At 44.3% G+C, this 117,646-nt stretch overlaps 16 protein-coding genes and 1 long non-coding RNA gene across 36 annotated transcripts; 9 read left to right on the forward strand and 8 right to left on the reverse strand.

The window, feature by feature from the left end:
- The first annotated feature begins 5,770 nt into the window (after positions 1–5,770).
- On the forward strand, positions 5,771–16,618 carry Pde6 (phosphodiesterase 6). 2 transcript variants are annotated; one of them, XM_025305131.1, is made up of 13 exons: positions 5,771–7,356; positions 9,112–9,319; positions 9,730–10,064; positions 10,362–10,613; positions 10,757–11,114; positions 11,553–11,722; positions 12,142–12,364; positions 12,831–12,905; positions 12,972–13,019; positions 13,429–13,710; positions 14,160–14,536; positions 14,942–15,378; positions 15,517–16,618. In XM_025305131.1, the coding sequence occupies exons 2-13, from the start codon at positions 9,266–9,268 to the stop codon at positions 16,152–16,154; spliced, it is 3,249 nt and encodes a 1,082-aa protein (XP_025160916.1). In that variant the 5' UTR covers positions 5,771–7,356; positions 9,112–9,265; the 3' UTR covers positions 16,155–16,618. The 2 variants fall into 2 exon arrangements, with proteins under 2 accessions (XP_025160916.1, XP_011142255.1); XM_011143953.3 differs by having other exon boundaries at positions 12,981–13,019.
- A 2,504-nt stretch (positions 16,619–19,122) lies between these two features.
- On the reverse strand, positions 19,123–23,904 carry LOC105184857 (golgin subfamily A member 7). Of its 2 annotated transcripts, none has more exons than XM_011143951.3 (3): positions 23,684–23,904; positions 22,830–22,985; positions 19,123–22,682 (listed from the first exon to the last, which is right to left on the reverse strand). In XM_011143951.3, the coding sequence occupies exons 1-3, from the start codon at positions 23,690–23,692 to the stop codon at positions 22,392–22,394; spliced, it is 456 nt and encodes a 151-aa protein (XP_011142253.1). In that variant the 5' UTR covers positions 23,693–23,904; the 3' UTR covers positions 19,123–22,391. The 2 variants fall into 2 exon arrangements, with proteins under 2 accessions (XP_011142253.1, XP_011142252.1); XM_011143950.3 differs by lacking the exon at positions 23,684–23,904 and adding an exon at positions 23,420–23,620.
- On the reverse strand, positions 23,704–27,222 carry LOC105184855 (uncharacterized). Its single transcript, XM_011143948.3, has 5 exons — positions 27,037–27,222; positions 26,539–26,895; positions 25,921–26,235; positions 25,487–25,645; positions 23,704–25,367 (listed from the first exon to the last, which is right to left on the reverse strand). The coding sequence occupies exons 2-5, from the start codon at positions 26,868–26,870 to the stop codon at positions 24,869–24,871; spliced, it is 1,305 nt and encodes a 434-aa protein (XP_011142250.1). The 5' UTR covers positions 26,871–26,895; positions 27,037–27,222; the 3' UTR covers positions 23,704–24,868.
- On the forward strand, positions 25,096–28,606 carry LOC112589958 (uncharacterized). 2 transcript variants are annotated; one of them, XR_003113897.1, is made up of 5 exons: positions 25,096–25,143; positions 25,503–25,694; positions 27,747–27,987; positions 28,061–28,319; positions 28,456–28,606. It is a non-coding gene; the product is annotated as an uncharacterized LOC112589958 (long non-coding RNA). The 2 variants fall into 2 exon arrangements; XR_003113896.1 differs by lacking the exons at positions 25,096–25,143; positions 25,503–25,694 and adding an exon at positions 26,128–26,296.
- abs (ATP-dependent RNA helicase abstrakt) lies at positions 27,412–30,761 on the reverse strand. Its single transcript, XM_011143949.3, has 10 exons — positions 30,341–30,761; positions 29,984–30,251; positions 29,553–29,898; positions 29,320–29,453; positions 29,074–29,230; positions 28,828–28,990; positions 28,410–28,710; positions 28,133–28,282; positions 27,791–27,973; positions 27,412–27,703 (listed from the first exon to the last, which is right to left on the reverse strand). The coding sequence occupies exons 1-10, from the start codon at positions 30,374–30,376 to the stop codon at positions 27,567–27,569; spliced, it is 1,875 nt and encodes a 624-aa protein (XP_011142251.1). The 5' UTR covers positions 30,377–30,761; the 3' UTR covers positions 27,412–27,566.
- Positions 30,762–30,826: 65 nt separating this feature from the next.
- LOC105184853 (TGF-beta-activated kinase 1 and MAP3K7-binding protein 1) lies at positions 30,827–33,254 on the forward strand. 2 transcript variants are annotated; one of them, XM_011143947.3, is made up of 7 exons: positions 30,827–30,885; positions 31,073–31,169; positions 31,381–31,618; positions 31,698–31,830; positions 31,902–32,142; positions 32,230–32,486; positions 32,632–33,254. In XM_011143947.3, the coding sequence occupies exons 2-7, from the start codon at positions 31,079–31,081 to the stop codon at positions 33,088–33,090; spliced, it is 1,419 nt and encodes a 472-aa protein (XP_011142249.1). In that variant the 5' UTR covers positions 30,827–30,885; positions 31,073–31,078; the 3' UTR covers positions 33,091–33,254. The 2 variants fall into 2 exon arrangements, with proteins under 2 accessions (XP_011142249.1, XP_011142248.1); XM_011143946.3 differs by lacking the exon at positions 30,827–30,885 and having other exon boundaries at positions 30,941–31,169.
- Positions 33,255–33,401: 147 nt separating this feature from the next.
- On the reverse strand, positions 33,402–36,179 carry LOC105184851 (4-hydroxybutyrate coenzyme A transferase). Its single transcript, XM_011143944.3, has 6 exons — positions 35,903–36,179; positions 35,415–35,567; positions 35,103–35,342; positions 34,393–34,797; positions 34,011–34,277; positions 33,402–33,735 (listed from the first exon to the last, which is right to left on the reverse strand). Exons 1-6 carry the CDS (start codon positions 36,057–36,059, stop codon positions 33,545–33,547), a joined length of 1,413 nt encoding a protein of 470 aa, XP_011142246.1. The 5' UTR covers positions 36,060–36,179; the 3' UTR covers positions 33,402–33,544.
- A 180-nt stretch (positions 36,180–36,359) lies between these two features.
- Positions 36,360–45,204, reverse strand: LOC105184852 (4-hydroxybutyrate coenzyme A transferase). Of its 2 annotated transcripts, XM_011143945.3 has the most exons (6): positions 44,823–45,184; positions 40,069–40,221; positions 38,134–38,373; positions 37,638–38,042; positions 37,239–37,505; positions 36,360–37,150 (listed from the first exon to the last, which is right to left on the reverse strand). In XM_011143945.3, the coding sequence occupies exons 1-6, from the start codon at positions 45,019–45,021 to the stop codon at positions 36,966–36,968; spliced, it is 1,449 nt and encodes a 482-aa protein (XP_011142247.1). In that variant the 5' UTR covers positions 45,022–45,184; the 3' UTR covers positions 36,360–36,965. The 2 variants fall into 2 exon arrangements, with proteins under 2 accessions (XP_011142247.1, XP_019697739.1); XM_019842180.2 differs by having other exon boundaries at positions 37,239–38,042; positions 44,823–45,204.
- A 1,076-nt stretch (positions 45,205–46,280) lies between these two features.
- Positions 46,281–50,235, forward strand: Vha55 (V-type proton ATPase subunit Vha55). Its single transcript, XM_011143941.3, has 4 exons — positions 46,281–46,523; positions 47,434–47,900; positions 48,215–48,880; positions 49,125–50,235. The coding sequence occupies exons 1-4, from the start codon at positions 46,436–46,438 to the stop codon at positions 49,389–49,391; spliced, it is 1,488 nt and encodes a 495-aa protein (XP_011142243.1). The 5' UTR covers positions 46,281–46,435; the 3' UTR covers positions 49,392–50,235.
- Positions 50,236–51,600: 1,365 nt separating this feature from the next.
- okr (DNA repair and recombination protein RAD54-like okr) lies at positions 51,601–55,557 on the forward strand. The gene is made up of 10 exons (XM_011143940.3): positions 51,601–51,866; positions 52,166–52,375; positions 52,468–52,658; positions 52,799–53,001; positions 53,085–53,527; positions 53,622–53,883; positions 53,978–54,140; positions 54,216–54,621; positions 54,961–55,124; positions 55,198–55,557. Exons 1-10 carry the CDS (start codon positions 51,864–51,866, stop codon positions 55,388–55,390), a joined length of 2,238 nt encoding a protein of 745 aa, XP_011142242.1. The 5' UTR covers positions 51,601–51,863; the 3' UTR covers positions 55,391–55,557.
- Positions 55,558–56,644: 1,087 nt separating this feature from the next.
- su(sable) (suppressor of sable) lies at positions 56,645–69,276 on the forward strand. 9 transcript variants are annotated; one of them, XM_025305169.1, is made up of 9 exons: positions 56,645–56,726; positions 58,563–58,637; positions 62,305–62,683; positions 62,832–63,072; positions 63,184–63,533; positions 63,679–63,892; positions 64,017–64,336; positions 64,483–64,714; positions 64,834–69,276. In XM_025305169.1, the coding sequence occupies exons 2-9, from the start codon at positions 58,594–58,596 to the stop codon at positions 66,714–66,716; spliced, it is 3,663 nt and encodes a 1,220-aa protein (XP_025160954.1). In that variant the 5' UTR covers positions 56,645–56,726; positions 58,563–58,593; the 3' UTR covers positions 66,717–69,276. The 9 variants fall into 9 exon arrangements, with proteins under 9 accessions (XP_025160954.1, XP_011142236.1, XP_011142240.1 ...); XM_011143934.3 differs by lacking the exon at positions 56,645–56,726 and having other exon boundaries at positions 56,860–58,637; XM_011143938.3 differs by lacking the exon at positions 56,645–56,726 and having other exon boundaries at positions 56,860–58,637; positions 62,832–63,057.
- LOC105184846 (U6 snRNA-associated Sm-like protein LSm8) lies at positions 69,162–70,606 on the reverse strand. Its single transcript, XM_011143929.3, has 4 exons — positions 70,360–70,606; positions 70,231–70,271; positions 69,775–69,902; positions 69,162–69,514 (listed from the first exon to the last, which is right to left on the reverse strand). The coding sequence occupies exons 1-4, from the start codon at positions 70,388–70,390 to the stop codon at positions 69,424–69,426; spliced, it is 291 nt and encodes a 96-aa protein (XP_011142231.1). The 5' UTR covers positions 70,391–70,606; the 3' UTR covers positions 69,162–69,423.
- Positions 70,607–70,839: 233 nt separating this feature from the next.
- LOC105184845 (uncharacterized) lies at positions 70,840–73,578 on the forward strand. The gene is made up of 8 exons (XM_011143928.3): positions 70,840–71,203; positions 71,290–71,587; positions 71,666–71,819; positions 71,897–72,039; positions 72,167–72,351; positions 72,428–72,809; positions 72,881–73,111; positions 73,194–73,578. Exons 1-8 carry the CDS (start codon positions 71,087–71,089, stop codon positions 73,349–73,351), a joined length of 1,668 nt encoding a protein of 555 aa, XP_011142230.1. The 5' UTR covers positions 70,840–71,086; the 3' UTR covers positions 73,352–73,578.
- An 818-nt stretch (positions 73,579–74,396) lies between these two features.
- On the forward strand, positions 74,397–78,636 carry Pi4KIIalpha (phosphatidylinositol 4-kinase II alpha). 3 transcript variants are annotated; one of them, XM_011143921.3, is made up of 7 exons: positions 74,397–74,764; positions 74,881–75,281; positions 75,434–75,552; positions 75,636–76,128; positions 76,210–76,475; positions 76,561–76,700; positions 77,520–78,636. In XM_011143921.3, the coding sequence occupies exons 2-7, from the start codon at positions 74,972–74,974 to the stop codon at positions 77,611–77,613; spliced, it is 1,422 nt and encodes a 473-aa protein (XP_011142223.1). In that variant the 5' UTR covers positions 74,397–74,764; positions 74,881–74,971; the 3' UTR covers positions 77,614–78,636. The 3 variants fall into 3 exon arrangements, with proteins under 3 accessions (XP_011142223.1, XP_011142224.1, XP_025160956.1); XM_011143922.3 differs by having other exon boundaries at positions 74,895–75,281; XM_025305171.1 differs by having other exon boundaries at positions 74,923–75,281.
- A 196-nt stretch (positions 78,637–78,832) lies between these two features.
- LOC105184842 (stabilizer of axonemal microtubules 1-like) lies at positions 78,833–82,367 on the forward strand. The gene is made up of 6 exons (XM_011143923.3): positions 78,833–78,990; positions 79,420–79,697; positions 80,125–80,445; positions 80,696–80,945; positions 81,086–81,357; positions 81,816–82,367. The coding sequence occupies exons 1-6, from the start codon at positions 78,913–78,915 to the stop codon at positions 82,075–82,077; spliced, it is 1,461 nt and encodes a 486-aa protein (XP_011142225.1). The 5' UTR covers positions 78,833–78,912; the 3' UTR covers positions 82,078–82,367.
- A 941-nt stretch (positions 82,368–83,308) lies between these two features.
- Positions 83,309–97,168, reverse strand: Stat92E (Signal transducer and transcription activator Stat92E). Of its 4 annotated transcripts, none has more exons than XM_011143924.3 (10): positions 96,812–97,168; positions 94,363–94,511; positions 93,720–93,876; positions 93,283–93,620; positions 92,989–93,132; positions 92,406–92,868; positions 91,553–92,225; positions 91,281–91,436; positions 90,931–91,165; positions 83,309–87,035 (listed from the first exon to the last, which is right to left on the reverse strand). In XM_011143924.3, the coding sequence occupies exons 2-10, from the start codon at positions 94,488–94,490 to the stop codon at positions 86,864–86,866; spliced, it is 2,466 nt and encodes an 821-aa protein (XP_011142226.1). In that variant the 5' UTR covers positions 94,491–94,511; positions 96,812–97,168; the 3' UTR covers positions 83,309–86,863. The 4 variants fall into 4 exon arrangements, with proteins under 4 accessions (XP_011142226.1, XP_025160907.1, XP_011142228.1 ...); XM_011143926.3 differs by lacking the exon at positions 83,309–87,035 and adding an exon at positions 88,612–89,563; XM_011143927.3 differs by lacking the exon at positions 83,309–87,035 and adding an exon at positions 89,908–90,844.
- Positions 97,169–97,678: 510 nt separating this feature from the next.
- Positions 97,679–99,931, reverse strand: rtet (major facilitator superfamily domain-containing protein rtet). 2 transcript variants are annotated; one of them, XM_011143919.3, is made up of 7 exons: positions 99,712–99,931; positions 99,347–99,609; positions 98,974–99,265; positions 98,670–98,890; positions 98,491–98,581; positions 98,226–98,363; positions 97,679–98,144 (listed from the first exon to the last, which is right to left on the reverse strand). In XM_011143919.3, exons 1-7 carry the CDS (start codon positions 99,929–99,931, stop codon positions 98,050–98,052), a joined length of 1,320 nt encoding a protein of 439 aa, XP_011142221.1. In that variant the 3' UTR covers positions 97,679–98,049. The 2 variants fall into 2 exon arrangements, with proteins under 2 accessions (XP_011142221.1, XP_025160908.1); XM_025305123.1 differs by having other exon boundaries at positions 97,681–98,144; positions 99,347–99,577; positions 99,712–99,895.
- Between the last annotated feature and the right edge of the window lie 17,715 nt (positions 99,932–117,646).

The following is a 117,646-nucleotide window of genomic DNA, read 5'->3' on the forward strand; positions in this document are numbered from 1 at the left end:
GCGCAGCGTAAACAAAAGCCGGCCGTTTCGTGGGATTTGTAAAACCGTGAGCGAGGAGCGCGAGCGGCGCCGCGAGAGCAGAAGCGAAATGGAGCGTGATTTTGCGCCCCGGGGTTCATTCGGCGAACAACGCGATCGTCATTAGCAAGGGTGTCGAACTAATCGCGTCGTCGCAAGCGTCGCCAGAGCGAGAAAGCTGCGAGCGCAACCCCCGTTGAGGGGGTGCGACGTGCGTGCGTATGTGCGTGAGGCACGCAGCTTTTTCTAAAAATAGGGCGCCACTCCTCGAGGAGGGTGGTACGTGGTACGCCGATTTCTTGCGTGGCGCCTAATTGTATCGATATTTCGTGAAGTCGATGTTACTAATTAATCGACAGTCACGGGGCTATCCCGTTGCAGCATGTATCGTCTCAAATCTGTAAGCGTCTGTAAACGATCAATATGAGATCTTATTTTATCGTGCAAGAATGCACATTCTAAGATTCTTCATCGCGACACCCCAACGTCCTGCGATTCTCCGTGAGCGAAGAAGAGTATGAACGTCAAAAACGCAGATTCGTCGCGATGAACATCGAGGACTGAAGAGGACTCGAGCCTTTGACTTTCGCTTCCCAAAGCGCGGCCACTTCTTCGTCATCGATCCTCGCCCGCGACGATGTTAAAGTCTGCACAACTTATCCCCTTGTCGTCGCCGGTGCGCGCGCGCGCTGTTAATTCTCGAAAAAGGCGAGCGTTCGGATTTTCAAACTCGACGGACGTATCTCCGTGAAGTCAGTCGGTACAATCGAAGACGCGAAATCTGCCCGATGCGCCGGACGTCGCGGCGAGTCAATAATTACGCTGCTTAAATTACACCCTAAAAATAGAAAATCAATGTGCGTGTCCGCGTGCGGCTGGGAACCCGCGCGAAATAAAGCCGGACGGATGAGCGTCGCACCGAGTCGAGTCGGGTCGAGCATAACACTCTCTCTCTCTCTCTCTCTCTCTCTCTCTCTCTCTCTCTCTCTCCCTCTCTCTCCCTCTCTCCCCCTTTCCCTCTCGGACCATGTCGTTAGTAGGATGGCTCTGAGACTGAAGAGGCCTGAAAACACGGCGACGACGATGACGAGAAGTCAACGTCGAATGAAAGGACGAACAAGAGCGGCGCGTACTTAATGGCGGAGTATGATGGTTCCGTAATTCAACCTCCCCCCTCCTTCTCTCCTTCTCGCGCATACAGCGAAACGCTGGCCTCGTCTGATGACGCAAAGCACCCCCTAGCAAGGTAAATACACCGGGACACCGAATAATAATGATCGTGGTATGTGGACGACGAGGCCAGCGCGGAAGGGACGAAAGCTCCTTCCGCGAACTCATCACATCGTCGACTATGCAAATTATGTAACGATTATGAAACAATTTGCGCTCCGAGTCTGCCTTGTTTTCGCCCTCGGGAGATGCGCGTCGAATTTTAATAACTTCCAATCCGCTGCAATAATCCGTAGAATACGCAGAGAGTTTGCCGCGAGCCTTACTTGGACGATCCGCGATTCAGTCGGGATTTAAAAGTTCTCTATAATTTTGTAAAAAAAGAAGAAATTTAAAGAGAAGAAATGAGAAAGAGAGAGAGAGAGAGAGAGAGAGAGAGAAATTTTATTAAAAAAATCTTTCGCGGCCGCGTATATATTTTTCCTCGGTTCGCGCGAACACACGGAATTTCCTACCGCGCCTCGCACCCGGTTGACCTTTACGCCAACGATATCTCCTCCCTTATCTCTACGTCTCCGTAGAAGCTGCCTTTTCAGCTTTAAACGTCCATTCGATTCTCGACGCTGCCCCAATTCTGGCGGGCGGTCTCCGTCTTTTGTAATCCGAAATGTGGCAGAGATTAGTGGCGCGCGGTGTTGCATGAAAGATCGCAGAGTAAACGCCGCGATAAAGCGCGCGGCTCCTCGTCGACCCTGAGCGGAATTTACTGTCAGTCCTCCTTCCCGCGCCCCCTGACCCTTTGCCGCCTCCTCCTCCTGCTCCTGCTCCTCCTCTTCCTCGTCATCATCATCGCTAACGAGTCATTCAGCTTCCATCAAATCTCGATGGCTGGCTCTCTCGCGCTTTTTTTCTCGCTGTCTTCTCTTTTCGTTCTCTCTCTGATTCTCTCTCTCTCTCTCTCTCTCTCTCTCTCTCTCTCTCTCTCTCTCTCTCTCTCGCTCGCTTAGCATCGTTTTCGAAGCCATAACCCTGGCTGGAATCCAACGGAATGAAATCCCGTGCGGTATCCCTGACAATCTGTCCACCTACGATTGGCTGGGCCGTGCGTATTTTATGATGAAATGCGAGCCTTTTCGAGACTCGATTCGGCCAGCTCGAGGTTGACCGACACGCGCAAGTCCTGGCGAGATCCCGAGGGACCCGAAATCTTCCCTACCTCATCGCCGCAGAGGAAGATAAATACAACGAGGGAGGGGGGGGAGGGAATACGGTCCTACCGGCCATCAGCGTCCCTCGTAATATTTGCGCTTGTGCAAAAAATATCTCGACATTATTTCAGTATTTAAATCCCCGTGCGTGATTTATTTACGTAGGAAGCGAGGAAGCGAGTCGATCACGTTGCGCCGATATCGCGCGGATCGTCGGCGAAATTGAAAAATCTCGGTGAGAGGCGCACGGATTACGGCAAAAGGAAAAAGGGAAGGGACGAGTAAGAAAACAGGGTCGTGGCGATTCGTCAGTCGAGCGGACGTCACTATTTCGTCCGCCCGCGAGGACGAACGCTTGAAAAAGCGGGGCAGCGCCAATCGCCGGCGCTGTCCTAAAAGGAATCTGGCGAAACGAACAGCCAGAAACGCGTAATTTGATTTCGCGCTCGTGCCGCGGACGTATGTAAACACGCGGGGTGATTGCGTCACGGGCTTCGTCGTCGTCGTCGTCGTCATCTACGTCGTCTACGTCGCCGTAAAAGCTCGTAAAATGTCGCATCGGACCCTCTTCGTCCGACCGATCTATTTTCGTCGCACGCAAAGTAGACAAGCAGAAGGAGCAGAGAAAGGAGAACAGAGAGGAAGAGGCGCACGACTATTCGCCAAGGACGCGCAATTAATCACCGCCGATGCTTCGTTTACCCCGGGGCTAAGTTGCAAAATTATTTAATATCGGAGAGCAGTCGCGCGGACGAATTCAGCGTTTCGTGTAGGGGGAGAAATGAATTCGAAGCTCGATTATATTAACATCGGGGGGCTGTTCGACGCCGAGCGTCAAAGATTCGAGCACTTCGAGGAATTTCGGAAAATTACGGCCCGCCTACACCGCATCTTGTACCCAGCGTCGACATAATCCGATTTCACGTGTGCATGGCGAATTATGCACACGCACGTGTGCATATACACGCACGTCTGTGTGTGTGTGTGCGTGCGCGACTGCATAATGAGCCGTAGAACGTTAATGCGAAGCGATTGCCAATTAGCATCGACGCGGCCAATACCGGCGGCTCATAACGGTGCAGAGACAAGGAAGAAAAAACAGGTATCCGACGTGAGCCTTGTTTATCGTAGGTTACAAGGTGTACACGCCAACTTGCTTGCTTGCCCGCTCCGTGAGACAACGCTCAGAAATGATCGAAGCGGAGATTTGGAGGGGAAGAAGGTAAGGACGAGACCGGGGCTCCGTAATCCGCAAAAGACTCGCTGCGAACGTCAAGTCATCTGCTCTGGCTGGACCCGGATCTCAGGGGCGACGCTGAGGAGAGAAATGACGCTGAGATCCAGCGAGCGATACCCAAACTCTTCCGCAAGATAGCAGGAGCCTCCGTTGTGCTCTCGAGTACTTTCAGCGCGATCGTGTCGAAGTTCAACAACCAGCGAGATTACGCGCGTTACGTTGCGTCGGAGAAGAACGTTTTCTTAAAGCGCTGGCGGGAAGGAGGGAAGGGGGAGGGGACAAAGGGACGCGACACCTAGCACACCCCCGAGATCATCAACATCGAGTATCGAGCGCCAACGTGCCCCGGCGCAGAGTATCCCGCGAAAACAACTCGCCGGTGACGGTGTATCCTCCCTCCCGAGAAACCTCGCCCCGCCCCCCCGTCGAACTTGCTCCGAAATTTTCGCGAAAGTTTCTCAGAATTTCGCGGCGGAGCGAGTTCGCGCCCGAGGCTAGAAGGAATGACATTTGAGGGCGCGTCGCGCCGCGTCACGTCGACGTACCGCACGTCACGCTGCGAATAACAATCACGTCGCGCGCGCGCGCGCGCGCGCCTGATAGTTAAATTTCGCGACGTACACATACACTTGCACACGTCCACGCACATACGTATACGTGTGCACATGTATGCACATCATGCCTGAAAACGCACCGCGCATATGTGTGTTCGATTAGGGGGTGCCATACTCGTCGTCGGCTCCCGATGAGCAAGGACGCGCGCGGGTTCGCGCACGCAAGAAGCGATCGATCGAGCGCGCGTGCTATCATCGGATATCGACGCCGGTGCTCGCGAAATGCCGAAGCCGAAAATCTTTCACAAGGGTAGGTAGGCAGACACGCGGGGGATGCTGCCTGCTTGTCTGCCTGCCAGCCTGCCTGCCTGCGTCCGGGACCGTGTTACACACTCTCTCTCTCTCTCTCTCTCTCTCTCTCTCTCTCTCTCTCTCTCTCTCTCTCTCTCTCTCTCTCTCTCTCCCTCTATCTCTCCTCCTCCCTCCCTCCCTCTCTCTCTCTCTCTCTCTCTCTCTCTCCCCCTCCGGCGGCTGTTATCGATCTTCCCGGAGCAGCGCGCGCGTGAGGCAGAGAAATAGAGTGTGTGAGAGAGAGAGAGAGAGAGAGAAGGCGGGGAAGAGAGAGAAAGACAGAGCGGGAGAGCGAAAGAGGGAGAGAATGAGAGTAAGCCCGCGCACACGAGAAGACGTCTCTCCTCGGTCTCTCCCTGCCGCACGTGCGCGCACATACACACACACACACACACACAGGTGCTGAGGATTACATACACACGCACACACACCCACAGAGAACCCTCACAAGCTAGCAAGTGTCTGCACACCTCATCCACATGCGCGAGCAAGTTGCTATCTAACTCGAGCGATAGCCACAGCAAGCAGGGGGACGATAAGCGTCCGGAAACATCACGCACACCGGGATTGGTACCTGCTGAAGCAACACACACATACACACACCCACACCGAGAAGGTAGCACCAGCACTATCAGGTGCGGTCCCACCACCCAGACGACGAGCGCGTCTATGAGGCTCACGTGCGCGCGCACACACACACACGTACGAGCGAGCTCACCGAGCCGACACACACGCACGCACGCGCCATACACACAGGCAGCCGGATACATCCACGGCCATCATCCACGTTCGATGCGGAGATAGTATCCCAAGACGGACGAGCGGACGGCGCGCGTACGAGACGCGCGCGGCGCGGCGACGAGGAGGAACCCGTGGGAGGCTCGGGCGCGTAACCAGCCGAGCTCCGCTCCGCTCTCCTCCTCGCGAACACCCGCGCCTGACCCGAGAGGCTTCAGTAAGCTCGGAGCTTTCAAGCGGTCCATAGCCGCTTCTCCACATCGAGCTTCGCGCTCCGACATCCGCGGCGCGGAACGTATATGCGAGAGCGTCGCCGATCATCGCGCGTCTCAGCGATTCCGTCGATCGTCCACCAAGGGGTGCCGTCCTACCCCGGTACCCTCGACGTACTCGGAAATTGGAGCGAATCCGAAGCGGAAACCGTTCCGCAGGGAAGAGTGAGGTGGATAGAGAGAGAAAGAGAGAGGGAGTTGAGAGAGAGAGAGAGAGAGAGAGAGAGAGAGAGAGAGAGAGAGAGAGAGAGGGGGAGAGAGGGAGAGACTGTGTGTGCCGAGCGAGTGGAAACTGCGGAGCCAGCGAGTTGATCCTGAAATATGACACTGAAAGGACGAGGTGGTCCTTGGAGGGATGGTGATTCGGGGGTGAGTCGCGGGAAAGAGGATCGGCTCGAGGATCTTTGCGGGATCGACGAGATTCCGCGATAATTGCTGGACGCTCCCCAGCTGCCGGCTAGTCGGTCCACCCGGGAGCTTCTTCGGCGTTTCCTACCCTCCCCGTTGATCAGCCTCACAGGACGATCTCGCCGGCCGCGGAGGAGGAAGGATGAGGACGAGGAAGAGGAGCGTCTCGCGAGGACTCGCCGGCCGACGCGGCTTCGAGTTGGCGATCGAACGTCGGGCTGCGCGTTGATCCTGCCGCGAGATCGCTGGGATCCTCGTCGCCCGGAGGTTGCGAGGGTAGGCCGTGGGGGATTTTCTATTTGGGGCCGACGGCGTCCTCCTGTGGGGACGATCGAAGTCCTCCGCAGGCGATGGTCCTGCTGGCGGAAGCTGCCGCGGCTCCTGCAGCCGTGTCCTCGCGGCTCCTCCTTCGGGGCCCGATCACGCATGGTCTCGCATGGTGAACCAGTCGCGACCTCGGCGGAGGTCGCGGGGCAAGGAGCGCGGGAGGGTGGGGGGAACTCTCTAATCAGCCGGTGCGCTGCGGTAATTAATCTCCGCGCTAATTAAATAACGATACGCGCCGCGGTAGGAGCTCATTAAGTGGCGGGTGACCGCGAGACGCTGGCTGGGAGACGAGGTGGCAAAATCGGCTCAGGCCCGAATCCGCTCGAGGCCCCGGCGCGGCGAGATGATGAGGAAGCCGACGAGGACGCGAAGGTTCGCGTGCCGTCGGACACACCGCAGGCATATCGAGCGCTGCCGCCGAACCTGACCAAGTGAGGAGGAAAAAAAAGTACGCGGCTTACGTTCGCGAGTACGCGTCTGCGTGATCGCAGCCGACGGTGCTCCCGAATCCCTGCGAGTCCTCGCCGACGGTGATTCGCGCGAAACAGCGTCTCCCTCACGTTCGTCCTTTCCGTCCGGTCGCGCGCGATTCGCGACGTGCGGCCGCGGGGGAGCACGTTGCATCCGAGAGGCGTGAGAGATCGGCGAGATCGGTCCGACGAAGGAGGTGGGACGTGACCGGTCGACCACCGTCGACGTGTGTGCGAGTCGCAGGTGGCCCGCAGGATCGGCGTCGAGCAGATCGACGTCGTCCTTACGACAAAGGCACGCGCGAAGGAGGTATGTTTATCGGAGGCGACGTGAAGTGTGCTCGTGTTGAAGAAGAATAGTGGCCGGGAGACGCGACGTAAGGGGGGGGGGAATGTTACGGCACGCTGAGACGATGATGATGTCTGCTCGACGCGATGACCGTCGATCAAGGACTCGATTGTCCATAAAGACGGGCTTTCATGCGCGGTGTCGAGAAATCGCGAATGACATTTTACAGGAGTGATGGCTATTTCGGGCCGGACGTGCGGCTGTGCTGCGCTCACAAGACGCTCTTTGCCAATGTTTCATCGCTGCTGCTGCAGGTGAGCTGTATTTATGCGGCTTATTGTGCAAGAGAGAGAGAGAGAGAGAGAGAGAGAGAGAGAGAGAGAGAGAGAGAGAGAGAGAGAGAGCGAGAGGTGGGGGGGGAGAGATCGCGTCGCGATCGAATTTGCGTATCGGAGAATGGATTTTTCCGCCCGCGAATCGAATATTCACGCTGCTGGCATAAATACTTGACGAGAGCGCCGCTCTCTCTCTCCCTCTCTCTTTCTCTCTCTCTCTCTCTCTCTCTCTCTCTCTCTCTCTCTCTCTCTCTCTCTCTCTCTCTCTCGACAGCTCTCGGCAAATTCGAAGAGAATCGCTTCTTTTTCCTCGTTACAATTTAAAAGGCCACGACGAGCTAGCTAGCTCGAAGTCGAGAGCCTCGATGCCGGAGTCTCCATGCGCAGCGTAAGCACGTGCTCGTCACTCTTTCTGTTTTTCCGCTTTCTTTGACGGTCTGACGTGGTGCGTCAGTCGGAGACGAATTTGAAAATAGTTCGCGATACACACGCGCTTTGAACAACAACGCAATGACATCCCGCGTCAGCTCGCACACACAGAGAAAGAGAGAGAGAGAGAGAGAGAAGCGCATATCGTAGCGAAAATAACTGCAGCGTGATACGCGCGACGCGCTTAAATATAATATAATGAGCAACCTCTGACGATGAGCGAGAATGTCTTATTGAACGTGCCGCCGTGCCGTCCGACGTCATGACATTCCAATTATCCTCGCAGTCTCGATTCCGACTTGACGGGTAAAATGTCGCGCGAGAGCGCGAGGCGCGCAGGCGGGCAGGAGGATAATCATCGACAGGAAACGTATTAACAAGGGACTTAATACGAAGCGGTTATTCTCGTGGAGAATTGCAGACGGCGACGGGGCGGCTCTCGTGAATATTGAATTGCGTAATTTCATAATTCAGTGATTAGACGTGGATTTCCCCGATGGGTCGTTGCCTTCGATCTCCGGGGACGAAAGAGGACGAAAACGCGCAAAGAGGGTGGTTTATTTAGCGGGGGTGGTGGCGGCGGCGAAGGTGGTGGGTGCGGGGTGGTGGCGTCCGTGCGCGAGTAACACAAGTCATAGCAATGAAATAGGAAATTCATGGGATCGCCGTCGATCCACGACATTTGTAGATGACGTTCCGGGCATTCAGACGGGGCTCATAAAATCTTAAAGTGTTCCCCGGCATTTGTACGAAGCCTCGTCCGGCGATATAAGCGATGATCGAAATGACGATCGAGTTACGGCGCGATGCCGAGTGCGAATTACGTTAATCGACGTTACTGATTGTTACAACGAAGTTGGAATACGCGCGAACTCATTGGCGGGTTTTTTTGCAATGCTGTCTCTTAGATACGGTAAACGTTGATTGTGAATGCTGTTGGTCGCGTACATTGCGACGTTATTTCCCAGCGAGTAATGTTCGACGATTTACGTTTACCGTATCTGAGAGATACGGTATTGCGAAAATTTTCTGGTTTCACGTATTTTATTTTACGGTATTTTACTTTACGGTGTGTTTACACCGTAAAGTAAAATACCGTAACCGAAGAATACCGTCACTCTATTACTGCCATTATTCGACAAGTTGTAATTGTCTCTACGAGTAGCGACAAATTGCAAATAAGGAGAGAGAGAGAGAGAGAGAGAGAGAGAGAGAGAAAGATGGATGGATGAATAGATAAAAAGAGAGAAAAAGCGGCAGAGGGTGAATTGGCGCCACGAACAAATTCGCGAAAACTTCTTTCAGATTCGAGTTTGCGCAACTCGCAAAGGCGCGTGCAAACGCCGGAAAGCGAAGGGGCAGCGGGACGTGAAGCTTCCTCATTCGCACGGCTCTCGTCGCGAGCATAACTGAACGTTCCTATTGCGCCCGATGCACGTTACATTAAGCTCAAGGTGATATGGAAGCAGAAGTCGAAGTGGATGATGAGTTGTCGGAGGCCGCCGACATGGAAGTAATTAAACAATTTGCATTAATGCTTTCGCCGCGTTGTAACCGTGCGGCTGCGTTTCGACAACGCCTGTGAACACACCGAGTCGACGATCGGGGCTCGAGCGTGTTTGCCTGACGACGTGGAAATTGCTTGCAAAAAGAAAAGAACCGGAAATAATGCTCGTAAAAGCGAGATTCGTAAGAAATCACGACAATCACGGACAATCTGACAGCCGACAGTCGGCAGAGAATCGCAATCCGCATGAGAATCCGGATGTCGCCGCTCTTGGCGAGACGCAGCCGGAAGTCGCACAGACTATCACGCGCGATTTCCCGAGCTAACCCGAGCTAACTCGCGAACGCGGTGCAAAGTCTCAGGTAAAAAAATTCGCGCACGCGAACCGCGAATGATACCCGCGATACCTATCGTAGGCGAATCACAACAACAACATCGAGAGCTTCGAGACCATGAAGATCTCGACGAAGCCGATGTCCTCGCGGGCCCCGGAGAAGGACGAGTGTCCCCTGGTGCGCTCGTCCAATCCCCAGGAATCGCAACACGCGGCCGATCCCGCCGGTAACAGTCCGGGAACACTGAAAACGTCCGCGCTACCAGAATCAAAAGTAGTTCCCCTAAGTACAAGCACAAAGACTGACGTGAAGGAGGGCGAGATCGCCAGGCTATGCAGGAGCAAGAGGGTCAGCTGCCAGGACACCATACATGAGTACGACGAGGACGACAGCCTTACCATGGACAGGGTCGGCAGGTAACTCTAATCGAGGAAACGACCTCGAAGAACCGCGATCGCGCAAACATGTCCTTTTTACTAGTTTTTAGACTTTTGCGGCCATTGATACAATCAGGGTGCGTTTCTTCCGGATGGAACTACGAGCTCCGAGCCCTGATGATGCAAGCTGCAATGTTTGCAAAACGTCGGCACGAAGCTGAATAAAAACGCGGTATCCATCCGGAAGAAACACACCCTGAATGTCCTTTTTCTATACACTTTTCGTCTTTCGTCACCGTTCTGTTGCTTTCCACGACGACCCCTCGCGGCGCAAAGGTACCTGGAGACCCACCCTGCTCTGGTAGAGATGTGGCTGCGGAAGAACGCGAGTTCCCAGCTGCGACAACGATTGCAGAGCATATGTAGTAGTATGCAGCAGCAGACGCAGACGAGGACGCCGAGCACGTCGAGCGTGCGTCAGGAGGAGAGCCTCCTCGGACGCGGCAAACGCAACAGCGTCACGTCCGATCTCTTCCAAACCTGGCTGGCCTCGAGTTCACCTGCCAAGCGTAGCAAGAGTCCCAACAGGTAACAATAACATAGCGATGTCGTCTCGCTATTTTACGCTTTTATGAAGAAGAGGGGAAGGGGGTAGGACTTTTGCCGATCTGACCTAAATGAGCCAACGAGAAGCGACCTCGAGCGATCCTTGCTATGCCACCATCTTCTAGGACTCACAGCTCGCTGATGGGTCGTCGTGAAGAGCTCGGCAGACTGGATGAGAGCGACCTGTTCATGGAGCTGATCAGGGACGTGGCGAACGAGCTTGACATCAACGTGCTCTGCCACAAGATCCTGGTGAACGTCGGCCTACTCACGCACGCCGATCGCGGCAGCCTGTTCCTGGCGAAAGGTCCCTTGGAGGACCGGTACCTAGTGGCGAAGCTGTTCGACGTCACGCAGGACACCGAACTCGAGGAGGCCGTACAACGGGCTAAGAACGAGGAGATTAAGATACCGTTCGGGGTCGGTATCGCCGGTTATGTGGCGCAAACTAAGGAAATTATCAACATCAAGGACGCTTACAAGGTTTCACCAACTTATACTTTCTCTCGGGGCGGGGGGGGGGAAGAGGGAGAGGAGGAGAAGAGGGTGCGATCGATACGCACCGTGCTGCGCGTTTACGCACGTTGAACCCTCCGTCGAAACGATCTTCCACGACGCTGTAATTAATACGACGAACGTCGCGCGGTAGAGAGAGAGAGAGAGAGAGAGAGAGAGAGAGAGAGAGAGAGAGAGAGAGAGAGAGAGAGAGAGAGAGAGAGTGATTGAGTGAGTGAGTGAGTGAGGGGGAGAGAGAGAGAGAGAGAAAGATCGCGTGATTAACTCTCTAAATAGTCGGCCTACCCGACGACGGCCATTAATTAATCGACGTTACAAGTTTACACCTTTAGCGCTGTTGTTGTCGTCGTCGTCGCCGTTCTTGTCGTTGACATTAACACGGATATTTTCGTCGCGTTCCATCAGGATCCGAGGTTCAACAGCGCGATCGACATGCGGACCGGCTACAAGACGACGTTGATCCTGTCGATGCCCATCTGCAACTACGAGGGCGACGTCATCGGGGTCGCTCAGATCATCAACAAGACGAACGGTAGCAACGAATTCACCGAGAGGGACGTCGAGGTGTTTCAAAGGTGCGTATGCATGCGTGTTTGTGTGTGTGTGTGTGTGTGTGTGTGTGTGTGTGTGTGCACGCACGCGTTCGTATCGTGCGCGCATTTGATGTCGAGAGCGAATATCGAAGGGGTATTTTGAGAAAGAAGTGATCGCACGGCATCGTACGATCGCGCGTAGCAACGATCGGGACGGGAGAGAGACTGGGAGAGAGAAAAAGAGAAAGAGGGACGAGAGGAGAGAGAGAGAGAGAGAGAGAGAGAGAGAGAGAGAGAGCATAGTTACATTAAACTGATATTGCATAACACAAGGCCGCCGCGCCATGTTACAAGACTCCGCGCGATCGCCGTAACGCAATTATAATCGGCGCCGCGCGCGATCGATACGTTTATTAATACGAACCCCCGTCTAATTTTACGGCGCATCGATTATACCTCAGATACCTCACCTTTTGCGGCATCGGGATACAGAACGCACAATTGTTCGAGCTGTCGGTGCAGGAGTACAGGCGCAATCAGATACTCCTCAACCTGGCGCGGAACATATTCGAGGAGCAGAACAATCTCGAGTGCCTCGTCACGAAGATCATGACCGAGGCGAAGGAGTTGCTCAAGTGCGAGAGATGCGCCGTTTATCTGCTGGATTTGGACTGCGGCGAGGCAGTAAGCGCACTTTTGCCCGTGTGTGCACGAGAACCTACGTGTGATGCTAGCTTGCAACGATCTTATCACCGAACCGTGACGAGGTCGTGGTAGGAAATGCAAAAAACGTAGAGCCTAGAGTGGAAGCGAGAGAGAGAGAGAGAGAGAGAGAGAGAGAGAGAGAGAGAGAGAGAGAGAGAGGGAGGGAGGGAAGGAGGGAGGGAGAGAGAGAGATCTCGCTCTTTTTTCGCGACACAAAAATTTCGACTTTCGACCTCGCTCTGACATTTCAATCTCGATTCTTTCGCGCGACGGCGTGATGTCTCATTGTTGCCACTCGACCGACACGCCGCGCCGAAACGAAGCATTCTCAATTTGCAAGAGCAGACGCGAACGCGATTAATTAGGCGGATTAAATTAATCGAACGCGCCTGGCGCGCGGCTATTAAAAGCACGGCGAGAAGAGATTTTCCGCGTCTCGTTTCAGGGCCATCTCGAGAAAATCGTCGAGCGGCCCGGGAAATCGGTGCAAGAGAGCAGAAAGCCGCTGTCGAGGCGAGAGGTGAGTGACACCGCCACGTGTTACTCGAATTCGTAAGTCTTGATGATGATCTTTTTCTCTTTCCTGGCGGCTCAGAGCAACAACATCGACATGGAGGACATTATAAAACAGCACGTGAGTGATCTCCGACCTCCCATTGAGCGAAACACGAGCGAGCGCGAAGCACGGATAAATGTGAACATGCAATTTTGTTTTCCAGCGGCTTCGATAAAAAACGAGCGCACCTCCGCCATTTCCTCACGCTCAATTCACGTGACGTTCATCAATGCTTCGATAACTCGACAGCTACACTACTTTTTTCACTCTCGCCTATAAACACCACTCGTTTTCACACACACGCGCGCGCACACACACACACACACACACACACACACACACATGCTTTCGCATCAGGAGACTGAGACTAGAAAACGATCGCTTTAAAGACGACAGCGCGATGCCAATGACGACAGAAAGAAATCGCCGCGATCGACGAACCCGAATCGCGACAATCTTTCACAACGTCGTTCCGTCTGCTTCTCAGGCGTCCACCGACGGCAATAAATTCACCATGGTCTTCGAGATGGAGAACGAGACGCAGGAAGCTCGAATCTATCGACCAAGCACGAGCGACCTGTCGAGTTCGTTGGGACAGATCGCGAGGTACGTAGCCGTGACCGGGCAGATCCTCAACATCGGCGACGTCACGACGTGGCTGAAGAAGGACGTGATGGCGAACGGGAGAGAGCCGATCAGGAGTATCCTGTGCATGCCGATCGTCAACGGCCAGAGGATCGTGATCGGGGTGGCTCAGTTGATCAACAAGGTTCGACCACGTCACGTTGTCGATGATCTACGCGAAAGGGAGGGAGGGGGGGGGAGAGAGAAGATCGATCGTGTTCTTTCACGTGGCAACGACAAAGCGCGTTTTGACCGCGTTTGGAGAGAAAATTTCCGGTTCTTGGAAATCGAGTTCACCTCGCGAGCAGCAGAAATTCGATTTCCTTCCAAGCAGAGGACGAGTTTCGCTCGTCCATTGTCACGCTGCTAATTCAAGCGATCTCTCTTCCCCGCGCATGCGCCCCCGCTGCTTCGCTCGCTCGCGAAAGTCGCGAGAGCGTCCTTCCCCTTAATTACAAGGTGCATACATTGTTGCTCAAGCACCAATTAACGAGTGTCAAGCGTGGCAACAATGTGTCGCGTGTGATTACATAATCTCGGCAAGATAATCGGGAGGGACGAGAGGGAGGACTGACAGGGAGAAATTGTGCGCAGGACAACGGCACGTCGTTCACCGACTCGGACGTCTCGATATTCGAGGCGTTCGCCATCTTCTGCGGCCTCGGCATCCACAACACGCAGATGTACGAGTCCGCCTGCAAGCTGATGGCGAAGCAGAAGGTGGCCCTCGAGTGCCTCAGCTACCATGCGACCGCCAACAACGAGGACGCCCTGAGGCTGACCTCCGACTCCATACCATCCGCGGAGACGTTCAATCTCTACAGTTTCACCTTCATCGACTTTGATCTCACCGACGACGACACGTGTCGCGCCACCATCAGGATGTTCAAGCAATGCGATCTGATACAGAAGTTTCACATACCGTACGACGTCCTGTGCAGGTGGATTCTCAGTGTGAAGAAGAACTACAGGTGGATATAACGATCGTTCTTGCCTACAACCTCCGCTTCCGCGACCGCCTTCTCGCGCCACGACGAGATTCAAGCCGGAGATCGATAAGCCGTTATTGCGCGTCAAATAATTAGAACTTTGTGAATCTCTAATTATCAATCTGCAATTCAATACGCAAAATATTGATTCGCATGCAGCTGGGCAACAATCAATGAATAGTTACCTAACCTGATATGAATAACAATCCATGAATAAGTCTACGATTAATTGTGTTCTCAAGCAGAAGTTGCAAATAATTTACGATTCCAAGTACCGGCCTTAATTTCGTCTTCAAAGTAATTTAGCCGCTGTTTCGCCGCGTTTCATTATCCAGTCCAACACGTCTCTCTAAAGCCTTCTCTAAGTCGGAGTCTCTCACTAATCAGACCAGTAAAGTACCACAACTGGAGGCATGCGCTGAACGTCGCGCAAACGATGTTCGCGATGCTGAAAACCGGCAGAATGGAGCAATTCATGACCGACCTAGAGATCCTGGGACTGCTGGTGGCGTGTCTCTGTCACGACCTGGACCACCGCGGCACCAACAACGCCTTCCAAACGAAAACGGAATCACCCTTGGCGATCCTCTACTCAACGAGCACGATGGAGCACCATCACTTCGACCAATGCGTCATGATCCTGAATTCCGACAGCAACAACATCTTCCAGAGCCTCTCTATGGAGGACTACAGGCGGGTGATGAAAGTCGTGGAGAGCGCCATCCTGTCGACCGACCTGGCGATGTACTTCAAGAAGAGGAATCGCTTTATGGAGGTGATCGACGAGGGCGAATTCGACTGGCAGAGCGAAGAGAAGAAGGAATGTAAGCGAATCGCCTTTTCTTTACTTTTCGTATACTCAGGCGTTACCATCGCCGCCGATTGCGCAAATCGCGGCCATTACCGTTCGGTAACCAGTCAAAGTTTCCCACACAACTAATCGATTGTTCCCTCGCACACAGTACTATGCGGCATGATGATGACGGCCTGCGACGTGAGCGCTATAGCGAAGCCCTGGGAGGTGCAGCATCGCGTGGCGAAGCTGGTGGCCGACGAGTTCTTCGACCAAGGTGACCTGGAGCGGTTGCAGCTGAACCAGCAGCCGGTGGCGATGATGGACCGCGAGAGGCGGGATGAGCTGCCGCAGATGCAGGTCGGCTTCATCGACGTCATCTGCTTGCCACTCTACAAGGTCATGTCGGAGACGTTCCCGTGGATACTGCCGCTGTACGAGGGCACGATGGACAACAGGAAGCACTGGCAGGATCTCGCGGAGAAGGTCGAGATGGGACTCACGTGGATCGACCGCGACACGATCGAGGAGCCGGTGGAGGAGTTCGTCTCCTACGAGCCCAAGGACATCGAGTTCACGGTCACGACCTTGAACTGCACCCACGCCGAGAAGAAGGAGGTGCAGCCGGACAAGTCGACGCTCGGCAGGTTCGCCTCGCTGAGGAAAGGCGGCCGCACGTTGAGCAAGGGTGTCCGCCACCGCATCAGCAGGTCGCTCTACGCCCGCAGCAGCTCCGAGGACGCCGGCAAGTCGAAAGCGTTGCTGCCGGAACGGAAGAATCGGAACAAGCTGTGCCTGCTCATTTGACGGCTAACCTCGACGACGCTCGAGAGCATACCGGAGTGATGGCTACACACAACGTGGCGATACTTGGAAACGAGTATTTAGTTGCACTCGTCGCGGCTTCCAGGTCATGGGCGACAGGCAGCCTTTAACGTTAGAATCGCCTGGGAAGTTGCACGGGCGAAGGAACCGCGGCTATCAACGTGGAACACGAGGGTGAACCTTTAGGGTGAACCTAGAAGTCGCTCTTACGACGATAGCAGGCGATAGCAGCAGGCAGGTGAAAGCGTGACCGGCAGGAGGCATCGCCGTCGTCTGCTTGGTTAACGCGCTAGACGGAGGATCGTTGTCGGGAGATACCACAATGATCCCTGATAGATCGTCCAAGGAGGACTATTCAAAGTGTTCTTTGCAGAAGCGGAGTACTTACGGGAAATGAATCCTTATCAAGAACTCTCTGGGAGGAGAGAGATGATGGAGGAAAGTATCGTAACGCGACTACCTTGCAGTCCCAAGTAATCATTCGATATGGTTTCGAGAGGATTGGAGGAAGGACGAGCACCGGGAATGAAGAACGATGAATCTCGCGACTCATAAGGAGCGACCGCTCGAGACGAGTTCGACTGGATCTCGAAAGATTGACAATATCGACGGCGGGGAGACGCAGCAGCCGTCGGGTCGGGAAATGTTTCGATGCGGAGGATAAGCGAGGACATACAACTGAGGTGGATCCAAAGACGAGCAAGGACGCGAACTACCGACGGATCGGTCGAAATTTGCTGAAACAGAAACGCGAGTCATCGGTCCCGACGAACATGTCCATTGTGTCAGACGTAGCAAACCGACGAATCAAAATGCCGAAGTAATAACGCTAATGGCGAACCCTTTGCGGTGTGAGAACGTGTGAGAACAACCGAGCATGCACCCGAAAAGGAGAAAAGAGGAGGAGGAGGAGGAGGAGGAGGAGGAGGAGGAGGAGGAGGAGGGAGGAGGAGGAGGGAGGAGGAGGAGGAGGAGGGAGGAGGAGGAGGAGGAGGAGGAGGAAGAGGAGGAGGAAGAGGAGCAGCAAGCAGAAAGAGAAAAGAAGGAAAAAAGAACGAGAATAAGGAAGCGGAAGAGATGATCTCACGAGAGAGGAGAGTCTCTCGCATCGGCTCCCGAGAAGACTGTTGCCCGTAGGTCTTAAGGCGATAACATGTAGACGGTACTTGCGTAAAATATGTACATTTAGTCGATGGCTAGGTAGTTAGAACACGGTCGGTCGTTGCACCTCACAACGACATTGCTCATAATCGCAATCGTAGAGCGCGAAGGAGTGTGCTGTGTGTGCATGTGAACGTCGTGACGTCGGGGCGTCGGATGACGAGTTCCATTTTGACAATCTTTTTGTATCACATCTCGATATCTCCTAGATTAATATACACGCATACTATATATATATATATATATATATATATATATATATATATACAGTTCGGCAGAGAGGGAGGGAGGGATCGGTGACACATGCTTACAGCTCGTAAGGATATAGCGTGCGAAGACGAAGGACTCGCGAATATGCTGCTCCACGATACAAGCGCGAATTTTGCACTGGGAACGAGCGCGAATTGCAAATTATATAATCGCGAATCTGCGGATTGCAAATTATAATTGCCGCTTCGCGGGGCGATCGCTGTAAGCGTTCGACGCGGTTCTCAAGGTAACGAGAGAAAGTTGCTCAAGTCACTTTAAGTAAATAAGTTTCGAGCATTTCGGACCTTAGGAGCGAAGCGGGGCTTTGAGAGGGAGAAAGTACATTCTCGTATTTTGTATAAGCGTACAATCCCGGCTAAATCTGAAGCGTTTTGAATTTTCTAGACCACCACGGGGCGCTCGCGCATTAAGCGAGCGGATCTCAACTGTTCTAAATTCCCCGCAAAAATCTTCTGTGTGTAACGTTTCAGTTGTTCCTATCTGAAGAAGAAGATACGCCGAAGAGAAAAATTCCCCGTGTGATTTTCCCCCGACAAATTCGGAGCTGACTTGAACGGTCGGGGTGGAAAGACGATCCACACGCGTTCTTCGACGCGCGATAACGAAATCTCGCGAACTTGATGAGGGTTGTTCCGCATCCGCGGTTTCTCCAGCGTGAACCTCGCATCGCCGAATACGGAAGTAATCCACGGACGAAAGGACGGCCTCGGGTCGTTAAATCGAGAGCGGAACCGCTCGCAATCCGCTCGCATTTGCGACTTCAATACTCCGTCAACAATCGAGGTCCTCGGGTTTATTCTTGCGCTCAGTCGCTTATACTTTCTCCGTAGCGCGACTTTTCGACTTTAATCCAATTCATTCTCCAATGGCATCGCTTATACGCGTGTACGTAACGATCGTGGGTACATAGCGAGCGGCACTTTAGTGCCCGTGCGGTAATCAGTGCTCGTAAACGGAGGCAATGATCGGATTAACTCATCCATACGCGCGCGCACGTACGCACGCATGCACGCACGCACACACGCACGCACGCACGCACACAAGCAAGCAAGCAAGCGAGCAAACAAACGTAACTCATGACGCAAGCATGATCGCGAGTCCGCCGATTATTTCCAGTTCGAGTTTTGTACGTTGACCCTTCGCGGGCGATCGGCGAACGTGTTGTCATCGTTTTATGCGTTTCCGTTGCTCCGTCCGTTTGGCGCGTCTCAATCGGATGGCTCCGATCCGTCTTTCGGCAAAGTACGCGGTAATCGAGTCTCGTGCTTCCTTTCTTCTTCATTTCTCTCGTCTCCCTTCCCTTTTTTCTCCTCTTTTTGTTTCTCCTTTTCCTCTTTGTCTGTTTTTATTCCTCGTTTCGAGCGACGTTTAACGCGTCGATTCTCACGCGACATCGGATCGGTTCGGCGTTCGTGCGAAAGACCGAAACGCGAAGCGCGATCGGCTCATCCACGTACGGAATCACTCGAGAGCACATCGTGTATGTGTGTGTGTGTGTGTGTGTGTGTGTGTGTGTGTATTTTCGGCCGAGTCTGAGAAGCAACACGAGAGTGAGACTGGTTTCTAGTCTTTTGATATAGCTGCGAATCAATATGCCTATCAGAAATTGTTGCACATGGTTAAATAAAATCTGGATGTGCTCAAAAAAAAGAAGAAACCCGCCCAGCGCGCGTTGTCAGTTATTCCACTTGTTTCATGATCCACTGATACGATCCATAGACGACGTAATTACTGATCAAACTCGCTGTCCCGCGTTTGATCCTTCCGATAAGAGATAAAACACGACGCCGAATTCTACTTGTGTATCGGGGACGTTGATTTCCCAATCGGGGATATCAGCTCTTTCCGCGTCGCATTTACGTAGATCTTTCGGCAATGCAATCTTTCATTCGCTTCCTAAGAATATCCCGAGAGTCGCAGGACAACGGAGGACTCTGGAGGACTCTGGAATGGAGCATTCTGGAGGACGGGCCTGGTGGTCTGTGATGGGGCGGTTATTTATACGCCGTTTTCTTTTATTATTAAAACATTTAGAAATTACACTCGTACGATGGTGTCCTTTTACAGTTACGGATCTCATCAATCATATTGGTCCTACTGTTAAATTAAGTATAACAAACTCTTCTTCTTCGTTACACCGTGTGTATGTGTGTGTGTGTGTGTGTGTGTGTGTGTGTGTTGAATGTCGACGATTTAATTCGCTATATACACATTGTATGCAAGCATGCGCGCTGCATAAGGTCAGAGCCCTATTATACGTAATATTGCGACGTCCAAAAGAATTGGAACGAGAGCTCTCCGAGGAGGCCTGCTCCCGTTGTCGCTTCCCATTTCCGGGATCGTCGTGTCCGTCGTCGATCGATCGATTCGATCACGGAAATCGGGCGTCTACCCTTCTTCAGTCGTCTCTCGACGATCTCTCTCTAGAGCTCGTGCGAGATTTCTTTGTTTTACTTTTTTTTTTCTTCTACACTTAATCCTCCGATTCACCTGATCCTTCCTCTCCACTCCCTGTCCTGCAACTTCTCTCCACACGCCGAGGCAGTGACACGGCTGATTTGGCAAGATTCTTTTAGCGACGTCGCACTACAACGTCGGATAGGCTCCGCGTTTTCATTGTGACCAAGGACGAGAGAGATCGTTCTATTATGTACGCGCGATGTCACGCTGAGTATCGCGATCGATCAGGGATTGAGAGAAGAACTCGACACACAAGTTTGGGCGAGTTCAGCTCCCGGGAGATACGGCGGAGACACGCGAAATCGATTTCTCGGCCGCGCCGCGACACGGACACGCGCGCGTGCGAGCTTTATATTTCGCGTGTGATGCGTGCGCGCGTGTGTATGTGTGTGTGTGTGTGTGTAGGTCCACCGTGTGTGTCGGCAAGTGAACTCGTCGAGAATAGACCGGTTCGACGTTCGCGACGTACCTATTGAGAGGTAAGTACGCGCCAAGAATGTCGGTAACGCGTTCCTTTCCGACGGCACTTGTTGCGTATTACGATACTTTTAGGCTCCGAGAGTACGCGCACGAGGAAGTAGCGACCGCGAGAGTGCTACATCGTTTGAGATCATTATCGTTTACAGCTAATTGACGAGAAAGTATCAGAAGAAAGCGATCCGCCGTCGACGGATTCAGCTATTCGGCGAGTTTCGATAACTCGCGAGCGAACGAGCGGACACCGGAGGTGACGATGGCCGAATGGATGGATCCGGTTGCTTCAACGACGGACATTCCGGGGCGACGAGTGGAGCGAGAAAAGAGAAGAAATATCGCACTGCCTATCGCGAATGATTCCGGCTTATCCTTGATCACAATGCTGAACGATCGATTGAACGTAACCTACTTTTATCACCGCTTCTTACACGATTTCCCTAAACCAATCCTCGGGTTTCTCCTTTAGCGCAGCGAATTGTGCCAGTGTAATTTCGACCGAATCCGCAACCTTCTCTCTCTTCCTCTGTTTCTCTCCTCTCTCTCTCTCTCTCTCTCTCTCTCTTTCTCTGTGTCGACACAGACGTCCATCCGCCCGACGAACAAAACATCCCCCCCATCCGATGTGTACGTACGTATTTGCGAAACGACGAGCGTCGACTTACGCGCGCGCGCGGCTCCGAGCGCAATGGAAGATACATCGCGGAAGATAAGAAAACTCAGAATCTCATTCGTCAGCGTCCTGCCGGAGCGAAACTCATCTAAGACCTCGATGTTTCTCTCGGCTCGTTCCGCGTGGTACATCAACGAAACGCTCATACGCAGCCGGTATACCGGAGTCGAACGCCGTCCTCGCAAAATTATTCGCAGACGCGCGACTCGTTCGCGTTAGAGTTAGTTAATTAAATGCAGCCGACGATAAAGTCGTAAATGAATAGTAAAAAAATATGTAGACCTCGTTGTGTACGCAGCGAGTCGACGCGGCGGCGGTTCGTTCACTTTTTCGCGATGCTCGCACTCGTGTACAATATATATATATATATATATATATATATAAACGCGAACGGGACGAAGTTTCTCTTTGTATTCTCCTCCGCCGACGAATTACACACCCCCTCCCCGACTCGCAGCGTATGCACCTTATGTACTTTCGTATGTTACTTCTGTACGCGTATAGAAAATTCAACTTATAGAGTGCCACGGTTTTTCGTTTACGCTTCGATACTCGCCCTCTTTCGAAAGCGCCGGAGCTGCCGTTAAGATCGAGACTCCCCCCCTCCCCATTCCCCTGCCCGTGGTGCGTGCCAATGAACGCGAGGACTCCCTTGTCGCAATTAGGCCAACCTTGTAAGCTTGTTATCATAATTAGATTGACAAATAAATCTACGGAACGACGGTGAAACCCCTCCCTTCTAAATCGTATCGTACGCATTACAGGATCTAGTCGTATCCACGCATCGCGACCTACATTTTACCTTAGGACTAAGTACGAAGCTCGACCCGTGAGCAAGAGAGAGCTCGGCCTCATTGCGCACGCACTCATCGCGCAACAACTGATCTGTGCAAGATGTACCTGTGGAGCGCCCTGCGAACGCAACGTCGCGCGACTCGTCAACGGAGAACTAGCGGCCCCGCTGCAGCAAAATGCGCGCGGAGCTCCGTCGATCTCACGCGGTCGATATCGCCCCCGCGAATAGGTGTTCCCTGCACCTTGCACTGGCAACTGGCTCAAACCAGGCGGTAATTGTGCCGGCAGGCACTCACGAGCGCGTGTATGTCCATGATCCGGGCGAAGTAACCACCGGAATAGTGCGCGGGTCACATGAAGAACTCCCTGGATCGGCTAATATGCAGTCACGACGCAGGTCGGTCCAGTACCGAGATCTCTATTAGCCTGAGCCCGCGCGTCGTCGGGTCCGTGAGCAAGAGGCCGCGTGGCTTGTAGACCCTGTCGTTCTGTTCGCTGACAAACTTTGCTACCTTTCGCAGACACTTCTCATAGTGTGTCTCCTTGCATATGTACAGCAAGTAACCCGTGATGCAGGCCAAGCAGCCTTCGCAGTACGTTCTGCAACTGGGTCTCTCTGCCTCCGCGAAGTAACTGTTCAACTGATTAATGGTGTATTCGAAAGACTGCCTATCCAGCTGAAAATTAGGCGGCACATTGTAGTAAATATCTTGGTCTTCACTCGCCTGGGCTTCCAAGCGGAAGCTCTTGTTAATTCAATCAATATTACATGTACAGAGATAGACAAATATCAAATGGCTTATCTCAGCAATCACAGTACTCACTCTGCTCTCCAGTTCCGTCGGGAAACGTGTCTGGAACCTAACCATAGTGCCTTCGCTGTAGTCACGTTGTATAAAAACTTTCTGACAATTTGGGGGAGGCCCTCCACCCGCTTGCCCTCGTCCCGCCGCCATGTCCTCCAGGGCAGCGTGATTGCCCTGAAAAAATATATGATTGATTATGGTCTGTATTATCTCAAAAGTTGCATCATCGAGCCTCCATTTCCTCTCACTAAAACTTGACTCTTTTCAAAGTTCCCGCATAAAAACTACACAGCTCTTAACAGCCAATAATACCAGTGATAACATTGCTTATCACTGCTGATACAGCAAATTGCTAAAATGGCATTATTTAACACTGCCATGTCAGCTGTTGTACACTGACACACTTTTCCATCACACAACTGACCCCCTTTAAGCTACACTTCCAGCGAGCCATTTCAATAGGCCGTCCACGGAACGAAATCCGACGATAACGCTACAGCCTCGAATTTCGTCACTCCGACGCTCCGTTTCCCTTTCATTCGCAGTCTCTTTCTCTGTCTCTCTCGGCTGTACCGTAGATAACCAACAAAACCGCACCCAGGTCTCACCTCGAAAATCGCGAAGACGGGCAGTCGCATTCTCGCTCGTTCCGCGCACAATCGTTTTTTATTATACGACGAGCAGGTCGGCGAGTACGAGAGACATTCTCGGCAGACAGATCCCCAAGGCGGAAACGAAGACCAAATGTGTTCTCAGCAGAGCTGGATGACAGCCAGACAAACAGCCAGCCAGCCAGCCAGTCAGCCAAGGCAGGAACGCGGACGGTTGAACGCGAGAAAGAGCAAGTGAGAGAGAGCGAAGGACAGACTCACCAGTGGCATTTTGAGCTTCGTTTTGCCGGCTGTTTGGTACGACTCGGGCGTAAAACCGGGCTCCGGGAACCCTGACGGCTCGTCGCGCGCGAGAACCGCTCTCACAACTGCCGCGGGCCGACGTTCGAACGATGATTATCCGCCGAGAAAGCCGAGGAACCGTCGTCGGCTGCACACGAACCGTTCCGTACGATGACTCGCGGCCGCCATGAATCGTGCGCGCGCAAACAGTTATCAGCCACAGTCATGCAACGCTCGGTCATAGTCCTTTCCTTCGCGCGCGACGTTTCCTCGCACTTTTGTTTACATTTGACGTGAGATAAATGCACGTTCAACCGCTCTGAGTGATGGAAAGGCGAAGAAGAAAACCGCGCGAGCGTACCGAGCGCGTCGGAGCGCGCAGTACATCACGGATTTGTTCGCATTTTGCCGCTTCTTTCCGCGTTCAGGCTGAAGTGAGCTTTGAATGGCGAATGGCGGGAGCGACGGAGAGAGGGTGGCGAGGAAGAGGAGGAGGGGTGGAGAGGTAATTTCAAAGAGCGCGAGAATGGAGGGAAGACGTCTATAGTTTTTTTTTCCAAGTTCCAAGTACATAGCAAAATGATACAACTTAGATACAATTTAAATGATACGCTTAGAAACTCTTTTCTAAGTACAGGTTCAAAACTTGGCCTTGGTTGGATTTCCCGGAGAAATTGGTCCAAGTGAAAAATTATATAAAATCATGTCGTTGTACGAAGTGCGACGAGTGCTGCGCGATTCGTCGATGCAACGGTGAGAGTATGAGACAGCTTAATAGCGGTAAAATAAGCAAGACTTGACGGTGAAAAAATCCAATTTGCAAAAAATGTATCTTCGAATTACGTTTATTTGCACGTATCTCGATTTATTGAAGCTAAATTTATGTAAATTTATGTACAAGAGCTGTATGTATGTCGCCCATATATGACGATATCTTCGACATATGATGGTGTCCTAAAGAAAATTATCGTCGATAAATTATGTGTATATATTCGAACTTTCGTCCGTGTAGTTTCTTGACTAATATTCCCTTTGCTCTTGCAGAATTTTTCACAATTAGTTTTCTTCTGTTTCTCATATTCGAATGGGATCGAGTGCCTCTTCTCACGTCAGTGTTCTCTGCGTCGACATCTCAGAAATAGGACAATGTGAAAGGACGAAAGATCAAGGACTGTCGAAGCGCATGAGGTCGGACACGTCTTGCCGCGAGCACCGTCCGCACGTGGCCCAAGGATCCTCCAGCTCCCACAGATCCGGATGTAGATGCTCACGACCGGGTGGTGGCCCATATGGCGGACTAGGTGGATACTGTTCCACGTCAAAAAATTTCTCGAGCTCCTCTGGATCGAAGGTAGAATAGTCGTAGGGCTCTTCGCGCACCGGTATATCCATCATCCTGGTGGGACGCGGCATACTCAAATCCTCGGTCTCTTCCCACGGTATGTCCTCTTGGAAGAACTCCTGCTCGAACGGCACGTCGAAGCGCAAATCCTCCGGCAAAGGTTGCCTAGCAAATTTCGAGAACTCCTCTTCGGCCCTGCGAGCCGCCTCCCTCTCCCTGATGCCGGCCATGCTTCTCTGAGCGAATTCGCGCGCCGCTACGACGCTCGGATGTTCCCTGCCGTACTCGACACGGAACATCTCCCCCTCGATGTCAGGCACTCTGTTAAACGTGGACAATCGATGAGCCGTGAGAGCTTGATTCTTGCGAGAGCAGTAATGAGAAACCTCCGAAATTCCCCTTGATTGTTGTCACTATAACAATGCTCTGATCATTCTCACCTGTGTATGTACCTAGGTCTCTCTTCAGTCGTCAGCTGCACGGCGTTACCGCCGACATTCGCCACGGCCATCACGAAATCGCGCCTCGCCTGCTGCAGGTCCTCCAACTTGCTCTGCACCGCGGCAGCCTCCGACGTATCTTGCTCGTCAAGAGTCTCGCTGCGAAACGACACTCGTCATCAACAAGCCGTTAAATGATGACAACATGGTAAGAGCTACTCATTACCTGACAAATATATTCGCGATATTCGGAATAATACAACAATTAACAAGTTAGTACGTTTCCGTCGGAACGGTCAGAAGTTGAAAATTTGATTCGTAGAAAATTATCTTTGAAAAGCCTTAGGATCTATCGAGGCAGCTTCATGCGAACAAAGCTTGCTCCGCGCCTTCGTCCGGCCATTTCTCAGCATTTTTCCGCGAGTATCACCAACCTGATCACTTGGATCGACCGATTCGCCACTTCGGACACCATCTCGGGACCTCGTACAGTCAATTGAGGGATGCTGACGATCGTCGTGCGATTCTCGTCGACCGCCCGCGGCGGTATCACGATGCTGTCGATCGGACCTTCGCCGACCGGCTCGGCTTGGATCACTTGAGCGTTCATCGACTTCGCCAGTTCTCTAGTCCTCTCCGGGATAGGCGGCAATTCCGGTGCTCTTCTCACGCTCGGCGGTATGGCCCTTCTCGGCGCCCTGGGAGGCGACGAAGTCGGGTCGCGTCTGGCGACTCTCTCACTACCGAATCTACATCCGGATTCAATTTTTCTGGTTTACCCAGTCGAACCGTGGAGCCGAATCCTCCGAGGTTTGTCCGTTGTTATATAGTCGATTCAAAGTCGCCATAATTCCGAAATATATTGTTTAACACCTCGACTACTAAAGTGACCGATGTTTAATCGGTTAAAAATCAAAATCCAATCAAGAGCAAAATTGAACAAGTTAAAGCAATAGATGGAGATCAGTGTGACGGTCAAGGTGTTAAAAAATACTTGAAATGCACAGCCGTTTGAGCAACGGTTGGTGTAAACGGTGATTCTTGAAGATCACCTGACATCACCGCCTATCGGAGCAGCCGTTCTCCTCGGTACTCTTCGTGTGGGTGCTGTTTCCTCCCGCTTACGCTCGTACTCTTGCTTAAACTTCTCCGCATGCTTCACTCGGGCCATCATCGCCTTCGTCACCGACGGTCTGGTGAAATCGACCTTCTTCTGCTCGGCGACGACATGCCTGCGCCTTGTGACAGGCTCCGCCACTTGCTGCAGTCTTCCTGCTTCCTTCTTCTGTTCATATTCCTTTATTAGAGCGGCACTTTTCGCGTGCCGTAACGCCTGCGTTTTCGTGAGACCAGGCGCACCGATTCGCGATCTCCGGCTCGCCATCGTTGATCGTCCTCGCTAAGTGACTCTTGACATGCGAGAAATAATTAATTAACAACGTGTACAAATATTTAACGCCGTTATCGCGTAGATATCGCGTTTGACGTTCCGAGGAAGGTCATTATAAACGATAATCGATCAGATAATTTCAAGGAAAAAACGTAAAAACCTCGTGCTTTATGGAGTTTCTGAAGAATAAATCTGCTTGGTCGGCGCGACGACTTGACGCTCGGATGACTGACTCGATATCTTTTCATGTTGCGAAAACTTGCGATCCTAAACAACTCATCTCAGGCGGTGCGCCCGGCGTTCGTTAAGGCCGGGCAAATGGACTCGTCATTGTGCACAAGAATTTGGAATTATTTTTCGATTTATAATCGGATGGATCTGAAGAGTGCGCGCAACTCAGTGTCTGAAGGAGTCACGCGTGACAGATGCTACAGTTTTTGTTTCACTCTAACACGACCGCATCTTCTCGTTGAAATAAACTAGTCCCTGAAGTTGTGCACTTATCTGTCTATTTTCCATGTAATCATCCCCACAAACATACCAAATATAACGTTACAATTTTATGTGTGTGTCACATCTCTTACTCCTTTATATATATTTTGTTCTTATAGTAACTCAATTCGTACAAATAAATCTTTGTATATATATACATATGTACAATACGCACTTATTAAAAAAGTATCTTAAAAGTTAGTAATCCGCCGCGTTGCTAGCCAGATAATCACGACGCCCGATATTTGATGCTTGCTTATTCTGAACGGCTTCCAGTTTCGGACACTCTGTGATCCTGTGACCGAGACCGCCGCAATAACTGCAACCACGCTCGTCTGTAATAAGACAAAAAAAACATAAAACCCTGTATTATTTCAGAAAAAGACATTGACATATTATTACACAATTATCGGCAATCATACCTCCCAGATTGAGATACTTTTCATTCTCCGAGCAAAGTTCCAACAAGAACGGCGGCACCTTCTGCTTCGCCTCCATCAACAGATGCTTGAGGTCAAGCAACACAGACTCGTCGTTCGCCTTATTGATAAAAGTCGTCGCGATGCCGGTACGCCCGGAGCGACCGGTACGTCCTATCCTGTGAACTGCATCGAAAGAGGTAACGTCAACATCCGATTCTTTTGATACAATAATTTCATGTGTCGCGATTTTCTTTTCAATTTTATTTACAGGACTCATTCCTTTGGTACGACACACTGAGAATACACGTATAATCAAAATAAAAGAAAATGATGGTAAATTACCGTAATTCTCCACGTCATCCGGCATATCGTAATTAATCACGTGTTGCACATCAGCAAAATCAAGACCTTTGGACGCAACGTCCGTCGCAACCAGCACGTCCTTCCGACCTCCGCGAAATGCCTCGACGGAGCGTGATCTCTCTTCCTGATCTGTAGCACAGAAGTAACAGCCCTCGAATATCCCACGGTAAAATAAACAAGAGAATAAGTGCCATGCCATAACCATAATTTATTCGCTTAGTTTTTTAGCAGTTCCACACTTTGAATTGTAACGTACCTATGCCTCCGTGTATTGCAACAGCTTCTACTCCTTTTATGAGCAGATACTCGTGAATAGCATCCACATCGCGCTTCTTCTCCGCGAATATCAACACCGGTGGCGCGGTCTTTTGGAGACACTCCAGGAGATAAACAATTTTAGCCTCCTGCTTGACGTACTCGACTTCCTGTATCACGTTCATCGAAGCGGCGCCGGCACGTCCGACATTTATTGTCACAGGCTTTACCAACGCCGAACGTGCGAAATTTTGAATTCTCTTCGGCATAGTAGCAGAAAACAACAGTGTCTGCCTTTGACCCTGTAATAAGAGAAACAACAAGTTTAGTGAGTAGTTTACATTATCTTAATAAACGACAATTGACCTATCTGTGTTTGAGGTTCACAAGATATAAATAATATATAAATGAATAATCACCCTGAAAAAGGAAAATATCGTTCGCACATCTTCCTCGAAACCCATGTCTATCATACGATCCGCTTCGTCCATACAAAGATAACGACATACGCTCAAGGTAACCATCTTCTTGTGTAACATATCCATCAGTCGGCCTGGCGTCGCTACCATTATATGTACTCCTCTGCAAGTTACATAAAACATGTCACAAATCTAACATAGAAAAAACGTATCAAAAATACGAACGGGGCGGTAACGAATACCGACTTGTTAATTATCACCAATGACTCCGAAACCGGTACACCTCCGATCGCCAAGCAGCTACGTATCTCTGGACAGTCTGCTTGCCGTAAGCTGTTGGTATAGTGCCGAATTATGTCATACGTTTGTTTAGCCAATTCTCTGGAAGGACATATTATCAAACCTGCGAACCAAGAGATATTAATATCGGTATATATATATATACACTGATCAAGTATTATTCCAGTTATCAATTGTTGCATAAATGTTTACCATAAGGTCCCTCCTTTTTGATAAACGGCATATCCAACTCTTGTTCCAGGCAAAATTCAATAATAGGTAAAACAAACACCAATGTTTTACCACTACCAGTAGAAGCTATGCCAATCATGTCACGACCAGACAATCTGCAATTGTTTAATATTAGCATTGCTTTTTTGTATAATTTACTTTTTAATTACTTAGCGCAGCAAGATTGAGTGAAATAGATATAAATAAGAACCTACACTGTAGGTATCCCTTGGACTTGAATAGGAGTTGGCTTGATAATTCCTTTCTGTTCCAATCCATATAAGATTCCTCTGTGGAATTTCATTTCCTTAAAACTTTTCAAGGGTGGTGGTACTTCGTCACCCTCCACAAGTATCCTGAGCTTTCTTCGTACTTTCTCATGACGTATTTCTCCTAGATGGAGTATTACTCTTGGTGGGTGCCAACTAGTTTTGATGGGGTCCTTGTACTGGATACCTTTTGCCAATTCAGCTACACCCATCAGAGCTTTATTTTCAGCAACACTCTCCAAAATTTTTTCTTCTTCCTTTAATTGCTTTTCCATAGCACTCTCCTTTTTGGCTAAAATATAATAAGGATTTTATATGATCAAATTCCTAGTTAAATTATGCTAATCCTTTAATTTTCTATCCATCAAGTTTAGTACCTTCAGCCAATTTTTTTAGTTCAGTATGTTGATCCAAAAGAGAAATATTAGACTTCCTTCCCCATACTTGTCCATCGTCATTATCCGCATCATCTTTCTCATTCTCACTACTGCTCTTTCCAAGGGCATTAGTGCCTTCCTCTTTCAATTGTCCAAGTTTACCCAACTTTGTGAGCAATTGCTTCTTACGATGTTTAACAGGTATATATGGCACATATTCATCATCTGTATCTACAAGGCTGTCTTCCTCCTCCTCTCTTCTGTACCTCTACATTAAAAATAACCACCAATTCAATATAACGATAATGAATTAATTTGCTAAAACGAAGAATTTATTTAACGGAAATTTAAGATTACCTTTACTGGAGGCTCATTGTCCTGATTTTCACTCATTGTAAAAACTTTTGAGAGAACAGAAAGCTATGATAAAGCTTTTCGAAGGCAATACACTGCGATGTATTACCGTTAATTACAATTTCATGTATTATCTTTCAGTATTTCCTACAAAAATAATCACATCACATTTTACGAGAGGAAGTAAACAAAGTGCCTGGTTCTGATTCTGGTTCAATAAATGTCTCTGGGCAGAGCTGTTACACTCTATCCCCTATACGCCAGTCAACGATTATGAAGATATCAGAAAAACAGGGACAACGCGTACGCAGTCCCCACGATCAAAAAATATGCGTACAGTTACAGAAATATGCGTACAGTTACAGAAATCACGTCCGTCACGGAAGCGAACAAAAGACTCTCTAAACAAAGTGCCGAAAGTGTAACGGAACGATGCACGTATAGTGCACAAATGTAGTATTAGGACAAATTTTCATGATTCTGAGAAGAAGAGAAATATACATTTTTGATTGGTACAGAATACAACATGTGATCGAATAATATAGCCGGTAAATTAATTCTAGCCACTCAGGAATAATTAACAGTGTCATTTCGCCATTTTCGACTGGGATCATGTTCGAACTTGCATTTTTGAATACATTTGGATACATATATATATATATATATACGTACAGTTGTATACATAATAAAATAAGTTTTCGTTATGCTTATTTACTATGAGTTAATTTAAAATAGGGAAAGATGCCTACGGGGGCAGAACATCCGACTTCGATGCCCTTTCAGGATAGTCAGTACAATTGGACGGACGATTTACCAGTTTGCAAACAGTCCGGTATGTGTTTAACTCTCATTACCTTGATAATATAACCTAAAGGAATTAAACATTTAATAATCGACAATCGACATCGACAATCAGCATAGAATTAATTATTAACAAACACTAAAAAATGTGATAAAGCGGAGGCATTATTCTTGATATATTTTAATATGGATTTTGTTTCATATGTACTTTATTTACACACAATGCTTATATTGTGTTCTAGGAGTGGGTTTCTCCACTAATCAAATTTATCGAGAAGATGGATATCGACAGGAGGAGCATCCATTCGAGGATCGTAGTTTTCACTGCAGATATGACGATTCCACATTTCTTTATGGTGTATTTGATGGCCATGAAGGTACCAAGGCAGCTAATTTTGCTATGCAACGAATAGCTGCAGAGATTTTACTTGGACAGTTAAATGGCAAGTCAACTGATGAAGAAGTAAAAGAAGTTCTTCGGTAAGCATCAATATAACAAAAATATGATTTATGCCATAAATGATTTTAACCATGTGTGTAAAATATTTTCTATTTATAGACAGGCATTCATAGCAGTTGAAAAAGGATACTTGGAGTCAATAGGTGATTTATTAGCAGAACGCGCTAGTCTACAGTTTGATATTCCTGATGGGCTAAATTCTTATGAAACATATCAGAAGTTTCCAGACTTGGTTAGTCATATATTTAAAATAATTTCTTTATATTTGTCAATTGCTATTATACATAATTGATCCTTTCTCAGGTTGATAAACTAAATACATTAAATTGTGAGCTGTCTGCTGGGACCAGTGCTGTAGTTGCTTTGGTTTACAGAGGACGGTTATTCGTTGCAAATGTCGGTGACAGCAGGGCATTATTATGCAAAACAGACAGCAATCAAGTCCTGAGAGTTGTGCAATTAAGCGTAGATCATGACTTGAGAAATGAGGATGAACTACTACGATTATCTCAGTTAGGCCTGGATGTCGAGTCAGTCAGACAAGGTATATTTGATTATTTTCTCAGTCCATCTCATTAAAAGATAAATTCGTTAAGAAAAAAATGTAAATAGCAGGAATATGATATTGAAGGTTCTCATCTTGGAAATCAGGAAAACACACGTTGCCTCGGCAATTATCTCGTTAAAGGAGGGTATAGAGAGTTCGAAGAACTGGTATCTTCTGCAGCAGAACCCATTATCGCAGAACCGGAGATTCACGGTAGCATCGAGCTGGATGAATCGTGTAGATTTTTATTGCTCATGTCACGTGGCTTGTACAAATCGCTGGAAGAAGCGACCGCTACCGATCAAGTTAACAAGGAAATGGCTTTAATAGCTGTAGAGCAGGTATTATCTCGACCTAAATAACATGATAAACTTTAGGGTCGATCGTGTATCTTTCCTTCCGAAAGCTCATAACAAGTAGTAAAAGAGATAATATTTCTAAATCTAAATGTCAATTTTATTATTTTTTAATTACTTTCACTCCCAGTTTCGAGTTCAGTCAACTTTAACCGGTGTTGCTCAAGCAGTAGTCGACAAGATAGTAAGAATTCACCATGACGTGAATATGAGCAACACCCAGAGCACCTTGACTACCGGCAAACGAGACGACATTACACTCTTGGTACGGAACTTCAATTTCCCGCTACCGCATGCTCTGAAAAGCCCGACCAGCCAGTCCGTCAGATTCAATCCTGTGGTGCAGACCGCACCGGTCAGGACCATACCGGACAACGAGGATTTCTCCAGCACTGGCATCACTGACGACAACTTTGATACGTCGACGACTGAGACTTCGACGACGACAACTTCGGACATGTACCCACCCGGCGCCAGAATAACTGACCGAAACGCCAGAATCAAGCCTTACGTCGATTTCTCGGAGTATTACGAGAACGTTGAGAAGAGACGGCAAGAGGGAACTCTGCCGGAAGGTATAGACTTCTAAAGCATTTTATTTATCCACGATTGAAATATTGAAATTGTCAAGAACGGTATTATAGTCATATATAAACACGAATGTTCCTATTATTGCAACAAAAATTTTTCATTGATATTTGAACACGCAACATATTTATATACATCTGTGCGTAATATATGAAATATATTTGTTACCCATTCTATGTGATATTGTTGCACCTTCTGTGTGTATTGTTACACCTCTTTCATTGAGGTGAAATTTACTTTTTATTTATGTAAATTTATCCGAGAGGAAAAGAAAGAAATTAAATCATCTGATATCATTTATGTTGTGAGTCATCGTCAATTTTAAATCGAGAGGACATACACTACAGCTTATATCAATATAAAGATAACAGAATGTTGACAAGAAAGAACAGCCGCTACAGAGGCTACCTTGGAAATATTATAAACGGCTATTGTATTTACACGTCACAAGAGTGTTAGAGATATTTCGTTGGATTAGACTTGAGTCGTTCGTACGCGGCCTTCTCCAGGCACTCCCGGTGATCAGGATGCGCGATCTGAATCAGCGCGTTCGCTCTTTGTCGCAGCGTTTTGCCGAAGAGCTGTGCCACCCCATGCTCTGTGACTATGTAATGCACGTGGGCTCTCGTGACCACCACTCCGCCTCCTGCGATGCAAATTCGTCAAGATCGATCAAACTTCTATTAATAGTGTTCAAATATTAATATCTCACTTGAAACTTATCTCGAGATACATTTGAATTTAGAATTAAATATTAGCTTTTAGTTAAATCATGGTGTATCTATCAAATGATTCATCTGTGAGAAACTCGAGCTTCGATGTAAACTCTGACCCGAGTATCTCACAAAACAGACAAGTTTCAAGCAACGGCTCTTAATGATGATACACCGAGAATCTCGTTCGTCACGTCACGTTTCGTACCGCTTTTCAACACCGGCTGTATTTTACTCTCTCCTTTGCTCGTGACTGAGGGAAACGCGATGATGGCTTTCCCGTGACTGTCTTGACCTTTCGCCGCGCCTTGAATGAAGTCTAACTGACCGCCGAAGCCGGCATATATCTTACAGCCCAGGCTGTCCGAGCACACTTGACCGGTGATGTCCATCTCGATGCAGGAGTTGATGGCAGTCATCTTCGGCTGTATCGAGATCACTCGGGGATCGTTCACGTAATTCACCGCCAACATCTCTAACGTGACGATCGTAAGGAGAGAGAGAGAGAGAGAGAGAGAGAAAAAGAGAGAGCAGTAACAAAGACGATCCCCTGTCCGTGTGAAACCTCGCGATTAAACTATCATAATTACCGACGATTGGATTGACATGCAAGAAATCGTACAGTTTCTTCGTGCCGATCGCCATCGAGCCGACCATGCGTCCTCGATGCTTGATCTTATACCTATTCGTGACGTTACCATTCTCAACAAGATCGATCATCGCGTCTCCGAGTACTTCTGAGTGTATACCCAGGTCCTTGTGGTTGCACAGAGCATGCAGCACTGCCTCGGGAATGTTGCCTATGCCAAGCTGCATCGTCGCACCGTCGTCGACCAGTCGTTGCGCGATGATCTTGCCGATCTCATGCTCGATCTCGTTGGGCTGCGTGTTGGCCACGGAGGGCAGAGGGCAATCGTACCTCACCGCAAAGTCGAAGTGGCTCAAATGGATGATTGTGTCGCCGTATGTCTTCGGCATGTGCTCGTTCACTTGCGCTGCGAAGAAGAAGTATCAACGAAGCAGCGTTGATCACTTTTTTAAACAGTTTTCATCACTTGTTGTATCCCGGTAGCTTTAGTGTGCAGTAATAATCTAGTAAAATATTTAGTAATTTAGCATAATTTAATACTCAATAATAGAGTAATGATTTAGTATGAGGTTTTCAGAAAAACCAAACCGATAAACTCCGATTTTTGTGTATTCCGATACTAAAGTTAAAAAATCTCGAGTTGACGGGTTGAGTCTTCTGAGAGGCTCATACCAATGTGTGTGTCGTCATAAAGTAATTCGCGATACAAACCAATGATAACTTTCGCGGTGCAGACCGCAGCGCGGGTGCAATCCGCGCTTACGCCCAGCGAACAGTAGCCACGCGCGTCCGGCATGCTCACGTGGATCAGCGCGACGTCGGGCACGATCTTCTTCTCGTAGAACAACCTCGGTGCCTCATGCAGGAACACCGGGATGTAGTCCGCTCGTCCGTCGTTCACCGCCTCCCTGATATTAGCGCCGACGTACAAACTGATGGATCTGAAGTGCTCTTGAATGCAAGATCGAGCGTTACTCATTCCCGCTGACGATAGCTCGTGTCATGCTACCATGAATATCGTACTCTGAAACTCCGGATTAGCGAATGGCACGTCCCCCTCGAGGTTCATGTGCAGCAACCGGACGCCGCGCAGATTGTTGCACACCCCGTGCTCGGTCATGCTACGCACGAGCTCTATCGGCGTGCCCGCGCCGCCTTGTATGAAGACCAAGTGCTCTGAAAAAATTCACGAATGCAGTTCAGCAATCACGCTGTCAAGAGAATTAGTCACACAGTCAGGTGGCTTAATTGCAAGTTTGCAATATGAATCCAGTACGAGCAGAGAGGCATATATTTTGAAAGTCAAAGTTGGCAAAAACCGCAAGCGTCAGAGTTCAGCAGCGCAAGATGCAAATTTGGTAGCTAAGTGTTGTGTGGCTAAGTTTATATAGTTTTATACTTTGATTTAAGTAGAGATACAAATTTAAGTAATTACTTAATTAGGTAATTTATCTTTTTCTCACTACAATATATAAATTATTTTCGTGTAATTTTCACGATTGTACGAGTACCTGAGTTTATGATCTTCACTGCGTCTTCCACACAAACCCACTTCGGACACCGGTTCAGCGCCTGAAACGGTTCCCTCGCCACGTATCGGCGTTTGCAAAAGCGGAGAGGTGCTGCGTGGCAAATTTTGCCGAGCGCCAATCTTAGATTCCGGAGCATCTTCTCATCATACGTCTACTAGGCCGTATGAAAACTCGCATGATATATGCATCAGCTAGAAAAGGATCCCGCTGACCATAAGCGTCATACGGAAAACTGATCCGCCGCCATCTCTCCGCTTGATACACCTTGAACATCTGAGTTAACGGCGTTCGATTTTTCAACGACAGTTGACCGGCGAACATATCGATCTAAATTCTCGTACAAATGCGCTCCTCCGAATTTCTTTTTTTTTTTTTTCTTTCAACGAGAATGCACGCGAGAGGATGTGGTATCAAGCGCAATAAAGTATCAACGATATCAGCGATCTCACTATATTTCTCGTTTGCGTAATGGTACTTCGTTTTCCTCATTATGATGTAATGGTAACATTGGTAAATTATACAAAGGAACATCGACAGATTTAATATAAAAAATGTTTACATGTCGGAATGCGACGCCATGTGCGTCACTTTTATTTGTCTCAACCGTGTTCCAACGAGCGCGAACACGTCGCCCTGATGATATATTTGTATGTATATATAAAACACGCGTGGTTCAGCGTCTAACATGTAACGAACGCGATACCGCCTACGTTACTGGCTCTTATATTAGTGTTAAAATTTAACGTGTTAGAATCACGACTTAGTACGCATTATTCTCTCTCTCGCTTTCTCTCAATCTCTCTCTCTCTCTCTCTCTCTCTCTCTCTCTCTCTCTCTCTCTTTCTCCCTCCCTCTCACTCTAGATAGATCTTCGAGTAGGTTGACGAATTGTCTTCAGGCAAGAGAGCGCAAATATCGTACAAGGAGAAGACACTTCGTCTCCCGTTGAATGCGGACAAAGCGCGCGGACGTACGCACGGTCGATCATGAAATGCTATCGAATATCATGTTTCTTCATTCGTCACGCGCGATCTTCTATGACCTATGGCGCGGGCATCACTTTTAGACGTTCAAAGGCCGATTTCTCCAAGGCTTCTCTGTGATCGGGATGAGCCACCTTGATCAACTCATACGCCCGTTGCTGAAGACTCTTGCCGAACAGGCTGGCGATACCCTGCTCCGTCACGACGTACCGCACCACCGCTCGGTTGGTGACCACTCCGGCGCCTGGGAAACGTAGCGCGAACGTAAATGTCAACGTTAACGGCAACGTTAAAAGCAAGAAATTATCCTGGAAGCTTCGATCTTCACTCACCCAACGTCAGAACCGGCTGTATCTTACTGTGGCCCTTAGCGGTGATCGATTGGAGCGCTATAATCGGCTTTCCCAGTTGATCTTCGCTCATCGCCGCACCCATGATAAAGTCCAGCTGGCCGCCGAAGCCGGAGTACATCCTCGTCCCGATACTGTCCGAACAGATCTGACCGGTGATGTCCACCTCGATACACGAGTTGATAGCCGTCATCTTTGGTTGCTTGGCGACTATTCTGGGGTCATTGACATAATCCACCACTAGCATCTCTGCAGCAGAAGAAATCGACTGTTGAGATCTCAAGGACGATAAAAAGACAAATGATTGTTTCAGTAACGAGGTAATGTGTTGACGGAAGGAAGAAAGAGGACATTGGCAATGCGAGGTCGAGGTCGACCCACCTATGAAGGGGTTGTTGTGCATGAAGTCATAAAGCTTCTCCGAGCCGACGCAAAAGGAGCCGACGATCCTGCCCTTGTGCATCTTTTTCTGGTTGTTCGTGATGCAACCCTTGTTCACAAGGTCGACCACACCGTCGCTGAACATCTCGCTGTGGATCCCGAGATCCTTGTGGTTACCCAACAACGAGAGCACTGCGTCGGGTATGCTGCCGATGCCCAACTGCAACGTGGCGCCGTCCGCCACTAGATTCTCGGCGATGTGCTTGCCGATCATCTGCTCGGCCTTGGAGGGCGCCTTCACGGGGTGGACTGGCAGCGGTTGATGGTGCTCCACGGCGAAGTCCAAGTGGCTGACGTGTATGATGGCGTCGCCGAACGTCCTAGGCATGTGCTTATTGACTAAGGCTGCAAACATTATGAATAACCCTTAGACTGTACCTCTCAGCAGCAGGAGGGAGGATTCGAGAGGAGGTTCGTGTCGCCTTCGGAGATTTACCTACGATACGTTTGGAATGACTCACGGCGGACCGAACGCTGTCCACGCTGGTGCCGAGCGAGCAGTAACCCTTGTCGTCCGGCGGCGACACGTGGATGAGAGAGAGGTCAGGCTTGATGTAACCCTGGTTGAACAGACGCGGGATCTCGTGCAGGAAAATGGGAATGCAGTCGGCGGTACCGGCGTTCACCGCAGGTCGCACGTTGCCGCCGATGAACAAGCTGATAGACCGGAAGTGTTCTGGAATACACAGAACGCATGATGTTGTCAGACTCACGGTGTGAACCTTGAACATGCCTGTCGATATTGGTTCATTAATGTATTGGGTGAGTGCAAAAGTTCGTGCGGAGTTTCAATAGATGGAGTTATAAGCGTCGTAAAGTCATTAATACTTCCATCTACATATTATATAACGTTGGAAAGGTGACGTCTTCAGCTGTTATTAAAAAAAAAATCATTTGTTTTCATACAAACTGCTTCGAGAAATATCACTTTAAAAATGAGTATCGATAAGGTGCATTTACGGCATGTTATGTTTTACGAGTTTCGGAAGGGAATAAACGTTGCCGCAGCCGTAAAAAACATTCAGGATGTTTATCAGGATGAAGCACCAGCTAAACGAACTGTGGAAAAATGGTTTGCTAAATTTCGGCGCGGAGAATTTAACCTTGAAGACGAGCCACGCTCTGGTCGACCTTCTGACATTGATGACGATGTTTTGCGTACTTTAGTGCTCAATAATCCGCGAATTTCAACAGAAGAAATTGCTACAGCACTGAACGTTGACCGATCAACCGTTTTTCGGCGTTTAAAAAAGATGGGATTCGATTTGAAGCTCGATATATGGGTGCCCCATTTGCTGACCGAGAAGAACAAAATCAAGCGAATTTCTGCAGCCGTTTCTTTACTCGGGCGGCTCAATAACGAGTCGTTTTTGGATCGACTAGTGACGGGCGATGAGAAATGGGTCCTCTACAACAATGTTCAGCGCAAACGGACATGGAAACAATTAGGTGAGCATGGTGACGCAATGCCAAAGGCCAGTTTGCACCCGATGAAGGTGATGCTCTCTGTTTGGTGGGATTGCAAGGGCATAATCTATTTCGAGCTTCTCCCCGCTGGCGAAACGATTGATTCGGACAAGTACTGTCGCCAATTAACCAATCTGAATCGAGAAATAAAAGAGAAACGTCCGATTTTGTCAAATCGCAAGGGAGTCGTCTTTCATCACGACAACGCCAGACCACACGTTTCGAAAAAGACGCTGCGCAAACTGAAGAGCCTGAAATGGGATGTCTTAACGCATCCACCGTATTCTCCTGATATCGCACCATCTGACTATCATTTGTTCCGGTCATTGCAAAATTATTTAAATGGAAAAAACTTTGACTCTTTGGAGGCCTTAAAAAACGGCGTCTCTTCGTTCTTCGAATCTAAACCGCGCAGTTTTTATGATCGAGGCATCCGTATGCTGCCAGAACGTTGGGAAAAGATTATAGAAAACGATAGAGAATATATCATTGATTGAATAAAGATTTTTGTTTGCCTAATCACTGTGTGACTTTTACTCACAAACTCCGCACGAACTTTTGCACTCACCCAATATAATAACTAAAAGCACGCATTTAACGAACTCGTCGGATCTCAAGGAATCGTCGAGATTTCGCTGTCCTCTGAATTCGTACAGCCGATTCGGGACGGGAATTTACAGCTCGGTGAAAATTCCATGCGAACAGCGAGAAGTAAAGTGGACGTCGTTACAGATGTGACGACGTGCATTTTACTTCTCAGCGTGCGAAAAGTGGAGTTAACAAACACAGCACGCACAAGACGAGCTGTGTGCGACGCAGAAGAGCACGTGGAGCAAAGCAGCGTGTGACGTGCTGTTGTCGAGATATTTCTGAAAGACAGAGGAGATTACACCGCACGACTTACTTGCGTGTTCTGGCTTGGCGAACGGAGCGGCCCCCTCGAGATGCATGTGATACAAACGAACGTTTCTCACGTCGCAGCGTACCCCGTAGTCGGTCATCGCTCTTAACAATTCAACGGGTGTCGCCGCGGCGCCTTGAACGTACACTTCCTGGTCTGCAACGAAAGAGATCCAGCGTTAGATAGACATCCTGACGGGTTTTTCCCCGTGAAGGTCAGCTTTCTGCCGAGAAGGCACGTATATCTGAATCCTGCGCGATATTTTGAATTCTTGATGCCTTGAATCATTATCGTGAAACAGCATTGCGGGTTAACAAACGTTCACCGATATGATTTCATCGGCTGGCAGGATGAGTCATTTCACAGACGCGGGGTCGGAAAGCCGAAAGGCAGCAGGAAATGTTGGGTAATCACGGTCAGGTACTTGAACGAATGTTACGCACGCTACTTCGTCATTATTAAATTATTAAGAGAAGTATGCGAGAGGCAAAATAATGCGCCACCGCGAAGTTGTGTGTCACCACCCGCGTTAACCACCCATATTAACAATAATATTCTCACTTACGTAATACTGAATGATGTTGCATTAACAATAATGCGACATCATTTAGTATTGATTACGCAAGTGAGAATATTTCCTCTTATTGTTACTATATTATTACATTATTGTAATTACGTTATTATTAATGTAACATCTTTCATTACATTATTACGTTATTGTAATCACATCGTTTAGTATCAATTATGTAAGTTAACATTTATAAGAATATTATTTCTAAAAAATATTACACATTTAGAATAATGTTTCCTGTCGTTGTTGATCAAGAGATAAGAAGATTTTATCGAACGCTCTCGATGTTACGTGCGTCTCATCGAGAAACTTTTTTCCTCAATGCGAGGCGATGTAAATATTCATCAATTTGGCTAACATTCTACACACACATACACACACACACACACACATACTGTAAGTCATACATCCAGGGTGTGCGTCTGCACTGCCACGAGTAAGCTGATTATTTAAAATTATCATCGAGATCGATCAGCGTTTTATGTCATCGGCTCGATCGATCATTCGTTACCTGCTGATACCGCAATCGCAGGTGTGACACGCGCTCAAAGGTGTCAGCTTACGAAATACACAAGCCCGAAGAAAACAGAAATTTATATTCACCTGTGCGACGCGTGATATTTTTATCTCGCGAGCCTTAGAACGCGATTACGTTTGGTTTTCTTCTTTTTTCATTTTACGCACATATACGCTTCACTCGATAATTCGATTTTTTTTTTTTCATCAATATATTACAGACAACATCGTGGAAAGAGAATCGAGAAGATGTTTGCGTCGCACAGGAGCCGTCTCGCCCGAAATAATCTAATTTACTGTGCGAGTTATATTTAAGCAAGAGCTAGACATTGATATTCGCGTATACACACAGGCACGCATACACTCAAGCGTGTACGAGGTTAATGTTGGTGTAGCCGATCTTTTTCTCTCTCGATTAAAGTCCACATAGCTCGGGCTTTTTTGCCTCTTTGTTTTTCCTCGATTTACCTGAGCACAAAAATCGCTTACCAGTGGCATTGCACGCCTAATTGTAATTGCGAACTTGCCCGACGAGGCTTATCACGAAGCGAGGACAATTTTAATCGGGAGGGATATTGAAAGTATCATTAAGAACAAGGTCGTTCTTAATGGCTATCTTACGAGTGATGTAATTTTTAAGCGCGTGTTTAGCTGAAGAACCGATACCATGCGCTCGAGATCGGAGAGAAAGAGTCTGCCCGTAATCTTCACTCTGACTGTCAGGATGTATCTAATTTTGTCTAATGCAACAGGAGAATCTGTGCTTTCTAATGGGAAAATTCCCATTGAGCAAGACGGATGCGTTCCTAAAAGTGGACAACTTTTTATTGTACGCCCATACACGATAACGTCCACATTCTCCACACAATCTTGACACACGAACTTGGCCGAGAAAACATATAAATATAACCGAGACGCTCGAAAAACAACGTCATAGCTCGATAATATTATGCGAAATTCTTAGCCGTTGCTAAAACACGGCGAGGCGCTTGCAGTCGTCTGGCGATCAGGCAATTATCAGTTTCCTCTTGAACGGGAATAACACGGAAAAAAAACGGAGGTGTTTTTCAAATACAACAAGCAAATGTGTCACACTCGCTATTTGTCGAGCTCGCTTTTTGTATATGACACCTGTTTTCTTACGCGGTTTTCTTATCATATAATAAGTCGCTTTAAAGTTAGCAGGCGGCGACAGAGCGGTTAGTCGGGTTAAGCAGGCATTAATGACATTCCATTGCGGTTTTGATAACCGATGCAAGCGGAATAAATCAATATTGTATCGACAATCAACTCCAGTTCTATCAGCGTGATCGCTTATCGCAAACGTTTACACAGCGAGTTTACAAAACGAAGCATTTCGTTCCCCCGAAATTCCCATAAAACATGTCCTTGTTTTCAATCAAAAACACATATCGGGAGATAAGAATATCTTCCTCAAGTCAAACCCGAAAGAATCGTCGTCGCACTGAAAACTAAGGAGCTAAGGCCCAATTGCACCAACATTATTTTGGTTTTAAGTGAGACTTAAATATATCTCTGTCTTTATTTATTTAGTAAGAAAGATAAAGACAGACTTATGTTTAAGTCTCACTTAAAACCAAAATAATGTTGGTACAACTGGGCCTAAGACACGTCATTAGCGGACTTTACTCCTTATCGGCCGCGAATTCCGATCCACGACGCGTGTTGCCTGAAAGTTCGCCGGTATGAAGGACGTGTATTTGCATATTACGCAATGCTTTTAATAAAGATCTCCGAGCTTGCATGCGGTGGACGTCGCGGAGAGGAGCATTGGCGTAGGAAGAAAATAACCGAGCTGCGTCGAACTCGTTCATTGTGCAGCGATTGTCTATTCGGTGCTCTCTCTCTCTCTCTCTCTCCCCCCCCCCTCTCTCTCTAGGCGAGGGTCGCACGAAAATAATGCCGCGATTCAAGGCAATGTACTAAGTATATCCCGGTCGGTACTGCCAATCGATCATCCTGCAAGTAGAGGCGCCTGGTGCGGCGCGAAATTTGGCTGAACGCGGACACGTGACAGCCGCCGATTGGGTGTTGGGCACGAGGACGCAGTCCCACGGCGAAGAACAGTCGCCAGCAGGCGGAAAGCGAAATTGCCATATCGGTATAACACGTTACGTAGTACGCATCAGTAGAATCGATCGACGATTTGCCGTAATTGGAGCAAATCTTCCCAACACGACGGCGGGCAATACTGAAAGCAACACATCGCATACATTGTCTTGTATAATATTTATAATTAACCTTGTAATTAATACTTATGTTTCAGTGACTCGGATAGTGATTTCAACGATATCGTTGTTGAGAATTTACTCCAATCATGCACCCGCGACCAAAATCGAAGACAACGGCATTCTTTTCCGTGTATAAATCGGATCGCTCAAAGCCGTTCATGCATTCAAACGCCGAGTTGCTGCAAGGACAGCATAAAACTTCGATTCCACGTTCTCTCCTGTGTTTCTAGCTGAAATCCTTCAACGATAAACGTAGCGTCGGCCTAATCCGTATAAGCGCAACGTAATCTTTATCGAGGCTGAAAACAAAGCCGTAAACTTTAAGCCCTGATATCATCGCGCACGCATGTTTGCACTTAATGCAACAGTGAGAGAGAAAGAGATAAGCAGATCTCAAATAAGAGGAAGTCCAACTTAATAGATGACTCTCTTGCAAATTGCCGACCAATCGCGTGGCTACTACACCTCCTCCAACACTTCGGTTGATCGTTCCGATCAGCCCAACACCGCCTCGTTGAAATATTCATGGAAAAATAAATGTAACAGCGACATGATTAATGATTGATAAATCTGCCGCAACAGATTCCGTTTGAGCAACACAAAAAAGCGTATGCACGTGACACAACGGAGTAAACAAGTATAACGCGGAACGCAGTTGCATCGATCATCTCGTAATGCTGCGCGTACGATCGCGCGGCAAAATTATCAAGTACACATCGAGTTTTGTAAAAATGCGATTAAAAGGTCAATCTTGAGAGCAGGACGCGGCAAATTTTCACCATTAAACGCCGCGAAGTTACAAAGGCGCGCGATTACTCTCTCATCCCACAAGAGTGGGATCGAAAAATTAATTTTGAGCAGATCTCAGATGTCTCACAGCGAACTCAAGTGGCCAGGATCCATCCTGGATCAACCCGAGCATTCTCCTGCTCCCATTCAAGCGCGCAGCTGGGAATGCGCGATTACTCGTGGCGCGACTGACGATACACCATACTGGATCGTCGAAAAAACAAGTAAACATCCGCAGGCAGGAAGAGATTGAGAAGGCCGTCTCTTGCGACGAGATAACTCGCGGAGAAGCCACGAGAAAACAATCCTGGCGTTCCGACGAGCGTGAACGCATCAGGCCGCGCTGAGTCCGCGATTAAAGTCGATCGGGGCGAACACAATGTATCAGATCGCTGACACAGCAGCCTCACCTATGACACAGCAAAGAGGAAGAAAGAGAAAACCGATGGAATCAGATGTGGCCGAACGTGGTGGAGAGGAGAGCGAGAGTCTAACGGGGCGGATCAATCGAGTAGCGCGATAAATCGCTGCAGCTGTCTCCGCGCTCCGTCTCTCTCTCCTTCTCCTTGCCGACGTGGAGATGAGGCGAACGCCTCGGGAGCGGCAGTATGGTGTGTGTCATCGATTACCTGAGTCGAGCTCGGCCTGCTCGATGGCCTCGTCGGCGGTCTTCAGCCAGCAGGGCTCTCTGTCCGGGATCGGCATGGACGGCTCGTTCACGTATGTGAAGTACGTCTTCCTCGCGGCATGCTGGAGGCACGACCGCGAAGCGGACGTCATCGTCGTGAGCGCCCGGGTCAGGCTGGTGATACGCTTGAGGGCCGCCATGCTTCGACTGCTAACGTTCGCAAAACCGTCTCACCACTACTCTCTCTCTCTTCCGCGCGCGCACTGACACGACTGACTCTCAGCAGCGATCGCGCCCGCGAACCACCGCGAATGTCCGTGATATTCGTAGGGGTAGGATGCGCCACCACACACCCCCGCGCGCGCTCTCTCCCCTCTATCTCTCTCCTCTCCGCAGCGCGATGAATGTCAACGTCCAGCGTGAAATAGCGAGTGACTCGCGGCTAACGTCGCGACGACCGCGCTGCTGCGCGCGTCTTCTGCACTTTCCTGCGCTTGGAAGCAGAGACGGCTGGATATTTCGGCTTTGGAGAGAAAGAGAGGAGAAGAGAGAGGCAAAGGGCAAAGTGCAGAAAAGAGCCGGAAGAGCCAGGCGCGAATCGGGCGCGCGTCGGCAGTGAGTGATAAAAGTTGGGAATCTCATGATATTCGCGCGGCGGGATGAAACGAAATGAGTGAAGCAAATAGCACCGCGAAGGCATCCTGACGCAGGATCTGCCGTACACGTGCAAGATGACTTCGTCTTACGCGATTGTCCTGATAAATTGATACCCGTGTCGCGAGAAGGACAGAGAAATCGAACCACTCTTGTCGCTTGAGAGAAATCGAGGACGAGCGAAAGGAGAACATCGATCGTCGATTATCGATTGATCGTCGCCGCGATCGAAACGCGACTCCGTCGCGATGCCAGACAACGGCGATGTTCAGAGCGCGCTGGAAATATTCAAATTATCCGCGGCTTATCCGAATTATCAGAGCCGCGCAACCGCGTCTGTCATCGCGCGCTATCGTCGCGCCCCCATCTTCCTGCCGCGTCTGGTCGGCGTCAAGAGACGAGACATCGAGAAGTCAGCGAGCGGCCGGAGCGGGCGCGCGAGCCCTTCGTCGTGTCCCTTAATTCCGCAAACCTCCTCCCCGTGGGACAGACTCGCCTCCTGCCGGCGATTTTCCTTCGAAACGTGAGCTTAACGATTCACCTAGTCCGAGCCACGTGATTGCACGTGCCTCGTCCGCCGTCGTTCCCTCTCTCTCTCTCTCTATGTTTCTCTGTCTTCACTCTCGGAATACGTGCACCAAGCACGATCAGCGCGTTACAGCTCCTCGCGATCCCTCGCGACTCGAAGGAGGCGCGATCCTGCCAAAAAGCTTCTCGACAGGCTCGACCAGACGTGCGTGCATTCCGCGTTTCATTTTCGATATTCGGTCGCGCGCGCGCGCGCGACGATCGGCCACCTCCCCCCTCCCCGCTCAGGCACTTCTTTCTTATCCATCTTTCTTTCTCGCTCTCGACACAGCGCGACGGAGAGCAGTATCTTCTGCTGTTCCGAGGAGTTGGCAGTGGCATCGGGGACGGCGGATCACGCGTGAGTGGAACTGAGACGCAGACGACAGCGAGATGTATTCGAAGACCATCAACAGCCAACAGGCGAGCCAGGAACACGTACTCGCCGTGTCCCGGGACTTCATCGCGCAGCCCCGGCTCAGTGAGTAGCCGCCCGATTTTCCCTCTCGTCTCGGCGACGAGCTCGAACTCGGGAGATCCAAGTGGGCGTAGCATCTGATCGATCCTCAATTGGGTCAGCTGATCCCCGAAATTCCCGTCACCCGGCGCTTCTTCCGCGACCAGGAGGACCCGCGATCACGGGAACGGTTGCTCACGACGTCGCGGAGCCCGCGGGCGGACGCGGTTGCCCGTGGACGGCCGTGAAATCGCCGCTCTCGAGGCCGAGCTCGCGGCGTCATGTGACTACGGACGATTCGTGGCAATTCGTGTCGGGCGCGTGATTTCGGGCGGTTTAACGCGCTCCCCCGGGGAACTCGGCTGGTTTTCCGACCGGTACTGAAGGATCACGAGAAAGACCGATTCCAGCATCGGACGACGTCTTCGCCTTCGGGCGTGACTTCCGTCCTTGCTGTCCACTTGATATCCGCGGAATTGTGACATAATACATCGTAGGAGACACGAGTGTTTGAGCAATCTGTTGTAACGCTATATTTTGTATAAGCAAGCGGTACACTTTGTGTCATATAGTTTATTAGATTCGTATTTCTGAACTTATTCGGCGAGAGACAATCTGGGGAAAAATTGGAGATATGAATAGAAATTATTAGCGAAAGGTACATATATATGCGTATGAGATTTCTGTAATTTTTTTGTCAAATTGATATAATTTCCATTGAGTAGATGCAATTTTCGTTAAAAGTACATACATTAATAACACGAAAAATATTGTGTTTTAGAAAGTAATCAATTATTAGTGAAAGATATACGTATATGTGTATGAGGATGTAATTTTTATCAAGTTGATATAATTTCCATTGAGTAAATGTAATTTTCATTAATAACACGAGGGACATTGAGTTTTAAGTAGTAATTGACTTCGCTTCTTTCAGCTTATAAGACAGTATCTGGAGTAAACGGTCCACTGGTGATATTGGACGAAGTGAAGTTCCCAAAGTATGCCGAGATCGTACAGCTGAAGCTTGCAGATGGCTCATTACGTTCTGGCCAAGTGCTCGAGGTGTCCGGCTCCAAAGCTGTGGTCCAAGTGTTCGAGGGCACATCGGGTATTGACGCGAAGAACACTCACTGCGAATTCACCGGTGATATCCTGCGGACCCCAGTATCCGAGGACATGTTGGGCCGTGTGTTCAACGGCTCAGGCAAACCGATTGATAAGGGCCCGCCGATCTTGGCGGAGGATTACTTGGACATCCAAGGTCAGCCTATCAATCCATGGTCGCGTATCTATCCAGAAGAGATGATTCAAACGGGAATATCAGCCATCGATGTTATGAACTCCATCGCTCGTGGTCAGAAGATTCCTATTTTCTCCGCTGCTGGTCTGCCGCATAATGAGGTATATTTTCATAAATTTCGATAAATTTTTGTAAAAGAAAAGGAGAAGTAAATATGTAAGATGAAATTTCGAAAAATCGAAACACTTAAAGTGAATATTTTTCTATTTTTGTTTTCATTATAATTATAGATTTTTACTAGAAATATATTTGTTTATTACAGCATACGTACGATCGAGTTTTTGACAATGACATAAAATTAACTTGGTTTCTCGCTAATTATTAATTATCAAGTGTCTTAACAATTCTACTTATTTTTTTCACTCAGTACTTTTTTTTTCTATTAAATTCAAATGTTCCATCCTTCTTTCAACAGATCGCCGCACAAATCTGCCGTCAAGCAGGCCTCGTGAAGGTACCCGGCAAGTCCGTGCTGGACTCGCACGAGGACAACTTCGCCATCGTGTTCGCGGCGATGGGTGTCAACATGGAGACAGCGCGTTTCTTCAAGCAGGACTTCGAGGAGAACGGCTCGATGGAAAATGTGTGCCTCTTCCTGAACTTGGCCAACGACCCGACAATCGAGCGCATCATCACGCCACGTCTCGCCCTGACTGCGGCCGAGTTCCTGGCGTATCAGTGCGAGAAGCACGTGCTGGTCATCCTCACCGACATGTCGTCGTACGCTGAAGCTTTGCGCGAGGTCTCAGCCGCTCGCGAAGAGGTGCCGGGTAGGCGCGGTTTCCCCGGTTACATGTACACCGATCTGGCGACCATCTACGAGCGCGCCGGACGTGTCGAAGGTCGCAACGGCTCCATCACGCAGATCCCGATTCTCACTATGCCGAACGACGACATCACTCACCCGATTCCCGATCTCACGGGCTACATCACCGAGGGCCAGATTTACGTCGACCGTCAACTGCACAACCGGCAGATCTATCCGCCTGTCAACGTGCTGCCGTCTTTGTCGCGTCTCATGAAGTCCGCCATTGGCGAGGGCATGACGCGAAAGGACCACTCTGATGTGTCTAATCAGCTGGTGAGTCGTAAATTAGAGCAGGACCATGAATTGGCTAATCTCTTCGAAATCGTGTCTTCTTTGTAGTTAATTGAATCGAGATTGATCTCTTGAAAACAAGCCAAGCAATTAATTCTACGATATCGTTTTGCGATTTCTCATAATTCTCACGATTTTACGTAACTTCCGGAAATCACAATGGCTTTGGCGTGTACGTGCTTCGTCGTTGTAAGAATGAATCTTATTAATCGTGTCTGTTTTCTAGTACGCTTGTTACGCCATCGGGAAAGACGTGCAGGCCATGAAAGCCGTGGTGGGAGAGGAAGCGTTGACGCCGGACGACTTGCTGTATCTGGAGTTCTTGTCGAAGTTCGAGAAGAACTTCATCTCCCAAGGCAGTTACGAGAATCGCACGGTGTTCGAGTCGTTGGACATCGGCTGGCAGCTCCTGCGAATCTTCCCCAAGGAAATGCTTAAGCGAATCCCGGCCAGCACTCTCGCGGAATTCTACCCGAGGGACTCGCGTCATTAATTAATCGCCGTTTTATTTATGAGAGTCTAGCCTTATATATAGCCGTATATAACATCAGATCGTTGGAAGTTTTTGAGATGAAACGGCGAAAGTCACACGCGTTATTATTACCAGTCTGCGACCCTCTGTTCATCTGACATTGATTAGAACAAAGAAAGATTAACTATACTCACGTATTCAAAGAGTACATCGACGTAATTTGACAAGAGAATAATTCAAACGACGCTTGCTCTTTTGGGAAGAAAGTAATTGAAGAAAGAGTGACGCGCTTTGTTACACGCTATGAATATTTAACGGTACAAGCTACAGGATCGTTTCCTTTTTTCTTTTTTTTTTTCCGTTTCTTGGATGTGCAATGAAAAAGTGAGGAGTCAATATCGTTCGACAATTTAACAGCGGAGCTAGCTCGGAATCCTACGGACGGATCTGTAGTCGCGGTTCCGGTGCTGTGTGTGTTGCCTATCGTGAAAATAAAAACTGCGAATATATCGTTTCAACTTTAACGTATGCCTCTCGTGCTTAGAGCGGTGCTCACTCACGCTAAGCCGACCATTGTAAAGTGTAATATATCATTCAGTATTAACATAGAAGAAAAGTATAGCAGGACACGTAGTTCGTGAACACATTGTACTTGCGTTTCCTACATTCCACTTGCGAAATTCACATGCAACATGTTTTATGCGTTTGAACCAAATCCAACGGAGAGATGTGTAACAAGAAATGTACAGATACTTATTTAGAGGACGTTCTGAGCGAAACATTATCGTGTATTGTCTCTACGAAAGGCAAGATGTATATGTTAGAAATAGAGAATTAAAGAAATATTGTTGTCTTTGGATCGTTACATTTACATGTCATTTCGATTGCCCTTTAAATCCATTTTGCTCGCATTGTTTCTCGTATATTCGACTGGTCAAGTTTTCCTTCAATTCTAGTTTTTTTATTAATTATATAACATGCGCATCTACAATAATATATTTCAGAAATATACATATAAATCCATCAATTCCTGTAAATAAATAAATGGATTAATATGATGTGTGGAAATAAATATCCGTCTAATTTGCTGTTGATTCTCGTGATTCTTGAAAATAAAATGTATATGTGTATGTCTGACTTATAAATAATGTTACTTGTAGAGAGAACTTTGAAACTAATTTAAAAGAAATGACAGGGCTAATAATTTATTAGACCTGTTTTTTGCTACCAGAAAGTAACTTTTAAACTCTACAGGCTCGTCTACATTAGCTGTAAGAGTAAGGCTGTAAGGTTGCAAGACACGAAATGAAATATTTTCATTCGCTGACAGCTTACGTTGCAGCCTTACAGCCTTACTCTTACAGCTATTGTAGACGAGCCTTAATAATCTTATAAATTTCTTATTATTTCATTAAAATAATAGATCTAATAAATATCATAAACCTTACTGATTCGACAAAAATAACGGGTCAAATATCTCTTAAACTCCTTATTCAACGATCTCGAATGTAGTTTGAGTCTCGGCTAAATTTTATAGAATCCTTGAAGTTACCGACCTCCATAAAACTTAGCCGAGACTCGAACCGGTTAAAAATTATCTAAATAAAGGGTCTAGGAAATATTTAGCCTATTATTTTGTCGAATCAGTAAAATTCATGAAATTAGATTGGTTATTTTAGCAAACTAAGAAGAAGTTTACAAGATTATTAAACGATATTTTTCGGCAGTGAGTAAAAGATTTAAAAGATTATTAAACTTTTTTCCGTAGTAAATAAGAAGGATCTAAGAAATTATTAGAGACCCGTTATTTCTATCCAAATTAGTTCTACGATTTTCCGCTATGAACCACCACTTACCTTAAATTATTAAGAATTGAAGCAGTAGTGCAAGTCAATAATTTATTAGACATCTTATTATTATTTAAATTTGACTAAACAAAAAAGAAAGTAGCTCAACAATGTGAAAAAAATCTATCAAAATTGATCTATTGATAGATTAAAATACATTAGTAATCTTTACTGATAGGACAAACTATTAAATGTTATGAATAATATTATCGATAATTATACATTTCACTATTAGACATTAGAGAACTTTGCAATGTTTCTCAGATACGAAGAACGCTAAAAAGCTCTTTACAACGGCTGCAAGAATAAAGCTGTAAGCGTAAGCAATAAAAAATAAACTAACCACAGTCGATTGTTATAAGAATAAATTGGCGACGCAATGAGCGAATGACAGCCACATAGAACTCGTTTTATTAGAAAGATACATTCAAACACACTCCAATTGCCAGCGACACTAGCGCACTCAGATAGACTCAAGAGAAAGTAATTGGAAACTTCTAACCGCTGTCTGAGTTGTTGCCCCCGATCACTATAAACGAATTTAAACGAGGTTTTGCTTGACAATTCGCGCCATTTCTGTACCAAATGACAAATTAATAATTAACCGAGCTGATAATTAAATAGAGAAAGTACTCAGGCTCGTGCAATGGTAAGAATTTATAAGATAAATCTATCTTGTCTAACAATACATTATTTAAGAGTACAACATACAAAATATAAAGGTTATGTGTCTGCATATTAAACACATATTTATAATCGCTTTAAAATTAACAAATTTATCTATATCCGTAATATTATATAATCAAAATATAAATTAAGAAATTTATTTAGCTCACAATACTTTCACATATTTTTCTTAATATTAAATGGTATTGTATATCCTTCTGTCATGTCTATATACACAATGTATAGTATAAATATTTCTTTCTCATATGTTTCATACGTAAGATTCGATCATTGGCGCCTAGTCAGCGTGGGAAACGTCCTTTACTCTTAGATATATCCAACACCACAGAGTTAACCCAGTCGGAAAATTTTACACAACAATTAAAGAAGAGATCTTCAAAACATATTAAAGATGTGCAGATACCAGAACGTAAAGCTGTTCTTCTTTCTGATAATGGTGTTCGTGCGGCTCAAGAGATGATATCAGAACATGTAAGTTTATGTATAAGTATGTATGTTAAATATTTATCTTTGTTTCATATACATAATCCTTTGATATAGAAGTAACACGTAACATTGATTAGGAAGAAAGAGTGAGAAAGCTACTCAACAAACCATTTAAAATACCAGTACCTGGCTATGAGTTATCCAGAAGATATCTTGGAGCATATTTCTCAGGACCACGTAGGCCACTACATGATCCAAATGAAGCCAATGCATTGATTGTCTACTCGCCACCAGAGATGTCTGAACATGAGAGATTAAAAGCAGATCTGTATGTAGACAATATCTTTTTGGATATAGCATTTTTGTACAGTGTCTTTTGTTATATCAGCAATATAAAATGCATACGCTTGAGTAAAATTTTACAATTGAGTTTTAACAAGAATTGCGTGTATAATATGTTCTTTTCAGGTGCAAGCAACTTGTACATGTAGTTATAGATCCCTTATTGTGCAATGTATTAAGGCCACATCAACGTGAAGGTGTAAAATTTATGTATGAATGTGTAACAGGTAAACGTATAGAAGATGCATATGGTTGTATCATGGCAGACGAAATGGGTCTTGGCAAAACACTGCAATGTATAACTCTGTTGTGGACATTGTTGAAGCAAGGTAAGCCAAGGTATACAATATCCCTATTTCATTAACAAAAAACAAAAAATATCGCTATGATCAACGATTGTATTCCGTGACAGGGCCGGAAGCGAAACCTCTGATAGACAAAGCGATTATCGTCGCACCCAGTTCCTTGGTGAAGAATTGGTACAACGAAATCTACAAATGGCTGAACAACCGCGTGAGTGCTCTCGCTATCGACGGCGGAAAGAAGAAAGACATCGACACGAAGCTCATCAGCTTCATGAAAACTTACAACGGGAGGTGCGTATATCCCATTCTCATTATCAGTTACGAGACCTTTCGCCTACACGCGCACGTGTTGCATCAAAACGAGGTTGGTCTCGTGTTGTGCGACGAGGGGCATCGTTTGAAAAATTCCGAGAATCAAACGTATCAATCGCTGATGGGTCTCAAGGCCAAGAGGAGAGTCTTGCTCAGCGGAACTCCTATACAAAATGATCTGCTGGAGTATTTCTCTCTCGTGCACTTTGTCAATCAAGGATTGTTGGGGACTGCGCAGGTAAATGCAACAAATGATGTCGGCGGTGATATTCTTGCAGATTCATCCAACTCAGTAGCAAACTCAATCGTTTACTCGACTTTCAATCCCGCAGGAATTCCGCAGAAAATTCGAGACGCCCATATTACGTGGTCAAGATGCAGAAGCGACGGACGAGGAGCGCAAGCTCGCCGAGGAGCGTTTGTCCGACTTGGTGTCTGTCGTCAACAAGTGCCTCATCAGACGCACCAGCGCCTTACTTTCGAAATACTTGCCGTTGAAACACGAGCTTGTCGTATGCATCAAGATGGGAGAGCTGCAAACGCGTCTCTACAAGAGCTTCATACATAGCGACAGTATAAAGAAATCTATGGAAGGTACATGCTGTTTCGATACTCTTTTCGTCGGGCTACTCTAAAAATGAAGAGTAATTAGATGTATTAATGAATTGTATAACTATTTATCGTATAGACAGTGACAACTCAAAAAAAGGAGGAAGCCTGTCAGCTCTTGCCGCCATAACTCTCCTGAAGAAACTGTGCAATCACCCTGACCTGATATACGACAAAATCAAGGAAAGATCGGACGGCTTTGAAAACGCCGCGAGATTGTTGCCGGCGAATTACTCGACCAAGTACAAGATCAATCCGTTGTTTGTTGTTGAACAATTGATCGCGTACCGCTTGTCAATGATAATTTATTGTTGCAGGGAACTTCTACCCGATTTATCGGGCAAATTGATGGTCCTCGATTGCCTGCTAGCATCTATTAAAACCACGACGAATGACAAAATAGTACTGGTATCCAACTACACGCAAACACTGGACTTGTTTGAGAAACTTTGTCACAAACGTGGCTACAACTACGTGAGGCTGGACGGCACGATGACGATCAAAAAGAGGTCGAAGGTGGTCGACAATTTTAACAGCGAAAGCAGTAGCGACTTCATCTTCATGCTCAGCTCGAAAGCCGGCGGATGCGGCCTGAATCTCATCGGCGCGAATCGTCTCGTCATGTTCGATCCGGATTGGAATCCAGCGAACGACGATCAAGCGATGGCCAGGGTTTGGCGAGACGGTCAGAAGAAACCCTGCTTCGTGTATCGCTTCCTTTCCGTTAGTACAATAGGATATCGATATTTTTGAAGCAGTGAGCTGACGCAACTCGTTTTCAGCCGCAACTCGTAATATATATATTTCCAAGTTCACATATCTTTGCTAAGTTTCAAATAAAAGTCAAGTTATTTTATTAATTTTTTATTATATATATTATATATATTATTTATTATATATATTATATATATTATATATATTTATTATATATATTATATATATTATTTATTATATATATTATTACTTATATATAAGAATATGTGATCATCTATTACATTTTACAATCATCAACGATTATTATAAATTCAAAGCATCTTTTCATCCTGTATCCTGCATTTTCAGACTGGAACGATAGAAGAGAAGATTTTTCAGAGACAAGCTCACAAGAAAGCGTTGAGCTCCACGGTGGTGGATCAAGAGGACGATGTGGCGAGGCATTTTACCCAAACCGATCTCCGCGACTTGTTCAAATTGGAAGAGAACACGGTCTCGGACACACATGCCAAGTAAATATGAGAAGTGGATATATGTTGTTCAATTATGTCAGAGTGATTCATGATAAATACGATGCTGTTGCAGGTTCAAGTGCAAACGTTGCATCAATGGCATCGAAACGAAAGGTCCGTCGGAGCAGTCGGACTGCAATTCTGATCTGTCTGAATGGCGACACTCGCACAATCCACGATACTTACCTGACATACCATTGCGACAGTGTTGGTCCAGCGGTATTTCCTTCGTGTTTCATCATCGTTCGCGCGAGCAAGTAAACTAACTGTGATTCCGCCCGACAATCCGTAATCTTCAATTCAAATGCCACCGGAAATAGTTTATGTATAAGTGTGTTTCATATATTTCTTTAAATTATTTTTGTATTTTATTTTCTTCAAGTTATCTCGAGTATTTACACGGCAAAAGAAAAACGAACAAGTATATGTAAGAAATTCAAACAAATATATGTAAAAAGTTGAGGGAATAGATTTTATTTTAGATAATTGTCATGTACATATATAAATATAGATTAATAAAAAAAATGTACAACGTAAGAATATACAAGTACTCGTGATTGTCGGAAATTAATTAAAATCGATACTTATTATTATATCATCAAGCTCAATAAGTCATCGTGACGGTGTATTGTTTGACTTGTCAATTTCACATTGGCTGCGGACGTTATCTCTCATGCGCGCACACGGACTCCTTATCTAATCAGAGAGATAAAAATTATTACTCGCTTACTTCGACTCAAGTAAGCACAAGAAACGCATTCTCGACGTATCTCTCTATATCTATGTAAAAATAATACCGTGGCCTTCAAATCAGCTTAACGACATTTTATTATTGGATAAGGTACATGTGTATGTATGTGTTGTAACTTTGTGCTGTAATTCAACGAGAGGGATCTCGCCAAGGCGGTCGTGCAACGACGCTCTCTCGTGACGCATCGAAATTTTCCGATGGAAATTCTATCTCCAGCGCCGTACTTAATCGCTCGCTGAGGAAAAGCTGTGGAACGTCGCGAGTGCGTTTTCCCAAGCCGGATGTTTTCTGCTCGGACAGTAGCGCAACGATATGCCACGTTACGCTCTCCGTGAGGTTTCATAGCACAGCACGGCTGTGTCGAAACATTCAAGAATTCTCGCAGCGTGGGAAAATCACGAGAAAAACAGAGACGGAGAGCGCGGAAGAGAGAAAGAGAGAGGACGCGAGAGAGAGAGAGAGAGAGAGAGAGAGAAAGAGAGAGAAGGGAACAGTGCTAGAGGAAAGGAGGAAGAGGGAGAGGAAGGGAGAAAGAGAGAAGAGAGATTCGTGGAGCAGAGGGAGCGAGAACGATTCGCAAAGAAGAAGAAGCGACGATGGTGGGGGCGCGCGAATGAAGTTCGCGCGGTCACGTGAGCCGCGAGCTCGGCGAGCGATTGGTGGAGCCGAAGGCGAGCGTCGCTTTCTCTCCTGACCCGCTGCTCGATTGTCGGCCGCCATCCGTAGGTACCGTGACGGGCATCCGCCTCAGAATAGTTCCAGATGTGGCCATGTTTAGTTTAAACCTTTGACTTTGAAGTTTTCGCTCATCGTAGAGAGAGACTACACTTTTATAGTATCTGCAAAGCATAGTAATACGCCATTGTCCGACCATCTCGCAACTCTTCGTTCTCGCCTGCGACACGTTTTTTTCCGCTGCGTCATAAATGTTCGCACGCTCTTGCCGAGAGATCCGAGAGTCCCTGCGGGGAGTCAGCCGCGCGAGCGAGGGAAAAAAAGCAAGGGAAGCAGGAGGCGCGTGAACGCGTTTTGTTCGCTGACCGTTATCGCGCGTATTCGGCCGTCTCGCGGCGTTTATCCGCCAAGGAGCGCGCGTTTCTCAGCTGCGCGTTCGTGACACGCCCGAACGGATCATTACTAATCCGTCTATCTCTGGTTTCATAAACGCGCAGGAGTAAACTCGCTCGCCCGTCGACCTCTCGGCAAGGAACGCGCGCATTCAGACTCGTCGTCGCTCCCTTTCTCTGTCTCTCTCGCGAAAAAAAACCGTTCGCCGCCGTTATCGCCGGGACGAGAGAAACGCTGCCGCGGTCGTTGTGTCCGTCTCCGTCATCATCGCTCGTCGCAGTCGTCAGCAACGTCAACGTCACCGTCGTCATCATCGCTAACGTCGCGAACGTCCGAAAATCCGCTCGAGTCGCAGAAAAAGAGATTCTCGCTCGCAATTTCGGTAAACGATCGCACCAGTGAAAGCCGCATCGTTCCTCGAGGGGGGGAGATTTGGGCAGGGGCTCTGGAGGGGGAAGAGGAAGGAGGTGAAGGAAAAAAGAGACGCCGACGTCATACGTCGTCGTTGCGGCGCGAGTCGCCGCCGCGCGTCCCTTTTCTCTCTCTCCCTCTCTTTCTCCCCCTTTTCCTCTCCTCGACCAGACCAGACGAGACGAGTACGCACGCGCGCGAGCGCGTCCCATTTTCTGCGCACTTCCGTTTCGGATACTCGCGCGAAACGAGCGAACCGCACGTCGTGCGCGGGCACACACAGAAGCGGGGCACACGCAACGACGTCTCACAGATACACACGGCCGACGGAGGACGGGGGGCAAGCAAACGCAAGCTTGCACAGGCTTGCCGGGAGTATAGGTAAAAGATAATCGTCACGAGAGAGAACACCCACGAACGAACGACGACGACGACGACGTGTTGGGTGTCGTCGCCACCGCCGCCGCCGCCGCCGTTGCCGTCGCCACCACCGCCGTCGTCGCCACCGCCGACGCCGCCGCCGCCGCCGTTGTCGCCGTCCGGATTCAGCCGTTCATGCCACGTCGGCCAGAATGACGTCGTCGTGACGGCGAGAAAAGGAGAATCGCGCGATCCGACCGAATATCATTGCTCGCGGACTTTCGAGGGGAATCGAATCGCGCGCGGGTAAGAGGGAGGAAAGAAAGAAAATCGCGCACAGGGAGAGATCATTCGCGCACATAGTGAAAATAATCGGTATCGTATCGTATCGCCGCCCCCTCGGCGCAAGGGAGACAAAGAGGGCAACCGAGCTGCAAAACCGAGAGTGCACTGTCGCTATACATTCGTTCGTTCGAACCAAGTCCACGGGAAAATTCGGGAAAAACTGAGGACCGTATGTTATCGCGTGTATATCGCGTCGAGTAGAGAGGGAGAAAGATCGAAAGAGAGAGAGAGAGAGAGAGAGACACGAGATCGGTCTTTTTCACAATCCATTCCACGGAGAGAGTTTATTGAGCTCTCCCAAATGCTAGAATTCAGGCAGCGCGGTCGTTATTACGGCAGAGCAAAGACCTGTCGAGTGTGGTCGGGCGAATCGATCGTCTGATCGTCGTCGGGCGGCCGCAGTGCAGTAATAATAGAAAACTTGTCACGGGGTTCACGAGAACGAACATACGCACGAACGAACGCACGCACGCACGAACGCACGCACGCACGCACGTTTACAGATCGAGATCGATCTGCGGAGAGCCGAATACGATGGCATTAGAAAGTGTTTCCGCGGCAGAGACTCTAATCCAAAGGTTTGCTTCCTATATATATATATATACATATATATCTATATATATATTTTTTTATTATTCAATCGCGCCCCAATGGGACAGAAAACACGAACAAGAGAAGTTTCGCGGGTGAGACTAATCGCATCGCTGTTCAACGTTATATACACACACGCACACATGTTTACACGGCTACACACACACACACACACACATATATATATATATACACAAAATCTCGCTATACAGAGCTCTCTCTGGCCTTCTCCTCCTCTTCCTCCTTCACCACCTCGTTCTCCCTTTGCCCTTCCTCGTCGCATCGCTCCCACCCCTTGGCCCCTTTCGACCGATATATTCCGACCGAACCGCGACAAAAAAGAGTACTCGCAGAATTTCGGCTTGTCCGCTTTTTTCCCCCCATATGTTTTATGCTAATTTTAAATGGGAGAGGTTATCTATTTGAATTCTCTTGTTTCAATTTCTCTCGATGCATAGATGCAAGTTCGCGTCGAACTTTGACGTTGGACTTTGGAGCGAATGAGAGAGAGAGAGAGAGAGAGAGAGAGGGAGGGAGGGAAGGAGAATTGGATAGGGGTCAAGGCTACCTCCCCCGCCGCGTGACACTTATTTAGAACGCGATTATTCCTCTGGTCGATCTTTAGTCGTTCCCGTGCGAGAAGCCGCCGGCGAATTATTTTCGGAATTGGACCGCGCGACGCGCAATTTTCGCGGGAGCGCGTGGGAGAGCCGTCGCATGTTTTTCCCTCTATTTGTAGCGACGAGCGAGCTCGAATTTCGCCAGCGACCATCGCGAACATCGCCTGTCCCCGTGCAAAGAGGAAACAAACCGAGAGTCGTACTCGCCGTTGCGTAATTTCATCGTTCGACGGGAACGAACGGGACGGGCGAGGAAGAGCTCGGCCTGCTCGGCAGATTTGCATGAGTGACTCAATAATGTCGCTGTCGGATCGATATGCAAGGTCGAGTGCGTCTGTTGCAGCGCGAAATCAATTCGAATTTCCAATTCGCCGACGCGGACAGACGGACGCGAGACGAACAAGGACAAGCGCCGCGAAATATCGATTCCTCGGATGGTCGCTTTCGCGTAGCTGGCCGACATAGGACCTTTAGCTCCTCTCCTGCTTTCCCTTCCCTCCCTCGCCCTCCTTTGCTCGAAAGGGCTGTCTAAGCTTCAACACAAACGTGTACGGGGACATAGGACGGATAGGTGACTCTTTAGCGTTCCCCTTCCCCCCCCCCGTGATGACATTAATACCGAGTATCGCGTTTTGTCTGTAGTGTGCCTTTCGCACGACAAGACCGTTTTGCCGGCGCGTCGTCGAAAGTCGCAGGATAGACACCACCTCGCCGGGCCCCCCGGATCCGATTTCGGCTGTCGCCTGACAACTGACCTTTACAACCGACGAGGAAAATTACCGCGGAGAATCGAAAACACGCCTTCTAGAGAGACCGGGAGCTTCGGTGCCAGTAGAACAAAACGCGCGTGGTAGACACGCGTCATTCGGTATATTACAACCACGTTTCTCCCACATCACTACAACAGACGTTCCTGACCCTTCAGTCTCTCTTTTCTATTGACACACGAGACACGCATAATACACACACGCATCCCCGGTGCCCAGCGACAAAGAAGGTGAAAGAAAGAGAGAGAGAGAGAGAGAGAGGGACAGGGAGGGAGAGAGAGAGAGAGAGAGAGAGAAAACCCTTCAATGAACGGAATGCATGGGAATCGACACGCGAAGAGCTCTTGGACGTAATGTCTTCTGTCGCATCATCGGCTTTAATGTCGCCTTTGAGCCGACAATGTTGCAACGACGACGATGAAAACGCCGTTGAGAACGTGACGATGGTCCCTTCGACGTATGTTAATAACTTGATGATTATGACGATTCGTCATAATAATAATGATGATGATGATGATGATGATGATGATGATGATGATGATGAAAATGATGATCTGATGATAATGATGCCCCAAAGAGATGCGGTAAGACAATTCCAATCTCTTTTATTTCGACCCGCGAGTTCGCGCGGCGGTCTTTCAACAGCGCGCGGAGACTTACGACGCGTGAATCGCAATCGGCAGATTGATCGATGACGACTCGTGCGAGGGAAATTAATTGACGACTTTAGGGAAATTGAGAACGGTGTTCTCAGACGCGAGGGGCTCCGAATGCACGCGTGAATAGCATCAGTGAGTTCAATTAGGCCGAGTACGCAGCTGCGATTGATTCCCTGGCCCCTTCGCCATCGATTGCTTTCTTTCTCTGTCGCAACGGGTGCGCAACGAAGTTAGAATGCAAATTCCTTTTTGTTTGTATCGCTGCTCTCGAGTCTTTCGCTGTAGAAACTAAGCGCGTTCGGATTTTCGAAGGAAATAACAAGGGGGAAGCAGTCTCTGTTCCTATCAGCTGCAATTTTCGCGATTTACCTCCTCGCATTCTTTTTCTGTCTTCCTCTCGCGCGCTAAATTTCTAGTGTAAATCTATCTTGTAAATCTATCTTGAAGAGTGTATGACAATGTAGCCAAGGGAAAAAAAACAGACGCGCAAAGGACGATTACTCGGACCCGTTGTGTTACGTTAACGTGTCGAGGCTTCTTCCTCACGCGGACGAAGACAGACGGTCGATGTCTTCGCCACGGTTAGTAACGCGACTGCGTCATTGTTACAGTCAGCTCGATCAAAGTTCTTCCTCGGAAGTTCTCTGCTACGTTCGATGTACACGTGTATAGTCCGTCGACCCGCTTCAATGATCGCTATCAATTCGTCCTTGGCGACAATCATGAGTCCATTCTCATGATCTTCTCCTCGGCGTCATTTTTAGCCCTGTAGAGCACGCTAAACAGACGCGCATCGCATCAAATAGCCCGACAGAGCGGCTGTTATGAATTATGTCGAGGTGATGATACAGCACGCCATCGAGAGATGCGCGTGTTCTTTCTTTCTTTCTCTCTCTCTCTTATAGATATCCGAAAGCTTCGTTGTATGCATTTTGCAATGAGATTGGAAAATTTGTTGCTACTCTCTACCGGTTGATCTTCTCTGAGCAACTGAGATATGAATTTTATCGATCGTTAATATTGATCTAAAAATAAACATCAGATCTTACTCATCATCATGTCATGTAGCAATTTCGTTATCAAGCAGTGAAATAAGAAATGTGTATATCGTGACTGATTAATAATCATTTTTGCGTTCAATGCAAGATTACAGCTGTTCTTATACATTGCAGGGACCATCATATTAAAAAATGATGATGTGACTTAGTATTACATATACATTTAATTACATTTTATGTGACAAGCAATAATATGTAGTATTCCATATATATATATATATTTACTGATGAAAGTGTAAAAAATATATGACAGCAATTTTTGTCATCATTGCGGGCATAGAATTACAGCGCTTTGCTATCTTGATCAAAAGTTCATAACAGATTATGCTGAACATAAATACATCTCCATTATCTCTTTTGTAGTGAGTTGAGAAATTATAATGTACAGTTGTGTACCACATTCAAAAATATGATTTATACATACTACATAATTATTACTAAAACAAATCCATGAAAAGGAATATTCTACATTTCTTCTCAACACTTCTGTTTTCATAACATTTTGTTTGTTTTTTTTTTTTTTTTTTTTTTTTTTCTTATAAATATGTAGCAATGATAATGATTTGGAAGATGGAGAGATTCCATCAGACGAGGATGATGAACCAGTCACCCACACTGTGAATAATGCACCGGAAATAACAAAACCAATACCAAAACCAGATCTTGTGAAGAACAAGACTTTCGAGCCCAAGTTCAACAAGAACAAGAAGCAACTTGCACAAGCAGCTAATAAACACGACCGTTTCTTAAAATATAAGAGTCCGACTGAAGATTGGGCTGGAGATGTTGAAAAAGCTATCAAGGCTGCTATGGAAGAGGATGGGGGAAGGAATCAAGAGATCAAGGCGAAGAATAAGAATAACAGGAATAAAGCCAGGAAAAGAATTCGTGATGAGAGAGAGGAGGATCGTGGTAAAGAACAACAAAAGGTACGCAACAACTGCATCTTTGTGAAATTTGTTATTGCAGTTTTGCCTGAATTCATATATCAAGCATTATTCTTACAATAAGCCTACAACAAAAGCTTGCACTTGTCGCCATTGTACGACTAATGATACACATTATGATACTTTGCAGAAGCGAAAAATCAGCGACGAAGAAAACGGCAATGAAGACGAGGATGAAATGCTCTTTGTACGAGGAGCATCACCTATTAGAAAAGATTCGCAAGAGAATAACTCCCCCAGACGCACGAACGAACACGATACTTTCGAAAACGTTACAGAATACGAAGAGAGACCTAACATAAATAGACATAGAGAAAACGAAAGCAAACGTGGTACCGGCCGTGGCGGAGGGGGAGGTACGAAGACTGCTAGTGTGTAGCTTTTTTAATTACAGTAACTTATTATCAGTAACTTATACTGTATTGTTATACAATGTTACTCACCGTAGTTCTCAACGCTTTTTTTTTGTTATGTTCTAACAGGACGTCGTGGTGGCAAAAACGAACGCGGTAAGAACAAAGCCCGTGGTCAAATGCGAAACGACCGAAACGGCCGTCGGCAGCAGAATAACGATCATGGACACGATCCGGAGACGATCTGTTTGTACTATATGCAAGGAAAATGTCACAGAGGAGACGATTGTCCGTTCTCGCATAACGCCTTGCCACCTAGGAAAATGGAATTGTGCAAGTTTTACCTGATGGATTGCTGCGCGAAGCGGGAGAAGTGTCTCTATATGCATCAGGATTTTCCATGCAAGTTCTTCCATACTGGTTTAAAGTGTAATCAGGGTGACAATTGTAAATTCTCGCATCAGCCTTTGAGCGACCAGGTAATTTATAATTTCTCAACTCCGGTATTTATCTCATAACGATATATCTCCGGTATATCTTTGTAACGTGAGATGTAAATTGTTCACGTAATTTACTCTGACTTAAGTGCGTGGAAGTAAGTGAAAATTTTTTTGTATTTCGCAGGTAAAGGCGATTCTGTTGAAACACTTGGAAAGTGCGCCAAAAGAGATTCTTGGTGATTTTCCCAGGTTAAGTAGAGAAGGTGCAATGTTAATGATAAATAATACTGCACGTTCTTTAGCTCAGGGACAAGATGCGGCAAATCAAAAAATCCCAAGTCTCTTCGAATTAAATTTATCAGCACCTACGGAAAAGAACGATGAGAAGGATGAGAAAGGTGAACTCAGGAAATACATTTCTTTTTTATCGGAGTTATTTTAACGATAATTTTGATTTTTATTTCTATTCGCACGTTATAATTTCTATGCTGGGACTAAGATAAAAATTGTTAAATCAAACAGAGGAACTAATGGGTCCACAAAAGATCGGTATGAGAGAAAGAAAACCTTCCGGAAAGAGGACTCGATGGGGATCGGACGAGGACAGAGTTCCTTACGAACAAATTATGTTGCTACAGTCGGCGAACGAGCTGTGTCTTCAACTTCCAAATGTTGCCTTAGGTTTAGCACAGCAACATAGCAATACGCAATTACAGCAGAAGCAACTAGCTGCACCGCCTACAGATTTTTACACTGAGATAAATGTGGAATCAAACAAAAATGTACATAAGACGAAAGAAGATTTTACGAAGGATATAGGGGAAGACGATATATTGGAGCAGGTATATAATTAATTCCAATTAATATTGCACTATAAATCATATATAAAATTAACATTATATGCATAAGATTATTTAATTATTTCAAAATTATTTAAGATAATTTAAAAAAAATTTGATCTTACTACTGCTATTACTTAACTTTACAGCCGAAGAAAAAGAGTCGTAACTCGATAGAGAACCTGAAGGATGTTGACTTGAGGCAAATGCTGAAAGCAAAGAAACCACTGCCTGTGTACAGTATAGCCGACGAAGTGGCGAACCTCACAAAAAATAAACTCGACGATGAGAGCGATCAAGACGAAGAATCGGATCTCGTTATTGAGATGCCGGCTGAAGATGATGATAAGGAAAAAGGCAAACACGCAAGTAATCAGCAAAGTAAGTACGGTTATTTGTATATATCCTAAATCGTATAAATATGGATATTATAATTAATTCCCGAAGGAAAATACAAAATAATGACATTCACAAATTAATCATGGCGTTTCTGTGTTCAGCAGGAGGCGAACAAGTTCATGAAGCGTCCTCGTCTGCAGACGAGCAAGAGGTACCGTCACACTTGCCGAAAAAGGCGCAGGAGTTGTTCATGAGAATACAGCAGCAACAGCGCGCGGCTCAGGACAGTTTCAAGAACATGGAAAACGATACCGGCACAAACCCAGCGGATCGGGTGGAAGATTGGTATTCGGATGAGGAGGACGATGACGATGACGACGAGAGCGGTAATCTCACCATAGTTGATAGTTCTAAGGAGGAAATCGAATCCGCCGACAAGACCCAAAACGTCGTCATCCAAGAGGAACTTCAGACAACGACGTCTGCTGCGTCCAACATACCCCAACCAGCAGCGATCGTGGATAAACTGGGAGACTTGAGCAAGATTGATATTAGCGCCGAAGTGTCCAGACTGTTGTCGACAATCAAAGCCTCTACGGGCAAGACGCAACAGGCGTCGGGTAACTCTACTCAAGACACGTCGAAGGCCAAATCAACGCAAGACTCTGTGGCTGAGACGTCGAGTCCGAGGGTATCACCGGATCCAACACCAGCACCTACCACACTTGTGTCCAGAGATCCACGGATGTCCAGGGATCCTAGGCAACGCAGGGACGAACAGAAACCGAGCAGTCCCAGCATATCCGACGCCAAGAGGGACTCGCAGAAGCACCTGCGGTTAGAGACCAGCATCTACAGCAGCGGTATCACGCCGATGGACACGCACATGGACACTGATCTCAGGACAAAGACAGATCAGGATCTCAGACGGCAGGATATGGACTTCAGGCAGCGCTTCCAGACTGGCTTCGGTGATACGGATTTGCGAGTAGTAGGCGCCGGTTTCACGGACACATCCGCCAAGTCCGACGTGGACCTCCGTCAGATATTGAGTCTGCCGTTCAAGCCGGCACCTTCGCATATGCCGTGTACAGAGATCGACGCGAGCATCGCATCGCACCCGCCCATAACGTACAAAGTGTACATCGTCGACATTCCGCGGCCGGACTACACTGGTCTTAAGCTGACGAAGAACGACGCGCAGGTGAAGTACGATCCCCGTCTCCGGAAGATTTTCCGTATCGTCAAGACGGAGCTGATAACTGATTCGCCGATGTCTCCACCGCCGGCGATTATAAAGCAGGACACACCCAAGTCACCACCGCAGATCCGTTCAGATCCACGACGGAAGACCCTCGAAGCGGCCGCGTCCAATCAGTCCGCAGCGAATGTCAACTCCATGATGTCCAAACAGCCACAGTCGATGGATATGGGACCATCCGGTATGGGTATTGGGCCTGGCGGTATGCCCGTGCCGTCTGGTATGCCTGGCGGTCCGCCGCCTAACATGTCGGGACCAGGTGGTATGATGTCGATGGGCCCGAATCATGGCCCCATGAGCATGGGAAACATGGGTCCGATGAGGCCGATGATGAATACGCCGATGCCGCCGCAGAACATGCCACCCATGGGCATGCCGTCGTCGATGGGCATGAACGGACCGCCGATGCCGATGCCGCAGGGTCAGATGAATTACGACCCGCGCTTCAATGTGCAGCGAAACAACGGAGTCGGCCTCCTTGGTCCCGGACCCAATTTCGGTCCAGACAATTCCTACGAGGGCGGCGCGCCACCGCCGGGATACGGCGGTAACTTCAACAACTTCGGTCCCGGGGGAGGCGGCGGTGCCGGTGGCGGCGGTGGCGGTGGCGGTGCCGGTCCCGGTCCTGGCGATTCCGGCATGATGGGCTTTAATCCAAACGCGCCGAACCCGCCCAACTTTATGGGCGACGGCGCGGACTGGGTCCCCGGGAACGGCAACAGGCGCGGCGCTCGTATGCGCCGGCGGAATCGCAACAGGACCAATATGGTGGCTAATAACTGAGAGAAAGCTTCCAAGGAACTCCCAGTAGGTACGACTACCGTGTAGACTGAGTACCTGACGATAATTTTCCACCGGGCGATTCAGTTTACGTAGCGCCATCAGTCCCTATGCTGAGAGCTATTGAGCTGCGGCGATTATCAATCAAGCTCTCGTCGTGTGCTAAGTCGTGTGTGTGTGTATGTATATGTATATGTATGTGTGAGAGAGTAAGTACATAAGCGAGCAGCGGTAAGAAGAAAAAAAGTTTTTAATTATAAGCGAGCAAGAGCAAGAAGGAAAAAAGTTTATAATCAAGTCGTGATGATAGGGAGAAACGTACGCACGTCCTGTGTGTGATGCTCATTCATGCACGCGCTATTTCCTCTCCATTTCGGACTTGCAGGGGTCAGCATGTTATACTCGGAACGTTACTTACGACGGCTTCGTTGGGCAGGCTAATAGCTGTGCGTAAGGCCGCATAATTCTCAACAACGCTTAGTTAGCATAATTCATAATAAAAAGTAATGTGTAAGAGATATTTATACATAGCGACGATATACGTATCCTGATTAACTCCATAAAAAGACACTCTCGGAACCATGTTCGTAGCTCGAGCTTATATCCAAGGTCATCATAAATTATTTCACACTTTGGGGACCGAATATTCACACACATACACATGTAAATCACTGTCCCTGTATAAACAACGCCTGCGGATATCGCTCCTCAGAGTGTTGAAATGTTGCAAGAGGTCGTTTTCGTTGTTAGTTGCTTGCGCAGCATCTGAAAATAAATTTGGGATGATCTTAAATGTAAGTTCGTGCTATATATATAAGACCAACATAATAACTTTAACATGCCATATAATTAGGTTGTTAGAATGTTCTAATCGTACACGTTATTGGCTTATTTATTTAAAGAGAAGCGAGAACGATATGTTGTCCACGTTGTGTCATCGTGATTACTTTACGCCACCAATGAATTCCTCACGTCGCCATGATTGCTTTAACGTCGGGAGGCGTATGTGTTGCAGTTACAAGATATTGATCATATATATTTGTTTATATTCATAATTAGTAACCTAATTATATCGTGTGTTTCTAAATATTATGGTGGTCTGTGCACACACATTTTTAGCATGTAAGTCGCGCCATCAATCAATTAATCAACCAGTCGACCGGTCGATGAGGCAAACAGGTGATAACGATTGCATTGATAAGTTTTGTTGTCTTCCACATGCGGCACGCGACACACGAACAAGCAATGTGCGTACTCTCGCGGCATGCGAGACACGCGTTATATGTCTTTGCGCTTCGCGTTCGAGCGATTCGATCGACACGTGCTGTCGGAATGGTGATTCCAGCGAGGCGAGAAGTAATATGACATTATTCGTGTACAATACGTTTATTTATGAAGGGCCGAATCACTTTTTTGAGAGATAATTTTTGTAATATCGCATGCTTGCTCAAGAGCGAAAAAAGGAAAGGGAAAATCTTGTATAGCATAGCGATATGTTCTCTTAATACTACCTTTACCGACAATGTTGAGTTTAAGAAAACAGACATCACGTACATACATATATATATATATATACATATATATACATATATATATATATATATATATAGTAAAGATAGATACCATTGTGACAGATTAACGGGACACGATAATCTGTTATCCGTTTAAGAACGCGAATACGTTGGTATATACTTGGTTTAATATATTTAACATTCTAACTACTGTTATATATATATACTCGACCCCAATGTACAGCCTTATTATTTATTTACTTTAATTTGCGCGTATGTACACACAATTCTTTACTGTTCAGACGCCGACTATGCGATCTATATGTCCATGATGAGAACGACCTGCGCAGATTGCGAGATTCGTAAGACCATGGACATGTAGACTTCAACGTGAGATGCAATTCTTTGTAAAGAAAAAAGGAACATGGAAGAAGAAAGAAGTTTTAATGTATCTATTTCGCGAAACGACTATACTTTTTCTACTTACGTTCTACAATGTGAGAGTGCGAGTCCTGTTGAACTATAATTTTCTAAAATTAATAAAAAAACTTATCAAGGATCAAGCGACTCGAGATAACACACGCAGCTATGCTCTCACATACCTCCGATGTAAAATACAATTGCTCGATTGATCTTTTTGATGTACATAAGGAATTATGTATCTCACGATAATAATACTCTGCAGCGAGTCAGATTTTTAAATACATATATATATATATATACATATACATATTTCCGTCAGAATAAACTGGAATATATATATACAGGATATATATCTAGTTAAATTTGCTTCAAATAATTTAGTCGTTATTAGAATGTTAAAACATATTGCGATTATATCGTTTCCATTAATTCACTCAACATCACTATTACTGTAATATGATAGAGTGACGTTATTATTTGTAAAAAGTGAAGTTTACTATATCATATAATAAGATTTTTGTACAGATGAGACTTGCCACTTTCGACGCAAGTTCTCGGTGCTTTATTTCATTAATGTAAATACCACTGTATTAGTTACATGCACTTTTTAAAATACAATTATATAAGAAGCTCTTGTCTATACGATAAATGGAAATTTTTATACAATATACAACCCGTACAAGATGTATTCTTTTTTCTCTGATGTGTACAAACGTTCTTTTATTTTAAGTTGGAACAAGAACAGATGGTAACTTTAGAGTATAAGTTCTAATACATTAATGTACGATAGAACTTAAAGGCTCGGCTCGTATCGCTGATAGATCCAGTCGTGCATCCATTTCATCGTCTAATTCTCCCACTATTGCACTGAAAAAAAAGTAAATAATCATATGCATTTTGTACAAATGCTTATGTTTTATAATATTGTTTTATATTTATTTCTCATATGTAATCGAATGGCGTAAAATATAAACAGAATGGTGTAAAATAAGATTATTTTCTAATACCATTTTATATAATATAAATATATTGTATATACAACATAATAATACTAATAGATATCATAATGTGGTATGACTATTAAAATTATATATTTTATAAAACTTGTCTTTGAGAATTATACTAACATGTTGTCTCCTCTAATAATATGTAAACCCAAAACAACTTGTTCCACTCCCTGCGTTGTACTATATACTCGCTCATGTGATTCGTCCAGTATTATATTAATGGTTTGATCAAAACCTTTTAGTGTTCCCTAAAAAGAAAGTCCAAATTATCATTAAATTAAATGAAGTTCTAGCACTTTTAATAAACATAGAATAAATATAGAAATTTCAATCAAATTCTTCATCAGGTTGACATATAATGTTTATGTATAAGACAAAAGGATTTTTTGATATATAAAAGGATGTTAATGTTCTTTCAGAAAATATAAACACAACATTGTATCGCATTGTGTGTTATTCCTTGGTAAATAAATATATTATAAATATGTTCGAATAAATTTCTAAAGAAATGACAGTTACTCATTCACATATTAGTTATCTTATTTACTTATGATTTTGCAAAAACAATATACTTACGATAAAATTCCTACCGTCCGATGTGATAACGGAAACCGTGTCTAATCATTATGTAGGATAATATATAACTATTTGTTGTTACCTGAGAAAAAGTTGGATAACAAGACTGAAATTAAATGAAAAGGATACGATTCACATAACTTTCTAATCCCGACGCCATTATTTATCGTCGACTACCTGTTAAAATATCGAGTATACAACCGCATAAGTACGTTAGCGAATAACAGCAAATGATTAGCGGCGTCGATTAGAGGTTAGCATAAAATAATAGTTGCCAAACAAACTTTTTTCGCACGGGCTATGTTATAACCGCCATCATCGTAAAGAACCGAGAACGCGAGCAAGCATGAATCTCCCCAGAATACGAACGAAGCTAGGGAGTTTATAGTTACCATCCGGCTTAATATTACGAAGTTGGTCGATATCATAGCGGATTTTAATAAAATTTGAAAAAGAGCGGCAAATCGCGCATCTTACGATTCCATTCTCCAATCGAGAAGAAAAAATCAATCGTTTTTGAGTTATTTTACATTTCTCTGTTGGTAGGGAAAATTTTATTATCGTTATTATATTATATTTTAGTCAATTATTTAATTAAATTTTCTTTAAGTATCTAATATTCTGTAAAACGAACAACACACATGGGAAAAATATCGCTGAAGGACATGTTGTATACAAACATGAAGCAACTCGTTAGATAACATTTAGTTTGCATTACTTGATGTTCCGCCGAATAATTATGTGTAGTACGGATTATGCAGATTGAATATATTTAACGACATAAACAAACACCATTGATAAGATAAATTAAAGATAAGATAAAGATTGCTATTGAATTTTCATAAAAATTGTTGCAATGAACAGACTAGGAAAGAATCATATTACAGCCATTAATACGTCGTTTTACGAAAATGTGTTTTTGCTGATGCAAGTGATATTGCCATCTTTTGAATTTCGGCAACACTTTAAGAAGGTACAGTGATAAAAGAGTTTAGAGAATATATTTTTATTTTATCTTATCGCAAGTTTTTTCAACAAGAGCATTCTTTTCTTTGAAAGGACATGTTTGACAAGCCCAACACAGTTGGTTTTCTACACGTGTCTCATTATTTGTCTACTATATACGACGCGAAGCTGTTCAAACGAATGGTCAAGTGGCCGCTATTATGCAAGAAGGATGAAGTCGTATATCGGAATGGAATGAAAAACTTCCTTTCTGTTTTGTCACGAGATAATCCAGACATTAATTTTCCAACAATACTGACGTCTCACTTAACGCATGCAGGAGGAACCAAATTTTTAATCATCATGTGGAAGGTATCACAACTTGCTCTCAGAGCTTACATTAAAAATCAACGTGGGTAATATGTTCAATGCAAGAATAAAGATAGCTATTTTTCTGTCTATCATCACTTATCTAAAGTGCATTCTTTAGTTCAAGAAGAATTGCTGAGTGCACCATGTACAGGTCCAGTAGATGATTTGACCGTAGCATACTTCAACAACATAATTGCCGAAAGGTGCAGAGCTGCGAGAAAAACACATAAGAAGGCAAAGAGAATTTTGGATACTACAAGTAACTTTTTGAAGTAAATTCTAGATATCATATTGGCTCACATAGTAAATTGGTATCATAATTTTTTCACAATTATATTATGTATTTTAGGGGTGAAATGGAATTACAAAATGTATACAAATCAGAAATATTTGATAGAACACAAAACATACAGAAGCTAATATCTGATATGTTAGTACATCCTTTGGTTCAAGAACATTTAATAAATGTCGAATATTCAGCCATCATAAATAGTTGGTATTACCTTTCTGAATATATGTGTGTGTATGTGTGAAATGTGTGTATTGTACATTTTACATTTTATTCTATAGTCTCTTAAATATTACATATTTTAATAATCTGTTACTTCTAACGTTTTAGTATGGAGAAGAAATATATTGAAAAATCTCCAATATATATATAGCGAGAAGGAGAAATTAAACAAATTGGAAGAATCCTGCAGATATTTGTGCGAGCTTATTCTAAAGTTAATCTCAAATCCAGAAGTACTTGATGCAAATGAATTACCCAAAATTAATGGTGACAATCGTCTATTACATACACAGGTAATATAAACATATATATATATTCAATATGCAAATTTACTTCTTAAGTCATTCACTTTTTGAACGTTTGATTCAGACTTTATACACGAATGGCACTATTACGTTTTCCACTCTGCTGTCGTTAGTCACTTTGGCTTCTGCAGGAATGCTACATTATATAAACATCATCGATTTGCCAGATTCATCACATTGTTCGCGGTATGTTAAAGAAGCTTGCAAAAAGATTGAAATTCTACGAGCGTTATTTGTCGCGCTGGACGTAAAACTCAACGGTATACATCTGGATGAACAACGTATTTCTCGAAGAGTCGGAAATATTCCTATCTGTCTCGACACGGATAATACGTTCATCGTGAACAAAGACATACTCTTGGAATCGCCTAAGATTATCTTTGATTTGAATCAACATGTAGATGACAATCACTTCCACCAAACATTATGTCCATCTCCGATAAAAGGTATCAGTCGTTAAAATCATACTTTCCATGGGGATTAACTTTTGTCACAGAAATATATTAACAATTTCTAGATAAGAATAAGCAGCTATTTAGCAAGTACAACAAACGTAAGTACTGCCCACCTAAATGGTCTACGGCATCGCCGGCCTTTAGCAGTTCTTCTTGGAACAATATGAGCGGATGGTTGTCTCCTCGTGGATACTCTTTTAAAGGTGAGCCAGTTACACCTGATGGAAAGTCAACTTTGCCCTTGTACTCTGGACCACTACATAATCCCAAACCAACACCTGAACGTCTCACAGGTTTGTTACAATTTTCAATGTCCTGATATGTCTGAAATCTTCATATTGTTTTAACATGTGTAAATTAACATGTGTTCTTTAGGAAAAACATTATACAGTCCAAGTTCAATCTATGAACGATCAATATTGAAGAAATATCGTCGTTCAATATCAGGACATCTGATAAGCTCAAAGGTCCTTAATGGAAAAGCAAGAAATCTTTTTAATTCTGTGGTATCATCTTCATCGTATATATTCTAAAATATTGAATATTGATAAGATGTACAAATTGTGAATGACTGAAACCAACATCATAGACAAAAGTATTCAATGGAAATGAAAGTTCCTAGAGGTATTATTAGTGACTGGAGTTATTATTAGTTGAATTAACAACAACAATTTAATTTAAATGAAAAGTTTAGAGCCTTATTCAGACTTATCAGATATATAGATTTGCACTTACATGTAAAATACATATATCTGAGACACGGTCCTATTTTATATTATATTTACTTCACAATCTCTCATGTTATTTTATTTAAACAGTTTATAATTCATAGATGTCTATATTTTTGCACATACAATGTACATACTACATATGTTCATGGAAGAGCACACATGTTGGAAAACAGTGAAAATGTAAAAAAAAGAGTAATTAAATAAATATTACTATCTTCTATGATTCTTCTATGATTTAGTCAGATTGAAGGTTCATAAACTGAGAATTCTTTGCTGTTATTTTTAAATCAAATTTTAAAGGTCCACAGGAGCCAAGAGCAAATCCTAACTTAACTTTGGTCACCATGCGGCCTCACGCGGCAAGAATACGAAACAGTATTTCTAGGTCTCCGCGCGAAGTCTCTGTAGACCTTTAAATACGCTTGAATAATGCAGGTCTGTGCTTTTAAAAGACGAAAATGAACTCAGATGGCGTCTTACATATTCGGAGATCATCAACACACTGCATTCACTGTCCAGTGATTGTAAGACGCGATAAGTCGCGCGGTAAGGCTCGAAATCTTTTGACATTTTGCACGGCTTCCAGAGGTCCGTCCGTAAAGCTCATTGAATCTCCGATTGTTGTCAGTTTGCGAAAAATACACTCTCTCGATCACCAGCTAGACAGCGTTCGTAACCACGAGCAGTAGCGAAGCAAAAACGAAAACTGCAGCACTCAATTGCGTTTTTGCGACGACGTGGCGAGTGTGATGCAAAACGTGTAATCGTATCGTCCGTGTTGTGCAACGTGAGAGTTCAAAAAAAGAACACGACGAAAGAGAGAGAGAGAGAGAGAGAGGAAAGGAAGAGAGAGAGAGAGAGAGAGAGAGAGAGAGAGCGAGAGAGAACAAACGAGCGAGAACAGTGAAGCAGCACCACAGCGCATGAAGCAAGTATGGCGGTAATCCTATCAGCTGATAGCGTCCGTCGCTGGAATGACGGACCGCATTTTGGTTAATCGGGTTAGATCGCCCCCTCCCCGCACTCGAAGCCGATGACCACAGCTGTGTGTATCGCCGTTCTATTACTACGTACTCACGTACATACGAGATCGCATGACGCATAGACAATGCTAATGCACTCATCGCGCGCTGGCACGTACACGGGATTTCCTCCGAAGTGTATCACGCGTCGCTGACAGACGGACGATAATTGTGCGGGAATGTCGCACTATAGGTAGGGTTTCCTTCACCGGCTCATAAAAATACATACACACACACACACACACACATACTCACATATATACATATAGACAGATATCTTCTCTTTTTCTTTATCACTCTGCTCCCAAGTTTCCCGATCTTAGCGGCTAATAAAAAGATAACAAACGGAAGAGTGTCCGCTTAATTGGAGCGGCGTGGAATCCGGGTGAAGCGATCTGTGATGAGCGACTCCGAACAGCGGCAGCTGCACGTGCCTTACCGAGAATACCATAGCCAGAACAACACCAGCCCTGCCGCTCTGGTGGAGACCGATGCATTGGTGGATCTGTCCATCGCGCCCAGCAGCCGCTTGTCGCAGAGCGACAATCACCAGCCAATTGCGGTCGCCACCGACCTCCTGCCCGACGTCGAGTTCATTCCGGGTCTGAGCAACGACCAAACCCTAGCCATAGATTCCTCCGGGATCGACCGGGAGAGCCAGCCTCTCCTCGGTCGCTTGGAGCTCGACGTTACATTCAACAGATTTTCAGGTGTGTATTTGCTTAGTCTCCTGCAGGCTTCTCAGAGTCACGGAGGTGCTTCGTGCCTCCAACTGTGTATACTTATGCCGATGACTCATCCATAACCTTCCTGGGAATCGTGTTGTGATATGTGTGTTATAAATATATCTGTGTTGTTACAGATGACCCACAATTTTCCGAGCTGGTATGGCAAGCGGAGTGCGCGATAGACAATGGAGTTTATCCAGAGAGAATATACCAGGGCTCCAGCGGGAGTTATTTTGTAAAAAATCCAGCGGGGGTAAGATGCGCTTGTGCTCGGCAAGATCAACAATAGACACTCGTTGTTTCTAATCGTCTGTATATCGTCTGTCTCTTTGTCAGAAAATAATAGGTGTATTCAAGCCGAAAGACGAAGAGCCTTACGGCAGATTAAATCCGAAATGGACGAAATGGATGCACAAGCTCTGCTGTCCCTGCTGCTTCGGCAGAAGCTGCCTGATTCCAAATCAAGGCTACCTGAGCGAGGCGGGCGCCAGCCTGGTTGATCGCAAGCTGGGCCTTGGCATCGTACCGAACACCAGAGTAGTAAAGCTCGTCAGCGAGGTGTTCAATTATCCGCGCTTGGTCCGTCAGAAGGCACGCATGAAACAGGCGATCATGGACCAGTTCCCCACGGTGGGCTCGCACTTCAACCGCATCGGTCTACCTCCGAAGGTCGGCTCTTTCCAAGTTTTCGTGGATGGCTACAAAGACGCCGACTATTGGCTGAGGAGGTGGGAGAACGAATCCTTGCCGGCGCGTCTCAGTCGGGAATTTCAGCTGCAGTTCGAGCGATTAGTCATCCTCGACTACATCATCAGGAACACGGACAGAGGTAAAGAAAGCCTTTTGAAAAGCTCATAGACACCGCAAGATGACACGCATGCATGGTACGTGTTCCGTGTGTGTGTCGCAGGTAACGACAATTGGTTGATCAAATACGACACTAGCGTCAGCAAAAACGGAAACGAGCAGGGCGAAGTGAAGATTGCTGCGATAGACAACGGCTTGGCCTTCCCCTTCAAACATCCGGACTCTTGGCGGGCGTATCCCTATCATTGGGCTTGGTTGACTCAAGCGAAGCAACCGTTCAGCGAGGTTACAAGAGAATTGGTTCTACCACAACTCTCGGATCAGAACTTTGTACAGGATCTTTGTGACGACTTGTATCAATTATTCAAAGTACGTGTCGCACTTTGTACGTCTGTTTAGCTCAGCTCATTCATATTATGACATCATAAACATGGTTCGTACATTATCTTTGTAGCAAGATAAAGGTTTCGACCGGCACCACTTTGATAGACAAATGAGCGTGATGCGAGGACAGATCTTAAATCTGCAACAAGCCTTGAAAGATGCCAAGAGTCCTGTGCAATTGGTGCAAATGCCGGCTGTTATTGTGGAGAAGTATATATTTATTTAGACTCCTTTTTGATATTTTGATTGCCGCTGTCACTGTCGTAACTTTGTTCTGTTAGCGGTTATTATAAAAAAAATAATGAGTCTTATCTATTATGAAATATTGTGAGTCTTACAAAAACTTATTTGTCGATAATGGGGATTTATAGTCGTAACGTTATTTTTTATCTATTTAAACGAGAAATATTTTTCTTTAGCATACAAAAAAAGTAACATATAAAAAAGTAAGTGAAAAGAATTCCTTAAAGCAGTTATAGAGACTGTATGTAGACTTACAGATTTATGTGCAAGGAAAATGTTCCTATCTCGAAGTCTGCCAGTAGCGGGCAAAAATATTCCGCGTGAAGTGCGTCAAAGGTGCACAAAAAGTGCTTATATATAGTAAGGACAAACTGCCATGTATGAGACGCTTGTTTCAAAACTTGCGAGGAACTTGCGTTATATGTGTATAATCCTACAATTTTTATTTGATCGTAGTTTATTTATTATCTTGATTTAATACTCTTACGATTTCTCTTTATCTTTTTGTATTCCAATCGCACAAATTTTATATGCAATATTTTTTTTAAAGCAAAAACAATTTTTCAAAATTCCATTTTATTTTTACTTGGGTTATACTTCTCTTTTAAAAGATTATATAATATCGTTACGAGATTTTCCCAACTCTCAACATTTCTACTTTCTTGACTAAGAGAAATTTGAAAGTTAGTTTATCGTTTTCGATTTTGCAAATACCTCAATCTGTCGACAAACGCTATGGAAATTGAGTGGAACTGGCAGCAGCCATACACGTTATTCTATTCACAGGGCCAAAGGAAACGGCGCTCCAAGGTTGTTCTCATTTTCTGACACATTTACCCAGCGCTTCCAGAATAAGAGTCCATTCTTCTCCTGGTGTTGAGGACGCGAGTTTACAGCTACAAGCAGAGTGATCGGAATCAGTGAATCGGTGTCAGTGTCAGTTAAACGAGAAACGATCCTGCGCGCCGCGAATAATATTGTCACTTATTTTTCTAAGTTTATCCTACATTTCTACCTCTCTTTCGTAAGTTTCATTTCCATGCCGCGGCCGCGGATCGATCGATCGATCAAACGGGCGGTTGTCCTTTTTAGGCTGTCCTGTATTTATAATAATCTCTTTCAGTTCGATTGGGATATAAGAAATATTCGTATAATTATATTGTATACAGTAAATATATATATACATATATATATATAACGTTAAAAGGGATCCTTTCAATGCGCTTAATGTACGGGAAAAACAGCGAAGAAAAGGAAAGACGCGCGCGCGCACGAAGATTAGATTGCAACATATGAGCCCACAAACAAGACACACGTGCCAGTTTTACAGGTACTCAAAATGTGTGTCTTTCTTTCTCTTTTTCTCATGTCTTCCTAATAAATACACACACTCACACACACACACATACACACACACACACACACACGCATAGAGCTCGTGCCAATCGGTAATTACGACATGCATAGGCCATTATTTGGAGAACGACTGGCGTATCGCTCCATGGCTTAGGCATTGGAAAACAAGTATGAGAGACAAGCGCTTGATCGTTTGATATATTTTCGTTCTGCTACTTTTAAGATTAGCTATCTCACTTAGTCCCGAAGAGTCGATCGTTAAGTATACTTGAATCTTACACGATACTTTTCCAAGTTGTAAACTGTGATCTTGTGGTATATACACGTGGTGTCGCGTGTGGCGTATACGTATCGACGACAGAGAATTCCACGTAGATATTAATGACGCTAATTGTTAAGTACAAATGAAACCGCTACTGAGGCGCATAGACGAGATATAGAGTTTCTAGCGCAATTTTTATGAGATCATATATTTTCGCCTGTCTTCTCTCTTGTAATAATAACACGCCGTACTCGATTGTGAGAGAAATAGAATCCTGTGATTGTATTATCATATGTTTATTTCGATTATATATATATATATATAATTTTCCGTCAACAATGTCGCGAAGTTGGTTCCGCTCCGTGTTATATCACATCAAGCGCGTTCTATCGCTTTTAAGGGTGTCATGACGCTCCGGCACCGAGATATATTATTTTGTTATTTTAAGTGTTTTGATAATTATTATTAACGATTACGGTTTATGCGGAAGATATTGATGCGGTTGCGCATCAATAAAACACAGGATAAGAGAGACGAGAAGAGGAATCGGAACCCACGAGAATGGAGGTTATCGAGTCCTGTTCGAAGAGAAAAGCCTTACCATTGACGAAATCGATAACGTGTCCATGTAGTAGAAAAGTAATATTGCATGAATTGATCTTAGTTAATCTCAATGGCCCTTACGTAGCGCTTACTATGCGACAATTTCCAGTAACACCGACGTTACGAATTAAAGGTAGCTGTTTCGTTATCATTCATTATCATTCGCAATTGTGTAATATTATTCGTACTCGGTTTCTACAAATCCACGTCATAATTATATAATATTTATATTATAATATATGCTACAATTGCACATATAATATATATACAATTATACAATGTATAATTAATATATATATTATATAATTGTATGCTGTAATATATAATATTATATAATTATAATTACATCACCGATACGATTATATGCAATTATAATTACCAGTTGTCCGTATAAATTAAAAAAGAAACTGTAATTTATGGAGCGTATTTGTAATACACATACATACACATACATGCATACAATAGTACGCCAAGAGATACGTGCAGCCGCCACGTGCAAAGTCCTTCGCGCCAGAGCAATTGTACAAGAGCCCGTCGGGACGACTCGAGACCAGCACGACGTACCATCTGTCTTATCTGAATGTCGACCCGGCAGCGGCATGTCACGCGCGACCGCAACCTATTCGTCCGGTCCGTTCTCTCGAGAAGAGCACCGGCCGGTTTTTCGATGATACGACGAACAAATTGTCTTACAGGCCCTTGTGGCAGATCGTTAAGCGGGAGCCGATCGTGCCGAAACGTAGGTAAGGGAGATCATCCCGCGGATGGACGTTGTGAGCATCAATCATGCTTTCACCATCCAGTCTGTACATGTTGCGAGCGATATCGTATGATACATTGCGAAAGAATCAGCCACTCGATATGACGGCTTACAAACAGGCTGTCTATCAGGGAAAGAGCGCGAGCTACGAGAGTGGCCTATATTTTGGAAGATAAGAGTCGTAGATAACTTAGGGTAAATTTGGACAGACGTTGACGCGCTGACTTCTCAAGCGTGTCAGCGAGTCAAGCTTTGAATGATCTCAAAGCACGGGGAAGTTCTCTTCCCCGGCTGTAGTAGACGCTAAGCGGCAGAAAATACGTCGAAGAGAGTACGCCTCTCCAGTATCAGTAGATACGCTGATGACGAAAAGGCTCGAGCTAATGTCCAAATGACTTCATACGCGCCAGACCGATGACCGGTCTGGGTGCGATGGAGAATGTCACGACGGTCCGTCGCGATTACGTGGCGAAGCGCGTGGACAGACCGGAAGCAGTCGTACCCTGCGGCAACATTCGCACAAGCTCGGCGCCGTTGGAGGAGAGGACGATGACGAGGATGTGCTACATGCCTCCAGGACCTATGGAGCCGAGGGTCAGTTTCAAACCGAGGCTGAGGTATCAGCCGCCGAGTCAACCTCTTCCCGACGAGACGACGCAGAAACTGAGCTATCAGCCCTTCGTCATCGGTAAGAAGGAGTCATATCCTTGGGCGAGGAAGCCCATGTACAAGTGAGTATAAACGCATCCGTCCGAAAGGACTTTCTTAAAAAAAAAAAAAAAGACGCTTCTCCCGAAGGACAGTTATGAGAAAAACGATGTTGTAGAGGAACAGGATATCGCGAAAATGTCGAAACGAAATATTATGTCACATATATTTCATTTTATATACTGCTTCCCGATCAAACAAGTGACAACAACCAACAGTCACTAAAAATGATCACGAAGTATCGGCTTTGTGCTTAATCTCCGAGTGTTGAAGGCGACCGATCACCGCGATGTGCGGCAAGACCACCTACTCGGAGAGCTACCTGGAGAACGACGCGGCAGACGCGGCGAAGCCGATCCTGCCGGCCGCGACGTACATATTCCCCTACGGCGCGGAATTCGCGGGCAAGACCGTCTACAAGGAAAGCTACTTGCCGGGCGAAGGGGCTCGCATGGAGCCGTTCGTTCCCGCCGGCAGTATTTCCATACCCGACGCCAAGATGCTCACTGACACGACCAACAAGGTGCCGCGAGCAGCTCAGCGAATCGCGGCAGTTCGCTAACGAGGGCTCTTTTTCTCTTCTTTTTCTCCCAAGCCGACACTCGTTCGCGTCGCGTCATCCGCGACGATGAATAATCATTGCTTACGTGAATCGGCCCGCAGCTGAGCTATCAGCGAGTCTGGACCGAGAAGCGCGAGCCGTTCTTGCCGCAGCACAGGAGCGCTCTCGGGGTCGGTGCGATGCAGTCCGAGACGACGAGCCGCAGCGAGTATGTGGCGAAAACGGCGCCCCGGCCAGAACGGATCGTCCCGAGCGACAATATTCGCACGGCCGACGGGCCGTTGCAGGCCGACACGACCACCGCGTTGTCTTACGTAAAGCCCGGCGCCATCAGGCCCGTTCATAGTTACAAGCCCGTCAGGGAGTATTGCAGGTGAGGAGGAGGAGGAGGAGAAGGAGGAGGAGGAGGAGAAACGGAAAAGAGGCTGCAGATGTGCATAATTAAAACGTGATATTACACGCGTGCCATTGCAAAGTCCAAGAGACAAAGTCCGTACAAAGAGTAAGTAGTTGCTGCAGAGGTATTTCGAGGAGAAGCGCTCGAGAGGATCGAGACATCGCCTCTCTCGCCGTTTATTCTCGTCCTGCGCGACGTTCCTTAGGCTTCTACTGATAACCAAGGCTTAAAATCGCCTCACGTGAGGCCACACCCGGCCTTGAATTTAGAATTAGATCAGAATTTTTCATTCGAGTTACGTGACACACTGCACCTGTAGCCGCGATCCGCGGTCGCGAGAATCTTGGGTAACGGATGAGTTGTAACCACTTTCCGTAGTTTTTGTGAATTGTAATCGTGACGATTTCGCAACATGTCTTTCATCCTTCATCCAGGCCGCACGTTAAATTCGACGCCGAGACGGTAAATAAATTATCCTATCAATCGTGGGCGCCACGGTCTAAAGAAGAGATCCCGTGGGCGCGAAAGAGCAAATATCAGCCTCCCCTGCATCCGATGACCGGCGACACGATCTATCACATGAGTTACCCGGCACCAGGTCACTACGTCGAGGCCGATGAGGTCGAGCAGACGTGCGCTTGTCCCAACGACGAGGAAGATAACGTTTCGTGTGCTCCGGCAAGAGCGGCGTCTTAAATCGACCGCGTTTGTAGCGAGAGTCAATCTCAAGGTTGCCGACAATATCGGCCGAGGTTCCGAGATTTCCTCCGACGAGAACTCGATTGCGAATAAAGTAACATTCATAGTGACAAACAAAGAAATGTCTCCTTAAATTCGCCATCAGATATAATCCATTATCTGCGGCGTTAAAGTTCTGCAGGAAGAAAAAAGAAGCTATCATACATGCTGCTCGAAATCGTATACACCCAAAAAAAAAAGAAATATTCTATTTGCAAAATGATTTTTCCCACAGTCTCATATCCTAAGCGAAGCCTTTTAGAGAAAAAGGATTCTTCCTTTTTCGATAAAGTGAACCATTCATCTAAAATTAGATATCATTCTAACTTTTCCTCTTATTTCAAGAGGATTTCCTCTTGTATCAATTAATTTTCCTCTTATATGAAGAGGAATACGTTGATTTTTTAATATCGGCTTCTTTTGTTCAGTCATGCTCTACCTCCAGGCATGAACGAAAAAATAACCATATGCTCATGGGTCAGAATATTTGGAATGCTTTTTCAAAAAGGTATGTGCGTTGCTGTATAACATATAACGAAGATAATTTACTCATATTTGGCCAAATATAGTTTATAATCTATTGCAAGAAGTTGAATAATATATTCTTTCTTTTAATCATGTTTCATACAATTGGTTACGATGAACATCTTTAAAGCTATGAAGTCCGTAACATAACTGACTGGAATATATTTGTTATGATGACCTTGTTTCATTCGTACCTACTTATTGTAGAACTGGAGCCAGAAATACATCTCTTTCTATATATATATATATATATATTACTTTTCGCTATATATATAATTTTTTCAAATTAACTAGCATAACCAGTAAGAACAAAGTACAGTAAGAATAAATAATAATCCTCTTAAAAAAAGTTTAAATAATTTGTATATAAGAGGAAATTTCTATTAAAATCAATAAGATTTGCATTATGCATATAACATATAATCCCACTAACTGTAAGAATAATTTGTATATATAACATTTTCCTCTTAATCTTAGAGGAATTTTCTTGAGGCCATATACAAGAATAAAATCCTCTAAAATTTAGAGATGATTCCACTTGTTCTGAAATTACTTTCTTTTTGGGTGTATACTAAATAAAAAAAGATCGGATCATGCCTGAGAATGTTCATTGTGAATCGCAGTCGCCGAATGAGCTTTGGTGGCAATGCATACGACGAACGTGTTGATTTACAATCAATTTTATTGCGCGTAAACATGCGTGTTATATTACACTTATTATACTACGCTTAACGGTTACAGTAAATAGACCGAGCACGAGCGTCTCTTACGGGCCGTAAAATCATCCTTGGTAATAAAATAAACTCTAATCTTTGATAAAAAGATCAATAGCTAATACTAGCTCGTATTTCCACCAAACGATGTTGGCGGTCTCATATATATCTTATAATGATAAATATAAGAGGAGAGACAACGCTATGTGCGCTCCTACTCGCGACGAAATCCAGTGTACATTTAACGGTGTTTTACATATGTATACAATCGATAGATTTTTTTTTCTCCTCTTAATAATACATACATAAGACACAGACACAGGGGAGGGAATGGAGCACCGTAATAGTAATTAATTTTACAATGTATGCGGGTGTGTACGTGTCGTGCGCACGTTAATCAAGTCCCCCAGGACGAACTCTCGCGTTTCGCATTCTTCCTCTTGCTCCGTTAAAAAAAAGAGAAAAAGAAAGAAGAAACTATAAGTATCCTAAACTTAAACGATAAAAGTAAACTTTTATACACGAACGAATCATCTCTCAATAAATCTATACATATGTATTCATGTGTGTGTGTGTGTATGTGTGTGTGTATATATAAACACTCTCGAAGTATAACTAAACTTTATCACGAGACGAAAGCTAAGATTAGAAAGAAGAAAGAAGGAAGAGAGAGAGAGTAGTAAAAAAACGTATACCTAATCTCATCGTCGAAGTATTTCCGGAAGTCCCCGAAGAATTGAAGACCAAAGTCTAAGAATTGTAAGGCACATACTTTTTAGACCATCTCGATCGTACGCCGCTACGAATACACGTAATTCGCGTGTGCGTACTCATCCTCTTTTCGATTTTCTTATCATAGGTACAACTCAGAATTGAACACGCAATAGAACGATTTTAATAAACCTCCTCCTCCTCCTCCATTTACGCTTACAATCCTCGATATCTGAAAAGACACTCAATGGCAATTTGACTAGGCGGCACGGTACGCTCGCACGTATGAAGATGATTGTCCATTTTCTACGTCGCATTGTACTCTCATAATCTCTCCTCGATGAATCTCTACTTTTATCATCGTTGTATAATGTTAATCCTTAAACTGTATATCTCAAAATTCATACAATAGAAGTAACAGCACCTCCCTTTGTCTAGAATCTCTAAAGACGCGAGAAAATCAATGTGTAATTATAAAACGGTACGTATAGCGCACACACCAATCGGCGGAGTAACTTAATAACGACGGCTATTTAAGATGCAAGTGAGTCATCGCAGAATTTTCCACTCGTACGTATTATTGATTTATTATTTATCGACTCGTTCAAAGAAGCGGGAACGACGTGCCTCGTCGTATCGGCAATCTGTCACCGTGCTAATTGTACGTTAATATTGACGAGCGCGCGCTCAGTTTATTGGTATTCTCCGTTTGGATTCATTTCGACGAACGCGCACGTAGTTGGAAAATATCAGAGCGATCTAATTACACATCGCGTAACGTTCAAAAAGCCACCCCGTCGGTTGGTGCACACGAAAAGGAAGAGAAAGAACAAAAAAGAAAACATGTTTTATAATAATTCTTTAAAATTCTCTCTAAAACGATCTAAACTGGTTAACAAAAATAATTGCTATATGTTCGTAATATAATTTCTACAATGTTGTATTAGTCGTACTATTACTCTGAAACATGCAATATACAAATTTATCATTACATATGTTTTTTTTTTCTTTTAAGCGTTTCGTATATCATAAATGATGAGCTACGAGCTATGAGCTTTTGTACTAAGTGTTTATCGTATCTTACAAGAATCTGGGCTAAAGCTGACATTACGCCTGGAACCATAATATTAAGCTTTAGCTTAACCCCTTGCCCTATAATACAATGTCCTAATATATCGTGCGAGACACGTGATATGCTTCGCGGACCAAACATAAGAAGAAACACGAGTCAGGCTTGTGGTGCGCGTAGTACATCGGACCAAATATAAGAAACACCAGTAAGACTGGTCGTGCGTTTTGCGGGCCAAACATAGAAAGCACAAGTAAGACTCGTTGTTCAATTTTTACTCGTGTTTCGCGGTCAATGTGCCGCGTCTGCGATTTGCGTTCTGTGACTTGCGATTTGATGTGAACCGGGCATTACAGCTTTGCAACTTCACCACCGACTTCGGCACGTGCTGCTGCGACTTGCGAATCACACAGCGCAAGGGGTTAACAAAATTCATATTACGGGAACTCTAAGGAGAACGAAGAGTCGACAAAAAGTCCAATTAACTCTAATAAACTCGCGAGTTACAATAGTAAAAGGCGCGAGCATTACTCGCTCGTTTAATTAAATAAACAAAAAAGTACAAACAGCTTGCGAAAGACGAAGAAATTTCGACGAGTTTGGTGTCACTGCACGGGGATATTATTTTAAAGCTACATAACAAATCGTTAAACAAAATTCTCTACGATTTCCAATAATCATAAAATTCGAATCGATTAAATTCATCTCCGATCGCAGCGTTATATGCATCAATAACATCCGTAATATATAATCAATATAATCGACACGAGTCACACTCGATGCTTAACATTCAGACAGCGAATAATTCTTATTTATATTCATATTATTTGTTCTCGTATTCACATGATCTTGTCGTTCATTCGTATTTTCTAATTTAGCGCCAGAGACCTTTCTATCCTTTCTTTCAACTTGTACACTCGAGCTTTTCCTTCTTCTCACTGCTCAAAAAACTTGACGAGAGAAGCTTCTCACACTTATTATTTTTACATATCCTACAAAATGTAATACCCGTACCATATTTTATAAGATACAATATACCATATTTCGCGTAACTTTCGCGTAATATACTATATTTTATAAGATATAATATCTCTGCGATGTGGAATTAAGCATTACGGCGCTCCGGGTCTCTTTGCATTGTCTCGTTTGAAAAATAGCGAAAAGCGCGACATCGTCGCAAACATCAAATTCACCGGCACGATGTCGAACGCTAAGAGGCTCAACACGTTGTTACGACCGTTGTGTGGTGTCAACAAATAAACTGATGATGACAATAGACGAGAGTGACACAAACGTACGACAACGATGATTTCTCCTCACACGAATTGCACATTCTTCCTTCGAAAGCAACGAGATCTCTCCGCGATTCGTGCGAAGACGACACGTCGTCACAGACTATCTCAGACGCAATGCGCTCTCATATGCCGCTCGTCGCATACGCATCATAAACGCTTCTTTTCTAGGTAAGTAATCGTGTGTACTGTCGCCGGATAAGCGTATGCGGCCGACGCGACACATGCGTCCCTCCCCCGTTAAACATAACAATCCACGGATCGCGTCCGTTGCTTACTTTCTGTGTATATGTATGCACCAGATGAACCGTCAGAGATCGAAGAAGGGTTTGGTGGTGATCGCCATCGCCAGCGATCGCCAACGATCGTCGCCGACAACCGGCAGCAACGACGACGACGACGACGACGACGACAACAACACTTGAACGTACCTATTATTGTGGTTTGTTATACGACTGCATGAACTCGGAGAAGCTGAAGTTGTTTAAGTGGTCCAAGTTGAGATTTTCATCAATTGATGTCAGCTCGTTCTGACTCATCAGCTCCACATAGTCCACGTCCGAGCTTGGTCGTCCAACACCCGACTGGCCGAGACCAGGTGCATAGCTACCACAAAGCAAAACACAACCCCAATCACTGGCAATGCTCGGTGTCAAATTAGCTGCGATATTGCACCGCTTAAATTGCTCTATACTTTCTTGCGGGCCAACCACCGCGTGTACACCTCATTCTCATTTTTCTTTTTTTTGCTGTTTACTTTTAGGTCTGAACGCGTAACTTGTCTCGTTTCTTTCTCAAAAGTGTGCGAGTGACCGATTTCTTGTTTCTTTATCAGCCGGAATAGCCGGTACAACACGGCAAAAGGTACAAGACAACCACAAGAGTCCGCCAACTCTGTAGATCGGTCACTTGTCTCCCTCCGAAATCTTTGGAAAAAGATGGAATTAGATACGTATCGCGACAGAGTTCCTTCGCATTGACTCTCTTTGCAATTCGATACAACAATCATCGAAAGGATGTTATTATTATTATTTTTTTTTGTTAATCTTCGCACTCATTCGGACGATATCTCGCGTGTCGCACAGGTAACGGGAACGGGCGAGAAACAACACGAGTCGCAACTAATTCGCGAGTTAGACAGCGTTAAAAACGTTCAATTGCCAGCTGCGTTGCTAGAGTGATTGGAGCTGCGTTTTGTAGGGTAGTATTGAAACTTTCACATTGTGGTTGTACCGGCTTGTCTCTGGCCTTTGCTTCTCTCTCTCTCTCTCTCTCTCTCTCTCTCTCTCTCTCTCTCTCTCTCTCTCTCCATTCAAACGGCAATAATCCTTTCTCTCTTACGCGTGGGTACATAACTACATTATAGTATATGTCTCGTTGCACGCAACCATCTTTTCGACACGCAAATGTTTACGCTTATATCTTATATACATATAATGCTACGTGCTAATACGCATAGGTTCATGATACAAAAGCTATGTCAAAGCCATGGATAAGCCGTTGCGCTAGAAAAGTGAATCGTAAAAAACTTGGCAGTGTCGGAAAAATCGATTATACGTTAATGTTCCTTTATCTTTATTTGCTATCCTTTTCTTCTCTAGGTTTCCTCTGTGGTCCGCAAGTGAGATATGAAACACGAATCCATAGGCTAGAAGCGCTTCGTCCGACGACAGAAACATAATCGTTGGTCTTAGAGTAATACATACCTCCTGTCGCGTTTGCAAATTTACGCATCTTCGCATTTCTTCATCTCACTTATAAGTTTGCAAAATCAAAGGAAATAGAAATTGTCCTAATATACGCAATTATGACACCAGGACAAAAAAATGTATACTGTCATGTATACTTACAGTTTGAAGGCACTCATATATATATATATATATATTATTTTACTTCCCTTATCAACCGCACAAAAATATCATGACAAAATCATTAAAAAGTTATAACTTGTTCGTTTAATATCAAGTAACTTTTAATACCAAATAGAAAAAGATATAATAAACACAACTGAAAGAAAATATATATTATTATTTAATATTAATATTATTAGCAAATATAACGTTTTTCATCCACCCAATGGTCTTTACTATTGATATATATTATAGAATTTATTCTCCTGAGTAACATTCAAGAGATTCGAACTGTCGCTTATTATATATTAAAAAGTTATTAACAAAAGTTTCATAAAAAGAGCCTATCTCTCCATTTAACATATACATTAAGATGTGTTAAATAGTATATATGAGCCGAAAAAACCTAACTTAATCTAACTTAACTTAAATTATTATATCTTTGTTGCCATATAGCTGAATATATCTCGAAGTAAACTGAAGGCACGGTGATTTATCACTAAATCAGAAGAAAAAAAGTTACATTTTTGCACACAGTTAGGCGTTGTGGTCCTAAGAGGACCTTTTCAACATAACAATATGTGAAAATATAATAATTTGAATTAGATAAAGTTAAGATATAGATTAAGTTCTTTTCGGGAAATGGATATAGGGACAGAAACGAAGTCTGCCCCGCTCATTTATACTAATATTTAACATAATTTTAACATTTTTTCTTAATGTACACTGTGTCGGAAAGATAGGCTCTATTTATGAAATTTCTTTTGTTAATAATTTTTTAATAAACAATGAGCGAAGACTAAAATCTCTTGAATGCTACTCAGAAGGGTTCTATAATATATGTCAACGTCAAGACCATTTGAGGTGGATCCCCTAAATGTTATGTATGATATTTATATATGATATATTTACTATATCATAATAATATATGATATCTTTGTTACTTTTTATGAAGTGATTACATAATATATGTTTATAAGAGAGATAAAGAAACACAAATTTACAAGCGCGACAAAAGAAATATTCTATGACGGGCGATTAGATTGTGTTTCTGTTTAATACTAAGTTTACAAATTACTAACAAATTACTGCTACTATTGGATGAGGATACTGGGGTATTAAATACATTTTATAATATAGTTTACATACATTTTATGATATAGTTAGAAACGTACGGCATATATTTCTCATAAACTACGTACACTAATAACTGCATTAGAGGATGCACATCTTCAACTACGATATCCATTGTAGTCTCTCAATTAGCGAAAACATCACGATTGCCTTTGACAAGATGATGATTTTATGAAAAAAAAAGAAAAAAAGCGATAAAAAATAATGAAGAAACGATCGACTTAATGCGATCGACATTAATATTATGTTCATTTTTTTCATAAATAATCTTCATACGCAATTATTGCTATTCGTGAGAAATAATTGCATTGTTTAGAATGTATTTCGACCAGCCAGTACCTTCCAATAGGCAGTTATCAAACGAATTGCATATTCATTCCGTTTAAATATATGTTACATTACGTTTTTCTTTCTAACAACTTACTAAGTACAATTATAAAATTAAATGCCCTGTAAAAATGTATTTATAAACAAAAATTTATGTCAAAAGACGGAGTTCTAAAAAAAATTTAAAAAAGAAATAAAAAAAATACTGACAATGATCCAACAACAGGATTCAGAAGATATGCAATATGTGAGCTGCTAGGAATGTCTGTTATTTCGGTGGACTTAGAATTCCACGATTACAGGCTTTAACATAGGCTCACACATTATTGTCTTCGACTTCCACTTCTCTAATATAAACCATGATTGCTGAAGTCAAAATTACGACGAAATAATGAATAGTCATCTTTTCCAACACCATTAAAAATTATGTATCGCATATATTTCTCGATTCATGATCCGTACTTATTTATACAGTGCGTTCGCATGTAATATTTATAATTTATAAAAAGAAGGCCTCAAATTTTTTGATTATCACTTCGCTTCACAAAACTTCGCTCACAAAAAACGATATGTTTATACACCATTATACAGGGTGTCCGATAAACGAGGAAGCGATTTCTCGTGATAAAAATAAGAAATGGAAAATTTTAATATCATCATATCGGTCGTCATGTTGTCTTGATGATAAACAGCGTGTTTTCCAATTTTATATAATCCACAAATTTCGTGTAATGAGGAATCACATCACGCTATTGCATCTTACATCACATATTTCGATGTTTCACTATTATCTTAAGATTTTATTATATAATGAGGTGTAATTCGCACGGTTGATAATGTGTTCATGATGTTGATTTTATATAAGAAAATTATCTAATAGTTTAAACATCGAAACGTACGGCATTTATTTCTCATAAACTATGTACACTAATAACTGCATTAGAGCTTATATCAGCCATTTCTTTCTTCAAAAGTGCCGTACCATCTCTCGTCTGCGTATCGTATAATTTCACGTCTGCATAATTTGAGATTTGTTTCCTTTTTCGAGTGGATAACGAAACACCGAACGAAAACGCACTTCCGCGCGAGGATGCACATCTTCAACTGCGATATTCATTGTAATCTCTCAATTAGCGAAAACATCACGATTGCCTTTGACAAGATGATGATATCACATCCATGCAACTGACCTTGAAGCTGTAGAAGGTGTGTCTCGTGTCACAGACGGGTCAGGACTGTGTGGTTGAAACACAGTTGACGGTGTTGCCGGGTAACTTCCACCTGGGCCGCCTTGACCGTTCCCGCCAACTCCCACCACGGAGGAATGAGACGGCGTTTGATTGCCGAGACCGGGGGCACTCCAACCTGGCACGTGTGTCACCAAGAGGGGCTTGACGTATCCATTTGTCGACGTGGCTTGGTTGTCTGCAGAAATCGGTGATTATTACGAACTCGTCACTATCGACTCTTTATCAGAGTAAATAACAACGTGTGATTCCATTTCGCTGAATTATATACGATAAAGTTGCTTTGCACCTACCGTTAAATGGTGTATAATATTTGGAGAAAGCCTGATCTTTGGTGTATTCCGGATAGAGGAACAGTAAGTATTGCAAGTCGTTAACGCGGTCTGCCAAGCATCGTATAGCGAAGTCCTTGCTCGTGAACGGCTGGAGCATGAAGACATCATTTTGATCTGAAGCGCAGAAATATGGGAGATTGAAGTCGCATAAAAATAATCCGGTGAGTTATCTTTCTCACACACCACCTCACTCTTTCTTTTCTCTCTTTTCTCTGTCTCGACTACTTTACCTGCGACCCATGCGATAGTGATACCGCCGAGTTCCGAGTCGGAAAAACGCATCAGGAATGTCCCGGGCGTGCAGTTCGACAACATCTCTTCCGCCTGCTTCTTCCTGACGAAGCCGAGGATAACACCGTCGGACCACGGGCCGCGTAGATGTTCTCTGGTCAACTTCATGACGGCGTAGAACCACTCCCAAAAAGTGAAGTTTCTTTCGGGAAGCGGTTCCTTACAAAATTGTGCCCAGGACAATAACATGTTGGTGTAATCTTGCCCATTCGAGTTACTGCCCCGGAAAGCCTTTTCCGCAAGGAATCGCAAATTCTCATCCATCAGTGAACGACCAGTCGCCGAGAGAAATTTTACATTCAAAGCATCCGCGACCTGAGGCCATGGTACTTTGTCCGGCACGGCGAATGGTACTCTGCCAGGCTCAGCGAATGCATTGTCCCAGGTGACAGTAGCCCAAGCATGGGGTTCTTGGTTGCCGTGAACAATCACGACTACTGGTAAACTCAACGTCCACACTTGGAACACCAATTCGCCGCCGCCGACGCTGAATTGCGATTGGAACAGCAGCGAGAACTTTTCGTCCATCACGGACTCTGTACCTTTCTTCTCCGCTCGTTTGATCTTCTTCAGCTGCATGTTGCGGAAGCTCACCGAGAGTTGTCTGGTTGTCTGTAAACGGCGTCGAATTAAATAATAAAAATTAATTAATTAATAAAAATAATAGTAGAATTAATAAAACAAAAATAGAGCGGAGATATTTCTTAAGCGCGAAAATGCGACCCACGACAATCTATTTCACTCATTTCGTCATTAAGTTGACGCAAATCGACTGTTAATATTCTCGCAAACCTGATGGTACTCCATTGTGCCGGTGTTGTTCAAAATCTCGCCGCTGTTGTCGTTCTTCATCTTGTCGCTTTTCAACAAAGCGTTCGCCTGCGTTTCACTGACTATGTATACCCTGACTTGCGGCGGCGTCATGTGCACGTTCAACTTGCCACCGACGAGGAGACGCACCGTGCTCGTAAAACGAGTATTAGTTTTCATCACTTGCGGAGGCTGTTTCTCAATGATGAAGGTGCTCGTCACCAGGGAGCTGAGCAGCTGTGTGATTTGTGAATTTAACGCTGGGAACGGATCTTGCATCGCTGTCGTGTTGAACATCAGCTTCTGCTTCATGAGTTCCGCCTCTTTAATTTGTTGTCGCGTCAGCCAAATTATTTCGGCAAGACCCTCGCACCATTCCTGAATGGAGTCCAAATTATTGACGAATTGTATGCCGTTGCCTGATAGCTGCTGATCCCTTTTCCATCTGAGAACCAAAAAAGTAAAATGAACGCGCTCGAAATTTTCCTCCCTGGACGCAATTTCTGTCTTCTTCTTAAATATCGCTACTTATGCCACCTGAAAGAAGTGGGATCGATGATCTTACCTGATAAGTTCGTCATCGAGGATTCTTGATTGTAAGTTGCCCAACTTGCTGATGATCTCTTTCAACTTGTCGGCTAGCAGCAGACGCGTTTGCATCAGGCCAGCCAATTTATGATTCAGAATCTGCTCCTGCTGTTCTCGTTGCCTGTGTAAAAAGAACGATATCTTATTATAATATACAATGTATCTCATTATAATATACAATATATCTCATTATAATATACAATGTATCTCATTATAATATACAATGTATACAGCGAGAAACAATCACGTCGTTCGCAAGTCATTATTTTACCTCCTGATCTTCTTATCGACGTCGAAATTCTGCTGACTCTGCGGCTGCGTAACGAGATGTTGCATTTGCGCGTTCAGCTTCGTGCACTCGTGATAACTGAGCGCGAAGCTCTCCTGTTCATGCTCCATTTTTCGTATGTCGTCCGCGCAATCAAGTGCCTTCTGGCGCAGCGCGGTAAGCTGCTGTATTATGTCCACCGGCATGATCAATCTGTTACTAGGTATGTTTGGTAGTGGTGTGCCTAAACTTCCCTCGACTTGTTGCACATACTTCATTTCCAAGGCCAAGCAATGCTTAATTATCTTAAACAAGGCTGCTGGATTTTGCAGATACTTGTGCTGCAATTCCAAAAAGGAGCAATAGACATATAGCCTGGATAGTCATTTTTACTGATTCAATTAAAACACACACAGTACACGACATAAAGGCACACTCACACGGAACGATTTAGCAGCTTCAGTCAATTTTATCCTTGTTATAAAGAAGTCGTCTGAGGTGAAAGTCGCCGCTTTTGACTCCAATTCGTGTATCATGGACTCGACAAAATTGGTTACATATTGCTCGTGCTGTGGATTATCTGGATCTATGTCCGGCCTAAGGTCAATCAAGTGTTATAATTGTTTGTTATAAATATTGATTGTTTGCGGACGTCTGTACGTCAGGAGTCACATGTACTTATGCCTTAACATTACAACTAGGGTTATTTGTGCAACTTTTTACACTTACACGTCATAAAAGGTTGGAAAAAATTTACAATTAAAATACAATTTACTAAGAAGTGCTAGTAAATTGTATTTGTACCGATTTTACGTTTGAGAGGATCTGTCCTGGAGCGTTGAATAAATTATGCCTTTATAAGAATATATAATAAGTATTAATACATATAAATATTAAGGTGTTATTCAGGAATTATGCCTTCATATCATATCTATGGTATTGTACAATTTTCAACCATACATGCATGCAAATTTGAAAATTGTAGGGAACCCTAGCAAATATTAAGGCTTATATGATATCTGCAGTCTTGTCTACGCAAATGATTAGATTCGAATAGACTAAAAATTTATATGGTATACTCGCCACATTTTTTCTTCTATCCATGATGATAAAAAGTGCCTCACTTCAATCGGGAAATGATCACCATACATAGCATGCACTTGCTTTAATGCCTCATTTGGCAACTGCTGGGACTTTGCCCACAGGGACATTTTTTATGATACTTTTATTTCCTGGTAAAAAATAGAAAATACTTAAATTCACTAGACATTCTATTCCTTAGTGTATCTTACACTAAGAATTATTCAATCTCTTCTCATGATGATAAGCATAATTACATCACCGACGTATAAATATGAATATATGGATAAAGCCTTTCACAAGTGGAAGCTGAGATTAGCAATAAGATGAGAATATGGGAATTTTGGATACGAGGAAAAAAAGAGAAAGATTACAAGGAAGTAGAAAAGGGAAAAATCTTAAAAAAAAAAAAATGTTTAGATCCAGCTAAACAAAATAAGCATGTGAACTGAATGGTAGGAAGTCAAGCTGAATAATGTGTTTGTAGTCCTTTTTTGTCATAAAATTCAACATTCCCCTTGTTATTTCAGATTGTTAATACATGCTATGTCTACAAATAGCTTTTTACTACATTAATTTTCTGAATTATGATTCAATCTTGGATTCATAATTGGAACATTTTATGTAAATTTTTTTTCTAATTTTTTGGAGGACATATATTTCAAAAATAGTTTGTTGAACTTATTCTACCAGAATTTCACACAAATATAAAATTTAAACTAGGCTGAAAAAGCAGTCAGAGGATATTGCTTCAAGTTATGTATGACTTTGGGCAATCTTCTGAACCACAATAGAGCATTTCAACATGTCAATACTTGTCAGATATTATCAGAAGGTCAAGTCTCTCTTCATGTACCTTAAAGCAGATTTTGAAATGTTGAATATTCAGTCTTTCAGTTTCAACCTTTAATCAATGGAAATCAGCGGACAATTAATGAATGAAAAATTGCTTTTTTTTCCATTGTTTTTACTTGCAACTCAATTATTTTCTTTTCATAGAACTTTGTCACAACGCGTCTGTATCTCTTGGGTAAATTTCTTCAATAATTTCCAGAAGATAAATTTTCCTTTTACCGGATACCGGATATGTCCCGAATTTTGTAGGGATAAAGGAAAGGTATTGAAATTCTTTTGGCCATTATCTGGGCATCGCTCCAAAAAACTCAAATCACAAAATTCCAAGACCACTCTTATGTGAGACTACTCCTAGAAAAATCAATTTCAGCATCCGAATACCGAGATAATCTTCCATAACTTTCCCACGGTATAAGAACATAATTTTTCTAAAAAAAAATTACGATATCAAAGTCAATATGGCGAGACACAATATACGAAAAATACAATTTATTTCCAAAGTAACAATAATAACAGCTTTCCGGCATAATTAATATGCCTTCAACATATCGAATGTATAATTGATGTAACGATCGCGCGCTATGTTGTTTGGTCGCAACATGTCTTATAGATATCTATCAATAACATCAAGTACATACAAATAACGGAAGCTTACTACACCGCTTGAAGTTTAGAACGTAATCGTTGATATGACGACGGAACAAAATCGCTTGAATCTCTATCAAGGTTGAAGTATCGATTTCCGTCTGCACTTGCAAAATGCGAATTATGCGTGAATATCCCCGACGCACATGAATCTAGCGCAGAGGCAGGAACTCAAATTTTCTTCTAATCGAGCAATCGATAACATACGAGCAATCGAAATCCCTGGAGCACAGGGCCTATAATCTCTGAGTATTTACATACTTGGCGCATTTTTGAGCGCGCGCGATCTCGCGAAACACGGCGTATCACGGACGATAAGCCGCGGCGCAAAGTGCGGCGCGGACGGGTGGATGAGCGAGCGAGCGAGCGAGCGAGCGAGAGAAAAATTCACCCGAGTATTGCGCGACATGTACCTGCTGCGAGATGCAGTCTCGAAACAGAGAGAGAGAGAGAGAGAGAGAGAGAGAGAGAGAGAGAAAGAACACAAAAAGCATAAGCTAAAAACCTCAGGATATACTTTGGTTCGCCAGCGACACAATTCGCCCGCCTGATAGACGAGCAAGCAGAAAGAGAGAGAGAGAGAGAGAAAGAGAGAGAAAGAGAAAGGAGAGAGAGAGAAAGAGAGACGAAAATACGAAGAGGCGGCATGAGCGTGAAAGATCGCTGCTCGGCTAATGTGTGTAGCGCGCGATGTAACGCGTAAATAGATAAGACCGCGGGAATGAAGGAGAACGAGAAGGGAGAGCGCGAGAGCGAGAGAGAAAGACAGAGAGAAAGAGAGAGAGAGAGAGAGAGAGGGAGGGAGAGAGAGAGAGAGAGAGGGAGAGAGAGAGAGAGAGAAAGAGAGCGCGCGAGAGAGAGAGAGAGAGAGAGAGAGAGAGAGAGAGAGAGAGAGAGGAGCACAAGCGACGAGGCGAATAAATATGCGTTGTCTCGTGCGGAATCTACTCACCTGCTGTGTTGCTACCGCTGCTGCTGTCGGCTTCGAGGTACCTACGTCCGCGAGATGTACGACGCAACACGGCGCGATTACCGCTTCCCCCTTCCCCAGCGACGACGCCTCCTTGCGCCTCTTCTCGTCACCGTCGTGTCCGCCGTCGGTACCAGCAACAACGGCCTTCGTGGGGATCGCTAACGCGCGTTCTCCTCGCCGCCGCCGACTAAACATGCAGTAATCGCAGCAGCGCTCGCATCAATAATACCGCTCTCGTCCTCCCCCAATCCGCTTTCTCGGCCGCTACTGAGCCGACGGACGGACGACGAGTAGCCCGGGCGACGACGTAGTGACGCGGCGCGGGCGAGGAATTCCGGGAATTTGATACCGTAAATGGCGCGTGGGGGGGCGACCGGATGATGGTGGACGTCACGTGAGCGCACGGAGCATGCGCGGTGTGCGTTCGGCGCATGGGATCGCGCTGCAGTGATTTATCGATAAACCGTGCTCCAACCAACCGTGCGACCGACAGCACTCTCCTCGCCACCATTTGCCGCGCACTTGACGCGCGAAAATCCAAAAACGCGCGCGCGCGCGCGCGCCCAACGGACGCGCTATGCAAAGCCGCGGGAATGAGCACACACGGGAAGAGGAAAGGTCGGCCGGCGTGAAAACGGTAACATAGTATCTCTCGTATTTGTGACACGTGCTCGCGTCGCGCGTCCCAAGTATATATATATTTATGTGGACGCGTGTGTACAAATTCGTGTACTCGTGTCTCCGAGTAAGAAAGTATAGAGAATGTCATTACTAGAGGAAAATCGATGAATGATGTAACTTTGGACGAGCTGATGCCTGCGCTTAATCTTTCTATAAATATATAATTTATTCAAACATTATAGAATACAATGTTTATAATCTCACACATCTCTCGACTACAATTCTCGGTAGAATCTCGCATACATACATGTGTAGAAATAGAAATATGTATAAATATATGTGTACGTCCTTATAAAACATCCTCTATAAATAAAATACATCTCAGTATTCAGTATAAATATATTCATTAATCTTCTAATAATACATCATCACAACTTTTAAATGTCTCTACAATATCAAACGTGATATATAAAATAACTATGTAAAAGTCAATATAAAAAAGCGACGTGTGTTAAATATATATAAAAATACTGACTGCGAAATAAATATATGCTTCTCAAGGTAGAGAAGCAGGCAATCTCTGGTTGTATATTAAATCACAAGGCACGCATACCGTGTAAGATGAGTGGCGGTAATGTGAGGAACAAAGCCCCTATTAAGTACGTCGAAGCACTTCCGATGCACCAAAAGGCTGAAATAAAAAATGAGTACATTCGAGGAGGCAAGTAATTCACCAAGTAGTTCCCGCGAGCCCAACATCGCTCCAAAGTACCTGAAGATGCAACGATGGGCCCGCAAGCGCGTGCCAAGGCACCGAGCGAACGAAATGTACCAGTGATGACGCCCTTCTGGTGCTCAGGTCCGATGCGTGTCACTAGTGTCATCATACAAGTGACAACCATAGCGGTGGCTGCAAAACAAATGGAAAAACGTAATATGCATGCTTCCACGCGATATACTGCTGTGTACCGCGTTTAAAAAAATAACGAATATGTTCGCAAATCTTTACTGATAACGAATAAATAAACAATGCTCACAAATTGCAAAAAGAAAAATCCCAACAGACAAGAGTGCTACATCACTAGCAACACCGATACATATAAATGCAGGAATTACTAGCCACAAACCCTAGAATAATAGAAAATATCAAATAAAAAAATAGCACCGGCGACGAAGAAGTAAGAACGATGGATTCGCACGAATTAGGTTGCCTTACCAATTCACTGATAGCTTTTGTTTTGTTCGGCGGGATATGTCGCACCCAACCACCCTGTAAAATTGCCATGATCAGTCCGATCGCGAGAAACATCCAACCCTGTTGCATACTGGTAAATCCAAACGTATGATGAGTTAGAAATGTCAGAGTGAATTCCAAGCCACTGTAGATAAACAGGTATATGAAGTACGCACGGCCCAATGTCTTTAAATCTTGTTGATCTGAAATAAGGATTTACATATCATTGTTAAAGTTCTCATTTTCACATCATTTATGATAGAAGTTGAGCAAGAAGGATGTGTACCTTGTCGGTTTAAGCCAGAAACTCCATTAAATTGAAAGAGATCAACTGGATTGATGTAAGAAATTGCTCCAGACAATCCCTTTGCTAGAGTGGTTGCCCTATGCTTTATTGGTAAGCTTTCCTTCATATAGCAGAAAACGAATAATAAGTCACTTAAAGCTAGGAAAAGTGCAAACATGGCTGGCATCATATACCACGTGCCCTCTCTATTACCGCTTGAGATCCGCGCAAAGAATGCTCCTATTATTGGTCCCACAACAAAGCCTACGGAGAAGGCTATTCCCACAAGTGCCTGGGAAAACAGAATAGAATTGTAAATACAATCAAAATTTGTGAATTAAACTCACTCTTACTAATTTATCTATTCCTTTACCATTGCCTTTCCTCTTGTTTTTGCAGAAGTCACATCGCTAATAATAGCCATTGACAGGCTGATATTTCCTTTACTAATGCCACCTACAAATCTCGCCAATACAAAAATGCCAAAGTTTGTGGAGAGAGCCCACAGAAGGTACGAGATTGAAATGCCTGTCAAACACAGGAGCATCAAAGGTTTTCTCCCATATATATCAGACAATGCTCCTATAATCGGTGATCCAAGGAACTGCAAGAAAGAATACATGGAGCCGAGGAAACCTGTGGGATAAGACCAAATTTACCTCTGCCACACATGTTCTCTGTCTTATAGATCGTACTTGAAGAATTTTACAAGTATAGATAGATACATTGCATGCTCACCTCCATAAAGAACCGTACTGACTTTATCTGGAGCATCGAAGAACACTTGTATATTCTTCACATACTTGAAAATAGTGGAGTACAATCCTTGTCCGTTCTCTATCTCCTTGTAATGATCCAGAAGGGCCGGCAGCAGTGGCAATATCATTGTGAACGCCAGGAGATCCAGCAGCAAGGATATAAACACCACCCGCACCGTGTTATCTTTGCTGTCATTCATGTTGCCCGATGTAATTCACGATACTTATACTGTCCCTCGCTCTTGTGAATTTCTCATCACCACATAGGAAACGAGTTCCTCGATCAATGACAAATCGTCACGTGAAGCGTTTCAGACCTCAGTTTCCGGAAGCGATAAGTGTAGTGGAAGTGGAATTCGCCAAAATAGCAAATATCCTCGCGAGTCTAATTAGTACCTTCGCCGAGCTACATAACAATCAAATATTGTTATCCCGACTGACAGATGCGTTTCTCACGCGCAGTTTCCCTCCGGGGCCGTCGGATGCGCGACGGAAGGATGAATGCTCCTCGGCCATCGCAACAGCGCGTCGTCGAAAATGCTTCACGTCGCCCAAAAGTGAAAGTCTCTGACCCATTAGTCGACATTACACTGCCAAGTGTCATCTGTGACACGTGATCGTACGCGGCAGTCATCGGTAAATCTCCCGCAACCTGTCAATAAAACTTATCGAGTGGTAACCGGTACCGACTCGGTCGGTATTAAAACAGGAACCTGCTTTATCTGATGCGGGTAAATATCCGGGACGAATGATGTCGAGCACCGCCACCTAGTAATGGCAGCACACTCGTCTCATCTGAAAACACAATACGCCGAAACGCGAGGGAGAGCACGTTTGGTCCTTCGTCCTCGCGAGAGCTGCAGGGCCAGGTTGAAATTACTGACGGACCGACGGCATTGTCGGATGCACATGCGCCGCATGTGAGGTAACTTGCACCGTTGGCGAGAAAATATGACGAAAACACTAGGCACAGGGCCGCAAAAGACGAGGGGGACGTCGCGAGTCTCTTTCTCTCTCTCTCTCTCTCTCTCTCTCTCTCTCTCTCTCTCTCTCTCTCTCTCTCTCGACGCGAGCGAATACGCGGGAAAACGCGGGCGATTTGGCGAGGCAGACGGCTGCTGCTCGACTCGCGTAGACTCGAGAAATCATTTTACATTGTTTTTATTTGCCAGTGAAGCGAAAAATAGGCGCCGAGCGAGCGGGCGCACCCAGGAGCATTATGCGCGTTCCGACTTCCGGTACGCGGCCACGCTCACGCACACGGACGCGGCCACGCACGCACACGCGTATGCGCGCAGCCCACTTCCTCGTGCCGAACAAAGATCTTTTCAAACCCGTCCCGAACTGTAACATCGCCCGGTCGCGCGATCGTTTCTAAATACGCTGCAACTCAATACTCTCTCGCGCTGTTTTCTCTCCTCTTCTCTCTTTCTCTCCTCCTCCCTCTCCCTCTCTCTCTCTCTCTCTCTCTCTCTCTCTCTCTCTCTTCCTCTCTCACGCTCTCTCCCGCTCCCTCTATATCTCTCTCTCTCTCTCTCTTTTCCTCTCGTTAGAATAATGCATGTCTTCTCTTGCCTACGGGATCCCTCCTCGTGCGCACGTGGAAATACGAGTTACGCGGCGCGACGGCGAGTAAAATAAATCAAAGCGTGAGAAACGATTCGCACGATCGATGCGACGCGCGCGAGCGCGGCGACTTGTGGTCCTCTTTAGAAAAAAGAAAGATTTTCACGGCGAAGGGACCGCTTCTTTCTCCTTTTATCTCTTTGCCCCCCCTCTCTCTCTCTCTCTCTCGCTCTCTCTCTCTCTCTCTCTCTCTCTCTCTCTCTCTCTCTCTCTCTCTCTCTCTCTCTCTCTCTCTCTCTCTCTTTCTCTCTCTCTCTGTCTCGAAGGCGAATAAATCCTGACGCGAGCACGTCGATGATGTATGTCGACGTGGCCTCACAGTGGTCCTTCTTTCACGAACGTACTCGCGTTCGTATGCACGCTATATTTTACATGTGGTTATATCTGTTGTAACTGTTATACACTGTAAGAAATGTGTTAAATTTAACATATTTCATGTGTCTCAAATCATCCATTCTTATTTATGTGTTAATTTAACATATAGCAAATATGTTTAAAAATAACATACATAATATGTAAAAAATTAACACAAAAATTTAACATTTGAATACCGTCAAGAATCACAGTTTGTGTTAAATTGACATACAATGAATGTTACTTCAACATTTGGGAAAAGTAATGATCTATGATTTAATGAAATGAAAATGTTTGATTGACATAATCTATGTGTTAAAAATCCAATCTTCACATACCAGAAATGTTAACATTATATATTTAACACAAGATGACTGTTATGATGAAGAAAGTAACATATTTTAGGTGTTGACTTCAACATATAAAATACGTATGTCACAGGAAAAATTCATGCATTTACATATAAATTGTTATTTTAATACTTGGAAATGTCATTTTAACACTTGAAAATAGATAATCTTAATTTAACACAAGAAAGTCTAGGTAACACAACAACGATATGTTAAATTAACACACGACTGTGTAAAAAATTTAACACAAAACTTTCTACACACAAATAATTTTAACAAAAGTATGAAATATTTATAACTGTGTAGACGATCAGCAGAGTTAAACTTTTACTTTACAGTGCTCGTCGAACTGCCCCCTCTCTTCCTGCTGAGATTTGAGCGGTAGCCGGGATTCACAAGAGGACTGCATCGTTGGAATGTAAAATATCTACTTTAGATCTAACCGATCGCAGCGGGACAATTTTGAAAAATACGGGGAAGGATTAACCAAAAAATAGAAAGGCGATCATCATCATTGTGAGTAAAAACGAGGATCGATAGATATAGGTATAATGTCATCGAGAGACTTTCGCATTCGAAAGACGCGCGAAGAATTTCTTTTCGTCCTGAATGAAATATTCCGAACAAGACAGTTAGAACCTCGCCTGCAGACGGTCTTTACGAAAATCGAGAGACTCGCGGAATATCCATTTCCCTTTGTGCAACTCGGACGTGAGCGTCGTTCAGCATCGACGCGAGCTGCAGAAGTTCCCACGCCTCAAGGACTGAAAAATATGAGATACTTCCAAAAAAATATCCAAAAGAAACAAAACTGAAGTGAATGAGTCTACGACCCAGGCTGTGAAATCAGAACTAGGTCAGAAAGCAAATAAAACTGAAATGAGAATCTTTTGGACCTCTTTATGCCTCGAATCTCGCACGAGCGTGCCACTTGAGGAAATTTATTTGACAAATCGTTTTCGAGCGTCACCGAACCGAGCCGTGTTCTCTCGTCGACTTTTGCGCTCGTCTTAGGGCCGGTTGTTCCAACTTTTTGTTAACTTTAAGTTAACTGATAGTTAAATCATATGTTTGTCTTTGTTTTTCCTTCAACTTACGGCCGGTTTTTCAATCATGGTTTAAGCTAAAGACTATCTGATCCTTCCTTGATCCGTAAACCTAGTTTTACATCTTGTGTGCTTTTCAAGCATGTACGCTGAAGGCAGTTTCGATAAACCTTTGTTATTCTTAAGTTGGCAATGAAAAGTCATCGCTGTGCGGGTCACTTTTAGACACGTGGAGATTTAATTCTAATATGAGTGCAGTCTGGAGCACTTATACAACGCGGAAATCTTGCAATATTGCAATAAAATTTTTTCACGAAGTCTTTGAATATCTTCTTCTGCATTCGGAAATTTTACATATGCAGGTCTAAGTTGAGCAATTGCCCTTGAAATTTTATTAATTACTTTACTCGCTGTATTTTTATGAACACCAACAAAATCATCTACGCTTATCAAAAAAGATACACTAGTATAAAATCTTAATGTTAGTAATATAATTTCACACGTACAATTAATTAGTTGAAACTAATATAATTGAAAAATATTCTACATACATCATTTAATTTATATAACATATATTAATATCTTTCAGTCGGTGATTGAACAACGTCTTGAATTTCTTCCATTAATATGTGAACTGCAGCTTTGGATAAGCGAAATCTTTGAAGAAATTCTTTTTCATCTCAAGTTTCAAAACGATTTGGTCTTCGCTTTACAACACGATTTTTTCTCATGTTAACATGTTTTATATATCCTAAAACGTTCTCATCTTCACTGCTCTCTTCATAATATTCTTCGTCAAACATCGTAACAAATATTTTATACTTTTACAGATACTTAACAATATGATTTTAAATATAACAATAGAGACACTGTGTTGTGTAACGAAGTTTATTAATTCATCAAACGACGTTTAAAAACGGTCATCATTCACAGTTTGGTTAAACTATACTTTAAACCACGTTTTTATTCTGACCTATCCATTGAAAAAAAAAACCGTCTGAACAGTCGGCTCTTGAACGGAGTTTGAACTTCGATCTAAGTTTAACACCATTATTGAAGAACCGGCCCTTGGACAAAGACAGACATATGATTGAACTATCAGTTAACTTACCGAGGACTCGGAACAAGCTTAGTCCTCAGTTCGCCGTAAATCGCGACAAAATCGTATTTGAGCAATAAAACGCTGGCATATAGAGCTCTGCATATAGAGCAGGTGGCACGAGCAACGCCGGCAGCAGCGGCGGCGGCGGCGGCGGCGGCGGCAGCGGCAGCGCAGGCCGGTACCACCGGTACAAAATTTAAGCAAGGGATCGCGGGCGCTTGCCATCTGTGGGCCCTCTACCGCGCGCAAGGTCCATACGGTATACCGGGGCCCCGCAGGCCCCGGTCGCGCGCGTCTTCGACATTTCCGAATGTACAAAGCGATGAAGAGTCGTGGGGATCGAGAGGAGGGAAGGGAGAGACGGTGGAAGAAGAAATTGCAGGCTCGTGACGCGCGTAATTGTGACGCGGCTGCGATCTCTACCGACGTAATATTTTGAATGATGTAATTGACAGTCATCGCTCCCGTACTCTCCCGTGTGCGCACGCGGGGAGATCGCGATCTCTTTACGCCGCGTGATCTTGAGGATGGCCATCACTCCCTCTCCCTCTCTCTCTCTCTCTCTCTCTCCCTCTCTCCCCCCTCTCTCTCTCTCCCTCTCTCCCCCCCTCTCTCTCTCTCTCTCTCTCTCTCTCTCTCTCCCTCGACGCTGCATTATGCGCGTGCTTTATGATTACCTCGAACAATTTCATAAGGTTCGTCATAGAGTGCGACGATTTTATTGGAACTTGTGTCGGGCCGCGACGCACGTGGGCCGAGAGTGTCGAGCGAGGGATACCGTTCAAATGAGATCTAATGAAGCGCTCTGTGTGTGTGTGTGTGTGTGTGTGTGTGTGTGCATATGTGTGAGAGAGGGAGAGGGAGAGGGGGAGGGGGTACATCGTTTATTTGGATACTCGCGGATTAACATTTGTCAGGCGACTTCTCACGACGATTTCTGTTAATAACTCTTCTCGGAATCCTATGAAAGTTTCATGAGTGTTATTACACATATACACATATATACACATACGTACATACATACAAAATATTCCGCTGCTGAGAAAAGCGATTGTACAATTTACTTTCCCTCTTTTGGGTAATGATCTTCAACAAAGAATATTTTCTTGATATAATACTCTTAAAATATACCTATCATAAATTTTAGAAAAAGTCGAGTGCATGTACTCGAAAGAAGAATTTACCTTCTTTTCAAGAATATTTTAAAATGTATATTCCACGTAGAGAGCAAGTTGCATTTTCGTTTTTATTTAATATTCTCGGTTGAAGTATACTAAATTTGCTAGGATGTATTTTGAGTAAATTTAACGTTTATAATATATTTATGAAATACTTGAAACAAGTGATATTTATGTGAATGCAGTTTGTATTTTTCTGCGCGTACATACACACACACACACACACACCCAGCGTTCCCTCAATTCTCGAGCACATTAAAGTTCATCAAATATTCAAAACTAGCTCCAGTATTACAGTAACCCCGATTCCTGAAGAGACATGCGGACAAGTGTTGACATTGATCAAACTTTGGTCTTCATCTCTATCTTCTCTGTTTCTTCTGTATCTCTCTCTTCCACGAAAAACCTCGCATGGCAGTTGCGACACTGAAAGATTGACCGAAGAGATAAAATGCAAAATCATCAGTATATGGAGTTGTATTGAATTACATAAGTCGAACGCATGCTTTGAAAATCATCTCCATGCATTTCTCGGACAATCGCGCGATAAAAACGCGTTACTATCTTTCTGCTATTCTTACATCCAAAAACAGTAATTTCAAAATAAGCGGAATCATCTAAATTTTAGAGGATTTTACTCTTATACATGGCCTCAAGAGGATTCCTTTGAAGTTATGAGGAAAATATTATAAATACGTTATTCTTAGAGTTAAAGGAATTTTATGTTACATATATGTATATAATGCAAATCTTATTGATTTTAATATAAATTTCCTCTTATACACAGATTATTTAATCATTTTCTAAGAGGATTATTATTTATTCTTAATGTACTTTATTTTTATTGATTATACGGTCTTTTATAGGAAAAGAAGAGAAAATTATTGCGAAACTACCCGGAAAAAATTCTTAAATTTTTTTTACTTTCTGCTGAAAAGTAGGAAAAGATATAAATTTGTAAATTTAAGTACTTTAAATGGCATTTAATGTAGTGTACAACGCGACATAATAAATAGATATATGTATGTACTTACGCTGAAATATTACAGTTACAGTATATCTTCAAGTTAATTTTCTCCAAAAATTCTTAAACTTCGTTCATGACGAAACAACCGGGAAAAACAACACAAACTGAATAACAATCTCTTCTCTTATTTCTTTTACTTTAGACGTTGTCCATAAAATAAATGTGACGACGATCGTTATACGCAGAGAGAGAGTGTCTCTATGTGAGTAAATGGGAGAGGAAAAACGCCGACAAGCGTCCCTCTTGATATAGAAGAGAAATTCATTGATATGAGAAGAAATTCTCTTGAAATAAAAGGAAAACAGTTAGAATATCTGATAAATTTTAGATGAATGGTTCAATTGCTTTATTGAGAGAGGAATCCTTTTCCTGTAAAAGGCTTCGCTTATGATATGAGACTATGGGATAAATCACTTTACAAATGGAATACCTTTTTTTGAGTTTATTATAATTATTGTTCATATATATATTAATATTATATATTAATACATATATATATATATATATATATATAATTAATGTATTCATTGTATTTCATAAATGTATCATAAACATTAAATTTACTCAAAATACGTTCTGCATCCTAGCAAATTTAGTACTTCAACTGAGAATATTAAATAAGAACAAAAATTCAACTTGTTTTCTACGTGGAATATACATTTTATAATATTCTTGAAAGAAAGGTAAATTCTTCTTTCGAGTGGATGATAATGTACTCGACCTTTTTTAGTATTTATGATGGATACATTTTAAGACTATTATCAAGAAAATGTAGTGTATATAATTATTGTTATTATATATATATGTATATATTACCGACTGTACATTTCTTCATAGGGAAAGAAGAGAAAATTATTACGAAACTGTCTAGAAAAAATTCTGATTAAATTTTTTTTACTTTCTGCTGGAAAAGTAGGAAAAAACATAAATTTGTAATTTTAAGTATTCTAAATGGCATTTAATGTAGTGCGCAACGCCACATGATAAATATATATATGTATATATAATTAGTGCATTTATAAGTCGCCATCGATCGTTACTTTCGAGATATACGAGGGTAGTTCGGAAAGTTCTCGGCCTCGACAAAGAAAACATATGATTTTTGACAAAATGTTTTCTTATTTTTCTACATAGTCCCCTTTCAACTCAATACACTTAGACCACCGATATTCTAACATTTTTATATCTTCAGTATAATACCATTTCTCTAACCCTTCAAAATAAGCGTTTGTCTCAGCGATGACCTCCGTATTTGAAGCAAATTTCTTTCCAGCGAGCCATTTCTTCATGTTCGGAAACAGGTAAAAGTCACTGGCGGCTAAATCTGATGAGTACGGTGCGTGTTGCAGCAATTCGAAGCGCAATTCATGGAGCTTTCCAACTGCAATCGAAGATGTGTGAGCGGGTGCGTTGTCATGATGGAAAAGCACTTTTTTCTTTGCCAAATAAGGACGTTTGGACTCAATAATATCGTTCAGTTTCTCCAGCAATGCTGCATAATACTCTCCGTTGATTGATGGTTTTGCCATTTTGTAAATAGTCTATAAGAACCCTTCGAATCCAAAAAAAAAGTCTCCATCTCCTTTCCGGCCGATGGAACTGTTTTTGTCTCCTCTGGAGCACTTCCACCCGCTTTCACCCATTGTTCGGACTGTTGTTTCGTCTCTGGAGTGTAGCGATGAATTAATATTTCATCAACAGTGATGAATCGTCGTAGAAATTCCATTAAATTACATTCAAACAAGTCCAAGCACTCCTGAGAAATATTCATGCGCATGCGTTTTTGATCGACCATTAGCGAACACGGCACCCATTGCACTGAAAGCTTTCCCATGTATAAATATAAGGTGTTGTTCACGATCTATTGAAATCTTTATAATGTCATCAAGCTCATGCACATTCACTCGTCGTTCATTTGACATGGCATTATGGGTTTTTGCGACGATTTCCTCAGTCGTAACGGTTTTTGGGCCGAATGTTCAGCGTTATAAATGAACGAACGACCATGTGTGAATTTAGCAGTCCATTTCTTCACTATTGAAAACGATGGTGAAGAGTCTCCCAAAATGGAATCCAGCTCGTTTTTTATTTGCGTTGGCGTTAAACCTTTCATAACGAAGTACTTTATCATTACGAGATGCTCGACTTTATCCATTTTTCGAGGAACACCAAATCTTGCTTACTTTCCTCGGTCACAGCAAGCAAACGACTGAAGGCATCTGTCTGTAACGTTACGGTAGGCCCTGTGGAGGAGCAAACTTGAGAAAAATCATAGCCAGTTGGTATTCCTGGCACTATCTCTGTGTTAGGCCAAGAACTTTTCGATTCGTGCAAATTCTTTCCATTGGATCGCGAAGAAACGACCGCATTCATCTGACCGTTCCTTAAGTCACGTACTACGAATTCGTCAACGTACTGTTAAAACGGACGATTTCGGACAAAGCGCAAAGAAAAAGATAGAGTGGGAAAAGGAGACACTTTCCGAACAAGCCTATCGTTGAGCAAAGCCGACCGCACATAAGAAACCTCCCAGGGATTCCCATAGAAAACTATGGGAAAAGCCCGACACACAATATGAGTTACATGTTTCGACGACTGTCATTGACGGCATCGGATGATCTTCACATACAAGGTGGTAATGGGCTGTGGTTATTTCCCTGAGGATAGAAAGTCAAAACTTGTCGCCTAATGCGCCACAACCTAAGCCTTCAAATCTGTAGAAACTCGAACGTTCCGCTGGTGAAGAATGTTTTTCATACGAAACGTTACATAGAAAAAGCAATGTTAATATCGATTCGAAAAGAAAGGAGAAAGAAACGTTTGTCGGAAGAGATAAAGTCTCTCTCTGAAAAAATATATCTCGTAATTCTCTAATTTTGTTCAGACGTGTAGCAGCTCGAAATCCATTTATCGATCCGAAATCCCTCGGGAAAATTGGCTACTTCGAGCGTCGTTCGAGAAAGAATTTTCTTTGTCCAAGCTTATCCGGAGATATATCTGCACGCGAATTCTTTACAACTTCTACCTGCTTCGAAGGGCGGAAAAGAAAATGATGTATATAGGGTGCACGATTTATCTGAAGTGAAATATCTCGAGAACTATGCATTGGATAAAAAATAGTGGTTAATGAAAGTTGTTAGTCTCGAAGGGGGACATCCAATGATACCAAACTCGACCTCCCACCCTACCTCCTGGGGGTGGGGGCAACTTTGAAATCTTAAATGGAAACCCCCATTTTTATTGCAGATACGGATTCTACGCCACAAAATACGTAAATTTTGTTCGAAACTTTTTTTTTTATTCGTGATAGATGGCGCTGTAATCGCAAAAAATTATATTTTCCGCAATTCTCCAGAAATGATCATTGGATTGAGAAATAAAAAATACCTGTTCAATATTTTTAAATCAATAAGTGCCAACAACTCGTGCCGAAAACATGGTAGAACGCATAAGAAACGCTTGCGCTGAAACTCCCGCAGATATGCTTCTATCCTGTGTACAGTCATTTGAAAAAAGGATCAATAAGTATATTGAAGTTGAAGGTAAAAATTTCGAACACTTACTCTAATTAATTGAACAGTGAGAGGCAAGGGGACTCACATTAAAAAAGCACCCCGATCTGTGAGAGGCAAGGGGACTCACATTAAAAAAGCACCCGAAGGGAACATAAAACTACTACGTCCTCGTCGTTGTTCCTGTGTAACGCTAAAAGTAGTTTCTCGGAAAAATTCAACGCTATCTATCACAAATGAAAAAAATTGTTTCAATAAAAATTTCACGTACAATCTAATTCTGCAATGAAAAATGTGGGTCCCCATTTGAGATTTGAACGTTATCACCCACCCTACCCCAAGAGGATGGGGGGGGAATAACTTTTATTATGTTCTTTAAAAATATTGAACAGGTATTTTTTATTTCTCAATCCAATGATCATTTCTGAAGAATTGCGGAAAATATAATTTTTTGCGATTACAGCGCCATCTATCACGAATAAAAAGAAAAGTTTCGGACAAAATTTACGTATTTTGTGGCGTAGAATCCGTATCTGCAATAAAAAATGGGGGTTTCCATTTAAGATTTCAAAGTTGCCCCCAATCCCCACCTCCAGAGGGTGGGGTGGGAGGTCGAGTTTGGTATCATTGGATGTCCCCCTTCGAGACTAACAACTTTCATTAACCACTTTTTTTTATCCAATGCATAGTTCTCGAGATATTTCAATGTCTTCAGATAAATCGTGCACCCTGTATACATAACATCGTCTAAGAACTATTATAAATCTGACTTTTCGCTCATAAATCCTTACGAAATCGGCGCCATTTTAGCCATTACAACAATATGCAAATCGTCGTGCGATTCTGGTGCCGTTCATTTAGAACGTCTAGTCAAGCCATTGAAAATCTACAGGATGAGAAAAAAAGATGGAAACCCTTAAAAATCTCTAAAGATATAAGTTTTACAGAAAAGTATTTCAGACAAAAATTATAAGGCTCAAAACGATATATTTATTGATCTTATCAGTTTGATCTTGAGTGGCGTTGCCAAAGTCAGGTCAAGGTCAAGTTATTTTTTTAACAGAAACCCCCATTTTTTATTATATCATCTTTTTCTACCAATTAATTTGAACAACTTTTGTCTGAAATATTTTTTTATTTACCTAATATGTTTTGAGATATTTAAGGAAAACTTGATGACTTTTTCAATACTTAACTTACGATATCTCGCTAACTATTTGTCAGAAGAAAAAATGGTACTAGACGTTTTTACTCTATTTGGTCTTAAGATCATATTATTACAGTAGTTCCCTAACTTTTGTTAACTTATTGACTTTGGGAAATTTCAAAATCATCAAATTAACAAAAGTCAGGGTGCTATTGTAACAATATATTCTTGAGACCAAGTAGAGTAAAAAAGTCTAATAGCATCTTTTCTTCCGACAAATAGTTGGCGAGATATCGTAAGTTAAATATTGAAAAAGTTTCCGAATTTTCCTTAAATATCTGAAAAAATATTAGGCAAATAAAAAAATATTTCAGACAAAAGTTATTAAAATTAATTGGTAGAAAGAGATGATATAATAAAAAATGGGAGTTTCTGTTAAAAAAATAAGTTGACCTTGACCTGACTTCGGCAACGTCACTCAAGATCAAACTGATATAAGATCAGTAAATACATCGTTTTGAGCCTTATAACTTTTGTCCGAAACACTTTTCTGTAAAACATATTTTTCGAGATTTTTAAGGGTTTCCATTTTTTCCCTCACCCTGTATATGTAGTAAAAGAAAATTTAAACACAATAAAGATCGTAGCACCTAAAGGAGCTCGAACAAAATGCGAGTCGATCGGTCGCGACCGAAAATTTCAGCGCGACTGACTTTCAGTTTCGCTGATTTTGTGAAGTTGCCGACAATCGTGTGAAAATAATAATCGAGAATCGAGATAAAGACTTGGAAATTTCGACTGCTATCTGCCGACTCGCTGATTATTTACGTTTCTTCACGAAGAATCGTCACCTCGCGAATGATCTCACATCGTTCTTCACACGAGGAGCATCGATAACTCGGCATTTCCACTTGGATAAAGATCTACCTACGAATCTTCTATATAGGTTTCTCGCGCATCCTCGGCGGCTCCACAGATGCCACCCTGACCTGGGAGACGAAAGATCCAGTTAGTAAGTAGATTTACGAATGGACGTGCCGAAAATGTGCCAAAAACCGAATCTTGGCAATACGACGAGACAAAAGAGATGAAATTGGCAATTTTTTCGGAAACGTTATCCCAAAGGAATAACGTTTCTGACAGTCACACAGTTGATCCTAGCAAACAATAGGAACAAAGAGAATTTTCGGCTGCCGCTGCATATACCGGCTGCCTGGCAAGCTGTGCCGTTCAAAAGCAGCCATGCTGTTGCTGTATAAGCCGCGCAGTATACAAGCAGGTATATCAGGCAGAGGACTGATACGCAGCCGGCGAAGACGACGCGCCACCCAGCGGGCGGCATGGAACGCCGCCAGATTCGTCCGTTACGTTCTCCCATTTTGTTATACAATCGAATCCTTGCGCAAATCGGCGCCATTTCGAGAACCTTACAACACATTTCGTCGTGCGACATCATGGCGTCGTTTAGAAATCCCTTTAAAATATTCGATCCTTAGAGTCTTTGTTCATTCGAAAAAGATCAGTCACGCCTTGCCTTTTAAAGCAAAAGGATCTACAAACGTGAGACAAAGTTCATTCTTTTTCAACTGAATGTCCCTGCAGAATACCGTGAGAATGCCGATGTATGGGCAAGTGCATTTTTGGTGGCGTGGGAGATGTCGCAGACAGAGTCTAGGTATCAGAGGCGAGATGTCTTACGAGACACTCGCACTCTTCATTCTATCGTTTCGTCGTTGAAGAGATCGATTTCGCGACCGATTTAAAGGGAATTATACGAGTCAACGCGTAGGAAGCGAGCAAGTCACGTTACGTTAGTATCGCCGAGGACGATCCCTTGTCATTCCGTGTTAATTGCGGCGAATTGTCCAAAATCTTTGGATTTTCGCCTTGGAACAGTCGAGAACCGATTTTTGTTTTTCTTCTTAAAAAAAAAGTGTCGTGAAACCTTGCTCGTTAGAGAACGGGGGGGAGGGTGTTTCACAGAATCGCGACCGTCTCCTGAATAAGGACGATACTTGGTACAAAAACTACATTTGGACGATCCATGGAGTTAAGGACGCGATGAAAGAGGAAATAAGCTTCGTTCGAAAGGACAGGAGAGGAAAACGTTCCGAGCAAAGCTCATGAAATCTCACACACAGGAAACAGGAAGAAATTTCCCGAAGACGAAGGTAAGTCATTCGAACGCGCGATAAGCTTTCTATCTCCACGCTTTCCCTTTCGAGATATTTACTTTGTTCCGGAATCAGACGGAAATAACGAGGAGAAGACGCGCGCGCGCGCGGGGCATTTATAGTACAAAGAAAACGAAGACTGCGCAAAGAGCAAAGCCGTAATAACGAGACATAAGCGGACTCTAAGCAGACGTACCTAATAATCGAGAGCAACGAGGCGCGACGATTATGATAAACTCGGCGAATTACAACTCGTTATCGCGATTATGTACCGAGAAAAATATGAAATACCAAGGGTGCAAGAGAACCAGAGAGAGAAAAGGAGAGAGAGAGAGAGAGAGAGAGAGAGAGAGAGAGAGGGAGAGAGATACGGGAAGAAAGAAGTGAAGAATGTTCGCGGAAAGAAGAAAAGCAGAAAAGAGATATGAAACTAAAAAGGGAGCAAGGGAGAGACGGGAAGGAAACATGAAGGAGAAAGAGAGAGAGAGAGAGAGAGAGAGAGAGAGAGAGAGAGAGAGAGAGAGAGAGAGAGAGAGAGAGAGAGAGAGAGAGAGAGAGAGAGAGAGAGAGAGAGGTGGCATATATCTACATGTGCGTGCATGTCGCATTGGTGTGCGTATTTGAGAGTTCTCTCTCTCACCGTGCACCGGCGTGGGCATAAGCATAAGTATATGTGAGCGCGTGCCCGCGCAACCGACAGCAGATGCGCTCAGAGCGCAGCTGTCCTCCTACAAGTGGTTCTCAATTATGCCTTTCCTCGATTTTTCTTCCCCTCGCGCGCGCCCGCTCGCGTTTCGCGCGTGCACAAAGGAAATCACTGTGCGATCGCTGCATTTTGCGTCGATAAACATTCGCGAGCTTTTTCCCGCTTTCTGTTCCCTTTCCTCTGCCCCGCGGTGCCGAGGGCACGCGGGGAGAAAAGGCGGATCGTGTCGTCGCCGAGCGCTGACGATCGGAAGGCCGAGAGGCCAAGGAGTATGAATAGGAGGAAAACAAAAAGAAAAAAAAACAAGGAAAAAGGAGAAAAAGGAAACGTCCCGCGTAAAATCCTGCGATAATCATCGGATACTCCCGTTTGTTCTTGATTCCGGGACGATGACACGTTTTTGTCGGCGAAACGCTCGAGGCGAACGCGTACATTTTGTCCGCGTTTGTCTCCGCGACTTCCAACAGACTTCGTCGGCATCCCTCGGGAAAAATAGGACGAACAATAGAATCTCTCCGGAGAGAGAGAGAGAGAGAGAGAGAGAGAGGGAGAGAGACAGAGAGAGGGAGAGAGAGAGAGAGAGAGAGAGAGAGAGAGAGAGAGAGAGAGAGAGAGAGAGGGAGAGAGAGAGAGAGAGAAAGAGAGAGAGACTCTTTGAGACTCTCGAGTGAAAAATATTTGTCTAACGGATTTCGTGACGAACAGGATGTAGCGTGTGTGTCATCGCCGCGTACTGACGAATTTTCGCATGGTCGAGCCGGAATAACTCGCATTCGCAGCGATGATCCGCTTTAATTGAACGTCGATATGACTGTATTGTTCGTCGTGCGCTCATCCCCCGTCAGGCCACGGAGAAAGGGGGGAGGGAAGAAAAACAAGCGGGTAAGGCAAGGATATCCTCGCGCAGGACATCGCGTCGAAGCGCGCGCTGCTACCGTCTGTAATGCAACGTCGTCGTCGCGAGGCGCGTTCCACAACCTGTTACGGCGGCGGCGGAGCTACGTTTTAATGACATGAACACGTGGTAAACGTAAGTTTCAGCTGTTCCAGGTGATACTACGCGCGCGCACACACAGGCCAACAAAGCGCCGAACTGTTTGAAATCGTCACAATCGCGATGCGCCGCTGCGCCCGCGCGCGCGCGTGCGCGACTTGCGGTAGCGTCTTTTCTCCCATTGTACAACGCCACCTTTCCCTCGCGGCTTTGTTATTTATCGTGGCGTCTTATTTGTTCAGGCCGATGATCGATCACACCGCCGGGCCAGCGCATCGACGTTCGATTAATTTGGCGGAATGCACAAATTGGAGGAGCGCGCGCGCGTTCTTTCTTCCTCGCCTCTTCCAATCGGCGAAGCCCGATGGAGACGCTTCGAGAGAGGCTCGTTGCTCCTTTTTTTCTCGGCTTACGACGACGACTAATGACGACGCGGCTTATGACGACGACTAATGACATAATTATACAAGTCATTGTGTTAATGACTGAGTTGCCATGAGAACGCAACAATCTTAACTCGCGTTGTGATTTCTAGTGCTTTCCGAGAAATGTAACATTTTCTGTTTTAACACTAGAAGGACCGTAGATGCCAATTTGGCTCCAAGCCAAATCTATCTTTTCGTAAATAACAAATAGAAAGAAGCGAAATATACAGGTAATTATGATTATAAAATTTAACGTTTTAACAATAATATCACTAATTTATTGAACAAAATACTCTTAGTTATATCATATTCTTCTTCATATTTTTTTACACGTAACTTCCTTGTGTATAATCCATGCATTTATAGCAGCAAAATCCCAAATATAATAAAAAGTATGAACTGGCCAACGGTGAGATACTATATATGCATATCTATGTGTATATAAACATGTATGGTTTTTCAAGCGAACAAATAGATAGATACACAGAAAAATATTTATTTATCAATTTAAACATTATCAATTTATATAAAACTTGTAAATAAATCCGTAAAACATATGAGAATCCAATATCACATATAAGGGAGCCAAATTGGCTCCAACGGTCCTTCTAGGGCAGTGGTTCCCAAATTTATTATGCTCACGGACCCTTTCTCATAGCAAAAACCTGACCATGGATCCCCAAGTGAAATAACTCTACACAACTATATAATAGCAAAATTACAAATTTAACTTTGATGTCTTGAATGGTGAATGGTGGTGACGTAATATAAAATAACGTAGATAACGTAAAATAAAATATAAATAAAACATTTTGATATTTAGAGTAATATTTATTGAAATTATAACTTTTGTTTTAAAATTAAAAATACAAAAACATATTATTTTTCAATATTACTAATGAGATGGGTGAACCTGATGGGATGATATGAGATTATTTATGTTTGGCTCGATATTTGTGTGAGTAACATTCGTAAGTCTCCACGAGCACTAATTTCGAGCACTAAGTCGGTTTCGTTTTTTTGTGATGAAGCTCGTGACTGTACTGAATCCACATTCTACTAAATAGGATAACGGAAGGGCAATCAACAGCTTCTGTACAGTAGCCCATAAAGCAGGATATAAAATTGATCTGGTTTTGTAACCAAAATTTTGTATCTTTGTTCAAACATTGGTTTCAGCTCCTCATTTGTGTCAATAATTCAATAAGTCGCTCCTATATTAATATGGACTCATCTGAGTATGTGGGTCTAGTTGCAAAAAGGTCCAACACCCAATCGGGGATGCTCAAGTGAAGAATGTCTTCAAATCTTTGCCTGAGGTCAGAATGAAGAGCCGTTAAGTGTTGGCGATAAGCAAGCAAATCTTCATCTCGTTTTTGTAATTTTGAAAGATTTGGAAATTGAGAGCATTTTTCTCTCCCCAAGTTTTGTTTGTGCAGGAAAAGTTTTGCAACAAACGCAGATATTATACTTTTAGTTTTGATTAAATTTCATTGATCACCTTGTAACTTCAAATTGGTTTCGTTAAATTTGGCAAATAAGTCAGTCAGATAAGCTAGTCCTGTAGTGGCGAGATTCCGTTTCTATTCAAACCTGCATTGATAGATAGGCGGCCGCGATCAGCTCGGCTCCCACCGTGCGATGTTTGTCATTACTTGTATTTTATGTACCTATCTATATTTTATTCAGGACGTAAAGATGACTATCAATTTATTTATTATTATTTATTTTTAACTTTCATAATAATGAAAATGGGTCACAATTATTTTACTTTTTATTAAACCTTTCACGAACCCCCTGACGTTGTCCACGCACTCCCAAATTAATTTTAATTTGCCACAGACTCCCTCAGCGATTCCAAGGACCCCCCCAGGGGTCTGTAGGAACCACTTTGGGAAACACTGTTCTAGATAAACAATTAAATAAAAATTCAACTATCTTATATAATTTTTTTACCAAAATTAAGAACACGAAAAATGATGAAAAGTCACAAAAAGAGGCATCACGCGGAGGAAAAGTTGAAAAAAGTTATAGCAGTTTGAATTTTGCGAGGAGCCAAATTGGCTGCTTCGGTCTTTCTGTTCTAGTGTTAATTAATTCCGTTTTAATTTTAGTCTTTCCGTTTTAATTTTTTCGTTTCAATTATTTCCGTTTTAATTTCAACCCAAATTAACGTTAGATATTTTGTAAAATTTGCTGGATCCACTGGTACTTTCTAATTGTGCAATTCGCTTCTGGGTTATCAACGCGATATCAACATAAAGTTGACAGATT

Source organism: Harpegnathos saltator, unplaced genomic scaffold (assembly GCF_003227715.2).
Source record: "Harpegnathos saltator strain DR-91 unplaced genomic scaffold, Hsal_v8.6 scaffold676, whole genome shotgun sequence".
Classification (NCBI taxonomy): Eukaryota; Metazoa; Arthropoda; class Insecta; order Hymenoptera; family Formicidae; genus Harpegnathos; species Harpegnathos saltator.

Excerpts from the sequence above, each read along its gene's own strand:
- Pde6 (XM_025305131.1), top strand. The coding sequence starts at position 9,266 with ATGGAAGCAGAAGTCGAAGTGGATGATGAGTTGTCGGAGGCCGCCGAC. Across the intron at positions 14,537-14,941 it reads AGTGTGAAGAAGAACTACAG|ACCAGTAAAGTACCACAACT; the intron begins GTGGATATAACG and ends CTCACTAATCAG. Across the intron at positions 15,379-15,516 it reads GAGCGAAGAGAAGAAGGAAT|TACTATGCGGCATGATGATG; the intron begins GTAAGCGAATCG and ends CCTCGCACACAG.
- LOC105184857 (XM_011143950.3), bottom strand. The coding sequence starts at position 23,449 with ATGCGACTGCCCGTCTTCGCGATTTTCGAG. Across the intron at positions 22,986-23,419 it reads CCGTCTTCGCGATTTTCGAG|GGCAATCACGCTGCCCTGGA; the intron begins GTGAGACCTGGG and ends ATATTTTTTCAG. Across the intron at positions 22,683-22,829 it reads CGACGGAACTGGAGAGCAGA|CTGGATAGGCAGTCTTTCGA; the intron begins GTGAGTACTGTG and ends CCTAATTTTCAG.
- LOC105184855 (XM_011143948.3), bottom strand. The coding sequence starts at position 26,870 with ATGGCGAGCCGGAGATCGCGAATCGGTGCGCCTGGTCTCACGAAAACG. Across the intron at positions 26,236-26,538 it reads CCGATAGGCGGTGATGTCAG|ATTCGGTAGTGAGAGAGTCG; the intron begins GTGATCTTCAAG and ends ATCCGGATGTAG. Across the intron at positions 25,368-25,486 it reads AGACCTAGGTACATACACAG|AGTGCCTGACATCGAGGGGG; the intron begins GTGAGAATGATC and ends CACGTTTAACAG.
- abs (XM_011143949.3), bottom strand. The coding sequence starts at position 30,376 with ATGAGTGAAAATCAGGACAATGAGCCTCCAGTAAAG. Across the intron at positions 30,252-30,340 it reads ACAATGAGCCTCCAGTAAAG|AGGTACAGAAGAGAGGAGGA; the intron begins GTAATCTTAAAT and ends TTTTTAATGTAG. Across the intron at positions 29,454-29,552 it reads GTCCAAGGGATACCTACAGT|ATTGTCTGGTCGTGACATGA; the intron begins GTAGGTTCTTAT and ends AAACAATTGCAG.
- LOC105184853 (XM_011143947.3), top strand. The coding sequence starts at position 31,079 with ATGCCTACGGGGGCAGAACATCCGACTTCGATGCCCTTTCAGGATAGT. Across the intron at positions 31,170-31,380 it reads ACCAGTTTGCAAACAGTCCG|GAGTGGGTTTCTCCACTAAT; the intron begins GTATGTGTTTAA and ends ATTGTGTTCTAG. Across the intron at positions 32,143-32,229 it reads TGTCGAGTCAGTCAGACAAG|GTTCTCATCTTGGAAATCAG; the intron begins GTATATTTGATT and ends ATGATATTGAAG.
- LOC105184851 (XM_011143944.3), bottom strand. The coding sequence starts at position 36,059 with ATGCTCCGGAATCTAAGATTGGCGCTCGGCAAAATTTGCCACGCAGCA. Across the intron at positions 35,343-35,414 it reads CGCTAATCCGGAGTTTCAGA|AGCACTTCAGATCCATCAGT; the intron begins GTACGATATTCA and ends CTTGCATTCAAG. Across the intron at positions 34,278-34,392 it reads GCATGTCAATCCAATCGTCG|AGATGTTGGCGGTGAATTAC; the intron begins GTAATTATGATA and ends TCGTCACGTTAG.
- LOC105184852 (XM_019842180.2), bottom strand. The coding sequence starts at position 45,021 with ATGGCGGCCCTCAAGCGTATCACCAGCCTGACCCGGGCGCTCACGACG. Across the intron at positions 40,222-44,822 it reads GCAGGCCGAGCTCGACTCAG|ACCAGGAAGTGTACGTTCAA; the intron begins GTAATCGATGAC and ends CTTTCGTTGCAG. Across the intron at positions 38,043-38,133 it reads TCATTCCAAACGTATCGTAG|CCTTAGTCAATAAGCACATG; the intron begins GTAAATCTCCGA and ends TAATGTTTGCAG.
- Vha55 (XM_011143941.3), top strand. The coding sequence starts at position 46,436 with ATGTATTCGAAGACCATCAACAGCCAACAGGCGAGCCAGGAACACGTA. Across the intron at positions 46,524-47,433 it reads CATCGCGCAGCCCCGGCTCA|CTTATAAGACAGTATCTGGA; the intron begins GTGAGTAGCCGC and ends CGCTTCTTTCAG. Across the intron at positions 47,901-48,214 it reads CTGGTCTGCCGCATAATGAG|ATCGCCGCACAAATCTGCCG; the intron begins GTATATTTTCAT and ends TTCTTTCAACAG.
- okr (XM_011143940.3), top strand. Across the intron at positions 53,528-53,621 it reads GATTGTTGGGGACTGCGCAG|GAATTCCGCAGAAAATTCGA; the intron begins GTAAATGCAACA and ends TCAATCCCGCAG. Across the intron at positions 54,622-54,960 it reads TCGTGTATCGCTTCCTTTCC|ACTGGAACGATAGAAGAGAA; the intron begins GTTAGTACAATA and ends CTGCATTTTCAG.
- LOC105184846 (XM_011143929.3), bottom strand. The coding sequence starts at position 70,390 with ATGGCGTCGGGATTAGAAAGTTATGTGAATC. Across the intron at positions 70,272-70,359 it reads ATTAGAAAGTTATGTGAATC|ACACGGTTTCCGTTATCACA; the intron begins GTATCCTTTTCA and ends CATAATGATTAG. Across the intron at positions 69,903-70,230 it reads CGGACGGTAGGAATTTTATC|GGAACACTAAAAGGTTTTGA; the intron begins GTAAGTATATTG and ends CTTTCTTTTTAG.
- LOC105184845 (XM_011143928.3), top strand. The coding sequence starts at position 71,087 with ATGAACAGACTAGGAAAGAATCATATTACAGCCATTAATACGTCGTTT. Across the intron at positions 71,204-71,289 it reads TTCGGCAACACTTTAAGAAG|GACATGTTTGACAAGCCCAA; the intron begins GTACAGTGATAA and ends TTTCTTTGAAAG. Across the intron at positions 72,040-72,166 it reads ATATTCAGCCATCATAAATA|TATGGAGAAGAAATATATTG; the intron begins GTTGGTATTACC and ends CTAACGTTTTAG.
- Pi4KIIalpha (XM_011143921.3), top strand. The coding sequence starts at position 74,972 with ATGAGCGACTCCGAACAGCGGCAGCTGCACGTGCCTTACCGAGAATAC. Across the intron at positions 75,282-75,433 it reads TACATTCAACAGATTTTCAG|ATGACCCACAATTTTCCGAG; the intron begins GTGTGTATTTGC and ends GTGTTGTTACAG. Across the intron at positions 75,553-75,635 it reads TTGTAAAAAATCCAGCGGGG|AAAATAATAGGTGTATTCAA; the intron begins GTAAGATGCGCT and ends TCTCTTTGTCAG.
- LOC105184842 (XM_011143923.3), top strand. The coding sequence starts at position 78,913 with ATGGAGGTTATCGAGTCCTGTTCGAAGAGAAAAGCCTTACCATTGACG. Across the intron at positions 79,698-80,124 it reads CCGATCGTGCCGAAACGTAG|ACCGATGACCGGTCTGGGTG; the intron begins GTAAGGGAGATC and ends CATACGCGCCAG. Across the intron at positions 81,358-81,815 it reads CCCGTCAGGGAGTATTGCAG|GCCGCACGTTAAATTCGACG; the intron begins GTGAGGAGGAGG and ends TCCTTCATCCAG.
- Stat92E (XM_011143924.3), bottom strand. The coding sequence starts at position 94,490 with ATGTCCCTGTGGGCAAAGTCCCAGCAGTTGCCAAATGAGGCATTAAAG. Across the intron at positions 93,621-93,719 it reads AAGCTGCTAAATCGTTCCGT|CACAAGTATCTGCAAAATCC; the intron begins GTGAGTGTGCCT and ends TTGGAATTGCAG. Across the intron at positions 87,036-90,930 it reads ACACCTTCTACAGCTTCAAG|CTATGCACCTGGTCTCGGCC; the intron begins GTCAGTTGCATG and ends GCTTTGTGGTAG.
- rtet (XM_011143919.3), bottom strand. The coding sequence starts at position 99,931 with ATGAATGACAGCAAAGATAACACGGTGCGGGTGGTGTTTATATCCTTG. Across the intron at positions 99,266-99,346 it reads AAACAAGAGGAAAGGCAATG|GCACTTGTGGGAATAGCCTT; the intron begins GTAAAGGAATAG and ends CTGTTTTCCCAG. Across the intron at positions 98,364-98,490 it reads GATTTTTCTTTTTGCAATTT|CCACCGCTATGGTTGTCACT; the intron begins GTGAGCATTGTT and ends TTTGTTTTGCAG.